This window comes from Artemia franciscana, chromosome 4, assembly GCF_032884065.1.
Source record: "Artemia franciscana chromosome 4, ASM3288406v1, whole genome shotgun sequence".
Taxonomy (NCBI): domain Eukaryota; kingdom Metazoa; phylum Arthropoda; class Branchiopoda; order Anostraca; family Artemiidae; genus Artemia; species Artemia franciscana.
Window position 1 is genome coordinate 36,014,361 of NC_088866.1, and position 139,499 is coordinate 36,153,859.

The 139,499-nt window shown below is 35.2% G+C and overlaps 3 protein-coding genes and 1 non-coding gene across 11 annotated transcripts in view; 1 reads left to right on the top strand and 3 right to left on the bottom strand.

The window, feature by feature from the left end:
- Positions 1-223: 223 nt before the first annotated feature.
- On the bottom strand, positions 224-54,233 carry LOC136026367 (actin-related protein 5-like). Its single transcript, XM_065702902.1, has 13 exons — positions 54,122-54,233; positions 36,901-36,995; positions 35,164-35,380; positions 31,698-31,856; positions 29,064-29,194; positions 26,134-26,352; positions 23,730-23,813; positions 17,520-17,657; positions 14,135-14,199; positions 12,408-12,594; positions 9,092-9,244; positions 4,781-4,913; positions 224-480 (listed from the first exon to the last, which is right to left on the bottom strand). Exons 1-13 carry the CDS (start codon positions 54,210-54,212, stop codon positions 266-268), a joined length of 1,887 nt encoding a protein of 628 aa, XP_065558974.1. The 5' UTR covers positions 54,213-54,233; the 3' UTR covers positions 224-265.
- Positions 23,024-23,217, bottom strand: LOC136026720 (U2 spliceosomal RNA). The gene has a single exon (XR_010617402.1). It is a non-coding gene; the product is annotated as a U2 spliceosomal RNA (small nuclear RNA).
- A 44-nt stretch (positions 54,234-54,277) lies between the features above and the next one.
- On the top strand, positions 54,278-93,480 carry LOC136026369 (homeobox protein unc-62-like). Of its 3 annotated transcripts, none has more exons than XM_065702912.1 (8): positions 54,278-54,368; positions 62,062-62,165; positions 65,641-65,818; positions 71,452-71,655; positions 75,988-76,147; positions 77,779-77,936; positions 82,920-83,166; positions 88,923-93,480. In XM_065702912.1, the coding sequence occupies exons 2-8, from the start codon at positions 62,062-62,064 to the stop codon at positions 88,967-88,969; spliced, it is 1,098 nt and encodes a 365-aa protein (XP_065558984.1). In that variant the 5' UTR covers positions 54,278-54,368; the 3' UTR covers positions 88,970-93,480. The 3 variants fall into 3 exon arrangements, with proteins under 3 accessions (XP_065558984.1, XP_065558981.1, XP_065558983.1); XM_065702909.1 differs by lacking the exon at positions 88,923-93,480 and adding an exon at positions 86,916-87,772; XM_065702911.1 differs by lacking the exons at positions 54,278-54,368; positions 88,923-93,480 and adding exons at positions 54,487-54,508; positions 86,916-87,774.
- Positions 93,481-119,307: 25,827 nt separating this feature from the next.
- The window catches only part of LOC136026368 (leukocyte elastase inhibitor A-like), a 58,215-nt gene continuing 38,023 nt past the window's right edge, over positions 119,308-139,499 (bottom strand). For 2 of the 6 annotated variants that reach the window (XM_065702907.1, XM_065702903.1), the window contains exons 7-9: positions 138,160-138,301; positions 134,477-134,649; positions 119,308-120,378 (exon numbers count right to left, since the gene is read on the bottom strand). In XM_065702907.1, the coding sequence (XP_065558979.1) occupies positions 134,477-134,649; positions 138,160-138,301 (315 nt within the window). In that variant the 3' untranslated portion in view covers positions 119,308-120,378. Of the gene's footprint in view, positions 120,379-126,838; positions 127,001-134,476; positions 134,650-138,159; positions 138,302-139,499 lie in introns of those variants that run through there. The other 4 variants (XM_065702908.1, XM_065702906.1, XM_065702905.1 and 1 more) reach the window with 3 other exon arrangements.

Below are 139,499 nucleotides of genomic sequence, written 5' to 3' on the forward strand. Positions count from 1 at the left end.
GGATTTATCGCTAAAACCTTGAGCTTTTTGGAGGGACATAAGGGGGCAAGGGACGAAAGACACTTTCTCTTGCATACAAGTTTTCAACTTCAGCTGCCTAGGAGAGCTAAAAAATTTACACGGCAAGTTGAATTATACTCTTCTGACTGCTTAGTTAAAGAGAAAAATTATCTGTGTCGCATTCAAAATATTTTATGGCATGCTGAGGGAGCCTAAGAAATCATTTAAGGGATGTAAAATAAGTTTATTAAAAATGAAAATCATGCTAAATATTATTAGAGGCGCAGAACGGTTTACCAAGAACCTTGCCCGCTATGTAATCTTCTTTTTTGATGAAATGAGAAGGATCAGATTCTTTTTGATACCAGTGCTTGGCTCCTTTCCATGCTCCAAATAAAGGATCTTCAGAGACAGACACGTTTATCCGCGACTTAAATGGACGCAATGCACGCAAATCTGTTTCAACTCTTTCCTTTAATCCTAAAAAAATAAAAATAAATAAAATTCCAATTATGTTTCCATGATAAAATATTTAATTATGTTAAAAAATTTACAAAAACATAAACATCCTACGGAATAATAGTTGTGCATGAGGCTATACGAGAATTGGTGATTCATAGTAATATAAATTATTGCCAAAGTCAGAATTTTGTGTTGGTCACTTGAGAATTTTGTTCCAATTATGTTTCCAAGTTAAAATATTTACATTATGTTAAAAAATGTACAAAAACATGAACATCCTACAAGTTCGTAGTTGTGCATGAGGCTATACTAATTGGTGATTCATAGTAATCGAAACTATTGCCAAAGTCAGAATTTTGAGTTGGTCACTTGATAATTTTATTCGAATTATGTTTCCATGTTAAAAATTTTATATTATATTAAAAATTTACAAAAACATAAACATCCTACAGATTCACAGTTGTGCATGAGGCTATACGAATTGGTGATTCATAGTAATAGAAACTACTGCCAAAGTCAGAATTTTAACTTGGTCACTTGATAATTTTATTCGAATTATGTTTCCATGTTAAAAATTTTATATTATATTAAAAATTTACAAAAACATAAACATCCTACAGATTCATAGTTGTGCATGAGGCTATACGAATTGGTGATTCATAGCAATAGAAACTATTGTCAAAGTCAGAATTTTGAGTTGGTCACTTGAGAATTTTATTCCAATTATGTTTCCACTCATGTTTGAAAACAGCTTCGTTTACGTTATGATCAACTGCATTCTTTCGTAATTAAGGCAGCAGCTATATATGTCTCAATTTCGTCTCGATATACAAAACTTAAATCCGAGAATTTATAATAATATGGGAAGTATACCCAATTAGGATGACCAATTGCTTCTATTTGTTATTTTGTTTTATTTATCTATTTTTCAGACATTGTTTTATATTTCAGACCTCATTGCTTCAGCTAGGTCGATGAAACTTTCAAAGATTTCCAGGATTTGATATTTGAGCTACTTCTTAAAAGCTACATTTACTGCTTCTAATATTTTCTTTAAAATACCAGGAAGATTTTAGTCTGGAAAACAATTGTTTTTCTTAGTCATAAAGATTACAGTTGTAAAATAACAACTAAAGTATGATTATAATCAGAACTTACCCTTGAATTAATGTTCCTTAAATAATAATAATTTATTGTGAAATGATCATTCTTCAAAAAAGGTTTTTTCTTTTTTTATTGTCATTTGAAGTGCCAATCCCAGTGATGTGCTTGACTACCAAAACCGTCATAAACACAAACTTAGAGTAAATTTTAAAAGTAAAGTAAAAAGTAAAGGTCTAAAGTAAAGTTTAAAAAGTAAAGTTTAAGAAGCTGACTTTTATCAACCTTTAACCTCTCATCTACATAAATAAAAACGAATTAAGTCTAACATGTCTCCCCATGTTCTCCCAGCCAATCCTCCAAATAAGGTCTCGATTACACTTCAAAATTTAATAATTTCATAACCAATTCCTGCTTAGTCTACGTTATCCGTAATCTTAAGGCAAAAAGTGAAAAAAAAAGGATTGCATCGTAACCTTATTATGTTTATATTTAGAAACACATTGTCTTCCTGTTGAAATATAGGATTTCTAAAAAGATTAAATTATTTTAATTTATTATAGGTTATTTTAGTATTTAGGTAGGAAAATTTTTGATTTTTTTATGACATATTTTAAAAACTTGTACTTTGAAAGATTTGCTATTTGAGTACTGGATAACAATTTTAACATATTGTTGACCTGACATCCACGGAATAATAGCTTACGAGGGGAATCATATGTTTTAACATCCAATAATTTTCCTATTTATTCTCCATAAGATTTGTTTTGTAAGCACCAAGTCAATTAATGCTTAATACAAAGATTAAGTATAACTAATATTTTTTATGACTAATAATATCATATTAATGGCTTAGGGCAATGGTTCCCAAACAATTTTGAGCCATGCCCAACATTGGCATACCTAAAATCCTGATGCTCTCCTAATGATATATTTAAACTTTGTTATTCAGAATTTTACCTGAAGGAAGCTTAAAAGGCCATTAAGTTGGTATCTTTTTTTGGTCTTCGTCTAGGAATCTTTTATATTAATGAAAAATATTGTCTAAATACAACACCTTTATGCATAACATCATTCACACGATTTTTTTTTAAATTTAAGGCTCTAAAGTACAGTCAGCCGAAGGGTGAGCCCACCAAAATATTGCCTTAAGCCACTGATGGGGCCTGCACCTCCCGTTGAGAATCATGGGCGTAAGGGGTCATATTGAAGATTTATGTATGAGAAATTCCAAATTTTGTATTTGAGTATGATCCTCTTTTTAATTTTTTTACTTCTTATAGTTGCTCTTTGGTTTCGTTTTACACTTTTAAATTGATTTTCGTAGTATGCCGTTTACAGTGATTTTGTATTGGTTCCTATTCTTACTCGTTTTATTTGCCTATTCTGTTCCAAAGAGTTACTTTGATATTTGTGGGAAAGAAAAATACGTTTAGTCAGCATAATAACTTACGATAGCATAATTAACATTAGCGTGGATAGCTTCTTCTCCTGATTAATTCCCCGCCTTGCTAGTATTCTAGGGTTGAATAATGCTTGCACATAAATAACACAGAATATTTATATTTGTCAATGTTTTGTACCTCGGAAGGCGTATTGTCAAGCCAGAAAAATTTCAACTTCTTAATTTAACATACGTTGTCTTGCAAAAAAAAAAACTTCACCCATTCATTAAAACAAGCTAGGTCTCTTAATATTCCTATTTAAATACAAGCCCTTTGATACATCTTAATATTCTTCCATGGTCTGTGAGAAAAAAGCACAGAGAAAAAATTTCTTTCTCAAAGAGCATCGGTAACTTAAAAGAGTGAAAACTGGCGCTAATGACGACAAAAAGAAGAAGAAAAAATCACCAGCGCCATCGTTTGGTATCTCTTAGTAGCTTTTCAATGCAATAATAAGGCAACTTAGAGTAGTAATAAGTGTCTGATCCCAATTTTTGAAGAAAAAAACAACAAACACAATTATGAGCTTCTGGCAGAAAAAAAAATATCTAGACACCCTGAACACTAGATGGTGTCAGTGATTTTTCTCTTCTAACAAAAGCACCAGTTTTCACTCTACATTCTTTGGTAATAATATATTCAATAAATGATTAGCGAGCAGAATTATAGAGTTTATTCTACAAGGGAGCATCCAGGGGGGGGGCATCCTCCATTAGCTCGGGGAAGTAACTTTTAAACAAGTCTGACCTCTCTTTATTAGTCTTGCAGTCAAAAGGCAAGGAAACATAGCTAATTTCAATTTTGGTTTCAAATGCGTTTCGGCTATGATAATTAAAGGGGTGACATACGGTATTTTTGTTACTTTTCAGGAGAGTCAAAAAGTGGAAAAATTTTGTCGGCTGTGCTCGCTCTGAAGGATGAGGCTACCGTTTGATCTTTGTTTTGAGAGCAGCTTTGCAGTATCCAACAAATTTTGATAATTACCTCTGAACTGTGAAAGTGTCAAATAATTTTTTTTTTTAACTCATTTTCCTCAACTTTAGCCATATTAGAGATAAAGCACATTCGGTTCTTTTCTGGCCTCTTCCCAAGTTAAAATTCAAAGCAAAAAAATCAAATATTTTTTGCTTTTTACCGACTGAGACTGACCTTCTTTCATCGATTTTACTTCATACATTTCCATCAGCCCATTTACCTTAATAAAGAAAACAAATGGAGCCAGTAAAATAGTGGTGCTTCACGCCACTATTTTACATACGGAGATATTTTCTAAACCAACTTTTTTTGGTCTTTTCAGTGGTATAAATTAAATTCAAGTATTCCGAGCGAATTCAAAATTATTCCATTTTATGACGTCCTTATTCATCGACAAAAAAAAGAAGATAAATGCCAGGTTCCCATGTTATAGCTCTATATGATAATCCTCTTCTATCATTCTGAATCGCAACAAGAGCTGATAAAAAAGAAACGAATGCCTGTTAAGTGGGGTATGTCTCTTTTTAGCTTTGTAACGGTTCGCGATTATAACTGCACCATTTGATTCCTCGTGCTGAGCTTACCCATGAGACATACATAACTCACCAAAATAGAATATGTCACCCTTTTAACTATCATAGTTGATTTCACAAGCTATACTTTATTTAAAGGTTAGGTGCTATTCTCTTATTAAAATTTATACAAACACTTCCATTTTCCAGACTGAAACTGGTGTTTTTGAACTTATATTCACAGATAAACAATTTTCAAATTTCTTTTTCACTGAATTGACTTACCAGTAAATGCAGACAACCCACCAGTAATAAAGATATTTTCGGCTAAACGTAATTGTATAGATTCATTGTATCTGGATATGACAAAATTTGCCAGCTCAATAATTCCCATCTGATCCAGTCCGGCAATTGATGGCTAAAATAGTAGAAGGTTCAAAGTAAATAACATAATACATTACATCTGGTAACGCGAGAAATCTATGTAAAAAGAAAAATAATAGAATATAAATTCAAGTATACAAAAAAAAGGTTAATCAAAACTGCTAATAAAACAACAAGAGCTAAGAGCTCATATGGCACTTGTGACGAGGCAAGAAGAGCTAAGAGCCAAGAGATCATATGGTATGAGCTCTAGCAAAATTCTATGAATCAATATATTGATTTAAAAGGAAAATAAGAGGCTTAATGCCGGTCAGGATTTAAAATAAGAGCTCTGAGTCACGATGTCCTTCTAAATATCAAAATTCATTAAGATCTGACACCCACTCGTATGTAATAAATACCTAATTTTTTCTAATTTTCCTCTCCCTTTAGCCTCCCAGATGGTCAATCTGGGAAAACGACTTTATCAAGTCAATTTGTGCAGCTCCCTGACACGCCTACCAATTTTCATCGTCCTAGTACGTCCAGAGGCACCAAACTTGTCAAATCACTGAACCCCTCCCCCCAAATCCCCCAAAGAGAGCGAATCCAGTACGGTTCCGTCAATCACGTATCAAGGACATTTGCTAATTCTATCCACCAAGCTTCATCCCGATTACTCCACTCCAAGTGTTCCCCAAGATTTCTCCCTCCCCCGTTCCAATGTCAAAAGATCTGGTCGGGATCTGAACTAAGAGCTCTGAGACATGAATCCACCTAAATATCAAATTTCATTAAGATCAGATCACCTATCCGTAAAATGAAAAATACCCTAATTTTCACGTTTTCCAAGAATTCCAGTTTCACCCTCCAACTCCCCCCAATGTCACAGGATCTGGCCGGAATTTAAAATTAGAGCTTTAAAGCGCAAGACCCTTCTAAATATCAAATTTTATTAAGATCTGGTCACCCTTTCGTAAGTTATAAATACCCCAATTTTCAAACCCCCCCCCCCCCCAACTCCACCAAAGAGAGCAGATCCGGTCCGATTATGTCAGTCACGTGTCTTAGACAGGTTTTTATTCTCCCCATCCAGTTTCATCCTGATCTCACCGCTTTAAGTATTTTCTAAGATTTCCGGTTCCCCTCAACTGCCCCCTCCCCCAATTACGCTGTATCCGGTTGAGATTTAAAATAAGAGATCTGAGTCACGAAGTCCTTCTAAATATGGCACTTGTTGAAGGACCAAATACGGTCCTTCAGAATTAACCCCCCCCCCACAATAGAGCGGATCCGTTCCAATTATGTAAATCACGTATCTAAGACTTCTGCTTATTTTCCCCACCAAGTTTCATCCCGATCCCTCCAATCTAAGCGTTTCCTATGATTTTAGGTTCCCCCACCCCAAACTCCCCCCAATGTCACGAGATCCGGTCGGGACTTAAAATAAGAGCTTTGAGACACGATATCCTTCTAAATATCAAATTTCATTGAGATCCGATCACCCGTTCGTAAGTTAAAAATACCTCAGTTTTTCTTATTTTTCAGAATTACCCCCCCCCCCCAACTAACACAAAGAGAGCGGATCCGTTCCGGTTATGTCAATCATGTATCTAGGACTTGGGCTTATTTTTTCCCACCAAGTTTCATCCCGATCCCTCCACTCTAAGTATTTTCCAATTTTTAAGTTTTCCCCTCCCAACTCCCCCCCCGATATCACCAGATCCGGTCGGGATTTAAAATAAGAGCTCTGAGACACAATATCCTTCTAAATATCAAATTTCATTGAGATCCGATAACCCGTTCGTAAGTTAAAAATACCTCATTTTTCTAATTTTTCAGAATTAGCCCCCCCCCCCAACTACCCCAAAGAGAGCGGATCCTTTCTGGTTATGTCAATCATGTATCTAGGACTTGTGCTTATTTTTTCCCACCAAGTTTCATCCCGATCCCTCCACTCTAAGTGTTTTCCAAGTTTTAGGTTTCCCCCTCCCAACTCTCCCCCCAATGTCACCAGATCTGTTCGGGATTTAAAATAAGAGCTCTGAGACACGATATCCTTATAAATATCAAATTTCTTTGAGATCCGATCACCCGTTCGTAAGTTAAAAATACCTAATTTTTTCTAATTTTTCAGAATTACCCCCCCCCCCCCCCCAAATACCCCAAAGAGAGCGGATCCGTTCCGGTTATGTCAATCATGTATCTAGGACTTTGCTCTCAGACAGTATACTCGTATATATTAGAATGACGTTGTTTTGTTTGTTTTTTTTTACTTTGAGTCTTTGGTGTGCACAGTTTAACAAAGATAAAGTAAAAAAAAAGTTGTCCTTAGTCTAAAGCCGTTCTGTTTTTGCAGAATTGGATTTATATAACTACTAGCAAATTTTCATTTTTAATTATGATTTAAGAAAATAATTTTTAGATATTCAACTTAAAGAGTGGACACCGGTCTATAGATTCAAAATTGGTCGGTGAAACTCTTCTTGTTTAAACTTTATATACAATACATTAATTTAAATAAATTTACAATCAATCAGTACTCAAGTTTTAGCTTCTGATACACACTATCTGCAGTATTTAGTACCTTAAGCAATAGTAACAAGTGTCAGATAATCAAGATCATATCCTGCTCATAAGACTCTTACGCAAAATATTTTTAAATCTAATCACAATTGGGACTTGTATTTCTTCTTAATCCTCCAGAATCGGGAAACTGATAACCTGGCGACAAATTTATCAGTTATTTTCCTATATAACACCTTATTTTATTAATTCATTTATAAACTAATTGATTTGCGCAATTCTTATATTGTTATTTGACTCAATACTGGAATTATTATGGCCTCAGGAAAAGCAAGGGGGCCTAAACTAATGCAGAACAGGGACTAAGTCTACAGAATGATTTGGGTACCCGTCTGAGCGACCTTATTTGAAACTGAAAACTGTAAGAAATGTGCTTCTATCACGCTTTCCACGCCTATACTGAGAGAAAAGCTGAGACGGCTCGGACGCATTCTACTGATGAAGGACAACAGATTGCCGAAGATCGTCCTTTTTGATCACCATCTAGAGTCAAACATAAAGCAAATCCTCCTAGAATGGAATGGGAGGCAGTCGTAAGGAAGGATTTATGGGGAATCGGAACTTCTTGTGAGGGTGTAAAGAGGGAAGTTTTGAGTATATTGGGATGAATAAGGAGTGTTGCGCAGCTATGTTGGCCTCAGGTGGCCTGGTACTGCAACGAGTCGTAAGCAAAAGTAGAAGCAGTAAATAATTTACTTAAAAAAAACAATTTAGCCTAAAATTTTGATTCATTAAAGACACCCTCGTCCAATCTTTCACTGGTTTGATACGTAGAATTCCGAAGTTATCAACATGTCTGAATTCACAGTAAACTCATATATTGATAATATTTATTCTAACTATATGTGTCTGCGTTCCAGATTTACAAAATATACCAGGATTCAGATTATGTATAGACTTAGGCAAGGTTGTATAGTAGGTTGTATTAGGCAAGGAAGATTTTGTGCATTTTCCACAGTTATACGTTAAATAAAATACAGATCACAATAAACACCGTGAATCTCTAAGACGTCTTCTCTTTTACTAGTCCAAGTTCAAACCTCAAATTCACTTCATTTTCCATATCGTCGTATGCAAAAACGCCAAAAATATCCGAAATTTTTTAGAAAATAATATGCTTCTTAGAGACCTCTAGTGGTTTCCTATTCACCGAATGAAACTTAAAGGCGTAAATAATTGTTAAAAGTAAGGCTACTGGTCATGATTGGGCTTTCATTATCCCTGATTTTTCACAGCATCCCTCCAATTCCCAAAATGAAAATTCGGCAAATAGGGGAAGAAGTGGTTTCCAACATCTCATACTAAAAAAACTATTTAACACAATGACTTAATTTGATATTTTGACATAATTTCACTTTTGGTACAATTTGACACAAAAACAAAGCCATTCCGCTACATGGTGAAATTCTTACATACTACTTAACTTTATTTAAGTGCTTAAAAATAATAAACTAGTAAGAATTAAAAATTTCATTTTTGGCTCTACTGCCAAATTTTAAGCATGAAATAAATTTTCTAGTTTGAACAATTTGTTAGAAGACTTCCTTTGTCCCCAACAAAGAAATGCCATATAATCTTATACGTGGTCTATAATACTATTAGGTCTCGAGGGGGAGCCACTGTTACCGGGTTTACAAGCACCTATACCTGAAAAAGTATTTCAGGAATTCTAATCCTTTCATTTCCAAAATGGATCGACTGATCTATTTCTTCTTGGGTTTCCAGAGCACCATGATGAGTCAGAATGACATCAATAGCAGCTATTCTTTCATTCTCAGCTTCACTATCGGAGCCTCCTTCCTAGAAAACAAGACCCGAATATTCAACAAATATGTAAGCATACATAATAATGTAAGCATTCAAGTGTAAAAGGAATTTGAATTTGTAATACAGACTTTTTTTAGTTATATATTGAATGCACCTTGAAAAATAAATAAACTTCTCCAGGTACTCTGTCAAGGAAGAGTTATTCTGATATGACCTCTGGTTGCCTATAAAATGACATTTGAAACATCAGATATTGAGATCTAGACTAGAAAGCTATAGATCTATACATAGGTGTAAAAGTGGAAACACTAATATCACCAACACCCCCTCCCCTATTTATTCCACATGAATACAGCCTTATTTTAAAAGATCAGCTTTTACATTGACGGTGTGCTACTAGGAGGCAGACATCATCAATAAATATATCAACTTCATCACAAAAACTTACTGAATCTGTTCAAACACTATGCACAAGCTCCAAACAAAGGGCAATACCAACTATGGGCAGCAAGGTTGTATTCAGACGGTTTATTTGAGGTTTGGTAAGAGAAATAGCATTTGGGACCTAAGGAAGAACAGCAGACTAGTAAGTAGGGTCGTATCCAGGATTTTTGTTCAGGGGAGCAGGGGTACATAAAACTTTAAATTACGCAGCAAAAATGTGATTTTATGCGTTTTTATTCCGTTTTTACGAGTCGGACAAACATTTCGGGGCGGAGATTTGAACAATAGTCCCTCCACTGAATACAGTCTTGCAAGGAAGTAATAGGCTAATGGAAAATTAAAAAAAAAATCATTCAGTACCTGGACACTATTGAGGGTTCCCTGATATTTTAATTATGGGATTTCAGGAGAAAGTTTTCCTTCTGGATAGGAAAAGTAACGACAAAAATAAAATCCGATAAGATAAACTGATAGCTGGAACACCCACTTTCAATATAAAAAGGCCTGTTTCCTGTATTTTGTTTCGGATGACAAGAAGAGTTGGACACCCAATTAGGCATTAAATAGCTGAAAGAGTGTATTTATGCGTAGTTTCCCATGAACTGTGTGATGGAAGGTGAGGAAAACGTTCTGGAAGACATTGAAAACAATATGACACAGGCTTGTGCGCGATATGACAATATCAGAGTATAGACCCCTCTTGTACCCTTTTCTGCAATTCCCCGAGTTTTATCTATTTGTTAATATCGACTTCTGTACGTTCTACGTTTGAATTATATTGACACTGTTTTCACTCTTTAACTTTTAGTATAGCTTCATTTTTTTTAAACATTTTTTGGGAAAATATTGTTTAAAACTAATGAGTTTAAAACCATTATCAACACTAATAATGATCTAGAAATCAATTATGTATTTATTCAACATAGTTCCAATTAATTTCAATGTCAAAATAATAGTAGTAGTTACAATGACGGTTTTATACTTGTATTAAAAAAAATTAAATTACAAAACAACATCTAAATGAAAACTTTTTGCCCCCCTGGCTCAATTTTAGGTCAATTTATTCCTAAAAACTAGCATTTTCTACGACTTTTATTTTGGTTGGTTTACAGCTATTAAGATCTCATTGTGTAAATTCTTTTCTTTATTGCCAAGTTGAACAATGATCAGAAACAAGCGGCAGCTTTTCCTTTTTACACAAAAAACTGAAAGTAACACTTGCACCGCCCAATTTACGCACATCATTATGTCAAGAATATCAATAATCAATCGGGTGGTACAGCCCTCTGCTATTTAATAAATACAGAGTAGTGAGAATATACCAAAATTAAGTAGGAAAAGAGGTGTTTTTCGAACCAGAAGAAAAAAAAAACGTTCTATTGATATGTCAATAATCAACTAAAGGGATAAATACAACAAGCTAGAATGGCCTAAATGCTACTAATGCTTAATTGCTACAAATAACTTACCGCAGCACCGAGCCACCCGAGGCCAACATAGCTACGCACGCTCCTCCTCCATCCCAATCTCTTCAAAGCCTCCCTTTTCACACCCTTCCATGAAATTCCCATTTCCTTTAATCTTTCTTTATGATGTCCTCTCACCCCAGACGAGGACGAACTGCTTGCCGTTTAGCCTTAGGCGGTTGAACGAAAAGGACTATTTTCGGCAATCTGTCGTTCTTCATCCGCACAAAATATCCAAGCCATCTCAACCTTTCTTTCATTACAGCCCGCAAAAGGCGGGATTGAGCCAAATTTTCCGTACACCCAACTATTTGAAATTCGGTCAGTCAGCCGGGTACCTAGAACAATCCATAGGCGATTTCTCTGGAAAATACCTAGCATATCTTCATCTACTTTTCGGAGCACGCATGCTTCAGAGCCATAATAAGAGTTTGAAGTGTTTAATATTGGAGATTTTTGGTAATAAGCAGATTAGTGCATAACTTAGATTTTTAGCTCTTCAATGATTTACACATTTCTTTTCAATTTCTATTTCGAAACAACATATTAATGTTATATTCATGCATAATTATAATCATTTAGTCACTTATTTTTTCACCTAGTTTACTGAAAATTAATCGCAGTGTCTGTCCTTTCTAATAGCAATCAGAAAAGTTAAACTTTCTGAATCTTCAAGATGACATATTTTTTTTACGCGGATTTTCTGCTTTTTTTTCACACAGGTTCTTTAATTTAAACATGGTCTCCACTATGTGTTAAAACTACCTACCTGCATCGAACAGCTTTTACATTAAAAATTGAATTCTAGGGTTCTGCAAATTTTTCTTAGACACAATTTCAGCTTCCAAATAACCAATTTAAAGAATCCAATTTCATTTTTACTATCCTTGGTAATTTGACTGGCATTAATTCTACAAGTTTTAAAACTACCAAAACTACCATGTGCTTTACAAGATCACTAGCAAAGAGTATGGGTAATTTATAAGGGTAGAAACTGACGCTAGTGTAGGCAAAAAAGTCATCAACGCCATCTAGCGCTTTGACGTCTCTTGGCATTTTTTCAAGTTTTTTAATCGTTTTTTTTTTTTCTCTGTTAGGAATTGAGATCAGACACTTATGACTAAGCTAAATTTATTAACTGCATCAATTAAACTAATTATTCTTACTATCAGACTCTGATGTCTTTTTTTGTCGTCACTAGCACCAGTTTCTACTCTTGTAAGTTAATCCATGCTCTTTTTTCAGTAGTTAAATGAAAGGCTAATTACGTATTGAAAATATCTTACAGTACTAATGGCTTTATAGACATCCCAATCTTCATCTCTGGCACCGAAATCATCTTGTTCTTTCTCTCGTTGTTTGGCTGCAAGTTGAGAAATAATACGCATACGCTCTTGGCCAGCAGCAGTGCGACGTTTCGCCATAGCAGCACGCTTCTGTCGCCTTGACGAACGTCTTCCAATAAGCTCCTCCCTGAAATGGTTATATGGAAAGACGGTCAATGGCGTGACTCTGCAAGTTCAGTCAGAGTCAACCCAGCTCTGAATGGATCTACTTTTCCAGCTCTACCTGGAAAAATCTAGGGAAGGCAAACATGACAGGTATGCGAAAGCACAGAACGACTACCTTCATTGCACTTCCTGCTGAAGGGCCAAGAAACGGATATCAGTAACGCCGGTAGGGACTATGAAGTCCAATTCCGTTTTCTTTACCTTTTTACCTTTTACCTCTTGAAACATTCCTATAAATGCTTAATATATATATCAGCTTGTACAAACCTGCACACCTCAAACGCTTTAGGTAAAGTTAATGGCAGAAACTATTAAAATTAATGATTCATAAAAAGTTTATAATAAAATAACAAATTGACCGAAATACTAAAACCCCCTTTAAAAAACCCAATGCAATGAAACTCTAGGATATACAAATTTTAACCATTTTTTGTAAACAATTTTGAATGTCCAAAACTAGAGGACAATATTTCCAGCCTGCTTTATTTTAATGTAACTTATAATGAGTAAAGCTCCGGAATTGCTTATTACTTCAGCGAAAAACAAAATGAAAAAGGAAACCTGTTTAAGAAAAATCCAAGAAAGTTTTAAGTAAGTTTTTCTTTAATTCATAGTTGTTAAGAAGTATACGCAAAGCACTATAAATGACAGGCTTGGTAGGTTCGTAAAAGAAAAATGCCAGTGGGGTACCTAGCAATTACTTTAGTATATAGTAATATCAAAGATATTTGGCAATACTAGCGCTTGTTCCCTAGAAAAATACTATGAACCTTCATAATGAGTTGAAATATGTTTCTAATATCTAGGACAGAAGTAAACCTAGATAATTTATTTCAGTTTTGAACTTAGAGGTGCAGATAAAAGTCAAAGCTTAGTGACTTTAAGGATTGTCATTGAAACTTTTCAATATTTTCAATTAAATGAAAAAAGACTGATACAATAAAACTGACCATATCATTGCCTCCTAGATGCAATATTATAACGTTACATTTTCAACAGTTAACTTAGACAGTACCTTTTTTTGTGAAATTTGGATTATAAGAGAGGAAACTTCGGCACCTTAACATGGATTACGATTCAATCCAAATATTACTTGCGCCACTGATAGTTCATAACTATCCAGCTGAATTGGAATATTCAAAACAAGTTTCAAGTTTTTTTAATGTGTTAATTCAAATTCGAGAAATTTAGCTTCAATTTTCAAAAATTTCCATTTAATCAAAGGGTCAACCAGATCTAACCCAAGATTTTCCGAAAATTCACAGACTGTTTTGCTCTTAATCTGTTTTTTATAGAATTATAAACTAGTTGTGGCTAGGCTAGCCTACAGAGCATAGACTAGTTAAGAAAAAATACATAAACACATACTTATTGTATCCTTTTGGCAAGAGTGGTTCCCTTCCTTTACATTTCGAAATATACTAAACGATAAAAAGACAACAAAAGAGAAGGAAAAAAAACAACAAAGAAATGAACAAAAAAAGAAGGAGAAAAAAACCTACTTCTCTCCTTGAAGCCTACTAATCCATGATTCAATGCTTTCACCTTCAGGCAAACCAAGGAGCTTCTAAAGAAAAGAAAAGCAACAATCCATTAGAATATATACTGAAATTAAAACAAAGCACCGGGTTTGCTAGGTGGGACTAGGGAAGACAAGTCCTCTTCAGGACAGCAACAACCCTCAAGACAAGCTTTAGTTTAACAGACAATTGTAGACACAGGAAACTAGATTCTTTCGACAGGCTATTCCCTACTACATACATTTCTAATAGCAGTACAGATGCAGCTTTTTGGTAAAAAAAAAAAATGAAGTTTATCGCCTGAAGTGTCCAGAGGGCGGGCATTTTTTAAACATTTAAAAACAATTTAAAAGGAAAAATGAGAAGCTACAGTCAATTTCAATTCCAACGTGCAATAAACAGAGCCGCTTACTGTTCAAAGGACTTTGTTGCTTTGCGTTTACCAAAACCAAACCAGACATAACCAAAACTACACGAGAAACCAAAACCAAAGAATTTGTGTGAAATATTATAATTATTCTTTATATATATCCAAATCATTCTGTTTTTCATCAATTTTTACATTCAAGCATATTTTTCTGTTTGGAGTGATTTTTGTCCTTATTTATGTATCCAAGCTGTAAATACTACGTTTATTTAGCTGCGCACCAGTTACTGGGAGCGAGGTCACTTCCTTCTTTTTGTAAAGGGGGAGGAGCTGAGTCCTAAAACTACATTTTAGGCCCAAACTTTCTTTTATTTGGAGGAATATATTAAGACTAAGCGTGCAAAATGGGTAGAGGGGGTTGACAGGTCCTCTCGTATTACCGAAAATGCAGCTTATTAAAATCAAAACAACAGGACAAAACTTCATCTTTAGCGTAATGAAGCTAAATCCCCTAATATTTAAGATAACTCTGAAAATGATAATAAAAAAGAACAGAGAGCAAATTAAAACAAGTTGAAAGCTAATAGTGACGCCAAACCTTAAAACTGCAGAAACTATCCTTTAAGTGAGGGAAGGCTCAAATCGTCCCGAATATTTTGTTCTATAGGGTGTACTTGAATTTCCATTTTAACTAAATGCTTACGGAATGAGTACTTTAACACAAGAGAAATACAACGAAAGTTTAGTTTTTATAATAATACTTCAATAACAATACAGCTCACTTAATCAATTAATCAAGTTTTTGTCAATCCAGATCTTTCGCAATACTAAATATAACATTCGCATTTACTAACCACTTCTATTTGCTGCATATTTTAATGTTTCCAGAAACACACTTGTCAATCATTAAGGGGGACCACACAGAAGTTTCAAAACGTTTCAAGATGCTTTAAGTTTTAATATTTTTTTTAAATTCAAATCTTCATACAAGTTTCTAAATAAGCTATAAAAAACAATTTTCTGAAATATAGTTTCCAAAGTTTTGAAAATTATGATAATAAGTAAAGCCAATTTTGGCAATGGCTAAAAATGTATTTCAAGTGTATATTTTCCATTGTATTCGTATTAAACGATTATATTAGTCAGAACACGATCAAGTTTTTACATAGAGCTGAGTATACACTGCATAAAAGTGTTTATAAAAATTTTGATCGTACTGATATAGATTTCAACCGCTAGTTTTTAAAGCAAACTTTTGTAGAAATATTTTTGACTTTTTGAAATTTCTAGCGTCAGCAGTAGTAGTTATTTTATATGATATCGAAGCGTAATTTTGTCTAAAATAGTGCGAAAGACGATTTCTATGAACTTACTTGGGGGAAACTGTTACACTACAATCGATTATCGATCCAGAATGGGTAAGAACTAGACAAAGAGAATGTCACCATCTAGTTTTTGCCTTATGCAATGTTATAGGAATAGTCACACTCGTGTTGATCTGTCTTGGAGTGATATGCTCCTATAGTTTCTTCAATGTAATCTGCTTGGAGGTTACCTCTCTCTAGATATTCCGTCGTTTCTAACCCTCGACATTCTAATATCCTTAGAAATCACTTTCAGAGAGCCCCATCTAGAGCTCAGGGAATGATGCAGCAGATCCAGCCTTTTAACCAGGAACTGGAACTGGAACTCATACTGCAGCTGTTGGTACCCTAAAAACTTTACCTATTGGTATTGACGGAAAACCCCATTGGGATCTTGGAACACGTATCCATCAAAACGAAGAATCCTTTCTATTAGTGATGCTTGGCCAGAACAAATACGCCTCCACATTGAAGAGGATGAAAACCTTCGTCTCCTCAAACTATCGTCAAAAATGGCTCGCCCAGCCATAAAAAACAAAGTTTTAACAGCCAACACGAGTAATCTTTTGTCAATGGAATGATAATCAAAAGTGAAAGGATTGTCATCCTTTTGTTAATGGCCAAAAAATCCTGATGTGGCTTCATATCTCTCATCTTGGAGTGGAATAGACCAAACAACACGCTGAAATGCTCCACAAACCGTCTTACCCAACTATTCAAAGTTTAATCAATTAGTAAGAAAAGCTCACCAAAGACGCAAGGATATCACCACGAAGAATACTGAAGGTGGAGACATCCCGTACTTGAGAATCTATGTATAAATAAATATATCAACTGATCGGTTCATTTTCAAAGTACAACTACTTATGAGCTGTCAGTGACACTCTACCTTACCTTATACAGGAAAAAAAATTAGAAAAGAAGATAATACCAATCAAAAAGCATAAAAAGAGCCAAAGATACGCTCAGTCCAGACAAAAATTTCGATTCCACACATAGCCTCGTCATGAACTCAATCAAGGCGATGCAATTAAATCCCTGCATATGTAACTCTCCTAAAAATATAACAGATCTTCAAGTTCTCGAAAGAGTGAGCCTAGCACCTTCTCATGTGTCTGCTAAGATAACGTAGTGTCCTAGCTCAATTGGAAATTACAGTAGCCTTATGCCAAGCCATTAAAAGCGTATGATGTAAGATCTAAAGATGCAGAGGGCAGGATGTGGGGTTATGATGATGAATGTGTGGATGATGATGCTTCGTCGGTTGAGCTTGTGCAGCGATGTTTATGCTTGTAGTTAATTGTTGCTCTTTATATCGTGTTCATCTTTTATTGACCCCGGAATTAAGAAATTAATCAACTAATAAAAGTGTTAATTCATCCTCTTGAAGCTTCATCGACAGCAATTGTTGGTAAAATTGATATCATAATGTTAAGCAATTGGTTTCCTACATAAACTCTTGTCATTTTTTTTATAAAGTGGTTAAATTAGACCTCCTTTAAATTACAAGTTTTCTACCTTTTATCAAAATTATATCCATAATTCCAAAAATAGCATCGAAGCAATCGATTTTCTAGCGTAATTCTAAAATCCATTCTGAAACTCCAAAGACAACATAAAAGACAAACTAACTTACAGATGCTGCTGAGTCTTGCGTGGTTGCCGATTTGGCTTCTTCTAATTTCAACGATTCTTTTTCCACAGATTCTCCAAGCTTTTTAATAGCTAGAGTTAAACTCTGCACGGATGTAAAACCATGTCTCTCCAATGCCATCTACAAGACAAAGAAAAATAAAAAACCTTCACGAGCAACCCTCTCTCTATGACTTAAACGTTTCTCTAACCCTTTCGCTACTCCGGACGTATATATTCAGAAAACTATTGATGCCTTATACGGTCTGAACAAGCATTTTCGCAGCTTGTTTTTATATATTTTACTGCTCAACACGACTATTAAGCCTTGTATTATTTAATTTTGAACATCTATGAGCGTGTTCCTACCTGCAAAGTTATCATTGCACAATCGAATCAGTATTTATATATTTCTACAGTTTCCTGCTCCGTACGACTATATTTGCCTAGTTTCATACTAAAAGAAATTATTAATTTTATGTAAGATATTGTAAGCACAAATTTGTGAAATAAATTTTCTTTGTATTTGAGTAATTATTCTTCGTTTCATTTCCTTTGCAAACCTATATAATGTTTATGACACATCGTCCAACTCAAAATTGAAGGGCGACATTTATATAAAAAGGGGTATTGTGATCCTAAGAAAATTTCATCCATGATCACACAGCACACAGACACTAAATGACATAATTTGTCCTAAGTAAACTTTTCGTGGTTAGAGTAAACATGTAATGTTAGAATCAAGAAAAAATATACAATACAGTGTGGCAAAGAGTGTATACTTTGAGGTTAAGTTGCAACTTTGCCTGGAAAAAATTTTGCCTTTTCATGATAACAATGTTTTCAGGCCCGGAGCCCCGCAAAATCGAAAGGTTTCTAAGACTGCTCTGTATTTTCCGAACAATCCAACTATTTTGGAGTTTTTAAAACACATTCCCCCCACGCAGGTTAATTTATGCACATCTGCGTGATAACAGGTCAGATTATTTCCTATAATCCGTATTAGAAGCAGTCTAATTTAATAGAAGAATTTCAAGTATATATTAACGTCTTCAAAAGTATGCATTAAGGAAATTAGGCTAAAATAGTATCAATGACACCACTATATTTTGTTTGTTATACGACTGACAGCCATATGCGCACAATTCTAAGTCCCAAAATTTGAGACATTACTGGCACTTTTTAAGATGAAGGCAATAATGTTGGATAATTGATCAAACACTATGAGAAAACTTAATAGAAAATAAATCTTTTTATTGCCTGATTACTGCCTAAGTAGATTTTTTTGATTTTACTCCCAAATTTTTTTACACGTATTATTTTTGCAACATTTTTTTTTCCAAAAAATGTTGGCTCGACCCTACATCCAAAAACAGTAGTTTTTTGCATACTTTTTTTACAATAAAAAAAATCAACAAAAAAACTAAAGAAAACAACTTACAAATTATCAGCTTTACAAGTGATTTCTGAGAAAAGGGCGATAGTGTTGGAATAAAATCAAATATTCCAAGAAACTTACGAGAACAATTTCTTTTCGTTTGATTACTAACTCCTTTTTTTATCTAATTTCTCTCTTTGAAGGAAATTTAAAATTTACACTCAAATTTATTGAAATTAAACATTCCCTTCACTGTAATCATAACTTTTTATGTGAAATTTTGTTTTCGGGTTTGGCAATAGAGGATAATAGAGCCTAAAAGATCTTTGCAAATGTGTTAACTTTAGACTTTCGGGTATTTTATTTTGGCTTAAAAAAATATTAGTGAGATGGGGGAGGTTAAACCAAGTTTTTGGATACCACAAAAGGCACCACAGTCCATTTAAACAAAGAATTATAATCAGAGAAATGAGGAAAGTGCCTTAGCATTCATCAGTGTACGTATTGCAAGATGTCCAACACGCGCAAAGGATTTTCCAAGAAATTTATAATTTTTTCAGTTAGTAACTTTTCAGTTAGAAATTAGTAACTTTTTCATGCTTGTAGAATGACAAGATTTAGCAAAATTAGGAAATTTTTCTATTGAGTGGGTCATCACTGCTTAGAAAAGTCTGATTTTAGCGTCAAATAGAAAAATTATGATTGATCCATTTTTAAATGCATTCCGAAAATATCCTTGAGATAGAATAATAATATAAGACTACATTTATTCCATAAAACTATCACAATATCTAAAGATGGCTGAATTCTCTTCATAAAAATGGGTCAAAGTCTTAGGCTCAAGGACACTAACACATAAATGATCAGCATAAAACATGTCAAAGAATTGTAAAATAAAGCACAGAAAAAAATTGCTTGTAAAAAATTAATAAACTAAACTTTACAAAACAAATAGTAAACAAAAACAGGAACAGGAAGGGGGGGGGTAATTCATTTTTTAAGACTTAAGAATTTACTTTTTAGGAATTCACTTTACTTATATAGAGGAAAAATAGTACTTGAATATCTTTAAAAAAAAATAAATAGTTCTTACTGAGGCATTTGTGTGACACAGGCAGTCTCAAATTATGATTTCCGGTCCACGATGTTGGTTGTAAAAGATAGATGAATTAGATTTAAAATTCACCCTTTGACATCGGAGCTTGTGCATCAAAATGTTTGACAGAAATGAAATGATATTTGTTATTAAGGAACGGTTAAAGGTTAAAAAAAAAAAACAAATACATCGAGGATTATTAGACATTTCGCGAAAAAGCTTATGAGACGACAGGCGTAAAAAGAAAATCAATGCCGAAACGCCTACTTCTTTATGAGGACCAATGAAAAAATATTTTGGCCGTTTTCCCCGCCCCCCTCCCAAACAAATCATCAGTCTCCTTACAATCATAATTGATCCACAAAAAAAAAGTTTGCCTAAGTGCTCTGTTTCCCGTCAGGTCTTCTACATCTTAGAGATGTAAATCATATGAGAGTGAAAATAGTTATTTTTACTGAAGCGGAACAAGGGAGGCGAGGTGTAAGAGAGTAGAAAAAGTGGTTCTGTTTTTAAGTGTCCCCGTACCCCCCTTTTTGTGTAGCTACAAAAATATTCCAGCTATGTGCTTTTTTCTGTCAACATTATAAGAATAAGGAGTCCAAAAAACTCGATACGCGCATAAATACAACTAAGGGTACAAAATAACTTTGGGAATAACCGACACATATTAAGGCCCAAAATTTTTGCGGGCAGTTTATGTTCTTTTCCTAGGTATTTACGTCGTGTTTACAGTCTAAAAAAATAATAAAAATTCTAAAAATAGTCTAAAAAAAAAAAAAATTATCACTTTTTGTTACCTGCCCATAATTTCCACATCCACAGAGAAACTCTGTGCAGAAAATATATAAATATTCAGTAGATAGACTCAAAAATAAGTGTAATGTAACTGAATGGTCGATGTAAATAAAGACATAAACACAGAATCGTTTCCTTCCAATCTGGTCAAGGCCCATGGACCCCCCAAAAAGTCTTGGAGAAACAAAATTGTAGAATTTATCCCTTTTTGTTATCTGCCCACAATTGCTAAATCCACAGAGAAACTCTCAGCAGAAAATACAGAAATATTAAGTAGTCAGGCTCAAAAACAAGTGCACTGTAACTCGGTGGTCAATCAACTGCTGTAGCAACCCCCCTCCCACCTATTTGAATCGTTCTACATACGAAACTACATCCGAAGAACAAAAAGGACTAAAAAAACAAAAACGATTTCTGCACACCAATTATAACTTAAAAGAGAGCATTCAAGCAGTCTCTGTGGCGCTGAGGATAAGCACCCTGCGCGTCGGTACGCTTCCATTAAAAATAGAGAATTCCCTTCAAATCCCAGAAGATATTCTTTTTGTAGACAAAGAGAGTTTCCCTTTGCCTAATTATGAGACTTCCAAAAGAACACACTTAATAATAACAGTTTACGAAGAAAACAAAAGCTAATGTACTATTTTACCAGATTTTTGAGTTGGGGCAAGCAAATCACACATGTATCGCAAGAGAAAAAGAGTTTAGTGACATAATTGTGGACTCTGTCTCAATAGATGGCATTCTACTGCCTTCATTTCTTCCAGTTTGCTGTTTCAAGGGAGAATGGATTATTTCCAACTTTCGCCATTAAATTTCGTAAAATACATACAATTTTTTTCTTTTTTTTTCAGAAAAGATGCAATACCGGCGCAACGCACCATGGGAGTGGACAAGCCCCAACTTCCTTCCAGTTTCCAAAAATCAGTTCAATATTCCGGGCCGCATGTAAGGACTGTATCAGATATTAAGCTGATAAAGACAAATACTACACAGATAAGGACCCACGACAGATAAGGACTGATCTTAGCCGAGTGGCCGAGAATTGATAATTGTGTCAGGATTGTCAAAGCTCCTTTCGAAACAAAACTTGCAAACCCTGCCCTAAGAGACGAGGGGGAGGGGCAAAAGAATATTCTTCGTAATCCAGTGAGGGATATTTCGCTTTTTTCAATTTCTTTAACAAAATACAAAAAAACACCTTTCCAATGATAATACCACTAAAAGATTTTTTTGAATCTAAGAGCAGAAGAGATGGAAAAAAATTGTAGTACCCCCCTCAATTGAATTATTTGTATTCACACATGCTACTTGGTAATAATGCAAGTTATATTGTGATATTATAAAATCTGATCAAAATATGGACACAAAACCTGGGTTTTAATCACCAAAGTAATATAGACAGCAATAAAATAGTGAGATTTTATCAGTAAAATCATTGCTTACTTTATTTTTATTAGTTTTTATCCTTCTCACTCTTCAGTTGCTTGCTGATTTCTATAATTCTATCTTGTTACAAATTAAATAAAAAAACAAGATTATTTTAACTGCAAGCAAGGAGCGACATTAAAACTTAAAACGAACAGATGTTATTCCGTATATGAAAGGGGTTGTCCCGGGAGGAACTTCTACTTGAGTTTTGGCTCAAATTAAATTTCAGAAGCTAACAATTACGGAAAATTTTCAACGAAAATGCACCAGGACTTCAATCTAGCTAGGGCACTTTTATCTAATTATTGAAAGTTCATTTATTTTCATTTCTTTAACGAAGGACTAACAACACAAAAAGGATTTCTGTACACTAATTATAACTTAAAACTAATCAATCAAGCCGTCTTTGTAGCGCTGAGGATAAGCGCCATACGTGTGGGTGCGTTTCCATTTATAATAAACAAGTCCCTTCAACCCCAGATAATATTTTTTTTATAGGCAAAGAGAGTTTTCCTGAAAAGTAAATTTACCACTAAAAATTGTCTAATTTTGAGACTACTTAAAGAGCACAGTTAATAACAACAGTCTATAAAAAAAAAAAAATTAAAGTATCATTTTAGCAGATTTTTTAGTTTGGGGAGCCAAATCACACATGTATCTTTAGAAATAAAAGTTTACTGATATTATTGTGGACTCTGTCTCAATACCTGGCATTCTAATGCCTTCATTTCCCCCAGTTGACTGTCTAAATCAAGGAGGGAATGGATTATTTTCAAATTTCGCCATTAACTTTTGTAAATTATATAGAATTTTTTTCCTTATTTTTTTCAAAAAAGATACAATACTGGACCAACGCACCAAGAGAGCGGACAAGCCCCGACTTCCTTCCAGTTTCCAAAAATCAGTTTAATATTCCGAGCCCCATGCAGGAACCGCATCAGATGTTAAGCTGATAAGGACATATACTACAGTTTGATCTTAGAAAAACGGGCGAGAAGCAAAATTGTGTCAGGATTGTCAAATCCCCTTCCGAAACAAAAATTGTGGACACTGCCCAGAGAGGGGGGGGAGTATTCTTCATAATCCAGGGAGGAAAAATTTACTGTTTTTTTCAATTTCTTTAACAAAATACGAAAAAATACCTTTGTAAATGATAATACCACTAAAAGATTTTTTGATTCTAAGAGTGGGAATGCAGGAAAAAAGTTTACACAGACCTTTACCCTCCCAAATTATGGCAATATATTCCAGAAAGAAACAGCAGGAACTATTATGCACATATCTAGATAACACTAAATCCTTAAAGACCTGCATGACATTGAGAAAACCAATAGAAACAGAGTTTTTTTTTCCAAATAATCGCATAATTTGCTAAGGATAACAAAGCGTTTGCAATAACAAAGACTGCAGACTGCTAAGACCAATAACTAAGGTGCAAGTATTTAATATAATTATATTTAAACTTAGAGATACTTCCGTAAATAATATTAGAAGCTTAAGAAAACATAACTTACTTGAATTTCATCTTCATCCTCATATTGAGAGAGAGATTCTTTTAAGGAGAGAAGCTCGACATGGAGTGTCGCATCACCTGCCAACTGGAAAATAGGTGTTTGCATCATTTTTGGACTATCAATCGAGCTTGGGTCTTGAAAATTTAGTTTGGGTTTTCCTTCTGCCGCAAGACTTATTTTTTTTCAGTCACTAATTTGGACCGCATTCCAAATTCCCCCGATACTTCTCTAAATAACGTGTGACAATCGAACAGTTCGTGGTGAGGAACTGTAGTAAGGAGCGACCCGGCTCAATAGTAACCGAAACTCTAAAATCAGAATTTTTATAACAATAGTTACATCAAAAGAATTGCATTTTAATGCTGATTTTAAATATATAAGTTTCATCAAGTTTAAACTTACCATCAAAAGTTACGAGTCTGAGAAAATTTGCCTTATTTTTGAAAATTGGGGGAAACACCCTTTAAAAGTCATAGAATCTTAACGAATCTTAAATCACACCATCGCATTCAGCGTATCAGAGAACCCTACAGTAGAAGTTTCAAGCTCTTATCTACAAAAATGTGGAATTTTGTATTTTTTGCCACAAGACGGATCATGCGTGTTTATTTGTTTGTTTTTTTGTTTTTTTCCGGTGGTGATCGTATCGACCAAGTGGTCCTTTAATGTCGCGAGAGGGCTAATTCTAACGGAAACTAAAAGTTCTAGTGCCCTTTTTAAGTGACCAAAAAACTGGAGGGCACATAGGCTCCCTCCCACGCTCATTTTTTCCCAAAGTCACCGGATCAAAATTCTGAGATAGCCATTTTATTCACCATAGTCGAGAAACCTAATAATTATGTCTTTGGGACGACTTACTCCCCCACAGTCTCCGTGGGAGGGCCTACAAATTAAAAACTTTGACAAGTGTTTACATATAGTAATGGTTATTGGGAAGTGCATAGACGCTTTCAGGGGGATTGTTTTGGTTGGGGGCTGAGGGGAGGAGGTTATGCGGGGTACTTTCCATGGAGGGATTCGTCATGGGGGAAGAAAATTTCCATGAAGGGGGTGCAGGATTTTTTAGCATTTGTTTTTAACAATGAAAAAATTAATATGAAAAAGTTTTTCCAACTGAAATTAAGGAGTAGCATTAAAACTTAAAACGAACAGAAATTATCATGCATATGATGGGTTCACTTCCTCCTAATGCCTCACTCTTTAGGCTAAAGTGAGTCTTTTAATTTCAACTATTTATTCTATGGCCTTTGTGATTCAGAGGTCATTTTTAAGGAATTGGGACAAAATTTAAGTCTTAGTGTAAAGAGCAAGGTATTGACGAGGGGGTGAGCCCCCTTATACGTAATAAAAACACACGAATATAGAAGCTCGTTGCGTTAGTTAGTTCGTAAGTTATGTGTATTTTTACTAATAAAAAAGTTCGTAAAAAATTAAAATTTCTAGTTGCCTTTTTAAATAACCAAAAAATAGGAGGGTAACTAGGCCTCCTCCCCCGGTTCTTTTTTCTCAAAATCATAGGATCAAAACTATGAGAAGGCCATTTAGCCAAAAAAAAAAAAAATTAATAGGCAAATTTCGTTTTAATTATTCATGTGTTGAGAGCCAAGATCAAAACATGCATTAATTCAAAAAAGTTCAGAAATTAAATAAAAAAAACAATTTTTTTTTAACTGAAAGGAAGGAGCGACATTAAAACTTAAAACGAACAGAAATTACTCCGTATATGAAAGGGGGTGTTCTCTCCTCAACACCCCACTCTTTACACTAAAGTCTTTTACTGTTTTAAAAAGTAGAGTTGAGAGAAAGTCAAACTTTAGCGTAAAGAGCGGGGCGTTGAGGATTCAACACCCTCTTTCATATACGGGGTAATTTCTGTTCGTTTTAAGTTTTAATGTCGCTCCTTACTTTCAGTTAAAGAAACTTGTTTTTTTTTGTTTAATAACACTAAAAAGACATTATCTGGACACAACAGTCCGGGTACTTTATCCGTATCAAACATTGTTTTCCCCTTAAATTCCACTTATTTTGAGCTTTCATTTAAGGCAAAAATTTAATTCTGAGAACTTAGTCCTTTGTAATGTTCTAATTCCAGAATTATACAGTTTTCCAGTTTTCCAGTAATGTTACAGACAAGTTTGAATTTTTAAGTTCATCAGTAAAAGCTAAAACGGCTACTTTTATGAACTTATAGTTTCCACACTAGTTTGGCATGAAAGAAAAAGAATGTAACTTAAAGCCTTCTGCAAGAGGTGGAAAAGCATGAGCCTACTAACAATCTAGGGTATATGGACTATTCTTTAGAACACGGGCCTAATGCAAATTAGTATTGAAACAAATTTTATATCAATCCTATCAATTAAAAATCATAAGCATCACAAACAGAATTTTGAAACAATTTTAATACCCTTTGCTCTCTTTTCCTTCGTTGCATCTGAGCGAGTTTCTTTCCGAGTGCCTTCCTCTTCTCTCGTAGAGCTTCATTTGCGCCAGGAGGAGGTGGGGCCTGTACCGGTTGGCCACCTTCTATTCGCTTGACATTTTCTTTATAATATTCTGGATTCATCCATAGTCTTAATTCGTCAAGAAAGGATGTTGATACATAACAGTGATCATACATTAACTCCTAAATGATAGAATTCACATAGGTAAGTAATAAAGGTATGAATGAAAAAATATTTTCTGTTGTAGGCCTAACTTTGTTAAACTGTAGATATTCGCAACTCTAATCTCCCCCCTAGACATGGGCAAATCTCCAGCTCTTTTATTGCAGGGATAAGAGAGGTCCATATCTGGATAGTCAAGGGGAATGGGATATATAATAATTTTTTCTCTACATTATTGGGGGCCAACTGCCCCTACCCCTAGATAAAAAAGATTAATATTTCAATAACAAGAGCTAAGAGCTCATATGGCACTTGTGACGAGGCAAGAAGAGCTAAGAGCCAAGAGATCATATGGTATGAGCTCTAGCAAAATTCTATGAATCAATAGATTGATTTAATAGGAAAATAAGAGGCTTAATGCCGGTCAGGATTTAAAATAATAGCTCGAGTCACGATGTCCTTCTAAATATCAAAATTCATTAAGATCCGATCACCCACTCGTATGTTATAAACGACTAAAATTTTTTCTAATTTTTCCTCTCCCTTTAGCCCCCCAGATGGTCGAATCTGGGAAAACGACTTTATCAAGTCAATTTGTGCAGCTCCCTGACACACCTACCAATTTTCATCGTCCTAGCACGTCCAGAAGCACCAAACTTGCCAAATCACTAAGCCCTTCCCCCCAAATCCCCCAAAGAGAGCGAATCCAGTACGGTTCCGTCAATCACGTATCAAGGACATTTGCTTATTCTATCCACCAAGCTTCATCCCGATTCCTCCACTCCAAGTTCTAAATATCAAATTTCATTAAGATCCAATCACCTATTCGTAAAATAAAAATACCCCAATTTTCACGTTTTCCAAGAATTCCGGTTTCCCACTCCAACTCCCCCCAATGTCACAGGATCTGGTTGGAATTTAAAATTTAGAGCTTTAAAGCGCAAGACCCTCCTAAATATCAAATTTCATTAAGAACTGGTCACCCTTTCGTAAGTTACAAATACCTCAATTTTAAAAAATTACCCCTCCCCCAACTCCACCAAAGAAAGCAGATCCGGTCCGATTATGTCAATCACATGTCTTAGACAGGTTTTTATTCTTCCCATTCAGTTTCATCCTGATCTCACCGCTTTAAGTATTTTCTAAGATTTCCGGTTCCCCTCAACTGCCCCCCCCCAATTACGCTGGATCCGGTTGAGATTTAAAATAAGAGATCTGAGTCACGAGATCCTTCTAAATATGAAGTTTCATGAAGATCCGATCACTCCTTCGTAAGTTAAAAGTACGTCATTTTTTCGAATTTTTCAGAATTACCCCCCCCCCCCCAATAGAGCGGATCCGTTCCAATTATGTAAATCACGTATCTAAGACTTCTGCTTATTTTTACCACCAAGTTTCATCCCGATCCCTCCAATCTAAGCGTTTTCCATGATTTTAGGTTCCTCCACCCCAAACTCCCCCAATGTCACCAGATCCGGTTGGGACTTAAAATAAGAGCTTTGAGACACGATATCCTTCTAAATATCAAATTTCATTGAGATCCAATCACCCGGTCGTAAGTTAAAAATACCTCGTTTTTTCTAATTTTTCAAAATTACCCCCCCCCCCCCCAACTACCCCAAAGAGAGCGGATCCGTTCCGGTTATATCAATCATGTATCTAGAACTTGTGCTTATTTTTCCCACCAAATTTCATCCCGATCCCTCTACTCTAAGTGTTTTCCAAGTTTTAGGTTTCCCCCTCCTAACTCCCTCCCCCATGTCACCAGATCCGGCCGGGATTTAAAATAAAAGCTCTGAGACACGATATCCTTCTAACTATCACGTTTCATTGAGATCCGATCACCCGTTCGTAAGTTAAAAATACCTCATTTTTTCTGATTTTTCAAAATTGACCCCCCCCCCCCCAACTACCCCAAAGAGAGCGCGTCCGTTCCGGTTATGTCAATCATACATCTAGGACTTGTGCTTATTTTTCGCACCAAGTTTCATCCCGATCCCTCTATTCTAAGTGTTTTCCAAGTTTTAGGTTTCCCCCTCCCAACCCCCCCCCCCCCCAATGTCACCAGATCTGTTCGGGATTTAGCACACTTTTGACGTTTCGACCAAGTCGGAACTATTGGTACAATAAACATTTGACAAAAAGGGCCTTGAACGACCTTGAACAAATTGCAACAGAAATGATTTTTATATCAATTGATAGAGAAAAACACGCTTATTAACATATTTAAAGTCAGCATCACTCCCTCAAGGAAAAATGGGCCAAATTCACCTAAAAGTTCACTTATCCAATAACACGTCGAAAAAGATGCCTTCTAATGCGTTATTGGGATCATAGATACCCGTACGAACTGTAGTTGGCTTGAATAGATCGTATAAATAAGATAGTAGTGTCATCAATGAAAGTTGCTGATGTCAGTACCATTACTTTGTGAATACATATACCTTTGACACGCCTTTTAATATATTCTATTAAGGAGTGAAGGACTTAATTCCTCCCTGGGTAGTCTTTCCAACTCAACGGATAAGCTTACCTGCATATCCATAAGCCACAAAAAAAGAACTGTTTTCTGTTCTTATAAAGAGACAAAACACAAAAAGAAATTGGTCTTTTTTTTCCGACCTGTTTTGTTTTATTCATACCCCTTTAATTCTGTTTCTGTTTCTTCAAAAAAACATATAAGAACCCATGCCTAGACAAGAATTCTCATTATATTTGAAAACTAACTTACCTCCGACCTAGCATAACTAAACAAAGACGAATGCATAGGGTACTTCAACTGCATGACTCGCTGAAGATGGGCCGCTAAATTATAGCCTCCAATCGATAGTCGTTTAGCATGGGAAATATCCATTCTTCCACCTATATTAAAAAAAATGTCATTGAGCTAATTGCCAGAGTCATAAATTTTGGAAAGCCTGATTTTCGAAAAAGTGCTACTGTGACTACTAGTGACTGCTACTGCAACTACTTGGAAATACGACTTCAGCTACTTGCAACAGTGACTACTTGTAACTGCAGCTGTGACTAGTTACAACAAATACTGCTGCTTCTACTACTACTAATACTACTATTGAACTAAACCCAAACAGTTTAAATACATTCAGGTTGTCAAATTGCCACAGATGCAATATCTCAGGAATGGAATACAGTATCATGTTGAAATTGTCAGGGAAAGTTGAGGGGAATATAAAACTACATGAAAATGAATTATGCGTATCCAGGTTGTCAAAGGGTGTCTATTCCAAGTCACAGGAAAAACGAAGGATATTACACTGGACCTTCAGGGTAGGTTTTGGGGATATTAAATCAAAAGACGCTATATGCGTCCTCTTTTATCAAACTGCATATTTGCGATATCTCAGGAACGGCTAAGGGTATTAAGCTAGAATTGTCAGGGCATGTTGAGGGGGAAATTGAACTAAACCAAAATGAACTACATGAATCCAAGATTATCAAGATTTTCCTGCGATACCTCAGGAAAAGATGAGAAAAAATAGTTGAAATTTGCAGGGCATATGGAGCGGAATAGCTGATTAGTATTTATCTATCCTCAAGGTTGTAACATGGTGGGGTTAGAATTCCATCAGCCCTGCAGAACACCAAAGATAATACAGATTTTCAACCCATGTGTTTGAATACTTTCCCCATGTTCCCATCAGTCCGAAGCATTATAGTACAACTAAAGTATTTATCTAACATGTAAATAGTTGGCCTAAGTGAAAATTTGGATTCTCATAGAGAAAAAACCCAAAAAAATCTAAAATGTTCTTTACTTTACCAATGGAAAAGAATATGTTAATTAAAAGCGAACAAAAACGAATTTTCCACAAAAAGTAAAGAGCTACATTAAACCAACAACGAGCAGATATAAAGCAAAAAAAGTATAAAAAAAAACACAAAAAAACATAAACAGCCAAGTCAAACTAAAAACAAGCGGAAACTACTACAAAGAGAAGAAGGGCTAACTCCCCCAGTGCATTCTAAAGGCTAGAGCATAATTTGCACTTTAATGAAAACAAAATGCATTTTAGGCGTTTTTCTTTTATATCATTAATAAATCATAAATTTTTAATACTTGCCGGAATGAATGTCACATTAAACTGTTATCACATCATAGCATCTATTAAATTGTCTATTCACATTCATCTGTCTTTCGCAGTAGTGTTTCGTTGTGATGGTTATTTTTCTTCTTTTTTTTCGTTTTATTAAAAACAAAAATATAAAGCTCTAAATAAAAAAATTTTCACAAAAGGGCAAGTCATGTTCTGGTCTTTGGATATATCTTTAAATTGAAAAATTCCCATTTTTGGGTTTCGGTTACTATTGGCCCGAGTCACTCTTACTAGCAATTCGTAGAAACGACTCTCTCAAAGCCTTGAGCTTGTTCAATATGGAAAGACTCTCTCAAAGCCTTGAGCTTGTTCAATATGGAAATACTTATTCAATTTTGACCAACATCTGACGAATGGCTTATAAAATAACTAGGGAAGATTATTCTTGTAACTTCGATTAAAACTACTCGATATTTCATCCCAAAAAAGGAATCAAAATTTTAAAAAATAACACAGACTTACTGATAAAAAAATCTCCCCCCACAAAACACATGCTAAGTTTCAAAAGTTAATCAGACTAACATCTTCTACAAGTCCAGCAGTTGCAGGTTTCGAAAATAAACAGTAGTAGATTTTGAAAATGTACCCGAGTCAGTCCTTAATAGCAGTTTGTTACCACGGCCTGTTTGATCAGGCGCTGACGACTCTCTCAAAGCCTTCAGATTGCTTAATATTGAAAGAATACACAATTTTGATCAACCTTGACGGGCTTATAGAATAACTAGGGAAGATTATTTTTACAAATTTGGCTAACCTACTCGGTATTTCATCACATAAAATGAATCAAAATCTAAAAAATAGACTTAATGATAAAAAAAACATACCACCCCATCATACTTATTATTTTCTACAGGTCCAACAATTGTAGATTTCGAGGATATACAGTTCTAACACGTAATAGCAGGCAAATTGATTCTATGGCACCAAATGCTGACCCAAGGAAAAGTAATGCAGTAGAACCTGTAGATAAGCTTTTACCAAATACTTAGAGAGTAACTCCGAGAAATTGGCAACACTGGTCCAGGTGCATAGCAAGGAAAACTGAATTGCAAAAAAAAAAAAAAAATACAAAGAGAAAGAATTGATAGCAACAAATCTTATCTTAATTGAGGACAAATTTGTTATATTTGAATATTTTCAAGACAAACTTTTGATATCCTTACATAGGAAGCGTTTGAAAACGGAGAAGTTCCCACAACGGATTCTGACAATATACAAATTCCTAACAATACCGATATAATAAAAATTACCGAGAAATGGGATCACGTGACACGTAGTGTGTCCAAGGGATATGATTAATGCATCATCCAAGGATTTTCCTCTTTGATGGTAATAATAGGAAAAAGCAGCATCAACACCAAACGTCACAGACGAAAAGTTCATACTGTTAAAGATGACTTCCAATGAAACTAAAAAGTAAAGCAAGAGTGAACAAGAGAGTTTACAATATTATAGGCACAGACAGGTCTAATACTAGGGAAAGGGGCTCCAAAATGTGAAAACAGTATATATTTAGACTAAAGTTTCTTAACTGTTTCAAGTGGGGGCGGGATACTAACCATTCTTTTAATTATTAAAAATACTGAACATGTACTATTGAAGACTCATAGAAAGGTTGAGATACACTGTAGTTTTTAGCTACATGTTAAGGGACACGGGATAGATTGCACGTCCGAGCTAGTGTGAAAAGACCACTGATATCCGGAGCCGTCGGGTTCTGCTCAAGTTCGCTCTAAGTTCTGCAAAAGCAAAAGACAAAACTGCATAAAAATTAAGATGAAAATTTACTAAGAGACAAGGTACATACTGTCCACGGATTCTCTGAGGAATGTAATTTATATTAAGATTTCTGAAAGGGTAAAACGCTGAAAATCCCACGGCTTGTCATTCTCCAAGGAAAGGATATACAGGTAACAAACATAAAGAAAATAATTGAACGAGCCTTAAAGCCTATAAGCCATCTAGACGAGGGGACACATTAGCTCAAACATATAATAACATCAATTCACTACCGTTAATGAGCGTTTGAAAATAATAGAATCTTACAACGAGCAGAGGGGACTTTTATTTCAAAAAATTGCTATCACCAGCCCTGAAGGGTCGAACTCGAATTTCGAGGTCAATAAATAAAACCAAGACAGACCAAAAGCATAAAAATCAACACAAAGGAAAATACGGCAAAAGAATACTAAAATTAAAATTATCAGAACGATATTCCATTTATTAGTCATTATTTGACTGAGATTGGTCATAACATGTTAAGAAGATAAAAATACCAATGTCACTAAAATTTTTTTAATATAACGAAATTTAAATAGATATTCAAAAAAAGAAGGGAAAAAATAGTCTGTACCGAGTAAAAAGGAGAGGGAAACTAGCGAGATGTATTGTTTTTTTTTCCGAAATGTAGGGGACAGAGGCTTGTGGCTTATCGTACTTGAGGTACATTAGCTAACGGGAGACAAAGTAGGGGACAGGCTTGGGAAGGGACCAAACAGCACAGAGCCTGGATGGGAAGTTTTTTTGGGACAATATATTCCTTCCGAGGGTTTGAGGTTGCATTTTTTTTAAAAACGGCGGCACAATGTAAGCCTTCTCCACTGAAGCATTTCCAACCTACCTTTTTCGAGAAGGAGAGAGCCTGGGACTTTACCTTCTTTAAAAATTCTTCGCAGGGCTCTATTTTGACTGTATTCCATCTATCTGACTCTCCTGAAAATGCCAGGGTTCCAAACTGGACAAGCGTATTCTATATGAGGGCGGATGAAGAACACATAAATCCTTAAGGAATGGGAATGGAGAATGTCAAGTTTACTTAATAGCTTAGGGGAGAGATGGGTGTATTAGCTTTATCGATGACATTTTGAACATGGATGGCACCTGTAATTCTTAAAAGATGTGACACCTACAAACTTAAAGGAGGGCACAGAAATTTGCAGACAACTGCAGAAAAACTGAAGCAGGCAACTGATTTCACTAGGAAAAATTTAAATTTAAATTCGGTGACAAGTTTCCCAACTACTATAATGTAAGCAAGATCAAATACTTATTGAGATATTCAAGTTTAGCCAAGTATCAGGTTTTTCAAGAGTCTTTACAATGGTGCTCACAGAATGAACAAGGTAATGGGAAGTTGAAGCGAATATAAGGTTGGTAAAAACGAATTATAACTGAAAATGAGATAAATATCGTCTGCTTTAAATAATGTGATCAAGTAAAACCTCAATTAAAACGAATTAAATAATAATAGACATTAATATGAAGAAGATTTGGGTTACCAGCCCCCCCTCTAACTATTACGAAGGTCAGGGTATCATCTGCACTTTACGGTCTTTAAAACGATACATATTCATAATTTTTTGACATAATATTAAAACAACCTTATAACATTAAAACAACACAATTCTCAAACAAATATCAAGGAAAAAATTGTTTTAAATAATTATACGACAGTCTATGTAAAGCAACAGTTTTTAAAAAAAAGTACCTTTTTCGTCAAAATTCGTTCATTTTAATTCCAGTCTAAAAAATATGCAATTTAGATAGGAAAATAAAATATTTTGACAACTTTTTAAGTATTTGTTTGGTTTTGAACAAAGTATAAATCTCTACCTAACTTATGGTAACTGATGTTTATTTTGAGTTTGAGCGTAATATTCATTTTAGTTTCCGTCCGTACTGGGTTTCAAGATTAAAAATGAAAGCATAGGGTGCTCATGAAGTATTTCATTCAAGGATCCTGATAACCTAAATCTGTGAAATCAGAGAGTGCTAAAAAGCAAAAACCACAATATGCTGGTAGAAAAATTCTCAAATGAATTGGAAGTAGAGCCCTACTTAATTGGAACAACTACGGCTTTCATTTACAATATTTATTATCTAAACGTTAAAAATTTTTATAATCTAAACGTTTATTCCGATTCTCTCCCAATTTACAATGATGTACCACAGTGAGCATTGTTAGGCCCAATTTTATTCCTTGCACTGACAAACACCCTTAGCGTCGATTTTTTCGATAGATGAAAGCCAGTTGACTGTATAACTGTCTTAGAGACGTGGAATAAAGATTTTAAACAACGGTCAATGGATACCCAGGAACAGATATCAGAAGTAGCTGTCACAAGCGATGTGATAATCAGTCCTTGAAAGGGAATAATTTGGGCAAATGATCCCCTTCTTTTATCCCACAGAACTGTCAGATAGAACAGAAGCAGTCAAAACAGATAAATAACAATTATATGAGGTTATAATGAAAACGTTCCTTATAGCTGTCTTCTTGGCAGGGCCAATCTGGTTACCCTTCTTAAGAAAAGAAAGAACGAGAAAGTCTTTACGTTTCGTCAATAAGACTCTCCATAGCCCCCGAACAAAGTTACTTTTCCCCATTTATCTTTTCTCCGGACACCTTATCTCCCTCCTTCTGCCTAAAGGAAAACCCTGTTTTTACCTAAATAAAGTTTTCCTACAGAGATATAGAAGAATCTTTCCCCTCATAGATTTTGACATGGTAACTACGTGAATCTCCTCCTCCTATCCCTTTTACCATTCATTGCGTAAAGTTTGATTGCTAATTTCGACGTTCAGATTGCGTAGTCTCTGCTAGGGCTTCAGATATACATTTTGGAGGAAATGTTATTTCATCTTACAATATTTGGGCAATATCTGATCTTCAGACCTAAATAGACGAAGTTCAACATAACTATCTAAAGAACTTACTTTCTCTGGAGCCAGGAGGATTACAAAGGGGTTCCATAATTACCAATGAGTTTGTCAAAGGTAGGCTAGAATCCAAACCAAGATGATTGCATGCAAACATCAGGACTGTTTCGTAAGCATCTCCATTCACAATTACGTTTTTCTCAAAAGGTAGTTTTAAATAAGCTCTTGCTGCCTCCAAACTGGGTATTTCCTCACCAACTAAAACTTCTGCTTCCTATGAAAAATAATAATGATATTACCACCGAGATGTTGATGTTGCGACATTTAGAAAACTGACCTGTAGTAGGTACACAAAAGACATAAAAAGCTGGTAGATATAAAGGCATTAGCACAAAGGCATAGACAGGTCTAAGGTTTGGAGGGAGAATCCTTAGGATAAATCGCTGGGAAATGCAACCAACCCTTATGTATAGTAATACATTTAATACAAGCCTTACAAAGTTCCAAGCAATTACACGTATCACAAGTTTAATAGCTAACATAAAGATGCATATTATATGATAAACAAAGTTGAGACTTTTATGAAGTTTTATGCTTATGTTTTGAAGTTTTATGTGGATTTATGATGGATTTACCAAGCAAGTTTTGCTTAAAACATCAATTCCTATCGCAACGAATGGACAAGAAAGCTTCCTTCAAAGAATTTCCAAGCCTTCTAAGGGCCAGAGAGTCATTTGCACTTTACTGAAATCGCTTTGCATTTCAAGCAGAATGTTTTATTTGTCAAACATCCACAACAATACAAAATAAATCACAGAGCTAATCAGTGCTTATAAATAATAGTGGTATTAACCCCCACCCTTTTCTCAATCTCAAAGCCTCTACAAGGCTTGAGCATAATTTTATTCTATTGAAAACGATGTGCTTTGAACAGTCTGTTTTTTACTGGACAAAACACCGATAAGAACAAAAGAAAAAAGAAAGAAGGAAATTATTACAATAATAGATATTAATTCCAGGAAATCCCATCAACTTTTTATTCAGCTGAAGAGTAAAGAGTGATATGTCTTCAATGAACTAGTTTCTTCTGTGTTTGAACCAGGCCTCTTCTAATAGAGGGAATAGTAGTAGAAGCTAGGAAAGGGGCTCATCTGCTTTATAAAAAAGTTCTCTCTCTTTTTAGAGTAGAAACGGATTGGAAGGCAAGCAGCCCCTCCCTCCAATTCACTTTTTATAAACAACCCTCAAGGAGCATTTAATGTCTTTTCAAACTGAGGCTATTTAAAAATATTTGAATAATACCAGAAGTCCGATTTTTACTGAGCTCCAAACTTTTTGTTTTCTTTTTTAAGTTTTTTGAATTGTTGTCATCCTTTGTCAAAATATATGCGAATATTGCTGCAATTGCCAGTTTTTTGCTCTTAAAGCAATTTAATATAAACTCCATCATACATGAAAATCTTCAATATTTGTGTGACAAGTATGATAACGTCATTGCAATGCTGATGTATATGAAAATGACGTCACTCAAATAATTTTTTCCCGTAAAATTAAGGCTCTTAACGAATTTTCTCAAACTTTCCCAGCAGTTTTCCCGAAAAAATATGAAGCCAATTTCGAGAAAAAAAAACATACATACGTACATAAATAAATATACAATTATTGCTCGTTATATATAAATATACAATTAATAAATATAAAATATACATAAATAAATATGCAATTATTGCTCGTTATAAGGATAGTATATATATAACATGTTGCTATAAAAAAAAATAATTATATAAAATATACCTTGCTTTTCTCTCTCTTCATCTTTGCTACAATACTTCTAAATGCCACACTTGGCAATTTGCCATCTTCATAACCAGCTGCAATCTTGAAAACTCCTTAAGTAGAAAAAAGACAATAAAATCATATTTGACTGATTCTATTAATAACAGCAAAGGAACGAAATGGATAGGCTAGTCTTAAAAAAGACAATTTAGACTTCAAGAAAAGCTAGGGAAAGTCAGACTTTCACAATAATTCTAAATCAATTATCCGTATTTCAATACCTTTTAAAAACAAGTTGGCTAAAGAGCACCCTTAGATGGACCAAAATTTGAGCCTTTTCTTGATGTCATGACGTCCAAATGGAGCTTAAATTAGAAGTAGTGCTTTAGTAAAATATATTTATTTTTTTATTGGACCTTCAACTTTTGTTTTGGCTGGTCTTTTTTCATTATGAAAGACATATTGCAGAAACATAGTTTCCTTTAATTGTTCAGGTGGTGGTACAAGACCTTCTTATTTTGCATCAGCTTGTCTTTTGTCATTATGAAAAACATATCGCCGAACCTTTGTTTCTTTAAATTGTTCAAGTGGTGGGACAAAACTTATTTTTCTTCCAAAGATTTATCATGTCCAGGTTTTTGATTTTCAAAGGTATGGTAGGCATTGATGACCTTATCCATTTCAAAATCCAAAACCTAATAATCATGGCTATCATTTTCAATTTGTTGGGTTCGTTTCACCTCGGCTTGTATTTCGGCATTATGAAATAAATATCGCTGAACCTTGTTTTTTAATAAATGTCTGGTAGGCATAGATGATGCTTATCCATGTCGAAATCATCCAAACCCAATCATCATCGCTAATTATTTACCCAATCATTTTCAATTTTGACACGTTTTGATTCACGCTGTCCAGGTTGATTTTCACGGACTCGCTCACATGTTTGGTGTCGCATGTCTTCTAACCGCGTGTGTCTTTGCTTTTCATTTTTGACTTGCTCACATGCTCTATGAAAGACATAGCGCCAAAACTTTGTTTCTTTTAGTTGTTTAGGTGGTGGGACAACAACTTCTTTTTCTTCCAACGATTTATCTAGTCAAGGTTTTGGATTTTCAAACGTATGGTAGGCATTGATGACCTTATCCATGTCAAAATCCAAGACCTAATGATCATTGCTATCATTTCAATTTGTTTGGTTTGTTTTACCTCAGCTTGAATTTCGTCATTATCAAATACAGATCACCAAACCTTTTCATTTTCAATTTTGACGCGTTTGATTCTTGCTGTCCAGGTTGAAATTCATTGACTCGCTCACATGTTTGGTATCGCATGTCTTCTAACCGCTTGTGTCTTTGCTTTTCATTTTTATTTTTGACTTGCTCCAATGCTCTGTGTCCCATATCTTCTAACTGCGCGTGTCTTTGTTCTTCATTTTCAGTTTTGACACGCCGCCACTGTTCTTCTAACCGCGGGGGTAATTGTTTTTCTTTTTCATTTTTGACTGGCTCACATGCTTGGTGTCACATATCTTCTAACTTCGTGTGTCTTTGCTGTTTATTTTCATTTTGCCATGCCGCCGCTTTTCTTCTAACAGCGTGTCTTTGATCTTCGTTTTCATTTTTGACTCGCTCACTTGCTTGGTGTTGCATGTCTTCTTGTTGCGTTTGTCTTTGCTCTTCATTTTCATTTTTGACGTATTTTTAGATCACATTTAATACTTCAGGTGTTGGTTCCTAAGAATCATCATTTGTAGTAACTGCAACTGCAAATTTTTGTATTTTGGGCCTTACAAAAGACATTTATATTATAAAAATAATTTATTCGTTGGAAACCCTACAATCTTATTTATGCTATGCATGGCATTATACAAGAAAATACTTAGGTGATATCATAGGAAATGCTTACATGATGTACAAACAGAGTACAAGACATCATTTGCAAGAAACTAATCTAAAGTTCTTAACAAATTTTCTCAGACTTCTGACCTATCTAGATCGTTTTTTATGCAAGAATATCCCAAGATACTAATTTTCTCGAAAAAATATGGAGCCGTTTTTGAGAAATAGAAATCAAACACAATTATTGCTCACTTATAAAGATAGTATTTTTGGATTTCGCTTGCTTCAGACAATTTAGCAATGGTCTTTCCTTTAGCTGCCCATTTTGGTGCTATCGCAATTGATGGTCAAGACTGTTAATTTTCACATCTTATCACGTCTCATTGATCAGGTGTTGGTTCCAAAGAATCATCTTTTATAGTTACTGCAACTGCAAATTTTTGTTTTTTGAGCCTTCCAACAGACATTATATTATATGAAGAATTTATGCGTTGGAAACCCAACAATGTTATTTATGCTATGCTTGACATCATACAAGAAAATGCTTACATAATGTCATAAGAAAGGCTTACATTGTGTACTAACATAGTACATGACATCATTTGCAAACAAAATTTAAGGATCTTAACAAATTTTCCCTGACTTCTGACCTATCTAGATTGTTTTTTTAGTGAATGGGATGGGGATTTCTGTTTACATAAGCCAATATTTACACAAATGCTTTTTACAGGCCTGAATCCATACTGGTCCCCATTCTAAAAACAACCTTTATATCACAATACCACAACTTTATCGAAAAATCTTTTTATGTACTTGTACATTGGAACTTTTTTGTTTAAAAGATCAATGTCAAGGTCATTAGTTAAAAAAGAGTTCATTTTTTTTGTATTATATGAAAACACAAGGAAAAACAAAAAACATAACTATAAAATAAACAAACATCACGAATCAATAAAACTCGATGCTTCCTTGCTTTTTTTTACATTACCAAAGTTTATCTTAGCTCTTTCACCCTACAAATCAATACAATCAATTTTAGTCATGAATATAATGGTTTATTAGGTTCCTTTGGCTCACCCTCCTTGCAATAAAATTTCATGCCGATGGGGCAATAAAAAGCGTCTTTCCATTTTGTCTTGCCAAGAATCCTATAGCCCTTTTTTCATTATTTTGTCTCTGCTTAGGTTTGTTTTCCCCAGACTCACTCCCAAAAAAGCTGGAAGCTGATTAGAGACAAAACAAATATGGGCATATTTTCAATATCACAAATAAATACAACAAACTTTGTTCTAAAGTTTTTGTCTCTATTAAGTTCCACTTGTCCTGTAAGTTAAAGTCAATCAAAGAAAATCTGTTAATCAGTTTCAGGTATCATACATCAATATAACCATACTTCAAAAAGCATTATTGAATTCTACCTGCTTCTGTTCAAATGCACAGTAAGTTTCTAGCCTATCAAAAACTTAACAAATTTTAGGTCCATTTTTGGGCATAAAGATTATATGGCCAAAATTGATTTCATGTGTGTCTCTGTATAGATTATATTTGCTTTCATGAAAAAAATTAGAATCTGACATATCTACCCGCGAAAATCCCTCCCCCTCTTGGTAAATTTCCCCTAGAAAATTCTCCCTACATGCAAAATTGAGCTGCAGATAGGGAACGTTTGACAAAAGAAATGAAGAAAAGACAAATTTTTGGAATTTTCAACCTATTTTCCAAATTTAGAAGATGAACAGAACTCCTTATCATGGGCAGAGCAATAGTGCTGCCTTAGAAAAGAGCAAAGTGGGCTCTATGTATTATTTATTTAAGGCACTTTGTATGGAAGGATTGGTTGTAGAAACTTTGGAAAGGGCTCATCCAGTTGGAAATTAAAATTTCTAGTGCCATTTTGAACAGTATTAAAGATTAAATTGCAATCATCCCCCCTCCTACATTTCATTTTTCCCTAAAGACATTCGATCAAATTTTTTAAGATTGTAATTTCGTTCAGCATAGTTGAAAAGACCAATAGATATGCCTCTGGGTATAACAACCACCTCCTGTCCTTGGGGCAAGGACTGTAAGTTAAGAAATTGGCCCATTGTTTGCACAAAGTATTTACTATCAGAAAAGGGGAGCATATTTCACCCTAGGTGCCCAAAAAGGCAACAACATTCAGGTGAGGCTTTCAGAGATTGTCAAAGGGAGTGTTGACAAAAATCAAAGTCAACTGTGTACACAGGTTGTCAAACGGGCATACTTCAGTAATAGCTTAGGGTAACAAGTTGAAACTTTTAAGGAATGATCAACTGACCAAAAGGCAATATGTGCATGCTACTAAGGCTAAGTTTATTAAGGTTGGAGTTTCAGGAAATGTTGAAGGAGAAATTAAACTAAATCAAAACACACAATGTGCATACTGATTGTCAAAAGGATGTATAAGCAATATCTCAGGAATGGCTAAGAGCACTAAGTTGAAAATTTCTGATAATGTTAAACCAACATAAAAGGAAGCATGCAGCCTACATACTACTACTGTTACTAAGATTACTGCTACTATATAGGCTAATAGTATTAAGGCAAAACTTTCAGGGAATGTTAAAGGCAGACTTTGTATTAAATGAAAACACACTATATGGCATGCAGATTGCCAAGAGAGTGTTTCAGCAATTTCTCAGGAATGGCTTAGAGCAGGGTTCCCAAACTATGGGTAACAATCCACCAGTGAGTTACAAGCTATTATTGAGAGGATCACAATTGCAAGCACTAGAATTGGTAATGCTCAGATTCTGTAGTGGCAAGTAGTAGAACTTACTTGTTCTAATTAAAATGAAAGATATTTTTTTTTTACAAGTGTTACCAATATGAATCAACAACTGTTAAAATAAGAAACACAACTTAAATAATTTTTTTATTACTTTAACTACACCTGCAAGCCTTTTACAAAGCTATTTCAATGGGAAGGATGTATTTATTTCTGATTTTTCTTCATTACAGTTTCAGCATCAACTTCAAGTTTAGTCACTTTTAATTGATGTGAGTTTGATATATCTTATTTATTTTTTTTACTTAGCTTTAATGGAAACCATATCTGAAAATCCAGCATCACATAGATATGAACTAGTAAAGAGGAGAAATACTTTCATAACTTCATCAAACAGGCAAGGATAGTTATGAGCAACTGAGAGCCAGAATTTCGAAAACTGTTTACAATTAGAAGTATTTCTCAATGATATATCTTCTGATAAATCAATGAGTTCTTCACTGGCTTTTGTTGACATACTAGTTGATAAGTCATCATAATGTGGATTACAAATCAGACTTTTTCATCTCTTCCCCAAAATAGTCATCAAAATTATTTTTTTGATGATGATGATAGTACAATCATCCTAGACTGCACTTTATTTTCAATACTAAAAGTTTTAAGTGTTTCAAAACACTCATACTTTCCATTATCAATGCAAATTTTCACAGCATAAACTTTTCATAAACACTCGAATTTTATAATGAATGGCAGAAACGTCTGATCTGTTTGAATCTTGCACATACAAATTGAGTTTGTTTAATTTGAAAAAAATATCCACCAAATAAGTGAGGTTGAGAATGAATTTGTTGTCCAGTAGATGCTTAATGGATTCAGTTTTTCCTTCCAAGTAAACTGTAACGTCAATACACAATCCTACTAATTTTGACAGTACTTTTCCCCTGGATAACCAGCAAACTTGTGTATGTAGACGAAAATATGTATCTGGGTTACTCATTTCTTCACATAGTTTTGAAATAGGTGGGCTTGTAAGGTTTTTTTTTTTAACAATTTTCACAGCTGTATGAAGTACTGGTTGGAAATCATTGTAACATTGCTTTGGAAACAAGTGCTTCTCTATGAAGGTTACAGTGTGTCCACAAGCACACAGACTTTGTTCAAGAGCCCTTGTTATTTTTCACTGCTATTTTTCCTGCAAAGCATCAGTGTATATACTGATGCAATTCTTCCACTGTAAAGCATTTTCTTTTACACGGGAATCAATTGTATTGAAAATTACCCCAGCAGTTCCACAACTTATTGGCTTACAGAACAAGATATCTTCATGTATGCTGTTTTGCTATGTATAATGCAAATAAAACAAACAAGCAAATGAGATAGGCTTTGCATGATGGTAGACTCATCTAGTTTTACAATATAATATTTACTTCCTCTTTTCTCTAAGACAGAAAAAGGGTGGGTCCAAAGACTGGCAATTTTTGTTAGATTGGCTGGAGCTCAGTCAACTTTTCAAACCACTGCCATAGAGTATTAAATTCAAACTTTCAGGGAGGGGAGTGTTAAGCTGACCAAAAAAGATCTATGCTACATCCGCCATCTATGCTACATCTTGGTTTATTGTGGCTAAATTCGACTCTTTGCTGTTAATGGGATAAAGCTTCTGCATTATTTTTAGGTTATTTTCATATTGATTTATATACTCTAGAGATAGATTTTTAGCTAAGGTGAATTTGAGAAACCCTTTTCAATTCCTAGTATAGGTCTTTTCTCTAGGTATTTCTATCAGCGCCATCTTTTTCCACATATTAATTAGGTCGCCATCTACATCGCCAAAATCATATGGCACCATTTTTGTTGCTCTTCATATAACACTGGTCGATAGTTGCTAAGTACTTATTTTCCAACAAATACAATCAATTCTGATGCTGTTACGATCTAAAAGACTACATCTGACTAGTCTTTAGTAAGAAAGACATTTCATTTAGCCATCAAGTAGTGAATATAATTGGAAATTCCAAAATTTAAAGGCAATCACGCTGCGATAGAGGTGGCAAGAGAAAGGTAAGCAGAAGGGGGGTGAGTGAGTTGGTAGCAAGAGCCGTGGTACCCGCCGGGCGTGCCCCTTAAATTGCGGGGACAAGGTAACCAACCCTCAACACTTCCCTTACTTTTCGCGGCGAAGTGATTCGGACATCTTTTTGGCCCACCTTCCTTAATTGCGGGGTAAGGGTTCAATAGCCAGACGACATTTCGAGCTCAAAACACTCGGCGCTACTACTTGATTTGCAACTAAACAAATGAACCAACCACCATGTTCTGTTTGCAGTCAAAATGTAACCAAAAGCAGCGGCGGTGCAAAATGCACGAAATGCCATAAGTGGTGCCATCTGACGTGCGGAAAGACAAAATACTCACGTGAACTAGCAAGCATCTTTGTTTGCCCTAGCTGCAAGCCTGCGAATACAAGCTCACCTGCATCGGGAGTCAAAACCCGATCGAACCCAGAAGTAGCCCCTAGTCCAAATCTACCGCCGAAAAACAACTCAACTCCGATCAGCACAAACAACGATATGCCAACAACATTCAGAGGCAACAACAACATCTCGGATCAGAGCTTGGGACAGGGAAAAGCCACCTTACCTGAAGCGGTCGAGCTCAGCGCTGCAAATGAACTATGCAGCTACTGTCATCTACCGACAGAAAATTCCACGGCCATCAAATGCTTTTTCTGTGGTGAATACGAGCACGCGGGATGTAGACAATTAAACACCGATCTATTCCTAACAATTAAGAGCCTAGATCCTGATTCACGTCTTTTCAAATACGAATGCGAGAGCTGCAACAAAAGAAACGTATCGTTCCTGCAGCTAAAACTGAGGGAAGCGCTCCAGTTAAATGTACCCAGTCCTTCACTCCCAGCTCTTGTTCCAACGGAAAGCACCATCCAAAGCTATGATACTACTGTTGATGTGATACTGAAGGCTGATAAGGAAAAACAACTTAGAGAAGGAAAACGGACAAATGTTGCGATCTTTGGTCTCCCGGAGTCAGAAGACACCTCTGACAAAGACTTGGTGATTAACCTAACTACAGAGAATGATTTGGGAGCTCACCTGCAGCACGACGACATTCGTGAGGTCGTAAGCGGTCGTGAAGTCAAATAAATGGCAGTAAGCCACGCGTCTTAGTAGTCAAACTGAAGGACTCAATCGACACAATCAAGAAGCGACAGAAGATTCTCAGCGCAGCCCCACATCTAAGAAAATCGACCAATGAACTTGTAAAAAACCAGGTCTACATAAACCCTGATCGAACACCAATGCAAAGGGCACAACAGCGTCGAGCAAAGTCGAGCCAAGGTCAGCAAGCACAGCAACACTCTAATGTTACTGGATGCACCAATTCCAGGTCCAATGGGAACCAGAGAATGAGACAACAAGCGAGACCATCAAATGGTCCCAGCCAACGACAGCCCCAAAATTGACGAGGAAAAGGCCCAAACCATACAAATGAATCCAAAAAAATAAATAAAATGCCTCTATTTCAACGCTGACTCTCTCTTAAACAAAATGGAGGAAGCAAAGCAGGTTATCAAACTGGAAAATCCGGATATTGTGGCAATAGTAGAAGTTAAACCAAAAAAACTACAGATACTTACCTACCGTCACAGAGCTCAGTATCGAAGATTATTATCTGTATGAAAAAAATCTGGAAGAGAATACAGGTAGAGGGATAGTCTGCTATTGTCGAAAAGGCATCAACGTGCATCCAATATCGAGGTCAACCGACACGATTGAGCCCAAAGAAAGTCTGTAGATCTGCATTAAGTCTAAAACGACCAGCGACACTGTTCTTGGGATCTGTTATCGTAGCCCCAACAACACTAACACATCCGACGAAGCTCTGTTCTCGCAAATAGCAGCATTCGCTAAGAACACCAACCAAAAGCTTGCTATTATAGGAGATTTCAATCTCCCTAAGATAGACTGGAATAGGCGATACACCACGGAATCTACCGCAAGCTTGACGAGTAAATTCCTGGACGTTATTAACGAACACTTTCTAGAGCAGCTAATATCTGAGCCAACAAGGATGCGGGGATCTGACACACCAAGTATCCTCGATTTGTTACTGGTAAGCGATGGAAACCTGGTATCAGATATTAAGCAGTTGTCACCAATTGGTAAATCGGATCACTCGGTAATTGTGTTTAGCTTGGAAACGGAGGTTTTGAGGACACGTGTGGCACCGAAACGTAACTACTACAAGGGAGATTACGTTGCTATGAGAAGAAAGCTTTCGGATGTCAACTGGATTGAAGAATTCAGTGGGTTGGAGTCGTTAGACACCATTTACACAAGGTTCACTAAGATTGTTGCCTCAATGGAAGAACAATTTATTCCTATGCACAATAAATACACCCGTGTTGCATTACCTAAAGCCAATATTGAACTGATTAAAGCAAAACAAAAAGTGTGGAGAGACTACAAAAGTAATCGACAAAGTAACGACCGAGAGAAAACATTCAAGAGGCTCCGCAACAGGGTTCGAAAAGCAACAAGAAGAGAAGGAAAGCTTAGAGAACGTAAATTAGCTTTCTCCTTGAAAGAAAACCCAACAATTTTCTGGAAATACGTGAACAGCAAAAGGAAAAACAAAGGTGGAGTCTCATCTCTTTACGATCCCGTGAAACAAAAGCTGGTACACGACCCCACGGACAAGGCAAATTTTCTCAACAGCCAGTTCTCTTCTGTTTTTACTCAGGAACCTGAGAACGAAGACCACTTCAGCCGCGAGGAACCAATTCAGGGTATAAGCGAATTGATAAGACCGATAGAGATCAAACATAGCGATTTTCTAAAAAAAACTCAGAGAACTTAACCCAAGCAAGTCCACAGGCCCAGACAATCTACATCCAAAACTGCTCAAAGAACTTGCAACGGTAATAACAGAGCCACTAGTCTACATTTACAGAAAGTCTCTTGAACTCGGTGAGCTTCCCGCTATTTGGAAAAAAGCTATTGTCGTCCCAATATACAAAGGTGGGAAACGAGAAGACCCATCAAACTACAGACCGATAAGCCTCACTTGTATTACGTGTAAAGTACTTGAGTCTCTCATTGCAGACCACACCCTAGAACACTTAAAACGAGAAAAAATACTTACCGAAAAGCAGTTTGGTTTTCTTAAGGAACGATCTGCAGAGATCCAACTGCTTTGTGCCACAGATGATTGGAAGAAAAACATCGACAAGGGGTTCCAGATTGATCTCATATACTTGGATCTCAAGAAAGCCTTTGACAAAGTTCCCCATAAGCGTCTCGTCAAGAAGCTCAGGAAATACGGTCTCTCCTCATTCGGGTCCTCATTCAGTCTTCTTCAATGGATTACGGACTTCTTAACTGGCAGAAAGCAAGTTGTATGCGTAGAAGGTTGTCTCAGTAATACCGAAGAAGAAGTTCTTAGCGGAGTACCCCAGGGGTCAATTCTCGGCCCCCTTCTGTTTAATCTCTACATCAACGACCTAGTTGAGGGCATCAAATCTGACATCCTTCTCTACGCGGACGACACAAAGCTCTATCGCGTCATCTCGTCATGTGAAGACATTCACCACCTGCAGGCGGATCTCCAACGAATCGATGACTGGATGAAGAAGTGGATCATGGAAATCAATACCCAGAAAAGTCATATCCTCACTCTGGGTCCACAAAACTTTTCGTCCTCATACTTTCTTGGTTCCGCTGCACTCACTCTTAGTAGAGAAGAAAGAGACCTAGGCATCTTAGTGGATTCTGAACTGAACTTCAGTAGCCACTATGAAGCTGTCGTCAAGAAGGCTTCCAAAGTTGCTGGTATGATCAGAAGAAACTTCTCATGCGAGGACGACAAAATGCTTGCTATGCTCTATAAGTCCCTTGTCTGCCCGATTCTTGAGTATGGACATTGTTCTACAAGACCATACTACAACAAGGACATAGATGCTGTCGAAAATGTTCAGAGGAGGATAACTAAATTCTCTCCCAGGTTACGTTTCCTTCCCTACGAAGAGCAGCTTAGAAAGCTTGAAATCCCAACCCTCGCCTATAGATTCCATCGTGGTGATCTTATTGAAATGTACAAGCTCTGCAATGGAGCCTATGATAACGTACCAGCCCAGAGAATCATGCAGTTCAATAAAAATCATCTCCGAGGACATCAGTACAAAGTGAGTATGGAACGTTTTTACAAGGACATGGGCCGATGGACTTTCGGCAACCGAGTTGTTCAGCATTGGAACAACTTACCAGAAAGAGTAATCTGCTCCAAAAATCTACGGACATTCAAGAAGGAAGTTGATGAATATTATTCAAGTGACATTTTCTCCTTATGCAAATTTAGAAGAAATGCAAATTAAGATTTTTGTTTTGTAGAGGCTTAACGGCCTGCCATCAAATTTGCGAATATATTTATTTAAAACATACTATGTTGATACTGAAACTACTACTGTGGCTAAATCTGCTACTACTACAAATAATAATACTACTGAGGCTAAGGGTATTAAAGTAAAACTTTTGAGGAACGGTGATTGTGGTGTTGAACTAAATAAAACACACTATGCGCATACAGGTTGTCAAAAGTGTGTCAGCAAAATTCCAGGAACAGCTTTGTGTGTTAACTTTAAATACCTATGGCATGTTAAAAGGGATTTCAAACCAACTAAAAGGCATTATGCACACACTACTACTACTACTACTATAGCCAATACTATAACTACTAAAGCTGCAACTGCAACTACTACAAGTACTATTACTACTGCTGCTACAACTGCTAATACAGGAGCTAAGGGCATCAAGATGAAACTTTCAGAGAATGTTTAACTAATTTGAAACACACTTAGTTGATGTGGGCTATCAAAAGAGATATAGCTGTAGTTCAGGAATAGGTTAGAATAGAATAGAATATATTTATTCATTACAATAGCCGGAGCTAGCATTAGCATGTCATGACAAAAATAATTTATACCTTCAAAAACACTCACAGGAAAATTTAAACAAACATTATATTAATCAAACATTAAATATTAGTCGCGTCAATATTATTAAAATGACTGGTAAAATATGGAACAAATGATTTGCGATATCTCTCAGTACTATAGGCTGAGCAAGTCAGTAACTGTGGACAATTGTTTTTTATTTGTTGGAGTCTAGTAACAGGTCCTTCAGTTGGGGGGCTCACAAAGTTGGGTAGTAGACGACAATGAGTTGGGGAAATTAAACAATTTAGTCCAAATCTATATGTTAAGCCATGTCTACGACTATCAAGTGAGTCCAAATTGAGTTGTTTCAGTGCATCTTTGTAAGTTGAGTAGTTTTGTCCAAGTATAATTTTTACGGCTTTTTTTTGTATTGTCTCGTCTATCTGTTTGATCTTTTGTCAATCCTGGATGCCAAGCAGGGCATGCATACTCAAGAGAAGGTCTAACATAGCTGCAGTATACAGACTTTAAAACCTCAGTTGGTGTACCAAATCTTTTTAGGTGGGAAAATGAATGTAAAAGCGAGGCGCCTTTTTTAGTCAGATAGTCAACGTGCGAATTCCATCTTAAATCATCTTTCAAAAGAATCCCAAGTATTTTAACAGTTTTCTTTGTTGGCAGTATGGAATTATGAAAAGATTGGCTGTTACCCTTTAGGAAGGAAAATGTCATATAAGAGCTCTTAGTTTCACTGACCGTCAGTTTTAGCTTTCCTAATTCAGCTTTTAGATCATGATAGATTTTGATCAAGTCAGACTGTTCAGTAGTCGGAGGGCTTTGTCACAGTGATAAAACAGTTAAATCATCAGCAAATTTAAAACGCTCACGTATTGTTGTTAAAATACGGTTAAAAACAATAAGAAAAGAAAGCGGGCCTAATTTAGTCCCTTGTGGCGAACCACAAAAAATATTTACAAATTCAGATGGCTCATGATCAGGAAGTTGGACACACTGAGATCTTTCAAAAAGAAAACTAGCGAGCATTCGTACAACAAATGGACGTGCAACCATAGCCTTTGCTTCTTCCACAACTACATTATGATCAAGACTATCAAAAGCCTTAACTATGTCTGCAAATAATGCATCAACATAGGCCCCATTATTTTCTAAGTGCTTAAGGATAGTATCCAACAATGCAACCAAATAATGACCAGTACTATGCCCAGATCTAAATCCAAATTGTTGGGGATCAATATTATCATTTATGTCCTCAAATAAACAATCAAAAATAAAACTTTCAAATACTTTTGAGAGAGCTGGAGTTTTCGAAATCGGCCTCATCTTGGTTATATCTTTAGGTGCCTTGCATTTGGGGATTGGCGTTACATACGCCTGTTTAAAAATACATGGGAAAACACCATCAATAAAACACTGGTTAAAAATTGCCGTTAAAGGAGTAGATAAAAGATCAGCACACTCAATAATCAATTTAATTGGTATCTCACTAGGATAACTAGATTTACGAGAATCAAGTGCCTTTAACTTTTTAGCAACTGAACAAATCCCTAGTATAGGGATATTTGAAACTGAATCATTCAGTGGTAATTTTCTTAGTTGCGGATGAATTTTACAAATAGATGCAAAAAAGTAATTAATTTCACTAGGTAACAGGGGTTTACCATTGACATCTCTCACTTCAACTCTGGTTACTTTTTTCCCGACAATGTTCTGAACTAAGTCATGGAACTTCAATGGGTTGGATTTATATATTTTGCTTATTATTTTAGACCCATACTGCTTATGAGAACATCTTATTTTATATACAATTAAATTTCTTACTCTTTTGAAATCTTTTATGGGCCCAGTTAAATGCAATTTGTTCCTCACTTTTATCAGATTCCGAATCTCTTGAGTAATCCATGGTTTATCATTAGATTTCACATATATTTTTTTTTTTGTGGGAAAATTTCACAGTATTTTTCGAAAAGTTCCTTACAGAATAAACTTACCATTTTGTCACCGTCAGACAATGAGAGAATATCACGCCAGTCACGATCTGTGAGCCATTTCTTGTAGAGATTTACTAATTCAGGTGTAAAAGGCCTGTACACCACACTATTTATTTGTCTATTTGGGATAAAATGATTGGGTGTCCAAGCAACACACAGGTGATCACTCAAACCTAATGGGGGTAATGTAACTGGAGTATTATAATATTCAGGACAGTTTCTAAAAATGAGATCCAACATACGGTTACCTCTTGTGGGCACATTCACAACCTGCTTAAGTGATAGTGAATTACTTAGCCATTTGGCATCTAAGTCATTAAAGTCACCACACATTATGATACCAGCATTAGGATACAAGGATCGTACATTGTCAGTGCAATTCTGTAAGTAATCCACAAGGTCTTTACAATAGGGGCCACAGGGCAGATAGTAAACAACACATATCACCAGTGATGCCACTTCCTTGGGAAGCTTCTTAGGCCTGCACCACAACCATAATACTTCAAAACCATGCTTATTTGGTATATTACTGAAAGTGAGAACTCGATTTCTTATAGACAATTGACAAATAATACCAACACCACCACCATGTGTTACTGAAATTTTCAATGCATGTTGGGGGTAATAATGAACCCACCAAAAGATATAACATGTAAACTACAACTAGTACAATTAAGGCTAAGCATATTAAGGAGAAATCACTTAGCCCAAAAACAATAAGACCTCACCCAAAAGCACTGCCTACAAAGGGTGATACAATTAAGTGGAAGAAGGGGAGGTCTTAGGTTCTTACTGAAACACCAGTCAAAAACACTTTAATCGACGAACTGTCAGCTAAAAAGAAACGCAAAGATGGAAAGCCAGTCATAACTGAGAAGGAAAAAGCCAGTAAATCCAGCAAGAACATCGCAAATGAAATGCCGCATAGGGCACTTTTTCTTGAAGCAGAGAATTCCAGCTCTGATAGTGAAAATGAGATGGTCTTTGATGATGATTCCAACCTTGATGTTGATATGGATGACTGAAAAAGATGAAATCAGTCTTGATGACTTTATTCTTGTGGAGTTTTTAGGCAAGAGAGTGAAAAAGTACTTTGCTGGAGAAGTCAAGGAAGACACTAGTGAAGGACATGTTGTCACCTTCCTTTGGAGGAAATCTTCCAAATGCCAATTTGTTTTTCCAGAAGTAGTTGATGAGTAACTAGTTCCTGAAAGTGATGTTGTTATGAAGCTTAAAAAAAGCTTAAAGCTGAAAAAGATGAAATCAGTGTTGATGACTTTATTCTTGTGGAAATTTTAGACAAGAGAATAAAAAAGCACTTTGCTGGAGAAGTCAAGGAAGACACCAGTGAAGGATATCTTGTCACCTTCCTTTGGAGGAAACCTCCCTCATGGAAATTAGTTTTTCTGGAAGCAGCTGATAAGTCACTAGTTCCCAAAAGTGACATTGTTATGAAGCTCTCAGTTCCCAGGATCTCTGGGGAACTGAACGTGCTGCAAAAGCACTGGTCTTTGATTTAAGTGTGAGCAAAAATTTGGTTGAATAAACAAAACATGAATAAAATTTTGTATCTTAAGCAAAAAATAATTGGAACAATAATAATACTGCAACTGTACCTGGTGTTAGAAGTAAAATAGAGATCACTAGCAGTGTGACCAACTTGCCCCATGTGCCTGACCAACCTACCCAACCCATAGGGCACATTGGTCACTTCTGACCTCCTCTGTTAAAAATGTTGCAGAAGATATAACAATGGTAAATAAAATCTAAAAAAAAAAATGTGGACATTGAACAATGAATGCTCTATCTTTTGACATCAGAATCATTTTTCTAGCTCAAAAACTCTGGCCACACAGTCTGCCAAAGCAAAAAAGTGACCAACCTGCCCCACTCTCCCCTATATATTAAATATTGAATAAAATAGCTATAATGTAGTTTATTTCAGTGAACCTAGCCTAAGTGTCTCCAAATACAGAATGGTAAACTGGCTTTTGCTATTTTAACTGAGCAAACTTCTCAAGTGTCTTGGAATTATCCTCTTGAATTGTTTCAAATTTCTTCTCAGTTACCCTCCTTGGACTAGAAATAGTTACTTAATGAATAAATCCCACCCAGTTTTGCCTATATGTGTTATTGATAAAACGCTACATGATTTCCATTCTTCTATTTTGATAGAGGGTAACTGAGAAGTGAACATACCATTCAATGCCTTTTCTTATGTTCTTTATAAATATAGGCAACAAGCTTGCTACTTGTCCCTGTAAAAAACCCTTAGCAACTGAAACGTTTACTTGACACCCCATGCACCAGCAGTGGCTCAGGAGGATCAATCAATCATATCCTTTTTATAAATATAATGAATGCTTCTACCACAAATTCAAATTTAAGCACTTTTTGAGCTCTCAAAAATGACAAATTTTCAATTAAAGTAAGAATTATTACTTGTTTTCCACAATTCTTTGTAGTGCTATCTTTTTCCATTGTTTTGAAAAAATAATGTTACATTTTCTTAGTGCTAAAATTATTTATAATAATGATAGTTTAGGTTAGGTTAAAACGGGTTTAAATTTGAATTTATGGTAGAAGTGATTATATTTGTAAAGGACATATAAAAGGTATCAAGTGGTAGGCTATATTCACTTATTGTTTAGCCAGTTATATGAGCTGCTATAATTTTACTGCAGTAAATATTCTGCTGCTCATATAATTGACTTTTAAATAAAGTGAACATACCACTCAATGTCTTTTTTTAAATGCTTTTTCCAAATATAATCCTAATCAATTTTGCCAAAAATGAATTTTACCCTCAACCCTATGTAGGCTAAAACAATTCAGGGTACATGTTTGCAAATTAGGGGTGGGGGTAAAGTTTAAACTTACCACTTATTTGAGTATGAAATAAACACTACCTTATCCCCCTAATGTGTGATTATATAGGCTACCCTGAATTGGTACATATAAAGGTGGTGGTAAATTTTATTTGGGATAAAAGTGATTATCATATGTCAAAAGAGCATTAAAGAATTATTATATTTATAAAGGACATAAAAAAAGGCATCAAGTAGCACACTATATTCACTTATTGTTAAGCCAGTTATATGAACTGCTATAATTTTACTGTAGTAAATATTCTGCTGTTCATATAATTGACTTTCAAACAGAGTGAACATACAACTCAATGTCTTTTTTATGCTTTTTCCAAATATAATCCTAATCAATTTTGCCAAAAATGAATTTTACCCTCAACCCTATGTAGGCTATAACAATTCAAGGTACATATATGCAAATTAGGGGTGGGGTGGGGGTAAAGTTTAAAATTACCACTTATTTGAATCTGAAATAAACATTCCCTCATCCCCCTAATGTGTGATTATATAGGCTACCCTGAATTGGTACATATAAAGGTGGGGGTAAAATTTATTTGGGATAAAAGTGATTATCATATATTAAAAGAGCATTAAAGAAGGCATAAAGTATTATGTTCACTTTATTCAATAACAAGAACAGCAAAATATTTACCAATATAGCAAAGCTGCATGCTAAATGGGTTAGATATAATTATTCTGCATAGCCTATTATGGAGTTAAAATTGTTTTCTTTACAGGTTATCATCTCAATAGTCCCTAATCTAGACCTCATCTCAATAGTCCCTAATCTAGACCTTTACCAAAAACCGCGTAAAATTTACCAGAGTCAATGATCACACATGATTTTTTTGGAGCTAAACATTGTGATTCAAAATTTTTTACAGTAAGGTTAGAGGATTGAAGATTGATCATGATTTTTAGATTTAAATTGTAGCGCTCTATTTTAAATAAAATTTCTTTTCGATTTTTTGTTTCGAAAATTCCTTATATGAATGATAAATAATATGACAACTATGTCATAAATTAAGCACCCTTATCGGATGAAGTTGAACAAACACTTGTATAAAGGTAATTAAAACCGAATTTATGGTCTAAGATGCTAGGGATACATTCGGAACTTTGTCCAAAATAACAAAAATTGTAACTGCTATACTTGATTGGGGAGCAGGAAATTTATAGATAAGGAGATTTTGCAGTAAAAGCATAGGGTAGGATTCAGATAAGCTAGGAACCAAATATAGGCTATAGGCCTATAGACTATGTGCTATTCTAGGATTAGCATACTATTAAATTATCAATTAATTGGCTGTATTCGTGAGTATTAGGTTCTGTAATCAAATGGATATGGTAAAATTCTAGTTAATTGACTTCTTGGTATCTCTAAAAGGGTTTTGGTTAGGAAAATGAAACTTTCAGGGATAGATTTGCAGGCTAAAGTATATCCTGGGAAGGTATTTTAAATTACCCACCTCCACTCCTTCTCCCTCTAGAGGGCCCTGACCTTTGATGACCTTTAAAAATATGTGTGTTATAAAAGTGAAACCTTTCAAAATAGATCTTCTGCTTAATTGAAGTACAACAAGATTGTTTTCAGTTTCATAACTTTGCTCAATTCCATTTTATAAGATTTTAAAGATATGCAAATACATTGCCTAAATTTGGGAAAAAAAAAACATTGATATGGCTCAAAATTTGGTAAATTTCTAGTTAATTGACTTCTTGTTATCTCAGAAAAGGTTTAGGTTAGGAAAGTGAAACTTTCAGGAATGGGTGTACAGGCTAAAGTATGTCCTGGGATGGTATTTTAAAGTAGCTACATCCACTCCTTCTCCATCTAGAGGGCCCTGAAATTTGCCTATATGACAGGTCTATACCTATTGAAATTTTGACAAAACAACATTTCACCTTAATTTTCAGTTTCTGGGTGCTTTTTCTCTGCCTTTAGTTCTGAAAATGCAATTCTTGTTATTTGAGTAGAATTTTGAGCCATATCAATGTTTTTTTTTCAAAATTTAGGAAATGTATTTGGGTAAAATTCTAATTAATTGACTTCTTGCTATCTTGGAAAGGGTTTAGGTTAGAAAAATAAAACTTTCAGGGATGGGTCTACAGGCTAAAGTATGTCCCAGGAAGGTATTTTAAAGTACCCACCTCTACTCCTTCTCCCTGTAGAGGGCCTTGAAATTTGTCTACATGACAGGTCTATTTGAAATTTTGACAAAACAACCTATTGAAATTTTGACAAAACAACATTTTACTTTAATTTTCAGTTACTAGTTACTTTTTTTCTGCATTTAGTTCTGAAAATGTAATTCCTGTTATTTGAGTAGAATTTTGAGCCATATCCATGTTTTTTTTTTCAAAATTTAGGAAATTTATTTGCATATCCTTAAAACCTTATAAAATGGGATTGAGCAAAGTTATGAAGCTGAAAACAATTTTGTTGTACTTCAATTAAGCTGAAGATATATTTTGCAAGGTTTCACCTTTATAACACACATATTTTTAAAGGTTGGGGCCCTCTAGAGGGAGAAGGAGTGGTGGTAGTTGCTTCAAAATACCTTCCTGGGACATACTTTAGTCTGTAGATTCATCCCTGAAAGTTTCATTTTCCTAACCTAAACCCTTTCTGAGATAGCAAGAAGTCAGTTAACTAGAATTTTACCCAACTGGTAACAGAAAATTAAGTTAAATGTTGTTTTGTCAAAATTTCAATAGGTATAGACCTGTCATGTAGGCAAATTTCTGGGCCCTCTAGAGGGAGAAGTAGTGGAGGTGGGTACTTTAAAATACCTTCCTGGGATATACTTTAGCCTGTAGACCCATGCCTGAAAGTTTCATTATCCTAACCTAAACCCTCCCTGAGATAGCAAGAAGTCAATTAACTAGAATTTTACCCATTCGAATGATGGTATGGGTTTAGCATTCTATTCTTCAAAAAAAATAGTCCACAATCTTGGAAGCTAGGCTGCTTCAAAATATTTTTAAATACTTCCTTTTATCATTCTTAAATGCAGACTAAGCCTAGGCCTATTAAATATTGCCCCCTTGCCTCTTCTGATAGAAAAATATATTAGCCTATTGTGTGCCCTCCTTGAATAATTTTATTGCATTCCCTCCTAGAGTGCATGACTGCTAAACTGCAACAAATTGATTTAAGAAAAGAGATGACAACAAAAGAAATGTAATAATGCTCTTCTTCTGTCCCAATCTATTAAAAACCTCCCAGGAAGTTCCTATTTCCTTTAAATCTCTTTATTACATCCTCCCACCCCAGACAAGGGTAACCTACTTTCTATTAAGCCCTAGGTGGTTGGCCAAAAAGGATAATCTATCATCCTTCATCTACAGAATGTACCCTTACAATCTCTAGCTTTATTTCAGTACAGTCTTAAAAAGTAGAATTGAAATTCATTTTTTGTAGGCCTACAGCCTATTGTTTAAAATATGGTCAGTCAGCCAGGTATCCAGAACAATCTGTAGGCAATTTCTCTGGTAAACATCTAGCAAATCTTTGTTGGCTTTTTGGAGTGTCTATGCTTCAGAGCCCTGTTTGACCACTGTCAACATTGTAGCTTATTCTAATCTTGGTTTGTAGACTTATCCTCCTATTCTTCCAAACTTTTTTAACTGTGAAAAAACCCCTGAGCCTTGGCTACTCTACTTGTAACATCTTCTCTGCTCCCACCATCTTTGCTAGTAATACTACCAAGGTAAGTGAAGCTGCCCACCCTATCAATCTTTTTGTTACCCAGTTAACAGGCTAGAAATATTCTGCATATTGAAAGTGCTACTAAAAGTGATTTTTCAGTGAAATTACATCCTGCAAGAAAAGGAATTTTCAAAATCTAGGAAAAGAGGCAAAAAAATAAGGGTGCAAGCAGTCCAAGATTTTTGCGTACACCCACTAGACCTGGACCTAGGGATGTGCAATGCTAAGGGGCACAAAAAAATCACTGAGTAATTTTTTTGTTGGCAGAAACTGGACTGATATGATTTATCATCAAAGTACCAGGTGTACTTTGCTTCTGTGCTGCCTATTCACAGAAAAGAGATTTTACAACAACAAAGGAATTCTGTTGCCACTTATAAACTGTCAGATGACTCACAAGAATAGCAGCTGAGAGCTTGGTATCACCCCTATTTTGCATTTCTTTTGGTTCACTGTCTATCAGTTGCCTTCAGGGCTCCCTCTATCCCAAAATTTTAGGGAATTTCCCTGTAGAAATCTGTCTAATAGAAAAAAATTGCTTGTGCCTAGGGTTGACAAAATGCTTGGTCCTAGAGACCAGTGATTTAAATATGGCCATGCCTGCAAGGTCTATTCAACTTTACTGCTGCTCTGTCTACTTGCAACTACACCTATGGTCATTTGCAACTGTGACTGCTAATGCAACAACTCATGACTTCAAGTTTTACAACTTGCGACTATGGCTTCTACTTCTACATTGCAACTGACTGCACATATTACTGCAACTGGTGCAATTACAGCTAGAACTATTGAACTACTTCAAGAGTTTAAATGCATCCTGCTTTTTCAAATAACACAGTTCATCCAAGTTGTCAAAAGGCATTATCTGCAATATCTCACAAATGGTTAAAGTTCTAAAGTTGTAAATTTCAGAGAATATTGAGGAAGATATTGTACTAAATCAAAAGACACTAGGTGCATCCAAGTTGCAGCTAGTAGCTGTAATCAGTAGTCCTTGGCTATTTTGTTGTAGTCTCCATGTAAGCTTGCCTAAGAAGTGACTAATAAATCAGAACTACTAAGATTGTTCTGTCTTTAGTTTTGTTTTTAGGCCCAGTAGGAAAGAATAGGCTACTTGGTAGTGGTATATTATCCAGAACAAACTCAAGAAGTTTGCACTGTTTGATCTGAGAAAAATCACAGTGAAGTTAGGTTAATCACAATGAAATGTACCAAAATATGATGAAAATATATCATAAGACTTTAGTAACAAAATTATGAAAACCATAAAAAAAGAATTATGGAAAGTAGGCTGCCCAGATGGATTATATCAAATACCTAACCTAGCCACCTCTATATATTAAATATTCAATTAAAATAGGACCTGCATCATTGTTTTTCTCTGTAAGTTTAAGCTAAGTATAACAAATTGCAGACAGACAAACTGGTTTTTCTCAGAGCAAACCTCTTGAGTGTGTTCTTGATAATGCACAATTACCAAAAACTTTCCCCACCTGCTCTTGGATTACTTGAAAATATGCTCAATTTGCTAACAGACTTCAACACAGAACTCAAAGAATTTTCCCTTTTGGAACATTGAAGCCTGCTAGTATAGCTTGGGTTTAGGGTTTGGAAAGAGATATAAAGAATGTGGCAACTAAATTGTCCAGTGTACCAACAGATGCAGACACATAAGCTAAATTCAACTGAAAGGAAAAGCTAAATTCCAATGTGTTTGCTCTGGACACTGACACCTTGGATCTTTGTGGGGGGGGGGCTTTTTGGTAGTAGTTACCTCCCCCGAATGTATAACTGTAGTAGATGTAAGGGCTCCCAATTTTTGGCTATACCCCCCCCCCCCTGATGACCTTAATTTTAATCAGTTCATATTGCTTTTGTGAAGAAGATATATAGGGTTTGCAAGGAACATTATCCTCAAAAAATAGGTTGTCTATCAGGTTGGTCCATTGTACTTGCCCTATAAATATCCTGCAAATCTAGGTATTTTAATGCAACGTTCAGAAAAGGTTGACCTGTCTCTGAAAATCAATATTTTCATTCCCCCAATGGTTCAAGGTATTTCCCATCTAAGTTTCAAGACAACCAATGAAAGTAGCTTCTCTTTTCTCTGATGTAGAGGATGATGTAGGAAGGTGCACCCACCCATAATTCAGCATTTTTATAGGATTCTAGTTCAAGCAAGAGGTAATATTATACACTCTCTTTAAAAATTTGGTAGTGTGTTTGGGTGTTAGATGGTCCAAATTGTTCATCCATCATTCAATAATTCTTCAGTTTGAAGAAAATGGAATAGGTAGGGTTTAAAAGCTGCAAAGTCATATTTTGTAATTCAAATCATTTGGATATAGTGTACTCTAGTTATAGGATTTGACCCATAAATCTGACAATGGACAATCAATTTGTAGGCTACTTTATTAAGTTTTTTTTTTTACTTTTTATGATCATCTATTCTACTTCATTGCCCCCGCAAGAAAAATACAATACAGGAGACTCACTACTATTCATTGAGTCATTGTAATTCCTTTGACTATGGTTTGTCACTTTTCTCATATTTAGGACTGTATCTTATAATATTTTTTTGGCAAGTATCAGAGATATAATTGCATTTTTATGGCACTTGATATTAACCAAGTAACAATATAGCAATTGCAAATTCTGTCACTCTGTCTGACCTGGTTTTGCTAGTTTAGGCATTTCCAGATAAGCTAGGACAATGAAATTTGGCAGGCATATCAGGGACCAGACCAGATTAAATTAGAAATAGTCATTTCCCCAATTTGACCATCTGGGGGGATGGTTAATTCAGAAAAACTAGAAAAAATTAAGTATTTTTAACTTACGAACAGTGATTGGATCTTAATGAAATTTAATGTTTAGATTGACATTGTGTCTCAGACCTCTTATTTTAAATCCCGACCAGATCTGGTAACATTGGGGGGAGTTGGAAGGGGGAAGCCTAAAATCTTGGAAAACACTTAGAGTAGAGGAATTGGGATGGTGATAAAAATAAAAAAAAGTCCTAGATACGTGATTGACATAACCGGAACGGATCTGCTCTCATTGGGGGAGTTGGGGGGAGGGTTAATTCTGAAAAGTTAGAAAAAATTAGGTATTTTTAACTTACAAAGGAGTAATTGGACCTAATGAAATTTATTATTTAGAAGGACCTTGTAACTCAGATATCTTATTTTAAATCCCAATCTTGGAAAATACTTAAAGTGGAATGATCAGGATGAAACTTGGTGAGAAGAACAAGCACAAGTCCAAGATACATGACTGACATAACCAGACTGAATCCATTCTCTTTGGGGGAGTAATTTGGAAAAATTAGAAAAAATGAGGTATTTTCAACTTACAAATGGGTGATCAGATCTTATTGAAATTTGACATTTAGAATGATCTTGTGCTTTTTAGCATTCATTTTAAATCCCAACCAGATCCAGTGACATTGGGGGGAGTTGAAGGGGAAAACTGGAAATCATGGAAAATGTGAAAATTGAGGTATCTTTATCTTACAAATGGGTGATCAAATCTTAATGAAACTTGATATATAGAAAGAACTTATGTCTCAGATTCTCCGTTTTTAATTTGAATTGGATCTGGGCATGGGGGTTGGAGGGAGGAAAAATAAATCTTGGAAAGCATGAAATTTGATATTAGAAGGAACTCATGTCTCAGAGTTCTTATTTTAAATACCGACCAGATCTGGTGACATTGGGGGGAGTCAGAGGGGGAAACCGGAAGTCTTGGAAAATCCTTAGAGTGGAGATATTGGGATGAAACTTGGTGGGTAGAATACGCTAATGTTGTAGATATGTGATTGACGTAACTGGACTGGATTGGCTCTCTTAGGGGGAGTTATGGGAGGTCCAGTGCTTTTGTGTGTTTGGTGCTTCTGGACATGGTAGGACAACATCAATTGGTGGGTGTGTCAGGGACCTGCTCAAATTGACTGGATAAAGTTGTTTTCCCCAATTCGACCATCTGGAGGGCTGAAGGGAGAGGAAAAAGTAGAAAAAATGAGGTGTTTTCAACTTACAAGTGGGTGATTGGATCTTAATGAATTTTGATATTTAGAAGGACCTCATGTTTCAGAGCTCTTATTTTAAATCCCAACCGGCATTAAGCCTCTGGTTTTCCTTTTAAACCAATCTGTTGATTCTTATAATTTTGCTAGAGTTCATGCCATATGAGCTCTTGGCTCTTGCCTCTTCTAACCTTGTCACAAGTGCCATATGAGCTCTTAGCTCTTGTTCCTTTACTGATTAATCTCTATGTCACCTGACTTACCTAAATTCTCTTGTCCCTAATTTTTTCACATTTATTAAGATAGGCACTTTCTTTTACTTTTAGAAAAATTGAGTCTTGCTACTTTTTAGTGATGTTTTGTCACTCTTGGATTAGCACTTTGATTTTATCTGTTTAACTGACTTTAATACAATTACCATTGTCTGATATTCTGTTTTTATATCTCACTGCAATAGCCCTAATGTTTATGGTCTGTTATACAACTAATGGTTTTAATTGATAATTTAACCAGGGGTGCTGTTTTCATTATTTTATAGACAATAATCTCTGATCTTCAAATTCTGAGGGCAAGCTTAAATATGTCTACTGTACATTTTTATTAATAAAAGAAAAGGCTGAAGCAAATTATATATCAAAGCACCTAAATGACAATTGTACCATTTAATGTGGCTTAATTTATTATCTCATTCATTACTTATTAATAAAGAAGAAAGTTATCATCACTGGTAAATACATAGATTATTTACTGTGCCAGGAGATGTATATTTAATGATTCTAACTTAATTAAATTCAAAATAATGGCAAAATTCTCTTTTTATATCTCTTGGTTTTTGCTCGGTTTTTTTTTCAATTTTCCAAAAAAGATGCAGGAATCTTCAAAGCCTTGACCCAGTGTACTCCTTAACATTATGAATATTTTGGCAACTGTATATCAAATAGGAATAATGTGAATGACAAAGGGTTAAGCTTTTTATTTCCTTCCTTTTTTAGATTTATTTGTGAATTATCTGTCATTTTTAGATGGGAGAAACAAATGAAGCCCTAGAAATTGGTAGAATGGTTGCAAATATACATGATAACTTCAGAGAATCCAATGTTGAGGAAGAGAAGAAAGCTATTTATGGGTATGCTATTTAGTTCTGAAAAGTGTTTTGATCATTCATCTTGCATCTCAAATTAAAAGGATGTATTTTGATATGAATTCAGTATTTCAGGGCATAAATTGAATTTATTTCTTAATTTAAGTGACAATAATGCAAGTGGATTATGTATCTTAGTCTAAGACCATGATTTCCAATAAGGGGCACAGGCCACACGGGTGGGAAATATTTCGGTGGGTCATGGGCAGGATGTGCACCCTTTGATGGACTACACTTCAGAGCCTGATTTTTGAAAACAAAAAAATTTTCGTGTGAATGATGTCATACTCATATGCATTTGAAGAGCAAAAAAGATACATGATAGTATTGCAACAATATAATGCATTTTGTAAAAAGTATTGTATTTAGATAATATTTTTCATTTGTATGAAATATGCCTAAAGGACAACCCAAAAAAAAGATGCCAAGTTAATGACTTTCTTTGGGTAAATGTGCACGAAATTTTGAATAACAAAATTTAGATATCATTAGGGGGCAGCAGGATTTTAGAAATGCCTATGCAAGCCATGGCCCAAAATCCATGAGGAACCACTGGTCTAAGATCTTTTTTTTCGTTCAATAGCTATTGGAAAAACATGCTAAAATGCTCATACATTCTTTAAATCAAGTTGGAAAATATACCAATTTTGAAAGCACTCCTAGAGAATCTTAGAGATGCCTCTGATGTTTTTTTTTTTTTTTTTTTTTTTTTTTTTTTTTTTTTTTTTTTATGTACAGTTAGAATATAACAATCTCTGATGATAAATTGCAGTAAAATTGTTTATTGGAAAATCTTCATGAAATCAGAATCAAAGCAATAAGTAAAGTAACTGTTTTGATGTCTTAATTTGAATACTATTGATAAACAATGTTTATTGATGTTAAATGTTCCTTATATCAATTTGCAAAAATATAGCATCCATTTGCATGCAAAGTCCAAATTATTTAGAAGTCACTCAAAGTAATAGACCTCATAGTTAATTGGTGAGAGGGGGGCGGGCTGTGCCTCTACCTTGACTTTTTGTATCTTCTTCCAGATTTTGAAAATTCCATTACTTGTGGTGTGTATTTTTATTGCCTTTTTGTTGCATTTTCAGCGCAGAAAATTGGAAGAAAAAACCTACAAATTTGTCGTTCTTCCTAGATATTGGAAAATAAATCTTTTCCCTGTCCCAAAAAATTTTTGTGCATTGATGTCCCTGTGCATTGAAATAGGTTTTCCTTAAGCTCTAATGCTGAAGTGTGGTGACCATGTGCTCCTTTTCAGTACTGTTCTCAGTATTTTTTACAGAGGGATAGGGGGTTTTACTAGGATAAACTTTTTATGCTATTGAAGTACCAAAAAGTGCATATTCTTTATATTTTCGGTGACAGTAGTCTAAGCTTTACTTCCTTGCTGCTATGATTTGCTTTGTTTAATCCTGCTTGTTAAACTTGAGTTGGGTAATTAGAAGGCTTCTGCAATATTTGGGGATAGTTCCTCCTGTTTGAAGGAAGAGAAAGAGGTCAATGTCATTTACCATTCCTTGCCTCATGAAAGAATTATATCTGGAATTGTTTTGTCGTTTTGCAATGGTTTGGATACAAATCTATATATTGTTGAAAGGCCATAATAAGCAGTACTTCATGAAGTATTTAGTGTAGTAAATTTTGCTTAAAAACAGGTCTGTCCATCCTATAATAAAAATTTCTTTCTCTTTATGTGTCTTTCTTTATAACTGGCTTTGTTAAAATGTTTAGTGTTTCTCAAGTGCTATAACTGCTTTTATTTTTTTTTATGAATTATTATCACATAGGTAGTAAGTTCACCTTAAATTCGTCATTTGAGGAATTCTCTTTGTCAACCTAGTGATAAGTATGTCTGACTCCTAGGTATTTTTCTAAGGAAGATATTGAGAATCCTGGAATTCTTTGGATGCTCAGACACATTTTCCTTGCTCAGTTCTTAAGAAAAATATGTTTCATTTTCAGTGCAGTCTTAGGTCTTCTGCTGCCTTACCATATAGATCTCGACTTTTACTTCAATCTTATACTACTCTCTGAGGCTTATAACCAAGAGGAACCTTATATTTAAAATAAATTATTATTTTAACATGCCATTACTTGATCTGAAGTCTCCATATGTTCTCTCATGTGTGTCCTTGGTTTTCTTAAACCACACAGTGAGGCTCCTACTGCCCTTAAAATTAGTCTATCTGCTGTCTTTCATTAGTTTGTTTATCATCATTGTAACATTAGCATCGCTTGAATTTAGTTGACTGGACTGTTAATCTCCTGATGGTGTCTCATGCTGCCTAGGATGCTCCCCTGGAGTCAGTTAAAAGGTATTTCTTATTTGGTACAGAAACTGTAAGACAAATTTAATTTCTGTTTTTTTTTTTTTTTTTTGTTTTTTTTTTTAATAGTCTCTTGAGGCAGGTGGCTCTTGGCCAAATTCAAATTATTTCTTAATGTTTTTTTTTTTGTTCATTGCTGTTTACTCTGGCGTGGTTTTTGGCTAGAAATAAATGATCAGTGGGTAATTTTGCGGTTTCTACTTTTTATTGTGTTCGTATTTTTCTTCTGTGTTTCGTTTTTTTTTTACTTATTTGTTTTATTCTGTTCAAACCTAATGCTGTGTTTATTGTTGAAAAGTGTATCCATCCTATTTATGGAGAATGAGATAAATATTTAATAGCTACATAAATATGGGATAAATATGTTTCTGTTCAGTTCAAGTTTGCCCTCAGTTTCATCAGACAATTCTATTTATGACTCTCAGCAAACCCAGTGAAAATCTGTATGTAAATTAAGCAATATTTTTCTTTTAATTTCCAGTTTCCCCTATAGCATGTGTTTGAAAGAAACAAAGATTTTGTGTCTGTTAGAACAACCCCAATGGAAGTTGAAAAAAATTCAACTTCAATCACCTGCAAAAATTCGCAGTAGGGGGGACAAGATTTTGCAAGGATGATGCAATATCCTATCCTTTATGTGGAAATTGCAGCAGCTTCAAGCTCTTCATCTAGAATTCTAGGGATCTTTAGAATTTTCTTTTTTATTTTTGAATTTTCTGGTTGTCAGAAAAATCATAATGATTGCTATTTATGACATTATGCTATAATGAATATTTCAATTATTGCTTAATTTACTTCTGACATAGATATTGACAAATATTGTTGAATAAACATTGACAAAAAGATTATATCTTATGTTGCACTAGTTTGATCTGTGCCCTTGCCTAGCCATTAACCTTAAGTAAACGGCTGTGTCTCTTTATTAACTTTGTTATCTCAAAAAATAAATTCCTTGCAAAATGAAAAATGAAGAATCAATGCAAATTGATCTAGTTCTTAAATTTCTCTTATTAGATTTTTCAAGTATCGGGCGCTCTTGTTTTGCTTCAGCCCTGATTTTTTTTAAATTATTACATATAATTTTGTATTAAAAAAAATATCATCTATGTTTATTTTCTTTTCAGCCATCCACTCTTTCCATTGCTTGCGGTGTTGTTAGAAAAATGTGAGATTGCAACTGTGTCAAATAAAGCTGTAAATAAAGATGTTGGAACCTTTGAGGAAGACGTAAGAACATTCATTGATCACAATACCAAAGGAAACCAAAGATTACTCATTCCCTTAAGTGATACGACTGACCTTGTAAGTACAAGCCAAATAGTGTGGGTAACATACAAGGATATAAACTAGTCCTAGTATTTTTATACAATCCTAAAAAAGGCTTATGCCAGATTTTTCTTTCGCTTAGACTATCTGTCTTGGCCTTTTCTCCAATTCGCCATGGCTTGATGACAACTTGATTTTAATTACAAAACCATGCTCTTGAGTTCGGCGTCTCTTGGCATTTTTTTCATGGGATGATCGTAAGCAGCTTATATCTTAAGCCTTTTACGTATTTGGAGGTTGATGGTGAATTTGATGGTGTCTAGTTTAGTCTAAAGTTGACAAAGTATGGCTTTTTTTTTTTTTTTTTTTTTTTTTTTTTTTTTTTAATGCTCCATTGTAAATAATTCCAAGTCAAAGCACTAGATAGCAATCCTTGCTTTTGCATCTACTTGCAATAATTGTATGGAATTCTCAAAGTCAGGTCCAAGTAGTAATGACACGTTAAATGAACCTTGAAGAGCAACAGTTGACTGATCGATTTTTCAGTGAATTCATGGGTGTCCTCATTTTCTAGGGAATTCAGGGGCTCAAATATACTATGGCATTTGCCCTCTATTCTCATTATTTAGAAAACAGACTCGTATATATGTTGCATCAGTTTCGAAACGAACTTGGTAAGAATCTTTTTGTGTCCCAGAGTGATTGGTTAATGTGGTTCAACATCCAAAATTTCCAAACAGATAGAGTAAGCTTAAAATAGAACCAACACAGATCTGTTCGTTTTGGGAATCATGGTCTTTATCTGCTAAATAATCGAAGTTATTGCATCAGCTCGAAAAGATGGCTTGCTCCATTTTTATTGGGGAAGCTAATGTAATCCCGTAGAAAAAAGAACAAACTATGTTAGTATAGATTTATGAGGTAAGACTGACTTTAGTCAGGACATCCTTAGATAGGCTGCGGTAATCTCGAAATATCTTTCTAAGGCTGGAACGAAATTGTATGTCCCTTTCTTCACTGTTGGTTCTATTCATAAGACTCTAATGGAAAATTATGTTACTTTTAAAGCAACTTCTTGCAAACCTTTATCTGTAATATTTTCGTTATATAAGGTATCATTTAAAGAATAAAAATAATATTTTGTTGGATTCTGGATTATTATCCTTATTCCTTAGATTACTTCTGCTCTGCAGCAATGTAGAACCATCACTATAGAAACCAATTTTAGTGAAAGCGAAATGATCTTAGACCAGCGTTGGCGGTCGATTAATATTTGCTTGATTATGGAAAAATGACATTTCACGCAATTTTTCACATTCAACAGTAGGCGTAGATGTACAATTGACACCAATATACTTTCTTGGCAGTAGTTAGAAAACCTGTGACTGAATTGTTTGAATTATGAGAGGAAGTAAAATCTATTAAATAAGTTAAATTAATACAAGAGCAGTTTATGCTGTCCTTTGCTACTCTGGAGTCAGGGGAAGGACTCATATATAATGCTACATATGCAAATATAGGGTATTGTTGATTCTATTATTTTAGGCCTTTTTTTCAATTAGGTAACTTTTCACCTTGTTTTTCCCTCTTTTTTTGTTTCTTGTTTGATGCCAGTTTTTTCAGCATGTTTCACTTTTCTCCCGCTCTTGTTTGTTTTGAAGACGAATTGAGAATATTGACTTTGCTTGAAATCTGTTTTATTTTTTAAGATCACATTTTATAAATTGGCTTCAGAGTAGGAGCTGGATTCCCAATCTCTTCCCTTTTATTTCGTTGTTCTGTTCGTAATTGTGGTTCCTAGTGATTCATTATTAAGTCATGAATCATTTAAGTTGTTCTAAGTAATGGTAAAAGCTTTAAAATATATTTTAGTTATATAGCTTAAAAAACCAGTTTTGCCCTATCGAAATTTATGACTCGCTTTTCTATCTTTTTTTTTTTTACAATACCCTTTACAGTGGTTTCACATTGGCTCGGAAAACTTATCACACTGGTTTACCTAAAGCCCATTCACAATGAGATCTTACTAATACTAAGATTTAGCTAGCGCTAATTTGAGACAAAAAGATTTTTCATAAAAGTTTCTGATTGGCTGGACGATTCTCTGGAATTCTGATTGGTTTAAATTAGCGCTAAATAAATCTTGGTATTTTATTTTGATTGCTAATATTTTGTATTACTACTACTACTACTAATAACTCACTGCAGCACCAAGCCGCCTGAGGCCAACACAGCTACGCACGCTCCTCCTCCAACCTAATCTATTTAAAGCCTCCCTCTTTACACCCTCCCAGGAAGTTCCCATTTCCTTTAAATCCTTATTTATGACATCCTCCCAACCCAGACAAGGACGACCTGCTTTCCGTGTAGCCCCAGACGGTTGGCCAAAAAGGACAATCTTCGGTAATCTGTCATCCTTCATCCGTAGAACATGGCCTAGCCATCTCAACCTTTCTTTCATTATAGCCCCAGAAAGCGGGATTGAACCACACTTTTCGTACAACCTACTGTTTGAAATACGGTCAGTCAGCCGGGTACCCAGAACAATCCGTAGGCAATTTCTCTGGAAAACATCTAGTAAATTTTCATCTGCTTTTCGGAGTGTCCATGCTTCAGAGCCATATTTGACCACTGTCATCACTGTAGCTTCCAATATTCTAATCTTGGTTTGTAGGCTTATCTTTCTATTCTTCCAAACTTTTTTTAACTGTGAAAAAACACCCTGAGCTTTAGCTATTCTACATTTAACATCTTCACTGCTCCCACCATCTTTACTAATAATACTACCAAGGTAACTGAAGCTCCCAACCTGATCAATCTTTTCGTTACCTAAGGTCACCTGTTCATCTTCACTTATTCCTAACCTTAGTGACTTAGTCTTCTTAACATTAATTTTCAAGCCTATTTTAGCACCCTGAACTCGTAAAACCTCTAAAAATTCATTCATTTTGCTCACACTTTCATCTAATATGCTTAAATCATCAGCATAATCTAAGTCCAGGAGCGTTCTTCCTCCCCATTTGATTCCATGGTCTCCAATTGCCTTTCCTGTGCTCCTTAAGACGAAGTCCATCAAAATGATCCATATAAAGGGGGATAGAACACAACCCTGCTTAACTCCTGATTTAATACAAAACCAGTTGCTAACCTCATTTCCTACCTTAACCGCAGCAGTATTATTCTCGTACATAGCGCAAATCACTTTAATGTATTTTTCTGGTATACCATATAACGATAAGACCTTTGTTAACGCTGTTCTATCAACAGAATCGAAAGCTTGCTCATAATCGATAAAACTAAGGACCAAAGGTGTTTGACAACGAAGGGACTTCTCAATTATTAACCTAAGAGTGAAAACATGGTCGACACATCCTCTACCTTTTCTAAAACCGCATTGTTCTTCCCTTAAAACTTTGTCTACAGCATGTCTCAGTCTAAAAAGTATCATATTACTCAGTAATTTGCTACCTACAGAGACCAGACTAATGCCTCGATAATTCCGACATTCACTCTTGTCACCTTTCTTATACAGTGGTTTAATTAAGGTTTTCCTAAAATCATTGGGTACTTCCCCTTTTTCAAAAATCATGTTCATAATCTTCAGTAGCTTATTCCTAACCTCAGAGCCACCATATTTAAGGAACTCATTAATCGTACTATCAGCACCTGGGGCCTTATTATTTTTTAATCCTTCTAGTACTGTCGCTAATTCTTCCTCATTAAACAAATCTTCCTTCACATCCAAGGTATCACAAACTTTTTCATTTTCATCTATATCTTTTCCTGCAACTGTATCTCGGTTTAGCACATTCTCAAAATGTTCCACCCATCTTTCTTTAACTTTTTCCTTATCACTAATTGTGACCCCATTTCTATCTTTAACTGGGACTAGTCCGGATCGGCTACTCCCTTTCAATTTATTAACATGCCAGTATAATATTTTACTATTATGCCGTCTAGCCGCATCTTCCAGATCCTCAGCAATTTTATCCATCGCCTCCATTTCACATCTCCTTAGTTCATATTTTAATGCTTTCTCCACTTTCTTTACATTCCTTTTGTTTTCATACGACCTATCGCTCAGATAATTCTTATACAAACCCCTTCTACTCTCTATTAAACCTAAAGCTTTTTCACTAATATTCCTAGTTGCTGTCTTAGCACTCTTCCCTAGGACACCATCAGCAACTTCACAAATTGTTTTTCTGAAATTATTCCATCCATCTTCCACATTGTCAAATTTTAAACCCTCAAGTTTAGTACTCAACTGTTCCTGGAATTTTTTTCTCAAATTTTCATCCTGAAGTCTACCAACATCATAACTTTCCGGGAGGGAGTTACTCTTCCGAAATTTCAGCTTTAAATTAACCTTAGACACTACTAGATGGTGATCTTTACTTTTAACATCAATAACGGCACTCCTATACACCCTAGTATCTTGTATTGATCCTGCTAGTCTTCTGTTTACAATAACATAATCAATAAGGTTTGCTGTCTTACCATCACGTGAATACCATGTCAACTTATGGGCCATTTTGTGACCAAACACCGTATTGGTTATAACTAGGTTGTTATACCTACAAAATTGCAAAAGCCTATAGCCATTACTGTTTTCTTTTCCTACACCAAAATTACCTAGGCTAGGATACCATCTATCCCTATTTCTACCAACCTGGGCATTAAAATCTCCTAGCAAAAACACCATATTTCTACCTGGTACCCTGTCTATTTGCTCCTGTAACTGTAAGTAAAATTCATCTGAGTCACTAGTATCTCCATCAGTTGGTTCAATGGGGGCATATACTACTATAACTGATACCCTAAACTTTTTAGTCATAAAATGAGCAATTAGTATTCTATTATTAATACCTTCCCAGCCTAAACAAGACTTAGCAGCTTCCTTATTCATCATGAGCCCTACTCCCTGTCTATGTACCCCATCCTTCCTTCCTGAGTAAACAAATTCTATGTCACCTAATTTCATGCTTCCTACCCCTGGGATATGAGTTTCTGAAACTCCTAATAAATCCAGTTCAAACCGTCTGAATTCGTCAGTCAAAATGTCGATGCGATAGTCATTTTTTAACGTCGTAACATTCCAAGTTCCAATTTTCATGTTCTTTAAATCTTTGAAATTATTTTGGCCTCAAGAAAAGCAGTGATCCCGGATACCAGTGCAGGATGGGGACCAACATATCTTCTCAAGTCTACACCGAAGCGCTTAAGCCGGCTTAGAACCGGACAGCAAGAAGTCCCTGGGACCTCCAGTAAGTTGGAGGCTTTGTATATGTTGTATTGTAATATAAAATATGTTGTAATATAATATAAAATATGTTGTAATATAAAATATTTTGTATTGCCAATGGTGTATTGCTAATCCTTGTTTTCTTACCAAGAATAGACAATACTATGTTCTTGTGTGAAGTAGATCACGCTATCGAAAGGCAATTTGACAAACAGCTTTAATTAATTTTAGCTAATTGTGCACTTTTAGCTAAAAATATTCTGGGCTGGACTCGTAGAATTTTCGATTTTACTCCCGAGTTACTAACTAAAAAGGTCATGCTTCGACTTAATTATTATTTTCACGTGCGTTAAGGAGCTTAAATATGCCTTAATCTTTTTCTATGGCAATCCTGATTTGTTAATTGCCTATTTCAATTTTCTAGATGGTTCATGCCCTACAAGTATTACAAATACACCTCATGGAACTCCAGAAAGTTCGGGATTTATGTAACGAATTCTGTACACGTTATGTTAGTAATATGAAATCCAAATTAGCCCCAGAAAAACTAATCGGTTCAGTAACTGAAGAGGAGTTGACCTTAAGTTTACATGAGGAGCTTTTCGACCGCCAAAGTTTTGACAGTGAGGTAAAATATTTCTTATTTATTTTTTCCCAAACATTTCAATTTGGAATAAGATCTCGGTTATATAAATAACTTTTTATACAAATAACAGAACAAAAAGAGGGATTTTTTAAACGCTTTTTCATCATAGATAGTGATAACACAAAACATTACTTGACTTAAACAAAAATGCTGAGTATTCTGAAATAGCCTACGAGATTTGTCCTCTGTGGCAGTTACAAAACGGAAACTTCCAGCTAAGATACATAAAACTTGGTCCCCGTATATACAGAATGTAAGAAAAGCAGCAGAAGGCAGGACTCCTAATTGTAATCGAGCAGGTTCCCATGATTGTCCATAATGGTGAAAAAACTTTTGATATGAAGATGCCACATATATTATTGTAAAAGAACTGACCTCAATGAACTTGAAAATGTATATTTTGGTTTAACGAGTGATTTCTTTTCTGTCGTTTTAATAGCTGTCATTCTTTTAATTTTTGAATTCTTTATCCTGGTATAATTCTGGTAGTTCTGGTATAGTTCTCCGATTATGTTATGAAAAACTAAATAAATTTTTTAATCTCCTTCGCCTCTATAAACATTTCAGTTTTTGTTATAAATTTTCTTTATATCTTTAATTTCTCTAGTTTTAAAACGAAGCCTCTATTTTTATTATGTAAGGTTGTTTATTTTGAAAAGGGCCTTGTGGAGTGAGAAAACGTGACAATACTCAAGTAATGCTGACAAAAAGAGTTTTCATTAGACTTTAAAGTACCAAGGACAGTGAAAATTAAATCCAATTTTTGAATTAGCCTATTGGATACTCAGACAACCATATATGTCATGAAAAAAATAGCAAAAAAAAATCAGTAATCCGCAGTTACTTCAAAAAGACCTTCATATACACTTATGAAGTTTTCGCTTCTAGTGGATATGAAAAAAAAAGAAAAAAAAAAGGCTGATACATGAGCTACGAGTAAGGTAAAAACACATCGTGTCAAGCAGTGCAGCTTTCCTTTGAAGTTGTAAATCAACAGACTGTTAATGTTAGAATTTTGTCGATGAAAGTGTTTTCGAATTTAACTAATTAGGTGTGGTTATTCATTTTCAAAATTCAGTGTGGCAACACTGAGGAAAGTGGTACTGCCCTAAAAACTTCATATTCTTTGAAAAAAAACAAAAAATTTTTTTTAGCCAATTGTCGTTTTTGGGTACTGATAATACTAAGAGTAGTGCAAGGGAAAGGCTTCAGAAAAACTTTGCCGATTGGAGGGTAAGCAGCCCCCCTGCTTTTTATTCCCCCAAAAGCATCCGATCGAGATTTTAAGATAACCATTTTGTTCAGCATAGATGAAAGATCAAATAGCTATGCCTCTGGTTATAACATCCCCTCCCCCAACCGACCTTGGGGTAATGGCGCTAAGTTATGAAATTCTTGGATTGTTTGCATATAGTATTTGTTAGTTGGAAAGGGGGATTGGTTTGACCCTTGGTTAAACCATATTATTTGGAGTCTTTTCCTACACGACCGTATTACTGGCACTTGTAGCAGCGTCTGGGTAAAAACCGAAACTTGTAAATTGCTAAGCGCTCAAGTCCTATTGCTAGGAGGAATTTGACTGTTTAGACCAGATGCTCCTGTCGAGAGAAACGTAGTTTGAATTGTTTGGGTCTTGCCAACATAGGTGGCCTCCACACAATTGTCGATCAGTCTGCGCAAATAAGTCTCACTCATAGTATTAGGCGTGTCTTTTACGATACCCAAGAACAATGGTTCGCTTATTCTTGCTTTAATTAACGGTTCGACATTGTTAATAGCTTGTACGACAGACATCCCTCTGTCTTGGTCACCAACGACAATTTTCAACTTATCCTTTCGTGGTTTCAGCTTTACAAGTTTGCTAGAGTAACTTTGCTAGAGCTGCTATAAAACTAAATCAAAAGGCACTCTTGCTGCTTGTCAAAAGGACGCATCAGCAATATCTCAGTAACGGCTGATGATGCTGAGTTGAACCTCTCAGGGCTTGTGCTATTACTACTTCTACTACCTCTCATTCTACTAGTATTGGACTAAATCGAAGGGGTTTAAGTACAATCAGGTTTTCAAAATGGCATTGATGCAGTGTCTCAGGATCAGAATAGGGTATTAAGCTATATTTTTGAGGGATAGTTGAGGGGGGGGGGTGCAAAATATGGATTATCGAATCCACATATGTGCAACATTCCAGGAAAATCTAATTACGTCGGAGCTTTCAGAGCATGTTATTGGGGATATTAAGCTAAATCAAAAGACGCTATTTCCATCCAAGTTTGTAATAAAGTGAATTTGCCATATCTTAGGTTCCTAAGATAAAGGTATTAAGCTGAAACTTTCAGGGTATTGAGTGGTGTGTTTAACTTAATATGGATGCTAAAAGGGCTTATCTGCAATATTTCTGGAATGGCTAAGAGCATTCGGGTGACATCTTCGGGGGATGTTGCGTGGTATGTTGCAGAAAATACGAACTATTATATTCATGTGGGCTGTTGAGAGGGCGTATCAGCAATACCTCAAGAAAGGCTAAGGGCATCAAATTGAAACTTTCATGCTATCACATTTACTAATACTTCTAAAACAACTAGATATTCTAATCCTACTAACGCTTTTGCGACTATTTTCGACTATGACTGCTCGTGACAGCTTGAGTTTATGACTACTTGCGACTGCAAATATTTATGACTGTGACTAATTGTGGCTCCGACTACTTGCAACTGCGGCTCCAACTACCTGTGACTGCGGCTGTGACTACTTTAAGGTACGATTGCAACTATATGCTACTTTGACTACAATAACTGCTTGCGTCTGCAACTACTTAAGACAGCGACTCCAACTACTTGTAACTGTAATTGCAATTACCTCACAAAGTGACTATGAATACTTGTGACTGCGACTGCGAGTACTTGCGACTGTGACTACTTGTAATTGCAATTACGACTCCTTGAGACTGCTATTACTACTACTGCTGTTAAACTAAATCAAAAGAATGTAAGTGTGTTCAGGTTGTCAAGCAAGCATAGGTGCAATATCTCAGGAATGGAGTAAAGTATTAAGACGAAAATTTTAGGGAAAGTTCAAGGGGATTATTAAATCAAAATAAACTATGTTTACCGAGATAGTCAAAAGAGTATCTCTGCAATATCACGGGAAAACCTTAGGAATTACGTTGGAACTTCGGGGCATATTTTGGAACATGTTAATCTAAATCAAAAGACAATATGTACCTCCAATTTTTTTCAAAGTGCATATCTGTGACATATCAGGAACGGCTAAGGGTATTAAGGTAAAATTCTCTGCGCGTGTTGAGTGGAAAAATGAATTAAACCAAAATGCACAACGTGTGTTTTGTGTCTAATGTTGTGAAAAGGGTGTATCTTTGATACATTAAGAAAAGTTAAGGGAATTAAGTTGAAACTTTAAGGGCATGTTGAAGTTGGTGATTTATTATTACTTGTCTATACTCAAGGCTGTAGCTTGATGGGGGTTGTAATTCTGTCGTAATTTGCACTTTGCTTTTCTAACTTTAATACAGTCAAAATTATTAAGGCTTTTAGGTATAAAAATCAGTATATATTAAAAGGTCAATCCACGTTCATTTGTTCTTTTTGGTAATCTTTGGTTTTTGCGGTGTTTTTTCTGTTATGGAAAATAAAACTCATAGTTCGACGCAAAGATTGTTTTTAGTAGTGTGTAAATTGCGTTCCCGTCTTTAGAAGGCACAAGAGGTGTTAGCCCTACTCCACTGTTATAGTTTCTGTTCGTTTTGAGTTTGATTTGGCTATTCATGGGAATTTTTGTTCATTTTGGCTTTTATTTATTGAGAGTGATTTTGTTCATTGTACAACAAGAATTTTTTGACTATATTTCTGCTGATCCTTTTTTTTTAAATATAGCTTTTTAATTATCCCAGAAAAGCTCTGTTTGCAGATTTGTTTTTGTGCCACCCACCACATCGTTTTTAGAAGACTATTTTGAAAAGATTTACACCCTAGCTTTCATAATACTCACAATTTCTCCTTAAATTGTACTAAATTTTAGTAATTTGTTTTTGTTTTGTTATTTCTCTCCTTTTTTTTCATTATTCACGTGGTAAAGTAAAAGTTACTCTCTGACATCTTTATGGAGCTGTAACAATAAGGTATATGGGGGATGAATCTAGTGATAAGTAATTAAAATACTGCAATGCTGATAGCATTACATATACCTATTTCTAAGAGCACTAACTAAAATCCCATTAAAAAACAGGTGTTTTTAAAAGTAGGGCCAGATGTTACGTTGGTTATATTGCACTAATTGATTTAACTGTACATGTTATAGGGAAATGGCATTGACTATTCTAGCAGTATTTACCAAAGGAGTAATTCTTATGGACAAGACCACAGGACTAGCCGTTATGGCTTGTCAGATTCGTGTTCCAGGTCAGATGATGATAGGTGTGACGAAAGCCCACCCCTTGTGATAGCCGAACAAGAATTAGGTAATTAATATTATAAGTTGCCATATCATCTTAATTAGCTGTAGAGAATAATCACAGTTTATTAGTTATCATACTCCTATTTTATTCTCAAATAATCGAAGGCTCAGTTGTCAAATGAACGCCTATCCTAACACTTCAAAATTGTTTAGTGTGTAATTTAGAGTGATTTTGACAAATCTAATCAGTTTATAACTTTTTTGAGCGTACTATTTCAGGATCATGTTAATACCGTCCGTGTTATTCCGGAAATCTCTCAAAAGAACCTCTTAAGCAAAACTTATGAACTGTACATTTCTCTTTCAATGTGTTTCTTATTAACAACAATTCAATTAGTGTTATTTTAGTCCTATTTAATGCTACCATCGTTATTTTTTTATTGGGTTTTTTCAAATTAATAGTAAAAGAACAATCTTTTGACAAAATTTTGGTTACTATGGGCTATGTTAGCTTTTTACTAGGCTACACACATGACGCAAAAAAGAATTCTTCTCATTTTAGGTACACAAAAAACTGTGTATCAACAAAAAAATAATTACTGTAGAATTTTACACTTCTAACTTATGGGAAAAAAAAATTAATAGGGCTATGACTAAATAGATTTTTTTCTGTTTTTTACAAACCCTACCACCAAATCTTTTGGTAACTGGCAAGGATAATATCGTTAGTAGAAGGAGAAATATTGCGTTAACGAAATACTTTGGGAACTATACTAGCTGTGGCAGGGTATTGTAGGGTTGAATTGTAATTGTAGAGTAGTCCGAACCGTGGAACTAACCATTTCAACATTTAGAAGATAATCTGGGTTTCCTCAATAGTGAAAGAAATTTCAAAAAGGGATGATTTCTTTCATGTTGACTTGATATACTGTAAAAATGTCCAGGGTTGTTTTCTTTCTTTTCTCAGAACAAAAAAAAACAAAGTTCAAACAGGGATAAGTCCTTTTATTAGACAGCGAAAAACAGATACAAAAAATTCTGGATATTTCGACCACTTACATCAGTGATCATCATCAGTAGATGAACTCTAAGTATTACAATTAAAACAATCTATATTTATACAGAATAAAATAATTAATTCCGGATCGCAGATAGTGTCCTGTTCATTGGCTAAAAGAAGTCATTAACAGGATTCATTTAAAGTTTTGAGTTTTTTAAAGTTGCCTAAATATAAGTTGAATTTTTAATGAAGGTGGCACAAACTTCTTCTTCTTCCAGTTGCAGACGAAATGTTGCCGAATTAATAGTTGTATACTTGATTAGTCTATCATCCTCATATATTTGACTTAGCTATTTTTTAGGAGACCACTGCCTTTCAATGATGAACAAATAAAAGTTCAAACAGGGATAAGTCATTTTATTAGGCAGTGAATGCCAGATACAAAAAATTCATTCAAAGTTTTGAGTTCTTTAATATTGCCTAAATGTAAGTTGAATTTTTAATGAAGATGGCACAAACTGCGTCTTCTTCCAATTACGGACGACTGATCCTGTAAACAGGAACGGTCCATTGTAGTTAGGGTCCCTTTTGTATGATTTTGATTGACACATCAACACGTTACGTAAGACACCTTGAAACACTCCAAAATCGCCAAGAAACCAAAATTCGCAATCACTCATTCGTTTAAATTTTAGACTTGTCAAAAGATCGGACATCTATTGGAAGAACAGATAGTGATGATTCTCAGAGTACCCCTCACCTTTCTGGAAAAAAGCCTGGAAAAGGATGCCGAGGTGCTTTGCCTAAACAAGCAACAGCTATGCTGAAAGAGTGGATTTGGCAGCACAAAGATGTAAGTGGAACTAGGTCAGGTTCGTCAATAAAATGCCTACTAATAGAAAGACGTCAATTTTTACAAAGAAAACCAGTAAAAATAATAAACAAGATCAAAGAATCTGAAAGAAAATCAAAATGTAAAATAAACCATTCAAAAGAATGTTGTGTTTTGTTGCGATTGGGAATTTGTACAGTACGAGCTGCGTAATGTTATTCTGGATGGCAAGAGTGTTCCTTAGTGAGTAGTTGCTTGGTAGGTACTATTGTATGGTAGGTACAAGAAGCTATGTGAGAAGTGTGGTCGGATTCCTCTTGATAGGTCTACAATGGGAGAAATTTTAATGTGTCTTGGTCACTTTTTTCAATTGTTTAACTGCAAAAATTATGTTTTCAACCAGTTCGTCTGTAGTAGTAGTAGTATTAATTTATTACCCAAAGGAAATAAAGCAGACAAAATCAATCGGTAGCACACCAAAAGCGTTGCTTGTGAGGGTGTGTTGCTAACAGAAAAGAACAAAAATCGAAGAAAAAAAAACAAAAACAAAAAAAAACAATAAGTTAATCTAAAATGAGCAGAAAGGTGAAACCGTGTACCGAGAAAAAAAAAATACATAAATAATTCATACACAATCAAACAACATAATATCATGATGCTGAAGCAAAAAAAGAAAACAATAAAAAAACAAACAATAAACAATTATTTCCAATATTAAATCAATCAATCTCAATCTATTTCAAAGGTATACCTACCAAGAAACTCCACACGCAGCACGGCTTTAAATTGATTAATGGGCAATTCTTTGATACTTGGAACAAGCTTATTCCATAGCTTAGCCCCTCTATAAATAATTGAAAAAGTAGTCCTACTTGAAACTAGGCGAGGAACCTCAATATCTCCACTTGTTCGAGTTCTGTGATCATGAATATTAGATCTATCCCGAAAAATGCCTGTAAAACATTCTGGAACGCACCCATAATGGTACTTATACATAAAAACCAGTGTATAAAAATCACGCAATCCGGCTGCAGGCATTATATTTATCATACTGTACATTGACCTGACCGAATCCCGGTTCCCTATTCCACAAAGTGAGCTAATGGCATTATTTTGCAGTACGCGGATTGGGCGAAGTATTGAGGGGAATGTCCCAGGCCATACAGACGAGCAATACAAAATATACAGATGAATCAGAGAAAAATATAATAACCGTATAACATTTGAAGGAAATAAATGTTTTAGTTTGCGGATAATCCCTAAATTCCGCGATAATATTCTACTTATAGCTTTTACATGGCACTTAAATGATAGAATTTCGTCAATAATAATCCCAAGGTACTTAACGGAATTTGACCGCTTAACAATTCCCTTCGGTGTAGCTATTTCAGTAATCCAAGGATAATAATTTGGGGACCGTGAAAAGATAACAAAATTTGACTTATTTATATTTAGGTCAAGCCGGTTTATCTTCAACTAAAGACATGTCATAGTCATTGCTGCATTAATTGTTGAGGTAAGTTGTTGTTCAGCTGAAGCAACACACATCAATGTCGCATCATCAGCAAATAAGGGTGTAGTGATCCTGGTTCCCGAAGGTGCGGGATCCACTATATCCCCTATTCTAGAAGTAGCTGCAACAGCATTTGGCAGATCATTGATAAAAATCAAAAAAAGAGTAGGACCTAACACAGAACCCTGTGGGGATACCAAATTTAACAAGACTCTTACTTGAAGAAAATCCATTAATGTGAACATAATGCTCTCTGTTTTGGAGATAATCACAAAGCAAAGCTAAAGTAGCCCCTCTTAGTCCATAAAATTCACATTTTCGAAGTAGTAATTGGTGGTCAACAGTGTCAAATGCCTTAACCAAATCAAAAAACAGACCAGCTACTCTAAGCTTATTATCAGAGCTCCATTGATTACCGAAGTTATATATGATAATGCCATCTCTGTGGTTTTCCCCTTCCTGAAGCCAAATTGAATTGGATTTAACAGATTATGCAGTTCCAAATGATCATAAACTCTAGTGTTAATACACTTTTCTAGCACACGAGAAATAACAGATAAGACTGAGATAGGCCGATAATTTCCAAGATCATTCTTATTACCGCCTTTAAAAACAGGTGTAATCTTAGCAATTTTCAATCAATCAGGAAACGTTCCCCGTTTCAAGCACAAATTAATGAGGGAAGTAAGAATATCAGCAACATAAGGAAACGCTATTTTTAACACCAGAAGACTGAGTGAATCACTACCTGCCGATGTATTTTTCATCCCAAAGATAATTTTATCTACTTCATCACGAGAGAAGGGTCTCATATACATAGAAATATCAATTGGAGTCTTCATAAAAACTCCAAGGGAGGATCATCATCAGAAGATACTATACGGGAAGATAACTCTACACCAATATTAGCAAAATGTTTAGAAACAGCATTACATATCTCTTCGGGTTTCTTCGTTGGTAGGCCATTCTGCATTACTACTTCATCGGGAATAATAGAGTTCTCTGTCGATATCACACTTTTAATTATTTTCCATGTTTTTGCAGGGTTACCACAAGTCTCAGTGAATTTATTTACGAAATATTTTTTTTTTTACATTTCTCAGTAATTTGTTCAGGGCATTTCTATAATTTTTATAAATTCTTCAGCAAATCGGATCATTTCTATTATTTATGGAATTCTTATAAAGTTTTTCTCTTTTATTAATACAGTGCAACAAGCTAGGCGACATCCAGGGTTTCTTAGGATTATTTTTCCTTGACGGCGAACGAACCATTATACATGTTTTTGTCACTAACAAAATTAGTTTATCGTAAAATCTTTGAAAACTCGTATTTATATCATCCGTGAGGTCTATTAAATTATTCCAATTAGCTTCTGCAATTGCCTGCTTAAATTTTTGAAGGTTACTCTGGCTAAACACATACATTGGACTCTTAGGAATTATTAGTGCTGGCTTTTGGGGAATACAGAGATCAAATCTTGTTGAAATCCCAAAATGATCGGATACATCTGTAATAATAACTCTTGGAGCTGAAAAGAACAAATTTGAAAAAATATTGTCAATTAGCTTTGATGATGAGTTGGTTACTCGTGTGCATGTATTTATAGTTGGAAACAAAGCATAGGACATACAAAGCTGCAAAAAATCTATAGAAACACTCGAATCAAGCTCATTTAGGTCAATATTAAAATCCCCGAGCATCATAAATGGATGTGAACTAGTTGCTAGTTTCTCCAGCTGCTTATCCAAGAGATCCATAAAGATTGGTATGGAGCCAGATGGCGGCCTATTCACTATAATAACAAATGCATCTGTGGAAGCAGCATGTCCTGAAATAAGAGTGAAGAGGTTATCAAAAAGTTTGTGTAAGTTTTAAATGAATGAAAAAGAGGTAAGGCTCAAGTACTTAATAGAATGGGAAGCAAGGGGAGTGTGCATAGCAAGGGGAGTGTGCATAGCCATATTGGACTAAGATGGCGATGAAGACTTAGTTTTAGTTTGTGAGTAAGCGGGTTTGCTAGCTGTCTAAGTTCTACCTTGTAAATATCTTTCTTTTCTTGGTGAAAAAGAATGCAAACTGTAGACTGGTAGGTTGTAAAATATAAAGCACCAGGACCAGTAGAGGAAAGTAAAAGAAGTACTAGCAGCTTAAGGATTTTACTAAATAACATACGATACAGTAATTTTCTTTTTTTTAGACTAACTAGAGTCTTCACTCTTTGAGTATTGCTAAAAATAGGAAAATTAGGATAATTTGGTATTGACCAGTCGCTACCAATATGACACCACTTATTCAGAGCTATGGTGGAAATCTAAGTCATTGCATAGTATTAGCCATATAAAGTCATTGTCACGCTTAGAACACTCTTATTTTATAAGACTAGCAAGAGTAGAACCAAACGTTAAACCACACTAACCAAAACTAACACAATGACCAAATGTTACGACCAGAATTGGCGAATGGTATTGTATAATATGTTTCGAACTTTATTCTTGTCAAACAGCTAAAAACGTTTTTGACTTTCTGTAATTTTAAGAAATTTCCTCGCTTTGAACAAAAATGTATAGTGTTCTAAGGACTAGTGGTTCCTCCCTAAGAAGGGAGGTTTATTTGACACGTTCAAAACTGTAGAGTTAAATTTATGAAGTAAAAATACCAAGTCAAAAGTCTTTTAACTCTTTTTTTGTTATTTAGTGAATTGAATGATCTGTTGAATATAATTAAATGCATATACGTAAATGCTGTTCAATATGCATAAATGCTTGTGAGTGCAACCTGTGAAGATATTCATCTTCTTACTTGAACAAATAAACAGATCTGAAATAAAAGAGACAAGGTAAAGCAAAAAAGTTTGAATTATACTATAGACTTTATATTAACTATGCTTCAATGTATCTGTAATAACCATGTTAAGGATACCCAGGTCAGTTGAATTTCTTCCGGATGGTACTTATATGATAGCAAGAAAAAGATTATATTGTATTATTTGTGAATGTATGTCTAGACTGCCAGTACTACTACGAGTAACACAATTCCTCGTCATAGACAAAGAAACGACGAATTTGGGCTGCTTAATATAATGATATTTTGTATGACTATTATTAACAGCTCTTTGGTTTTGATAAAATACGCAGCCATTTGCAAAATGAATTTCATTGAAGACCCCAGTTGTAGTTTTGCTGTTCGTAGGAAGAAGCGTATCCTACTAATTATTGAATAAATAAAGATAAACAATAGCTATTCAAATAATAAAAAGATCCATATATTTCATCTCAATTTTGTCTAAGAAGCATTCAATCCTAGAAAGGGCATCATACTTTTTCGTCATATTCTCTACTGTGTCAAGAAATGTATTTATAAATTTGCGTTTCCTGTTTTAATGACATGTAAAATCCTTAAATACGAATAGTTCTGTGCACTGAATCCCAGTCTCGTTCATTTCTGTCAGATCCTTAATGAATTTTTTTTGTAATTTTAAATTTTTTCAGAGACCATACCCAACAGAAGAGGAAAAGCGAATGCTTGCCGAACGTGGGAATATCACAGTACATCAGATTAACAATTGGTTTATCAATGCCAGAAGGAGGATATTACAGCCACATATTTCTGGGAGGTTACGGGACACACAGCTGTGTAAAGGGGAGTCAGTAACCAAGCAGAAATTGAAGTCAGAAATGTGGGAGCATCAGGGAGAGACTAACAGTCCGGGATTACTCTATCAGATGCATAACGCGGGTTAGTATATAATTATTTAATGAAATATTTGGGACAGAGTATGGTGGCGTGACTGTCGAAGCTCAGTCAGAGTACCCAACACAAAATGGGGAAAATCTAAGAGGAAGGGTATGCAAAAGTTTTGTATGGCTGGTCCCAAATCCCCCATTGCGCTTCCTGGCTTAAGGCTCATGAAGCAGAGATCAGTATAGCCGATTCGGGCTGTGAAGTCTAATGCCATTTAATTAATTTTTATTTTATTCAACTGATTCAAGTAAATGTGGAACTAAGACTATCTCTAGGCGAACGAGATTGGAGTTGCAATGTTTAAGATCTGGCCTAGTGCAGATGTGGTCTACGTCTTGATTTAATAATAATTAATATCATAAAATATTTCTGAAACTTTTAAAAGTGACACATCTAGTTTAGCATGCATATTTGTTTTGGTTATATCGTTGTGTTCAAACCAAGGGGTAAACCACCTTTTTTTATGATGTAAGGCATAAATATCTCACGCATATATCTAAATATCTACGCATATAATATCTCACGACGCATATTTTTTGTAACCATCAGCGCGAATTTTCCCTAATTCTTATGGGAAACAAAGTGCCTCTGTCCATGAAACCTATGGATAAAGCCTGACCAAGGGATCTAACCCGCTCTTGAACTTATTAGGAAGAAAGAGAGGCAAGTATCTTGTTTTAAATGTGATATTATTTTTAGTATGTAGCTACTCATCTTTAAAAAAAAAACTTTTCAACTGCAAAAATAATGCTATCCTCGCGCAGTATTGTGACTCCCTATTCAGAGCACAAAGGTCAATGTTATTATCATTATTGTGGGGTGGACCCAAATAGGGTAGTGGCTCAGACCTCGAAGGCCTGTTGTCTGCACTCCCCCTTCCCCGTGAAAGAAGCTAAGCATCGGCTGGGGGAACCCAGACAGAATTGTATTCCCCTACCCTTATCATGCACTTTGCTAGCTCTCAGATCCTTTTTTTCCACTACAAAATCATCCAGCTTGACATTCAAAAATTGGGAAACCTCTAGCCGATATATCCTAGCTCGACAGTCTTCAACCAGATGCCTCCTAGTTTCAACGTTCATCCACTTGCAAATATGGCGCACAGACAAATTCGGGTAAGCATTCCCAATTGGCTTTAATTACCACTCCTATATCCACCCTTTTTTGTTCAGCGTTGGCTTAAACTCTTGGTGCTCTTTCTTTGTTTCATTATATTCGACATTTCTGTTCCAATCTTGTTCGATTTTCTATTGCTCCGCCTTATCAATGCCACTTTTCAGCTGCCCTGAAAAATTGGGATGAAAGATTCAGATCTGCATTCCTTCAGTGATGTCCCAGTCTTGGCTGCTTCATTTCCCGAATCATTACCGTCGATGCCAGTATTACCATGGTATGCTGAGACTATCGTTAGGCATGCTAGCCTTTGAACCCTTATTAGAGGGATAATGTGACCTTTGATCTGAGTCAAGTTGGCCCATGCTGCTGTTCCATATGACAGAATCAGTCTGATTACAGTTTGATACATAGTTTTATTAGGGGCTAGTTACCATTTCTTCCCCACCATTGGCACTGAATAAAGATAGCTGTGGCTCCCCGAGCCTTTTCTTTACAGTGAGTTTTCCAACTTAGCTGATGGTCTAATATGATCCCAAGGTATTTCACCTGACTTTTCAGAAAAATCGGGTGGTCATACACTTTTAAAGTAAAAGTAACTTGTCATTTTATCTTTCTTGTAAAAACTACATATTTCACTCTTTTCTGGTTCCGGACGTAGTTTATGACCATATTTGGATTATTTTTTTTCTAGTATATACTGTCCCAACTAAAACAGGGTTCTTAGACATTTTCTTCTCAATAATGATACTATATCATTAGCATACGTCTGCGTATATCTTGACTGTTGTTCTAAAATGTTCGATGAACAGCTCATAATAAAATTCCACATATATAGAGAGAATACTCCCCCCCCCCCCCGCCTGCAGGAACCACTTTTGTATTATTTGACTTCCTTTAGGTTTACGACTACTTATCCAGTTCTGAGCATAATGGAGTTTCGTTTCTCAATACATTGATTAATTCTTCCTTCTTCCATTGCTACCTCTATGGAAGTAGCATTGTCAATGCAGCTTCTATGTCGAAGAATATGCCCAATATATACTCCTTACTTTAAAAAGCTCTCTCCGTTCGCTGCACCATTTTGTACATTGTAGCTTCCTGACTGTTTTCTAAAATCGTATATGGATTATTTATCAAGTACACAACCTACTTATAACCAATTATAATTTTAACAACTATTGCTACTACATCACTAGAATAGTGCTTCAGTAACTTTCAAGTATCTTAAGTGTTTGGAATGATTACTGCATGCTCTGCGAGTGTTGCTTTCCTCATTATGAACATCGAATTCAGCTCTTCTGATCCTCCCCATGACTTCCGGTGATACTTATTGACCCCTGTGCCGTTACTATCTATATCTGCGTCTCTGCCAACAACCTGTCAAGATTGTAGAAGGCTGTTTGACTGGGATGTTGATTAATTTGCCAACATACTAGTCCTCTTGGTACATGTGCTGTTGTCTTTTATGGTTATGTTTTGGGAATCTCGCTTCGTCAGAGGTGTAATAATTCGTCTTATCCTGACGAAAGTATTGAGTAAACTGATGGTAAACTGAAACTTAAGTATCAATGTACATATACAAACAGAGTACTGTAGTTACTTACCGATCCATTGGTACTAATATAGTACCTATTTGTACTAGCGACAAATTAAATTTTTAAAGAATTCAGAGTGTAATTACAATATTTACTACAATTATATTAGTGCAAAACACCAACCTATATTTGATAATATGGGACTTCTCTTATAAACAATTGTTTGAAAATGATCTTGCCATCCCTCCCTCACTCCTCAGGAAAAAAGGTATGAAAAGTGTGCAAGGATTATGAAAACTCGGATATATTGGATATGCTTTTTAAACAGTGGGTCCCACTCCATTACTGAAGTAACCTTCCAACCTCCTAAAGTAGCGGTGTCAGATTGAATGTTTCCAGGTGACAATTCCTCTCTTACAAGCTATAAGCCAGCCAATGTTTACTAAATACTATTTTTATCGACCTGAGGATAGAGGACAGCAACCTTTGTGTTATGCCCCGGATTGTGACAGGTTTTTAGTATATGTTGGGGGGGGGGGTATTTATCCTGGAATACGTGTAGCTGTTGAAGTTTGATGTCAGAGACCATAGTTTTCTAGCGAACGGTGTTGAAGCCTTGAAAGTTGAGCTCCAAGTCCAGTGCAAGAAATGGCTGAGGACGCCTCTAATTGGGAAAGAAAAACATTTTACAAGATGACATTGTGTCTGAGCAAACCTGTGTCAAAATGATTTTTGATGGATAACGACATGGCAGTCATGCTAGATTAGGTTTTCACAGATAGGCATTTTGTGCTGGGGAGGGCTGGGTATCGACTACGAGAATCAATAAAAATATATCTAAAAAATTCATTCTTATGAAGAAGTTTGCAAAACGAAGTAACTTCTCCAGTCAATCTCATCAGCTCAAGTATTCAAAATCATAAGGATTTCTTCCCTCTAGTTTACAGACAATATGAAGTATATATTAGTTTCTGTTGGAAAAAGTAGAACCGACAAAAAACTAAATAAACAAAAAACAAATTCCTACTCTCAAGTAGAATAAAAACAGAAAGATCAATTATTTAAGTCTGCTTACTGTAATTTTTTTTTCAGAAAATGCGAAATTTGTTTCTTCCGCAACAAAAGTGCATCCTATTTTGGAAGATATTTGTTCTGTAATATTATTGTATCTTGGAATATTTGGAGTTACTTTTTTGCCACAAAATAACTTTAGGCATGTTTGGGTATATTATAGTTAAAGTAATTGAAAAATCCTTATCCAACAGTTAGAGGTTGGACCGAACTATGTTTCTTGCCTGAAATAACTTTGTGTCCAGATAGTTGAAATATTTAAGAAATCGAAACTATAAGCCATTTTCACCAGTTCTCGTTATAGCCAGTGTTATTAAGAAGAAGTGCATCAGGTTAGACCACATAATAAATGTTTCAGGGAACCTTAAAAAATTGAAGGGGATTTTTTAGTATTACTTTCTTTGTATAAGTTTTGTGAAATGTAAACTTTCTCTTTAGCCTTTTTCCTTTTTAATTCTTGTATTCACTTCTAAAATGATTTCAACATATTTTCCATGTTCTTGGATGTTGCCATCAGTTTCAATAGCAAACTGGAATTTATTTAGTCTTGCAACCTCTTCTTGGCGCCAAACTTCTTTTCTTAGAGAAAGAAGACTAGAGTTTTTTTTGTCGATACTTCTTCTAATGACCAATTATCTTATCTATAAAGAGAGTAATCTCATTTAGAGAGAACAGTTTCTAATTTCTGAACGCGAGAGAGAAAAATAAGTAATATTTTTTAATATTTGGCGCCAAACTTCTTTTCTTAGAGAAAGAAGACTAGAGTTTTTTTATCGATACTTCTTCTAATGACCAATTATCTTATCTATAAAGAGAGTAATCTCATTTAGAGAGAACAGTTTCTAATTTCTGAACGCGAGAGAGAAAAATAAGTAATATTTTTTAATATTTGGCTTTATCATTTGTTTTATATTTTTATTAACGAAATATATTTTGTTATATATTTTGTTTTCTATAAACATCTAATCTAGAGATTGTCGGTAGGTGATGTAACGTGTACCCCTGTCAAAAGATTCAAAGATTAAAAAAAACTTGAAGTAATAAAAATTGCTATAACTTTAAAATTAGGAAACAAAAAATTTCTGAGACACTAAAAGGGAACGGCTTCGTGGTATATCAATTTGGCCTTTAAGTAGAGAAAAACAGCATGTAGATAGAATAGCCCTTCTTTTGGAATCACTGAAAATTTTGGATAAGCTCAAGCTATGGCATTATGATATTATTATATCATAAAGACGGGAAAAGATCGTAAGGGCAGATTTAAGGGAAATTGGAACTTCCTGGGAGAGTGCAAAGAGAGAAGCTTTGAAAAGATCGGCATGGAGAAGTTTGTGCAGCTGTGTTGGCCTCAGATGGCTTGGTGCTGCACTGAGTTGTTAGTAGTACTAGTACATTGTATCATAGAACTCTTATGAAACAAAATAAAGCCTGTAAAATGATGTTATAGAACCCCTTTCTTTAACGTAAAACATTTTGTATTGCTTTTTGTGAGTTGTCCAGAGTTGGAAAATTGTGGGAATGGGTTGGAATCAAATGATACTTTCTTGAAATAGAGCAAGGTCTTTTAATGTTAAAATTAAAAGTTAATTATTTAATAATTATTTAATAATTTAATAATTATTCAATAATTAATAAAAATTAATGTTTAAACAACAATTTAACGATTAATGGCTGATCGAAAAAAGGTAGAGGTCAATATTTGTTCCAGAAAGATTTGTTGTTTGAATACAAATTAGCCTAATTCTATTTCGTTGATTAAGTGCTATTTAATGCTGTTCTACACTTTCTTGTTACTGCTGTGCTATTCTTTCTTTTAAAAAAATCAACGTTTCTGAAACGTTTTTGAAAAACAATAATAAAAGTTGCTGTTTGAAAAAAAAGCCAATAAATGGATAGTTGATGATTAAAACAAAAATGACGGGAAGGGTCAAATTTTAATTTTTAAAATTTTTGTTTGACGACAAATTTGTCGTAATTCACTTCGTTGATTAAATACTATTTCAGTCTAAATTTTGTACAATATTTCAGGTTATCCCAGTCACGGCCTATTCATGAACAATGGAAAAGAATCTTAATGTGCAGTTATTCTTTGGTGTTTTTTTTCAGTAATTTATCCCTCAGGAATTTGTGTGTTATAAGAGTAAGGAGAAACTCTGTGAAACATTTGTGAAACACGTTAAGTGTTTTCTCCCACTTGACCGTGTTTAGTTAAGATGACGATACCTTTCGTAGTAAGAGTTGTTTGCGTGTTCACAATTTCAATGACAAATGTTTTATAACGAATTTTGTATATTGTATATACATGCAAAAGTGTATTTTTTTTTTCCTAAGTGGTTGTGTTCATTGAGATTATTAGAAAATAATTTCATATCTTTAGTTGTTTTTTTGTTGTTGTTTTTTTGTATTACCGAATCAGTGTTTATAGATAAGTAAGACTCCCAATCTCGAGATTCATTTGTTCTGTTTTCTGTAATTTCTTACATTTCCCATATAATTGCCAAGTTTTGGTTCATTTTCTCCGCGCCATGACCATTTTTTGTGATCCTAGCAGGATAGAAGATGCTTAAAAAATGTGTGGGGCTGTGCATCCTTTAAGTGGTTTCCATAGTATGTGTGCTTAGTATTATAAGCTCGATCTGAAGCATTATCCATTATGTGGTGAAATGGCGTCATGGTAGGGATATGTTTGGACGTTCTCCAATTTAGGTTACGGAAGGATCAACTATGGAAGGCTGTAGACTCTCAGTAAAAACACATATGACTCTCTGGATGTCCTCAGCTTTGGGCACAAATTTTATACACACGAGTTTCATCCACACATGCTATTTTGCAATTAACTACATGAGTTGGCCTATTGTTGACTGAAAATATGAAAATGTTCGTATGTGTTCTATAATAACCTTCCAAAAGTTATCGAGAAAGTTTCTGTAAGACCAGGATGTACTTTTTAGTCTGAAACAAGTTTGATTTGTACAGACGTCACAAGAACAGGGAAATTCTATTTTGACTCTTTCTCACAACTCGACTCTTTAAAACAATTAAAAACTTTAGCGTAAAGAGCGGGGTGTTGAGGAGGGGAAGGTCCCTTTCATTTAGGGAATAATTTGTGTTCGTTTTAAGTTTTTATGTCACCCGTTACTTTCACTTAAAAAACTTTCTTTTATTTAATGTAATTTCTGTAAGTTTTTGAATTAATGCGGGTTCGAAGATTCCTCGCTGTTCATGAATAATAAAAACGAAATTTGCGTATCAATTTTACTTTTTTAACTAATAATAACCTACGTTGGATTTTTGTTTCAGTTATCTAAGAAAGGCTGTTTAATTAGAACAATAACCTCTTTTAAAAGTAAAAAAGAACTTAAGCGTAAGAGCGAGCTAATGATGAGAAGCAACCCCCTTGTATACGTAATATATTCTTTTCGTTTCAAGTTTTCTTGTTCTTCCTTACTTTCAGTTGAAAAAACTTTTTTTTTTATTTAATTTCTGATTATTTTTTTTAATGCTTGGAAATCTGGCGCCTCCTTCAGAGAAAATACCATTCCCCCATGAAACCCTCCTCCATGGAAATTTCCTCCCACGTAACCTTCTACCCATGCCCCCCCCTCCAGAAAAATCCCCCTGAAAACGTCTGTATACTTCCCAATAACTAATACTATATGTAAATAACGGGCAGAAGTTCAAAACTTGCAGCCCTTCCCCCTGGGACTATGGGGGAATTAAGTCATCCTCAAAAACATGGTTGTTAGATTTTTTCGACTATGCTGAACAAGATGGCAATCTCAAAATTTCGATCAGGTGAATTGGGGATAATGAGCGTGGGAGGGGGCCTCCAGCTTTTTGGCCACTTAAAAGTGACACTAGAACTTTTCATTGCCGTTGAATGGGCCCTCTCGCGATATTCTAGGATCAGTGGGTCGATACGATCAGCTCTGGGAAGAAATTAAACGCAAACAAATAAACACGCATCCGTGATGTTTCTTCTGGTAAAAAAAAATACAAAACTCCACGTTTTTGCAGATAGGAGCTTGAAACCTTTACTGTTGGCCTCTATGATACGCTGAATCTGATGGTGTTATTTTCATTAAGATTCTATGTCTTTTAGGGGATGTTTCCTCCTTTTTTCGAAAATTAGGCAAATACTCTCAGGCCCTTAATTCTGATGGGTAAGACTAAACTTGATTGGGTCGCTCCTTTCTTACACTTCGTTACCACGAATTGTTTGATAAAAATAACCTACAAAAAGACCACTTTGCATGGTTGTAACCAGAATCTTTGTTCGTGGGGAGGGGGAGTTGTCATGAAAAATCCTCCTGTGGACAAATGTTACATATATTTTTAATACTTTTTTATTAGTCACACTCCGTTTCTGGGGGAAGAAGGGACTTGGACCCTCTTCCCGCCCTGGATATTGTCATTCCACTGTAATAAACATTTGTTTAAAAATGTTCAGCGAAAACTGTCTCCATAAAGTGTTTATGACTGAAAATTAGTTTTAACAACTTTTCAACTCCTAAACTTCTATACTTGCGAACAAGGAAACAAGTTCGCACCAATACGTCTCTTGATCAAAATTTTGAACCACCATAGGTCAGGGTTAAACTAACTTGCTGCCTCTCCTGGCAATAAATTAGCTAGATTTTTTGCTGGCTGAATCTTAGAGCTCTTTGAAGAACTTTGTTAGCGGATTAATTAGACTCTGCTACAGAAATCGGAATGCCGCAATCATAATCTATTTAGAACAGTTGAATAAAACAAAAAAATATAGAGTCCTCCTTGATTTCGTTTTATGGAATACCTATTTATTGGCAATTAAAGCTTTATAAGAGGAAATACACTATTATGTTGTAACTTTATATTTGATGAGGATTTCTGGTGTGCAATTTTTTGCCTAAAATTTTACAAATAGATATCGAGGGGTAGATTCTTGCTTCCACAAAAATCACTGGTGAAAATCATCAATTTTAACTAGCATTTATTTTGACAAAACAAAAAATTGCAAAAAAAAGAGAACGAGGATGACAGCCCGTGAAAAAAAGAAGAGAGCTATGCAAATATTTCAGTCGATACCTCTGCTTGATTGTCTTCAACGCAGAATAAAAGAATACAAATAAAAGTCCAAAGGATACAATCAAAACCAAATCTTAAAACTATCACTGAAACTAAAATAAGAAGACCCTTTCCAAGTTACGATAAAAGGGAAATTGTTCATCGATACTTGAAAGAGAGTTTCCCTTTCATCGTTTCTTGGAAAGGGTCTTCTTATTGATATCTTGAGCATAGACTTGGCTCTAGAAATTTATCCTGGTGTATATCTGTTTCAATGTTTCAGGAATAATATCCTCTCTAAATGAATAAATAGCTGAAATTGAAGTTGTGCTTGCTTGCTTTTTTTTTTGGGGGGGGGAGGGGGTAGGCAGCTAACAAGAAATTGGATGCATTCTTAAACTGATACGTCAAAGATGATATCCTCGGCTCATCTCTTTCAACATAAATAGCTTTAATATTAAAGGGTAGTGTAACCGAGTTTAAGAAAAAGTAGTGAAAATCAACCAAGTACTTTCAACCTGTGAATTTTTACACAAGCATTGGTGAAGCTTTTGTCCTGTATTCTGATTTTGGTATAAACCCAGGTTTTTTCATTGAAACTTCACCAGTTTGCTAAACTTTCTAAAACTTTCCAACGTTATTCTTTTGTAGGGTATACCTTAAAAAATTAGAGTATATCCAACAAAGAGGCTACCTCTAAAAATACTCAGAGATCATGCGCTTTGGACCATACACATGGGTCATTAGCATGTAAGGAAATTACTGTTATCCAGAAAGAAAGCTAGCTAAAAAGTAGATGCGTTACCCAGCTGTTTAATTTGTATTCATTCTGTATTGATTGTTTTTGTTATTTTTGCAAATTCTCCCTGAATTATGATATTGCTGTTCAGAAACTATTCCAACCTGCAAAAGAAATAAAAGAGAGCTCAGAAATGGCTTTCACTGCCACTTCTGATTAATGGATCAGGTGTTTTGGCGCGATTGTCGATAAAAAAATGCTTGTAAATGTGCTTAAAATGGACTTCAAAAAATTGGATTTGTAGACTTGATTTAATGCTTTTGGGAAAAGAGATTTCCGTTCTGTATTTGCTGCTAATTTATTCTTTTCTTCAGGGAATATCCCTGTTACTATAAACTTGACGACGCAATCAAGTGTCTAAAAAGTAAGCTCAAATAAGATACATGGTTAGATCAGCTCCTGCAAGGCCTAATTCATCCTTCACTCCAATTTAAACATCGACACATCGACCAAAACATCGACCGATGTTTTGAAATATGATATTTTTTCTGTGATTTTTTTTTTATAACTTGAAGCTCCGATATTAGATCAACATGTGAAGCTATATATGATGAAAAATATTTTAGATGGTGTGCGTAACAATATATTTTATGTGAAGAATTTAAATACTTCTATCTCATTTTTCTCTCCTCCTCCTTGATAAAAAATTTTAATAACTGTGTATACGTATCTTTGTGACGTTGTAAATTGTTTCTTTTATTGCTTTGTATCTGAATTGAATAGATATAGTTTTGTTATTTACTTTCAGGACATCGTTTCCAGTTTCTATGTTTTTATCCAGTGGTTGTTTACGTCGTTTTTTTGTGACTATAAGGTGATAATACTCAGACAATTGACTCAAACAAACTATTTCACAAAAAGGGCTAAACATCCAGCTTAGATTTAGCCACGAGATTAAAAGAGTCACAAGAAAAAAAAAACGAAAAAGCTGGCAAATTTTGCAAATGTACCATAAATCAAACTTGCTTTTGATAATCTTCAGACCAGAGTACTTAGTAGAGAAGGAGTTGTCGTAGAGACTTTGAAAGGGATTGATTCGACTGGAAATTGAAAGCTCTAGTGCCCTTTTCAATAGTCAAAAGTGATTGTAGGGCAACTATTTCTTTCAGTGCAGTTGAAATTTCCAGTAATTGTGCCTTAGAGAATGACCCCCTAATATATGGGGTTTTTATGAATGGTTTGGTCATATAAACGTCGGAGAGGGCACATTTGTTTGGAAATCAGAAGTTCTAGTGCTGTTTTAAGATTTAAAAGTGATCGAAGGGTAACTATTCCCCTCCCCCCAGTTATCTTTTCCCAAAAGCATCTGATAGACATTTTTAGGTAGCAATTTCGTTCAAAATAGTCTAAAGATCATATAACTAGACCTTCGGGGTTGAAACAACATCTTAAAACTTGTAGGCAGGGGTTGTAAGATATGCTCCGGGATCTTATGAAGTTTTTATGAAAGGGATGGCCCTATAAACTGTAGAGAGGATTCTTTGATTGGAAATTGAAAGTTATAATTCCCTCTTTAAGATTCAAAGGGGATTTGAGGGCAATCAGTCCCTCCCCTTGCCCATCATTTCCTAAAACTATCCTCCAATCATAATTTTGAGACATCCATTCTCTTCAGCATTGCGCCCAGTAATCATGCCTTATTTCGTTCATTGTTTATGTTTAGTATATGTTATTCTGCATGTTTGACCTTTACTTTCCAAAAAGACGAAGGGCAGTCAGGTAAGCCATTCAGATAATACTGAGGGAAGTGTTGAACTAAACCAAAACACGTTATATGTATACGGATAGTCAAAAGAGCATTACTCCGGAATTACTGAGTGTATTAATTTGGAACTTTCAGGAAACGATAAAGGATATGGGCAATTGATCAAAAAGATAATATTTGCACGCTACTACTACTGTCATCAATACTACTACTACTACCACGTTACTAAATTTACAATATCGAGGGAAAATTTGGACTAAATCGAAAAGCACTGTGCGCGTACATATTTTCAAAAAAGGTTTCCTCAAGAATGGATTTGGGTATTAAGTTGGAATTTTCAGAGAATGCTTAAAGGGTAAGATCGATTGACCAAAAGGCCTACTACTATTATTATTACCACTGCTATATTTACTGCTAGTACCACTGTCCTGCTATTACTACTACTACTGGTTCTATTGGAACTACTTGTAAGACTAAAAGCATTAAGATGAAAATATCAAGAAGAATAAATGAATATAAAGATTATGAAAAGGAAATATGACCGATGTCGAAGCAATGAGTGATTGTATTGAGTTGAAACTTTAGGACTTGATGAGAGGGATGGTTACGTTAATACTACTGCTGTTACTATTACTACTACCACTAATACTATTAATATTACCACTGGTAATAATAGTGCTACTACTGTCACTGCTATTACAACTGTGCCTAAGGATTTGAAGGTGAAATTTTCGGGGAATTTTGAGAAGGAAAGATGAATTGAATTACAACACAGCGTCTGTATGCAGGTTTTCAAAAGGGCGTATCTGCAATATCTTAGGAACAGTTTCGTGTGTGAAGTTGAAACTTGCTGTTGGGGATGTTGAACTATATAAAAGACAGTATTTTCATTCTAACGCTTCTGCTACTGCTACTAATATTATTATTACTATTACTGCCACTAAAGCTAAGGCTGTTACTATTAATTCTACTGCTACTACTATTGCTGCTGGTACTACTACTACTATTATTACTAATTCTACTACTACTACTGCAACGGCTACAACTATTAATTTTACTGCTGCGATTAAAACTAAGGGTATCAAAGTGAAAAATTTGGGAAACATTGAAACTTTGTTGAACTAAGTCGATACACACCATGCCCATACAGTTTGTCAAGAGAACGTTTCAGGAACGGTTGATGGTATTAACTTGAAACTTTCAGCGTGTTGAAGGAGATGTTGAAGAAATCAAAGGTGCCATGTGTATACTACTACTACAAATATTGCTAATACGGCTACTACAACTATATATACTATGCAAGCTAAGGGTTTTAGGACTTTCAAAGAATATTGAGGTATATGTTGAACTAAATCAAAAAGGACTGTGAGCGTGTAGATTTTCGAAAAGGGGACAAGGCAATGTCTCAAAAATGTCATACATTGTTAAGCATTGTGCTTTAATTAAATGTTGCTTTAAAACTAAATGAAAAGGTATTGTGTATATAGGTTGCCAATAAGACATCTTAGAAATATCTCTACGGGGTATTAAGTTGAAATTTTCATGGCTAATATTTTTACTACTGCTGCGCGGGACACCGGAACACAAATGACGACCGGGACACAGGGAATATAAATGACGACCGCGACACTCAAAGAGAAATTACAGACCGGGACACAAATGACGACCGGGATACAGGGAAACAACGGGGACGCCGGGGGGCACAGGGGGATATATATATATGACGACAGGGACACAGGGAATGTTCGATTAGCAATCACCATCAACAAAGCTCAAGGGCAATCATTAGAATAATGAGGTATAGATCTGAATACAGATTGTTTTTCCCATGGACAATTATATGTTGCATGTTCAAGAGTCGGTAAACCTGACAATCTATATATATGCACAGACAATGGGACAGCCAAGAATGTTGTACATTTGTAAGTTTTACGTAGTTAAAAAAATATATATATATATATCTGTATTCACAGGTGGGACACAGGGACACAACTACAATGGCGCGTAACGACTTGCGCGCGCGGGGGGGCGCGAAGCGCCCTCACCAACTAGGTGTTGGGGTGGCGCGAAGCGCCCCCACCAACAGCTAGTTGACTATAATAATGTCATTATAACACATAATAATATAAGTTTTATTTCTGACATTATGGCGATTATCCATGATTATGACGTTATTCATCATTATCGTGCATACGAAAATGCAGTTTTTCGTTAACAAATTTAATTTATTTGAAATATTTTTTGTTAATTACAAAATATTTATTTTTGTTAGTTCTTAAAATCCCCCTAAGCAACACGAAATGGCAAGGTCATTGGATAGAACTGCACCTGTTAAGAGAGGAGCCAGGCAAGCTCAGGACCAATATGAGGTGTCTTGCGTTCTTTCTGGCCTCAATATCTCCTTAGCCACTTATGCCCATGACATTTTTAACATTATCCCAATTCGGGACAACATTTCTGAAATAACCTCTGCTAAGCTTCGTTTGAATCGCCGTTATCTTGCAACGCTGTACAACAATGTTGCTCTCCCGCGAATCCTCTACTTTGTACACTTCTGTAAAATTTGTATATAAATCGAAAATCCGCTCCACTTTCTTCCATTTCGCAAAATACCTACTGAGATATCCAACTTCGGCACGCAATTCAAAGCTCATCATTTATCTTCACATAGCAGATCCTATTATAACCGTTGCTAAACTTATGGAAAAACACAACCAAAAGATGTCAAGACATGCTTGGAGCTGATATCTTCAACTCTAGTTACGTTGGCATAATTGTATAGTAATATTTTGCTTTTTCTCTCTATCTCTTGGTAGTGCTCCTTCATTTTCTTATTGTATGAAGAATGGTTGTCAACGAATAATGAAAGGCACTAAATATAGCAATTTCCTTTGAAATGAACCATTGAACAGCTCTGTGACGTTCCAATAACCCTCTAGCGGTGGAGGAAACTCGGGGAAAATTTACTTCCCATGAAAAAAAAAGAGATTTCAAGCCAATGGATCATTATAAATGTGGATTATGCAATTTTCATCAATATTATGGTTGTAGAGATGGATGAAACCTAGCAAAGAGTAAACCACGGCACATAGTAACTAAAAGTTAAAATAATACAAGCATCTTTGAAAAGTTGTTTTTCAATGATATGGGGCCACATTTGACTTATTTAACTGCATGAATCTGTGAGATTCGTCTCTTACTGTTCCGTCTGAAAACAAAGGCTTTTTCCTGTTTTTAATTATCTTTGAAAAAAGTGTCTCGTTAATTATATAAAATACAATAATGTTATGGAAGTTTTAACAATAAATTTGCCTTTTGAATCGAGGTTGCAACGATAGCGGCAACCTAGTAAGAGACGATTACGTCCCAAAGTAAGCAAAATGATAGCCCTAAACTCTTTAAAACGGTTCCAGATCGAAACACAAAGCAAGTTGTTAGAACCACCTTGTCCAAAATCCCTCTAAAGGAAACTTACAGTCACAAGGCTTGAACAACAAGGAAAGTCCATTAGCTTGAAAAACAAGGAAAGTGGCTGCAATTAAGATTTTGGGCATCGACAGCATCTTTTTTCCGTTTCCTTTTCTCCGCAGCTAGCTGGCCACTGGAACATTGTAGAGAGCTTTTTAATGGCTTATTTTAAAGGGAATTGCTATATCTAGTGCCTTTTGTATATAACAGAAGATGATTTCTAAAATACATCAATTTTTTACGAAAAAAAATACATTTTCATATACAAGTTTCAATACAAAGATACATTTTCTTATACAATTTTCATATTCAATTTCAGCGACATTATAATAAATCACAAAATCTACCCTATATGATTTTGGTTGTAGCTTTAGCTACAGTCTAGTAAGAGACGAACGAACCCCATAGTAACAAAAAAACGACCCAAAATTCGAAAAATAATGCCAGATCGAAACACAAAGTGCAAACGCATAAACAGTTTAAATAAGCACATCGTTAAAGTAACAACTGAACAAGCTGAACAGAACATATTAGTTTCTTTTTGAAATCTTTGATTACCATAAAAGTATTCTTTTTATAGTAATCATGGTTGCAGCTGTAGTTGTAACCCAGTAAAAGGCGCCGTAGGCCACTGTAGCGAAAATAAAAAAAAAACACGTTTTGAAAAAAAATGCCTGGTGAGAAGAAATTGCCATCTGACCCTGACTCAGGAATGGTAACACTTTTTCCTCTTCACCTTAAAACTTAAAGTTTGTGATGAAAAGAAACATTGTGATATCAGGAAAAAAGCTTAAAACACCTCAAAAAAGTTTCTGATGTGAAAAATGATTTGAAATGAAAAGTGCACCATTGGAATCAGCATGTTCCAAAGCCTTAAGAAGCGGAATTACAGTCCCCCCACATTGATCAACTAGGAAAACTACGTTTTTCCGTTTGTGGCACTGATATGTCTCTCTTTTTTTCTTTTTTCATAGGACTAGTAATATTCAAAAACAACACTTCAAAACGACAATCCAAAATCCTTAAAAAGAAAATTTGGAAGCATAGTATCACAGTTGCAGATGTATCTGCAACCTATATAAAAGGCGAATCCTAGCCCATAGTAAGGATAGTAATGACAAGCTAATAAATGCGTTTTGAAAATAAAATGTAAATCAAATTGAAATCGAATAGTTGTGGTCATCAAGCCATGGCAAATCGTAGAAAAGGCCATAACAGATAGTCCAATTGAATGAGAGGCAAATCTGGCATTAACCCCCCTTAGTATGATAGTATAAAAATGATGTTAGTTCATTTGTTATTAGATATGTCTATCAATTATCTGTCCAAGCGTCATGTGAAACGTAGTTAGTGTCTTGTTCAGTGAAACGTAGAACCAACCAAATCCATACGACACATGCAATGAAGCTTAGAATCCTCAGTATCTATTACATGCAAATCCAGCGTAGAACTTGTAATGATGCGTGGACCTGGCTAATTAACTGTTGTCAGTAAGCGCAATGAATTTGCAGCGTCCACGCATGATTGCACACAGTTTGGTGGCTTCTATGCATAGCTTTGGAATAAATGAATCTTTCGGTAAGCGCCACTGCGAAACAAAAGCGATTTTTATTTTATTTCTGAACGTTTTTCAACTCAGTCAGGTTCGAGTTTGGCTCACCGCGTATGAAAAGTAAAAAAAAAAATTGATATTAATTTAGGTAAATTTATTCCGTATATGAAGGATTGCCCTTTCACCGTTACTAAGAAAGGGCCATCATATTTTAATTTTGTGTTTTGTTTTAAGGTTTTCTTTTTTTTTTTATCAGTTTTATTCTGTACTGAGGATGGTCAAGCAGAGGTCTTGACCGAAATATTTGCATAATTTTTGCAACTTTTCTCACTGGTTGTTTATTGTCTTTGTTTTCTTTTTTTCTTCGCGATTTTATGTTTTATCAAAAACAAGTTACAAGAATGTTGTTAAGAAAAAGAAAGGAAACTTTTCCGTTGCACTAAAAAGGAAAAAATTACTAATGTAATTTTTATTCGTTACATTAAGTCTTATTCGAATTTCTATTGCAAAAAGGATTACGTGAATGTTGTTAAGGTTGATACAAATCTTTCCACTAAATTGAAAAAAAAGACTATAGTTTCGTCTTACGTGGATTCTCGTTACAAAAAAACAAACATTACTTGAACGTTGCTAAGCAAAATAAGACCCTTTTCCATTGCCTTGAAAAACAAAAAATGACTAGTGTTTGGCAGTATCAGAAAAGTTTTGATAGTATCAGAAAATATTTTGTTAATGTTAAATAAGATTTTGCTTCAACTAATGTAAAACTTTATGTCTTCATACAAGAACAGAAATAAACTGTGCTTTCGTCACCACTAACAATAGAAAAACAAACTAATAAACAAAAATAAAATAGTTCTCCATCTATAAAATCTTGAATTAGATAAAAAAAAACTTATCTCAAACTTAGCAACGTTGTTTCTCCTTTGAAAAGTATATTACTAGCTTGCAAAACTTTATCAATTTATACGGGGGTGTTAAGGTTTTCGCATAGTACCCACAAATAAATTAGTGCCAGAGACAACATCACGAATAAAAAACATAAAAGGTCTATCTACAATAAACGAACTTTGAGGAAATCTTGGCAACATGATCAATGTCATCATCACCATACCTGGAAAAGAAATTTTATATTTATTTATTATGTCTTTTCTTTTTTTGCCCCCCCCCCTTCCCCTTGTATTACTAAAACAAAGGCTATAGAGTGACTTTGAATCGCAAAGTATTTGCAGGTGTGTTTTTTTTAAACTTTTTACTTTTTTTTCGTGATTTAGATAGTAGAATGCGATAAAGTACAGGAGATTTCTTAGTTATATCATATTTTAAGCTATTTGCTTCAAGAAAAATAAATATTGAATTTCTTTGCAAAATTTATGACAAAAAATGTCGTTGCAGTAAAAAAGATAAAGTTTAATTTTTCCTAAATCTAAAAATATCCGTCTATATTCAGTATATCCATATTTTCAAGCTCGTGTGAATTTTACTTTCAAAACAATTTATTATCCAAATTATACAGTAAATACATGGGTTTTACATAGGTCAGCTCCATCCAACCAATGTAGATAAAAAATTAAGTCACAAGGCTATTTTTAATAACGCTAATTATTGTCAATAACAAAAAAAAATCAGCATCAGGAATAAACGGCTTGAGACCGGCGAATGGAAAGCACCTGGTATTATTCAGGTATCTTGAAATGCCTAAACATACATTCTGAACCTTTCCCAATTTACACTGGTACGCCCCAGGGAATTACTTTAAGCCCGGCTTTATTTTTGGAGTGATAAACAAACCTTGGTTTTGATTTCTCGGATAGATGGAAATTTGATGATGGTCTAATTGTCTTAGAGACATGCTTTAAAGACCTAAAAAGAGTAAAAAGTCTAAGAGTAAAGTCTAAAAGTCTAAAGAGTAGAGATTAAAAGTCTAAAATCTTCTGCATAATTTACGTTTTAATGAAAACTATATGTACTTTGAAAATTCCTTTGAAAGAACTAATAAAATTAATCTGGATATTTGATAAACAATGATATTAATTTCTGAAAGGTCAGCAATTCAAAATTTTATTTCCCTCTTTAGACTTTTACGCTTAGGGGAGGGGGAAAGGGGAATTAGCTAAGCTCCTTTTGTAGTGATTTTTTTCATTTTAATTTTGATATCAATATTCAGTTGAATTTTTATTTGTTTTCAAAATTTGTTTATTCAGCTTAGTACCTGTTATCTGTATGCTTGCTATGATTGTTTATTTCATTTCTGTTCGTTTTGGGTTTCATTGATGCTAGTAATTCTTGGTTGTTTAAAGTTTGAATTATAATAATAATTTATTTCTGCTGGTCTTAAGTTTAATATGGCTCTTTATTCTTCTTTGAAAAACTTCTTTTTTGGAAAATCTGTTTAAATTAATTTCTGTTCGTTTTAGGTTGTCAAAGTTTCAAGTTTTTTAACGTCCCCCATATCAACGTCAAAGTTTCATTTTTTTGAACATAGAAGTTTCAAAGCATCGAAGCGATATTTTTTCAGCATCAAAGTTTCAAAGTTCAACATCCCCCCCCCCCAAATTCCCCTAAAGTAGTCACAAGTCGATGTAGAAACAGTTGCAAGCAGTCGCAGTCACGGTTCTCATTTCTCGAAGTCAGAAGCAATAATAGTTGCAGTCACAACCAGTCTCATTTGCAGCCACAGTAGTAGTAGTAGCAGTAGTGGCCGTGATAGTTTCAATTTGATACCCTTACCCGTTCCTAAGATATTGCGGATACAAATTTTTTGGTAACTTGGATGCAGAGAGTTTCTTTTGATTTAGCTCAACATACCCCGCAGCATTTCCCGAAATTTTACCTCAATGCCTCAGCCTTTTCAAACGCACCCAGAATCAAACATTCTCCGATTTCTAATGATAAATCCTGCGCATAAAAAATGAACAAATTGCCCATTTTACATTTGTTGCCCCAAGGGCTGTGGAGGCAAGGCATTCTTAGAGGCATAGCTATAAGACTTTGTGACTATTTTGGATAAAATAGTCCTTTTTCCTTTTCATACTCCTCTCAACACACCTTTAGAATTCTAATTTAATACCCTTAGCCTTTCTTTAGATATTGCAGTTGTGGCCTTTTGACAAACCTCTCTATACGATGTGCTTTGATTTTGTTTGACACTTCGCTCAGCATTTTCTAGAAGATTTCCTTAATACCCTCAGGGTTTTTTTTATGCTCAGGATCAAATCTGCCCCTTTATCCTAATAGCCAACCTTGTATGTAAGCAATGAGCCACTTAAGCAACTTTCCCAAGGGGCACTGGGCAGTTGTGTCATCCCGGAGGTATAGTTTGATTTGGCTTAACCTGACCTATAGTGCGGACGAAAAGTACCAAAATACTTCCGTATTTGAGGAAAGCACCAAAATTGACCGAGATGTACTTTCGAGCATGCTCTTTAATATGGCTCGATAACGCAAGCGAAATTTTTCCTTGGAACTCCGCTAGGTGGCTTGAAGTCCAAGATGGCGGACGAAAATACGATTTTGTCACAATGAAAAGACATGGCCGTTCAAATAGGCTAGTATGGGGTAATCGATGGCACAGATTCCGAATATGAGCTTAAAAACAACCCAAGTTGTACCGTTGTGCCGCTAGGTGCCTCAAATCCAAGATGGCGGTCGAAAATGTGAGTTTGTCAAAATGAAAAGAAATGCCAGTATGGGGTAATCGATGGCAGAAGTTCTGAATATGAACGTAAACCTAACCTAAGTTGTACCGTAGTGTTGCTAGGCGCTTCAGATTCAAGATGGCGGTCGAAAAATACAAGTCATTAATGGGCAACTGCCCTGATCATCTTTATACAGAAGAAATGGTGTCTGATAATACTAAGAACATATTCTTACACCAAATTTTACCCCATACACCACTTCTGCAACCCATGGATAAAGGTGTACTGGAAACCCTGAAATATAATAACAATAGCGAACTATTAAATAGCTTCATTAGTGGAATTGACAGTACAAACTCTCAAGGAAATTACAATAGACAATGTTGTTTACATGTCTGCAAAGCTCCGGTGAAGTCAAAGTCCTACAGTTAGAAGTCGTGGAGGAATTTGTTAAAAGGTAAGGAATATCAAAAGACTTTGCTCACAGAGGATGACAATAAAGATGACTTTAGCTAGGTAGCTCAAAGATTGGCTGATGAAAAATCACTGAAAATATTATATCCAAGTGGATCAATGCAGATGAGCAATTGGAAGTTACTTTTGAGATGATAATAGAGGCAGTAAATGCAGGGGCAGAAGAAAGTGACGATGAAAACAATAAATCAGAGAATGGTAACATAAGCCAGAGTGAAAGATGAAAAGCAATACAAATTGTAATTTAGTACACAGGGCATCAAAGGGACACGACTTCAACATAGCTACTACTGCACGAAACGGTGCAAATAATCAAACAAGTTCCGTTAAATAAAGAGCAATTATGGATTTCATCAAGAAATAAGCTTTTCATAAATTGCTACAGTTTGTCATATTTCATTTATAACATAAAAATAGACTCCGATTTAAGAGCTTTGGTCGAGTTTTATTCACTTTACCATATGTTCCCTTGTTGGTTGTTTATAGACTCCGTTAAGAAAATACTTCAATATTATGACAGTAGCACTTTCTCAATCAATTTTAACATTATTTTTATTCATTTTATTACTGTGACTGATTTTTAGTAGTTAATTATTTATCTGTATTCTGAAAATTGTTTGTGCAATTGTTGGATCCAAAATGACTATAAAATAATGAAAAATAATAGACTATAATGACTATAAATATAATAGAATAATGAAAAATAATAGACTATAATGATCTATAAAAATATGTCGATACTTTGGTACAGTGTTCGATGAGAAGGATAATAATCTTGAAAGTCGGCTCGTAAGTTAAAACTTGCTTGGGAGGAAGGGTAATCAGCCTGAACACCGTGTTTATGACTCTAGAATACCATAGGATGCCTTTTTGAAACTTACCCTGCTCTCTTCGTCCCCAACAAGCTGGACAACTTCTCAATCAAAATCATATCTAGGAGTCTGGCTTCCTGAAACCTTGACAATACAATCTAATAGTTTTATCCAATCCAGATTGGATTATCTAGCAATTTCAATGTCATAAATTCAGAATTTGTGTTTATTTTTTGTCAAGCAAAACCCTCACCAACACTATTTTTATTAAAAATAAAGAATAAAAAGACAAAAATAAAAAATGTCAAACTCAGAACTGAAAAAATATCCCAAGCAAATTGAAAAATTTGAAATAAGTCATAGCTAAATTGGGAGCCCTGTAGTGTGTTGTTCCAGCTGACTTCAAACTCTGGGTCCCGTATTACCAAGGTGAGATCAAATCCACCAATAGTCTTGCTTCTCCTTCTTATTTGGATTTATATTGACACGCTTTTGATGAAATTCCGAGCCCTAAAGTATACTGTTCCACTAACTAACAAATGCCTTGGGTCTTACTTAGTCAAAATCAATGTCTGCTGAAATAAGAATATTTGAAATGAAGATTGATATCACCTTTCCATATACGTATCAAAAATTTTAGTTAATTAGTGTTATTTATCAATTCGAGCTGTTACAGTTGAGTTCAAACTCTGAAGTAGTATCCCCATAAGGCTTCCGACGACAACCCTATTCCTTGAAATCCCGATCCAAACACTTTTTTTTAAACTTCTTCAAGACACATGTGTCTGTTAGGTGGCAGGGAATGTTTATTTTTGCTTTGTTACATCGTAAAGAATGTTTTTTAAATGAAGCATGGGTTAATTGCTTAATATTTTCTTTTTTAAAAACCTTTAGGGCTTCTCTACTCCAGGATTTCATTAGTTGTCACGTAATAGTTTCTTGGATTCTTTAGAAAGCCTATATGACCGCAATAAATAAGGATTTCCTTAGGTGTTATTTAATAGGCTTTGATTCTTTAAAAAACTACGAGACCCCACCAAATCAGGATTTTATTGTGCTTTACGTCATATGTTTTGCTTGTTATGTAATAGTTTCTTTGATTCTTTAAAACACCTTTTTTTAAAAGCTTACGAGGACGAGGACTTGTTCACTTTATGATTGTCTTGCTTATTCTTTAATAAAACCTTCAGGGTCCCTGCTAAATCAGGATTTCCTTGGGTGCTATGAAATAGGCTTTGATTCTTTAAAAAACCTACGAGGCCCCGCTAAATCAGGATTTCTTTTGGTTTTACGTAATAGGGTTTGCTTGTTATGTATAAGTTTCTTTGATTCTTTAAAAAACCTTCACGGTTCCTGCCGGCTCAGGATTTCGTTGGGTGCTAAGTCATTGGGTTTTGGTGTTACCTAATAGTGTTTTCTTCAGGATACAACCGTTACCTAAAAGTTTCTATAATTTTCAAAACCTACGAGGGCCATGGTATGTTGACTTCATGATTTCTTTGCTGTTTTTTTTTTTAAAAAACCTTCATGTGTCCCACAAATCAGGATTTTCTTGGGTGCTAAGTCATTGGGTTTGGGTGTTACCTAATAAAGAGTGTTCTCTTCGGAATGAAAACTTTACTTAATAGTTCTTTGATTTGTGAAAACCTACGATGGCTAGGGCTTGTTTACTTCATGATTTCTTTGCTTTTTTTCTTTTAAAAAACCTTCAGGGTCCACGCCAAATCCAGATTTTTTTGGTTGTTCTTTCAAAAACCTACAAGGGCCCATCGAATCCGGATTCCAATATTGCTCTCTTAAAAACCTACGAGACCCCTGCAAAACCTAGATTTCCTTAAAAAAAACCTTCAGGGGTCTTCCCTCAAGTACGGGCGTGGTCTTTACATCACCCAATATATTCATGCTTTTCCGCCATTTCGTGTTACCAGACAAGATATTTTCGTCGCCGTTTTCTATGAGGAGAACCGTTAGAGAAACTGTTCATTTTTCCTGTGAACAAAGGCTTTTTGATATCCTGCTATTTCCAGGAAAACAGAAACATCACGTCATCTACTATCACTCTAACGGGAATTAAGTAATTTTCCATTGTCTCTGGGGGCTATAAACGGGTATTAGAACGGAAATTTCTTTAGTCTTACATAATATTTCGAACATGTCACATCAACTTTTAAAAACGGATACGTCTCAAAGATATCAACGAGTAAACCTGTCTTTCTATTTATTCCTCAATCCCCACCAAAAACTAAATTGTGCACACCTGAATTTAATCTACTATAATATTTTATATTAGATAAACACCTAAAAAAACCCTCCCTCCTCATATTGCATGGTTCTCTCAGTGACAGAATAGCTTAATTTTCTCGCAAAATATACACTTTTATCGTCTGTTATTACAAAGCACTTTTCCGCTAATCGAAGCAGATGGCTAAAAAAGGTAAAAACAGTTACAATGGGTTAAAGCATTAACGACACTTTTCCGTCCTGTAAGAGCTTACTACCTACTGGGAAGCTGCTCTTGCGATAATTACATAGGGGGGGCGGGGGCATTCCTTTTGTCTAGCAAATTTGAACACTATGATATTACGAGCGAATTGACCTACTTTTGCTAAAATATAATCCATGATTTTAGTGTGAAATGCTCCGAAAACATATGACTTATTTAGGCATTAAACGAAAGGACTGGATAATATTCTTTCATTAAAGTAATAAAAATAGCTGACAGGCGTCCTTTTTTGACAATATTATCGAATTATTTGAGAGCTCCCCTCCCCCACCCCTAAGAGGAGTCAGCCGTAACCCTGAAGTTTACTGATTCTGTAGCTTCTTCCTCTGGAGTGCTCTATAATAATATTTCTCATAAAATTCAAGTTTAACTATTTGTCAATATCTTGAAAATGGGAATTATATTAAGGGCAAGACTGTAGACAAGTCTAGAGACTTGTCCTAGGAGTGTATTTTGAAGTAAGTACCGGGCTTTTTATCGTTCTTTAAAATAGATGTAAATCAATCTCAGATCTAACTCAGATCCAAGCAAAACTCTGTATTCTCAATTGTGGCCCAAAATTCAAATTCTTGGCCTGGAATTGAAGCATTAAAATTCTAAGACTCGTGAGTAATGGCAAATTTTCTTAAAACCTTTACTTTGAAAGAGCTTCACGTGAGAACTACTTCTAAACTTGGATACGTGCGTATAAAGTCGCCAATTTAAGCAGGAGAAGGAGGGTTTCTGACAATGATCAAGCAGGGGGAGAGTAAGTAGGTACCAGGGCATTTTTCAGAATGTTCTTCTATTATATTTAAGCACACTTGTATAAAACCTTTATAGCTTAAATGTTTTCTTTATTATATTATAGCAAGAAAAAAGCAAAAACTAAACTGAGGAATCAAAAATACTTAGCTAGATTATTTGATTCTATTTTTGGCTACTTGAATTCACTACTTTCCTTTGAAATTTTCTTTTTATTGTCGCTGTAGGCGTGAAAACTATGACTTTCTAGCATCGATATGGAAGGGGTAGGAGTATAATGAGTTAAGTTTAAGTCTTTACTTGTTGAAAATAAGGTGCATTTTTCACTTCATGGAAAACTAAAATTGTATTTCTTTTTAAAGAAAATTCGGAGCAATTCGCCCCTTTTCAAAATAGGATAAGGACAAGAGTTGAGTCACTCTGCAATGACTGGAAACAGTCTCTTCACCTCCCAAGCAAATGTGAAGACTTCTAGTCTTCCCCAGCCCCTTGGGAGTACAGTTTTTGGACCTTCAAGACTCCTGCTCCCCACACTAAGCAAGAATGCATCCTCTCGGCCCTTCAGCTTTGAGAGAACGTGGTCACCATGCAAGATGGAGCTATCGATCTCAATGTAAGTGCAAATTCTTCAATATTTCTCGTAAAGCTTATTTATTAAGGATAGCTAGTTTCTAGGGGTAAAATAAGTTTAAAGTTTCGCATTTGATACGTTTTTCAAAAGAACAATGAAGCCAAACTATGTATGACATACTAGACAGAATTTTAGCAGCAAAAACAAAACAAAAAAAACTTCACTTTTCGCTTGGTGGAGTGCTGAAATAGTAGAAAATTAAGAGCACTCTTGTTCGCTGCCTCTGAGAGGGGGGGGTTATGGTATAGCCCATCTTAAAATCATCCATTCTTTTCAGCCTATTATAGGCCTTAAAGAGCTTTCTAGCACTAAAAACTAAATTTTTAGGGAAACTATTAGAATTTTGATGATATTTCACATCTTTAAAAGTAACACATTACTTTTGGGCTAGTAAAAGAGTCCCTCAGATCAATTGTTTTGAGGGAAGACCCCAGGGAAATAGCTAAAGACGAGACATTCCTTTCAGGTTAATAAAAGAGGGAATAACTAGGATCATCCTGCTTCTAGAAATAGTGTATTCTAATGCTGAAAACTTTGCGTTCTAAAAAGGAGGATTTGAGGGCATTACCCAATAGGTTTTTCATTACAATAAAAATACACGATTCTTTTCAGATTAATAAAGGGACTAGATTAATAAAATAACTAGGGTCTTGGCATTTAGTAAAATAACACATTCTTTTCAGATAAATATTGGGCCACTGGTTGATGTTGCTGGTCCTTAATTAATACTCTTTTCACACCTTAAAATTATAATTGCTTCAAAGAAAATAAAATTTGTTATTATTTTTCCAGGCCACCAATGATAATTTCAACCTCTTAATTCAAGATTTGATCGCAGACCTCCTGGGGATCAAAGTGGAGAAAAACCCAGACATTAGACACAACCTACCCCTCTCAGTCAGTTGTTAAGAGTCTTAAGAACACTATAATACCTAAAACGTAAAGAGGGTACACTCTTACACCATGTATAAGGCACTTTCCGGTATTAAATTTATAACTGGTAGTGAGGTGGCTATGAGTGTGAAGTGTCCATGTATGGAATACTTTCTGATCATTAAACCTATAGCTAGTAGTATGGTCTCAATGTATTCGAAGGGTCAACTTCTGGAATAATTTCTGTTCATCAAAGTCTTAACTAGTAGTGTGGTCTTAATTCATCCGAAGGGTTACTCCTAAGTATATTGAATTCTTTTTCTCAGTCTAATTTAAATTCTTTCGAAGGACGAAATACAAAGTGTTTCAATGAACTAATAAGCTCTTATTATTTTCTTGGTTCATATACCGACATTTCGTGAAATGCATGTACGCAACCACAGGAAAGTGAACGTAAGGGGAGTTTAAGTGCGTAGGTGAGCCCTATTAGTATACTTCCCCAATTTTGATTTAACCACTTTCGTGAGGATCTTGGCCTTGACCCGAAGTTTTGGGACTATCTGTTAAACCAAGTGCCAGCAAGTGAGGTCGATAGGGTACTAAAAAAACAGGTGCTCTTCCCTCACAGTGATATGAGGGAGCCAGAACAAAGTAGTGTCGACTCACCCCCTGTATTGCCTGAACTGTATTTAGCTGATACCGCTTTACACAATATTTATGTTTTTCGAGTTGAGTTTGGAGACCCCTTCAACACTCATACAAAGGATACTTCATACTCCGTATGGAAGTATCCATACGGATCCAGTAGACATAGCACCCTCACATGTCAGCAAGATTCAGGCACTTATCGAAAAAGACATTCGGGAGGTAGGGGGTATGGACAGTTAAAAAGCATACATCGCCCATTTTTCAAATGAAAAGACGGCTGATGTGTACTCGCATTACCTAAAAACAGCGATGCCGATGCTTCATCCGAACTAAAAAATTTTGAGGGTGTTTTTTCGGACTGGGTAGGTAGATTTTTTGATAGGGTAGAAAGTCATAATGAAAATGGGAGTGGGTTAGTGGTGTTATTTATGGACAATTTAGATTTGTATGTCTAGAGGGGGGATGGAGAAGGATAATTTTAGAAAATATAATGCAGATTTAAAGAGTTTTCATGATAAATGACATTTTCGTTTCGATACAGGCCTATAGTGCTTCAACTACGCGGTCCGTATAACAGGGCATAAACCCTCGAAAGACGATACTGGAAAGACAAATTCGGACACGTTGGCAGTTAATGGGGGCAGGGAGGGGTCAGAATTTCCTTAAGTAGGTTTTAACCGTTTAAAGGAGCAATATCATGTAACACTCAAGGGAATAAATATGTTTAAGAGGGCAAATGAACATTTAAAGCTTGGGGTTTCAGTGTTACAGTATGATAAAGAGTATGAAGTGGGTGAACTTAAAGACAAAATGGAGTTTTATATTTAGTAAGGACTTCGTCCATTGAACTAGTGAAACACCGGGTATAGCTTCTTTACGAGCCTGTCAGTGAACCTGATGTAATTCGACATTTTTTCGACATGTGTTTTCTGTAAAGCACAAATTGTGTTCTGGTCTTGAGAAGGCGTGGGGTTGTCAGCCCTACTCATGTTAATTTTTGCTCGTTTTGAGTTTGACTCGGTTATTTATTGTATGATTTGAATACATAAAATACGTCAAAACGTTTTAACTTTTTTAATTTAATAAATGAAAATTTATTAAAAATGAAGGAATATATAGCAGTATATGTATACTACACTGACAATCCACAACCATTTTTTTTTTTTAGTAAAGTGCAAATTATGTTCTGGTCTTGAGAAGGTATGGGGGTTGTCAAAGACAGAATTTCCAGAACTTTCAACGACACTGAGCAAAATGGCTATTTCAAAATTTTGATTAGATGGGTTTTGGGAAATGGTGGGCGTGAAAAGTGGGGGCTTGTTTCCCTCCAACCACTTTTGACAGATAAAAAGGGCACTAGCCCTTTCAACTTCCAATCGAATGAGCATTTTCCGAAGTTTCTACGACAACAAATGGCCATCTCAGAATTTCTATCAAATGCATTACGGGAAAATACAACGTTTGAGGGTGGTAGCTATCCGCCCCCCCCCCGATCACTGAATCTTTACAAGGGCACTAGAACTTCTGATTATCGATCCAACAAGCCCCTCCGAAGTTTATCCGACCACCCTTTCTATATATATCTTATATGCCCCAGGGCTTAATTTTCCTTGCACTGAAGGCTGTGGGGGAGGAGGGGTGGTTGTCATTCTTAGACGTAATATCTTGTCTTTTCAATGATGTTGAACAAAATGGCGATCCCAAAATTTTGATTGGGTGTATTTGGGGAAACGATGGGCGAGGGAGGGGAATTAGTTGCCATCCAATCATTTTCTTCTATTATAAAGGGCACTAGCCCTTTCAATTTCCAGTCAAATGAGCTGTTTTCGAAGTCTCTAAGACAACAAATGCAAATCTCAAAATATTTATCAGATGCATTTAAGGAATATTCAGGAAGTGTGGGGGGGGGTATCCACTCTCTGGTCACTCTGAGTCTTTAAAAGGTCACTAGAAAGTCTGATTATGAAGCCAATCAGCCCCCTCCGACGTTTATCCGACCACCATTTCTATACATACCTTATGTGCCCCCAGGGCTTAACCCTAAGGGCTTAGGGGGGTTACCATCCTTAGACATAATTTCTGGACCTTTCAATTACGTTGAACAAAATTTCCATCTAAAATTTTTTATTGGATGTGTTTGGGGAAATGGTGGGCGCGTGGGGGAGGGGTAGTCGCCCTCCAACCACTTTCGACTATTAAAAAGGCACTGGCCCTTTCAATTTCCAATAGAATTGCTGTTTTAGAAGTTTCTACGACAACAAATGACCATTTCAAAAGTAAAATAAGATGCATTTCGGGAAAATACGAGGTGTGGGGGAGGCATCCACCCTCCAATAGCTCTGAATCTTAAACAGAGCACTAGAAATTCTGATTACCAATCCAATGTACTCACTCCAAAGTTTATACGGTCACTCTCAGACTTATCTTCACACAAAATTTCTTGACCCTTCAACAACATTGAACAAAATGGTTATCTAAAAATTTTGATTGGATGTGTTTGGGGAAATGGTGGGCGTGGGAGGGGGGTTAGTCGCCCTCCATTCACTTTTGACTATTAAAAAGGGCAATGGCTCTTTCAATTTCCAATCGAATGAGCTGTTTTTGAAATTCATCAACAACAAATGGCCATCTCAAAATTTTTATCAAATGCATTTCGGAAAATACGAGGTGTGGGGGAGGGGCATCCACCCTCTGATCATTTTGAATCTTAAAACAGCTCATATGGCACTTGCGACGAGGTTGGAAGAGCCAAGAACTCATTTGGTGTGAGCTCTAGCAAAATCCTAAGAATCAATAGATTAATTTAACAGGAAAAGCATAGGCTTAATGCCGGTGGGGATTTAAAATAAGAGCTATGAGTCACGAGGACCTTCTAAATACCAAAATTTATTTAGATCCGATCACCCACTCGTCAGTTAAAAATATCTAAATTTTTCCTCTCCCCTCAGCCCCCCCTTAGATGGTCAAATCGGGAGAAAGACTTTATCAAGTCCATTTGTGCAGCTCCCTGACACACCTACCAATTTTCCTAGCACGTCCAGAAGCACCAAACTCGCCAAAGCACTAAACCTCCACCCCCTAACTCCCCCAAAGAGAGCAGATCTAGTCCGGATACGTCAGTTACGTATCTACGAAATTTGCTTATTTTACCCACCAAGTTTAATCCCGATCTCTCCACTTTAAACGTTTTCCTAGATTTCCAGTTTCCCCCTCCAACTACCCCCAATGTCATCAGACCTGGTTAGAATTTGAAAGAGCTCAATGAGCTCATATTGCATGAGCTCTAGCAAAACTCTAAGAATCAATAGATTGATTTCAAAGGAGAATCAGAGGCTTAATGCCGGTCGTGATTTAAAATAAGAGCTCTGAGACATGAGTTCCTTCTAAATATCAAATTTCATTAAGATCTGGTCACCCGTTCTTAAGTTAAAAATACCTCAATTTTTCAAATTAACAACCCCCAGCTCCCCCAAAGAGAAAGGATCCGTTCAAATTATGTCAATCACGTATCTATAACTTGTGTTTATTCTTCATATTAAGTTTCATTCCGATCTCTCCACTTTAAGCGTTTTCCAAGATTTCTGTTTCTCTCATCCAACCCTCTATGTCCCCGGATCCGATTCGAATTGAAAATGGAGCATCTGAGACATAAGATTATTCTATATATCAAGTTTCATTAAGATCAGATCACCTATTCGTAAGATACCTCGATTTTCATGTTACCCAAGAATTCCGGCTTCCCCATCCAACTCCCCCCAATGTCACTGGATCTGGTCAGGATTTACAATTAGAGTTCTAAAGCACCAGATCCTTCTAAATATCAGATTTCATTACGATCTGATCACCAGTTCGTAAGTTACAAATCCCTCATTTTTTCTAATTTTTCCGAATTACTCCCCCTCCCCCAAATTCCACCAAAGAGAGAGCGGACCCGGTCCGGTTATGTCAGTAGCGTATCTTGGACTTGTGATTATTCTTCCCACCAAGTTTCATCCTGATCTCCCCGCTTTAAGCGTTTTCCAGGATTTCCGGTTCCCCCTCCCCCCAGTGACACTGGATCCAGTTGGGATTTAAAAAAAGATATCTGAGTTACAGCTGCTTCTAAATATGGAATTTCATTAAGGTCCGATGACTTCGTAAGTTAAAAATACCTCATTTTTCTAATTTTTTGAGAATTAACCCTCCTCCCCCCAACTCCCCCAAAGAGAGCGGATCCGTTCCGGTCGTGTCAATCACGTATCTAGGACTTGTGCTTATTTTTCCCACCAAGTTTCATCCCGATCCCTCCACTCTAAGTGTTTTCCAAGATTTTAGGCCCCCCCCCTAATGTCACCGGATCCGGTTGGGATTTAGAGAAAGAGGTCTGAGACACGATACCCTTCAAAACATCAAATTTCATTAAGATCCGATACACTCCTTCGTATGTTAAAAATACCTCATTTTTTTAATTTTTTCAGAATTAGCCCCCCCCCCCCAGCTCCCCCAAAGAGAGCGGACCCGTTCCAGGTTATGTCAATCACCTATCTAGGACTTGTGCTTATTTTTCCCATCAAGTTCCATACCGATCCCTGCACTCTATGCATTTTCCAAAATTTTAGGTCCCCCCCAACTTCCCCCAATGTCATTAAATATGTCTTAAAATAATAGCTCTGAGACACGATATCCTTCCAAATATCAAATTTAATTAAGATCTGATCACCCGTTCGTAAGTTAGAAATACCTCATTTTTTCTAATTTTTTCCGATTGGTAGATACCAAGTGCCATAAAAAGGGCACTAGAACTTCTGATTACCAATCCAATGCGATCCCTCTAAAGTTTACACGATCACCCTTTCCATATATACCTTATATGCCCCCAGGGTATAACTTACAACCCTTGCACTGAGGGCTCTGGAGGGGGGTTGTAATTCTCAAAGACATAATTACTTTGACAATTTCTTTTAATAAAATGGCTATCTAAAAATTTGGATTAGATGGGTTTGGGATACGCTGGGCATGGGAGAAGGGTTAGTTGCACTCCAATCACTTTCGACTATTAAAAAAGGCACTAGCCGCTCTCCAATCACTTTCGACTATTAAAAGGGCACTGGCCCTTTCAATTTCCAACTGAATGAGCTGTTTTAGAAGTTTCTACGACAACAAATGGCCATCTTAAAATTTTGATCAGAGGATTTTCGGGAAAATACAAGGTGTTGGGGGTGGTTACTCACCCTCCAATCACTCTGAATCTCAAAAAGGGCACACAACAGTTAAAGGAAAAGGCATGAAAAAATGTCTGCGAAAAGCAGCGATGTACGAAAATGAAGCACAAACGAGATATGCAGCTAGAAGACATGCGACAATAAACATCACAATGAATCTCAAATGAAAATAATGAACAACAAAATCAGCAGTTAGATGAGAAGTAAAACAGACGAGAACGACGAGGGAAGCATAAGGCAGTGGAAAAATGTGAACTGAAAATAAGCAAATATTTCGACAAAGACCTTCCCCAAGTCGTCTTCAGTGTTCAGAAAAAAACAAATCTAACCTTTTAATGTAAACTTCTCGTGAAGTTTACTTCAAAGGTTAGATTTTTGCTTTTGTCTCCAATTTTTTTCTTTTTTTTAGCACTGAAGACGATTTGACGGCGGTCCTTGTCGAAGTATCTGCTTATTTTCGGTTCAGATTCTTCCACTGGCTGACATTACATTCGTTTTTCTCGCCTATTTGATTTGATTTTTAATTTATTTTTTCTTCTTTGCTTCATACGTCATGCATAACCAGTGTGGTCTTAGAATGTATTTATTTAGAGGAGAAGCAACAGTAAAAATCTCAACGAGTCCGAGAAGAAAACAAATCCTATGAAACAGATGATTCTCTGACGTACTAACAGGAAGGAGGAATTGAATTCTCGCCAGAATTTCTTAGATTAAGCTAATAAAGACTAGAGAATCAAATATATACAAGCATGCCACGTGCTGAGTGCCAGGGACCTGGCAAAGCCCAGAATCCCGGTACTCTTACAAGACGAACTGTAACGAACGTGGTAACGAACTGTAGTAAGGAGCGACCCGGCTCAATAGTAATCAAAACTCTAAAAAATGGAATTTTGATACCAATAGCTACATCAAAAGAATCGCATTTTAATGCTGGTTTTAAATATATAAGGTTCATCAAGTTTAGTCTTACCCATCAAAAGTTACGAGCCTAAGAAAATTTGCGTTATTTTAGAAAATAGGGGCAAACACCCCCTAAAAGTCATAGAATCTTAACGAAAATCACACCATCAGATTCAGCGTATCAGAGAACCCTGCTGTAGAAGTTTCGAGCTCCTATCTACAAAAATGTGGAATTTTGCATTTTTTGCCACAAAGCAGATCACGGATGCGTGTTTATTTGTTTTTTTGTCCCCCCCCCCAGGGGTGATCGTATCGACCCAGTTGTCCTAGAGTGTTGCAAGAGAACTTTTCATTCTAACGGAAATGAAAAGTTCTAGTGCCCTTTTTAAGTGACCAAAAAAATTGGAGGGCACCTAGGCCCCCTCCCACGCTAATTATTTTCCCAAAGTCAACGGATCAAAATTCTGAGATAGCCATTTTATTCTGTGTAGTCGAAAAACCTTATAACTATGTCTTTGGGGACGAATTACTCCCCCACAGTCCCCGTGGGAGGGGCAACAAGTTACAAACTTTGACCTGTGCTTACATATAGTAATGGTTACTGGGAAGTATACAGGCGTTTTCAGGAGGATTTTTTTGGTTGGGGGGAGGGGTTGAGAAGAGAGGGATATGCTGGGGGAACTTTCCATCGAGAATCTGTCATGGGAGAAAAAAATTTCCATGAAGGGAGAGCAGGATTTACTAGCATTGTTTAAAAAAAAACAATTAAGAAATAAATGTGAAAAAGCTTTTTCAGCTGGAAGTAAGGAAGAGCAATAAAACTTAAAACAAACAGAAATTATTACCCATATGAGGGGCTCACCTCCTTCTAATACCTCGCTCTTTACGCTAAAGTATTTTTAGTAATTTCAACTATTTATTCTACGGCTTTTGTGATTCAGGGGTCATTCTTAATGAATTGGGATAAAATTTAAGCTTTAGTGTAAAGAGCGAGGTACTGACGATGGGGCAAATCCCCTCATATCTATATATATAAAAATAAGTTGTCTGTGGATCTGTGGATCAGGTGACGTAAAAAACGTAAAAAACTAAAAACTAAAAAAAAAACTGAAAAAACTAAAAAAAGGCAAAAACTACAAAAAAACTAAAAACTAATAAAAAAAAATAAAAAAGCTAAAAAACTAAAAAAACTAAAAAAACTAAAAAACTAAAAACTAAAAAAAAACCTAAACTAAAAACTAAAAAAAAACTTAAAAAAAAGGAAAAAACTGAAAAATAGAAGAGAAAAAGAAAACTAATAAAATTAATAAAAATAAAAAAAAATAAAAAAGATAAAAACTAAAAAAGTAAAAAGAAAAAACGAAAAAAAACTGAAAAAGCTAAAAAAAAGGTAAAAACCAATAAAAAACTAAAAAGAAAAAAAGGAAAAAAACTAAAAAAATTTTCATCTAAAAAACTAAAAAAAACTAAAAAAGGTAAAAACTAAAAGAACTAAAAAAGAAAAAAAAAACTAAAAAAAGGAAAAAAACTGAAAAATAAAGGAGAAAAAGAAAACTAAAAAAATATAAATAAAAATAAAAAAAATTAAAAAGATAAAAACTTCAAAAAAAACTAAAAAGAAAAAATAAAAAAGCTAAAAAACCTAAAAAAAGGTCAAAACCAATAAAAAAAACTAAAAGGAAAAAAAGGGAAAAAATTAAAAATTTATTTCATCATATACCAATTCAAAAACGAATGTATACCGGGATGACGACCGGGACACAGGGAATATAAATGACGACCGGGACGCAGGGCTACAACTACAACGGTGACGCCGGGGGCACAGGGGGGACATAAATGACGACGGGGACACAGGCAATGTTCGATTAGCAATCACCATCAACAAAGCTCAAGGGGCAACAAAGCTCACCATCAAACAAAGACGAACGGGACGCTCAAAGAGAAATTACAGACTGGAACACTGGGACACAAATGACGACCGGGATACTGGGAATGTAAATGACGACCGGGACACAGGGAATGTTCAATTAGCAATCACCATCAACAAAGCTCAAGGGCAATCATTAGAATCATGAGGTATAGGTCTGAATATGGATTGTTTTTCCCATGGACAATTATATGTTGCATGTTCAAGAGTCGGTAAACCTGACAATCTAAATAAATGACGACACTCAAAGAGAAAGCGACCGGGACAAAAGGAATGTTCGATTAGCAATCAACAAAGCACCGGGACACAGGGAGTATAAATGACGACCAGGACATAAGTAAAAAAAAACTAAAAAAACTAAAAAAAAGGTAAAAACTACAAAAAAACTAAAAAGAAAAAAATATATAAAATACGATGGATATATAAATGACGATGGCGACTCAGGGAATGGTCGATTAGCAATCACCATCAACAAAGCTCAAGGGCAATCATTAGAATCATGAGGTATAGATCTGAATACGGATTGTTTTCCCATGGACCATTATATGTTGCATGTTCAAGAGTCGGTATACCTGACAATCTATTTATATGCACAGACAATGGGACAGCAAAGAATGTTGTATATTCGCAAGTTTTACGTAGTTAAAAACATATATATATATATATATATATATATATATATATATATATATCTATCTATATTCACAGGTGGGACATAGGGACACAACTACAATGGCGCGTAACTAATATGGCGCGTAACGACTTACGCGCGCGGGGGGGCTTGGGGGGGCGCAAAGCGCCCCCACCAACTAGGTGTTGGGGTGGCGCGAAGCGCCACCCCAACAGCTAGTATGTAATAAAAACATGAGAATACAAAAGTTCCTTACGCAAGCTAATTTATAAGTTACGTAAATCTTTTACCAATAAAAATATTCGTAAAAAATTAAAAGTTCTAGTTGCCTTTTTAATTAACCAAAAAATCGGAGGGCAACTAGGCTTCGTCCCCCGTTCTTTTTTTCTCAAAATCATTCGATCAAAATTATGAGAAAGCTATTTAGCCAAAAAAAAAAAAAATAAAAAAAATGTAAATTTCGTTTTGATTATTCCTCTGCGGAGAGCAGAGCATTGATTCAACATGCATTGATTCAAAAACGTTCAGAAATTAAATAAAAAAGACAAGTTTTTTTAACTGGAAGTAAGGAGCGACATTAAAACTTAAAACGCACGGAAATTACTTCGTATATGAAAGAGGCTGCTACCTCATCAACGCCCCGCTCTTTACGCTAAAATTTTTTACTGTTTTAAAAAGAAGAATTGAGAGAAAGAGTCAAACTTTAGCGTAAAGAACGGGGCGTTGATGAGGTAGCAGCCTCTTTCATATACGAAGTAATTTCTGTGTGTTTTAAGTTTTAATGTCGCTCCTTACTTCCAGTTAAAAAAAACCTGTTTTTTTCTTATTTAATAATACAATAGGGAGAGGATACAACAAACATTGATGTTAACAATTTAATTAAAAAACAAGAACAAAAGGGAAAATAAAAAACAGCTGAAAGTGAAAAAATATCCAAATCAAATGACATAAATTTGACATTAAGACAGCAAAGAAAAATAAATTGCAAGACATTTGAGAAAAGGCGAAATTTTCTGTCCCAATAAGAGCGGTTTCTGCATTTAACAAAAAACTTAACTTTTTAGGCACTTTTAGCCTTCCATAGAGAAGAGGGAAAGAAAAAGAGAGAGGGTGGGAGGGGTGAAATATCCGGTGTAATAAAACATAAAAAGGAGTGTTGATTCCATTCATATATATATTAATAGGAAAACACATAAGTATTTCTCACTGACTTCTTAAAGGAGAAACTATCAAACAAAGAGAAACTTCAATAATACCCAAAAAATTAAATGTGTAATACAATGCCTGTTAATAGCGACACAGATGTTCATTTCCCCCTGTAACCTATAGAATCTGCACTCAAAGCTTTTTTTTAAAAAAAAACTTCATATCTTCATAGAAGAACAGAAATAATTATGCTTTCGTCATCACTAACAATAAAAAAGGAAAATAATTTGAGCTGACGTGACAAGAGAAATAATTCTAATACTTGACCAACCAGATGAAAAAAAAAACTAAGACTGACTAAAACATGATATTTACATCCTGAAGACGAGTTATTTGCATAAAATGTGGTTGTGTAAACATTTGATTTATTCTTTAAATGGGTACAAAGCCAAATTCAATTAACTCTCTAATCATATCTTAATGACCATTATAAAAGGGGCAGAAAGAATGGACATTAGAAAAATGGATTAATTATGCTTCTTCAAAATTTCAAATTAAATGAAAACTTATCTCAAACTTAGCGACATTGTTTCTCCTTTAAGAAGACGTATAACACTAGTCAGCAAAACTTTATATCTACGCGGAGATTTTACGGTTTTCGCATATTACCCGCAAATAAAACAGTACCAGAAACAACGTGACGAATAAAAAACATAAAAGGTCTATCTACAATAAACGGACTTTGAGGAACTCTTGGTAACATCATCTTTGTCATCATCACCATACCTAGAAAAGGAAATCATGTATTTATGTCTCTCAATTATTCTCCCCACACCCTCTTCTATTATCAAAATGAATGCTACAAAGCAACTTCAATTCGCAAAACATTTACAGGGATTTTTTCACAACAAACACTTCTTAATTTTTACCTTAATTTAGATAGTAAAGAACAAATTAAATACAGGAAGATTCCTTAGTTAAATTTCAAAAGTTTTAGTTTTCGGGGGTAATAGCTACGTCCGTGAAAAAAATGAAGATATTAGACTATTTTATGATTGCATATGGTAAAGAATGTGATTAAAGGCTCTTTTCCTAACATTTTAAGGTTTTTGCTTAAGGAAAAACAAAATATGTAACTTCCATCAAAATCTATGACAAAAATATTTATTAGCACAAAGTTTGAAAAGTTTGATTTTTACTGAAGCTAAAAAATATTCGTCTGCGTTCAACATGTCCGATTTTCGAGCTCATCTGGATTTTACTTTCAAAAAAAAAAAATTCTCCAAATTCTTCAGTAAATACATGGGTTTCAGCTCCAAAAAAGGTTGAAAAAATTAAATCACACAGATTTTCGAGCTCATCAGGATTTTACTTTCAAAAAAAAAAGATTTTCTCTAAATTCTTCAGTAAATACATGGGTTTCAGCTCCAAAAAAGATTGAAAAAATTAAATCGCATATACAATGTATGACTGGCAAATGGGCAGCACCAGATATTTTCCGGGTATTTAGGTATTGTCAGGTGCTTAAACATATACCCTGAACCCTCCCAATTTACAATAGTATGCCCCAGAACACCTTCTTAAGCAAGGCTTTATTTTTGGAATGATAAGCGACCTTGGTATCGACTTAGAGACATGCTTCAAAAATCTAAAACGTATCCAAATGAACTGACCGGAACACATCAGATGAAGCTGGTACTAATGATATGAGAGTCAAAAAGTCTGTTCGGAGAGCAACAATTTCCCCGCCCCGCCTTTTCTCCCCAAATGTATCCAAATAAAATTTTGACAGTCCAAAGGTCATATAACTATGCCTCAAGGGTTGACAATCACCCACCAACCCCCGGGGCAAGGGCTAAAAGTCATGAAAGTTGTCCATTGTTAATATATAAGGATTTACATAGGAAAAGAAGAAATGTTTGATATTGGGTCTTCGAAAAGGTTTAGGGTATTAAGGTATAACTTTGAGGAAATGCTGAGAGGTATACCTAACAGAATCAAGACACAATACTTGCTTACTGATTGTAAAAAGGGATCATCAGCAATATCTTAAGAACGATTATTACGGAACGTATACGACCTGAAAGTAAAGCCACGTGATAGAACATGTAATTAGTATGAAAGAATACAAAAAGCAAGGGTTTGCTAGACCCTATTTACCAGTAGCTAAAGTTTAAAGCCATAGGAAACAAAAGATCCGGGTTGAATATTTGCACACCCAAAAATTCAGTTTGCAAGGAGGGGAAGAGTAGGAGGCATATTATTGCTTACCTTTGTTTAGTTTTCTCTTCAACTCATAACAATTTCTTGAGCAACCAAAGTTATTATATTAATATAAACACCTGGCAGAAAAATTAGGTGGTGAGCGGGGGGAGAGAATTGCTCCCTGAGTTTGTAAAACAGCCTTTTTCGGTATTTTCATGTAAAAAAAAATGAAATCCCCCTCCTCATAGAACTTGAAAAGAATGCTCCACTTCCCTTCATTTTGTGGAATGACGCCCTTGACAATACGTATTTCAATGTAATGGTTACACGATTTTTCAACACTTTTATCTATAATCATCCAAGCGTAAAACTACCACAAATCACATTCAATGAATAAATGAAACCAAAAACGAAAAGATATTACAATAAATAACCAAATCAAACTCAAAACAAGCAGAAATACAAACAAGTAGGGCTGACAACCCTCATGTCTTCTCAAGAAAAGAAACAATTTATACTTTACTAAAGAAAAAAAAGGGGGATTGATAGTTTAACATACATATACCGATATTTGTTCCTTAGTGTTTTAATAATTTTCTATTTGTTCAAAGACACTAAAAAAGTGAAAACATTTAAAAGGTGTTTTCAATAAAGCACAAATTATGTTCTGGTCCTGAGAAGGCATGGGGGTGTCGTTTCGGTTTGACTCGGTTATTTATTGTACTAGCTGTTGGGGTGGCGCTTCGCGCCACCCCAACACCTAGTTGGTGGGGGCGATTCGCGCCCCCCCCGCGCACGTAAGTCGTTACGCGTCATATTAGTTATGCGCCATTGTAGTTGTGTCCCTGTGTCCCACCTGTGAATATAGATATATATATATATATATATATATATGTTTTTAACTACGTTTGCCCTTGAGCTTTGTTGGTGGTGATTGCTAATCGAACATTCCCAGTGTCCCGGTCGTCATTAATATCCCCCATGTGCCCCCGGCGTCCCCATTGTAGTTGTGTCCCTGTGTCCTGGTCGTCATTTATATTCCCTGTGTCCCGGTGTCCCAGTCTGTAATTTCTCTTTGAGTGTCCCGGTCGTCATTTATATTCCCTGTGTCCCGGTCGTCATTTGTGTCCCGGTCTGTAATTTCGTCAGTCGACAAACATGACGTCAGTCGACAAACAACTTCATGACGACATACAGCTCAATCCTTATTGTCGAGTGTATCGACGTCAATCCTTATTGTCGAGTGTTTCGACGTCAGTCGACACACAAACATGACGTCAGTCGACAGACAGACACACACACAAACAACTTATTTTTATATATATATAGATTGCTGGTCGTTTTGGGCTTCATTTATTTATTAATGGTGATTTGTGGTAGTTTTACGTTTGGAAGATTATTTGTTTTACGTTTGGATTCCTTTTTTGTTGATATACTTTTTTTCAAGGGAAAAGAAAATAAAATTTCATATCTTTTCGGTTTTTTATGGCACTTGGTATTAACCAAGTGACATATAGCTATCACAAATTCTGTCGGTCGGTCTGTCTGTCCCGGTTTTGCTAGTTTAGGCACTTCCAGATAAGCTAGGACGATGAAATTTGGCAGGCTTATCAGGGACCGGACCAGATTAAATTAGAAATAGTCGTTTCCCCGACCTGACCATCTGGGGGGGGGCCGGTTAATTCGGAAAAAAATAGAAAAATAAAGTATTTTTAACTTACGAACGGGTGATCGGACCTTAATGAAATGTGATGTTTGGAAGGATATCGTGTCTCAGAGCTCTTATTTTAAATCCCGACCAGATCCGGTGACATTGGGGGGAACCTAAAATCTTGGAAAACGCTTTGAGTGGAGGGATCGGGATGAAACTTGGTGGGAAAAATATGCAGAAGTCCTGGATACGTGATTGACATAACCTGAACGGATCTGCTCTGTTTGGGGGAGTTGAGGGAGAGGGTTGATTCTGAAAAATTAGAAAAAATTAGGTATTTTTAACTTACGAAGGAGTGATCGGATCTTAATGAAATTTGATGTTTGGAAGGATCTCGTGTCTCATAGCCCTTATTTTAAATCCCGACCTGATCCGGTGACATTGGGGGAGTTGGGGGGACCTAAAATCTTGGAAAACGCTTAGAGTGGAGGGATCGCGATGAAACTTGGTGGGAAAAATAAGCACAAGTCCTAAATACGTGATTGATATAACCGAAGCGGTTCCGCTCTCTTTGGGGGAGTTGGGGGGGGGGGGGGTAATTCTGAAAAATTAGAAAAAATGAGGTATTTTTAACTTACGAAGGAGTGATCGGATCTTAAAGAAATTTCATATTTAGAAGGACCTCGTAACTCAAATCTCTTATTTTAAATCCCGACCGGATCCAGTGTCATTGGGGGGGGGGGGAAATCTTAGAAAACGCTTAAAGCGGAGAGATCAGGATGGAACTTGGTGGGAAGAATAAGCACAAGTCCAAGATACGTGACTGACATAACCGGACTGGATCCGCTCTCTTTGGTGGAGTTGGGGGGGGGGAGAGTAATAAGGGAAAATTAGAAAAAATGAGGTACTTGTAGTTTACGAACGGGTGATATCTTAATGAAATTTGATATTTAGAAGGATCTTGTGCTTTAGAGCTCTTACTTTAAATCTTGACCAGATCCGACGAAATCGGGGGAAGTTGAAGGGGGAACCAGAATTCTTGGAAAACGTGAAAATTGAGGTATCTTTATCTTACGAATGGGAGATCGGATCTTAATGAAACTTGATATATAGAAGGATCTTATGTCTCAGATGCTCCATTTTCAATTCGAATCCGATCCAGGGACATAGGGGATTGGAGGAGGGAAACAGAAATATTGGAAACCGGAAATCTTGGAAAACACTTAGAGTGGAGAGATCGAGACGAAACTTGATGGGAAGAATAAGCACAAGTTATAGATACGTGATTGACATAATTGGAACGGATCCGTCTTCTTTGGGGGAGCCAGGGGATGTTAATTTGAAAAAATTGAGGTATTTTTAGCTTAACAAAGGGTGACAGAATCATAATGAAATTTGATATTTAGAAGGAACTCATGTCTCAGAGCTCTTATTTGAAATCTCGATCAGATCTGTTTACACTGAAGGGAGTTGGAGGGGGAAACCGGAAATCTTGGAAACGCTTAGAGTGGGGAAAATAGAATGAAACTTGGTGGGTAGAATAAGCAAATGTCGTAGATACATGATTGATGTAACCATACTGGATCCGCTCTCTTTGGGGGAGTTAGGGGGTGGGGTTCAGATCTTTGGCGAGTTTGGTGCTTCTGGACGTGCTAGGACAATGAAAATTGGTAGGTGTGTCCGGGAGCTGCACAAATTGACTTGATAAAGTCGTTTTCCCCGATTTGACCATCTGGGGGGGGGGAGCTGAAAGGAGCTGAAAAATGAGGTATTTATAACTTACGAGCGGGTGATCGGATCTTAATGAATTTTTATATTTAGAAGGACCTCGTGACGAGCTTTTATTTTAAATTCCAACCGTTACCCACCCTCTGATTTTGCTATGTTATATGATTTGCTGATTGTTATAATTTTGCTAGAGCTCTTTCCATATGAGCTCTCGGCTCTTCCGGCCTCGCCACAAGTGCCATATGAGCTCTTAGCTCTTGTTTTCTATAAGAATCCACAGTTTGGCTTGTTACTTGTATGTTGGAGAATTTTTTTTTTTTTTGAAAATGGTTCTGAAAATCAGGACACAAATAGTATAGTTTAATTTAGTTTTAAACATCCTCAAGTTAGCTTAAAAAAATCAATACAATTCCCAAAAATTCTATGTATGCTCTTCAACGACCTAGATTACATTTAAAGTCTTTTGGTTTAGTTAAACTGTAAGAGAAGAAGTAGTAATAGTGGTAGCTCTGAAAATTTCAACTTAATACCTTCAGTCATTCTTGGGATATAGCTGATACGTCCTATGGGCAGCTAGCATACACACATCGCCTCAGTTTTAAAGCATAAGCAAATTGCATAACTTTGGGGAGTTGACATATATCCAACATCTCTAGAGACACAGTTGCTGGATCGTTCAGCCATGCTGAATCAAATGGCTATCTAAAAATTTTTGATTGGATGTGTTTGGAGAATTAATGGGCTTGGGAGGAGGGCTACTTGCCCTCCAATTACTTTTGAATCTTAAAAATGGAACTAGAACTTTTAATTTCCAATCAAAAGGTTTTGATTTATTGATAATATGATATATTGATATGCTTGAAAATACTTTGCACGAGGAAGATGGGATATAAAAGACAGAATTAAACACAAACTTTGAAAGCGAAGCAGCAGCACTTAAACCACTCACTAAATTTAAAATGATTTTCACAAAACTAAAAACTACATAGAAACCACAGATTTTGCAGAATTGGCATTTTACACAGCATTTCAACATCTATACTATTGAATCAAAATGGAGATGATCGGTAAGAACAAACTTTCAAAACTAAAATCTTTTGATCTTATGCCGTATTTAAGAAGAAAAGTATACAGGACACACTGCAGGAGTGGTGCCTTCCGTTATTGTCAGTACGCAACAATAAAGTACAATATCTCCAAAAAACATAGTAAATGGAACTGATTATTATAGAGTATAGCCAACTTATAAAAGCGGGAATTAGCGCTAGTTTCAACGAAAAAAAAAAATCCCCAACACCATTTAGTATCTGCTGTTTCTTGGCCTTTTTTAGTATAAAAATTAGATTTGCTAGTGTGATTGGAAAAACTATTACAGTAATACGTGTCTGATCTCAGTTTCAAAAAAAAGAGTTTTTGAGAGAGAAAAAAATACTAAGATACGCCAAACATTAGATGGCGTTGATGACTTTTTTCGACAATAGTGCCAGTTTCCATTCTTATAATTCATCTCTACTTTCTGCAGCTTCTTTCACATACCATTTTAGATTTTAATTTAACTAAATAATTTACTTTATGCAACAAATATTTTTTTTTAATCCCAATACATTCTACTTCAAGCAAAAACTACAAAGCAATCCATAACCTATTTTAAACCTGAAATACCATTAGAGTTCCACATAAATTAGATTTGCGGTCGATTAAAACTGCCAGTAAATAATATCGCATCACTTTGAACATCCCGAATATAATAAAAAAATGGTCTGTCAGCAATGAAGGGTGACACCTCCACCAAAATAGTAGCTGATTTTTTCTCGATTTTTATCCCTGTAAAAAGTAGCAGATAATAGTAAGGATAAAACCAGAGTATTGCGGAATTGACCTATGTACGCTCGATCTTCTGTAAGCTTTCAACTTGCAGTCTAAAAAACACCTTGTGAAATGTTGCACACAACACATATATTATGAGAACATAAATGTCATCCACCAACAAATATTTTTGGCAGTGTACATTCTGTCTATGAGCAAGTGCTGTCCTCCCACCTGCTCTTTACTCAAAAGTTCGATTAGTTTTTTTTTCCAATCTTGAAGAACGATTGCTGAAACACAAGAGACGTTGAACTGGAATGAATATTATTTTAAAACTACTATGAAACTTTAGCATAAAGAGCCGGAAGCTGAGCAAGGGCAGTCTTTATATATATATATATATATATATATATATATATATATATATATATATATATATATATATATATATATATATATATATATATATATATATAATATATATATATATATATATATATATATATATATATATATATATGAGGAATGAGAACGCAATCCAAGTTATGTCCGAAGAATATGTTTTCAAAGTTATTATTTCCTCACCTTTTTTTTGTGAATTGTTGTGGTAAGTGAATGAACCCTTGAACAAAAATTTATGGTCCAAAAGGGTGTTCTTAAAAATCTATATATCATCCACTGAAAGTCAGAAACTGACTTTTTCTTTCTCGATCCCCTTAATGTGAGAGGAATACAGCTTAGTTATTTCAACCAAGTTTTTATAACATAATAAAGAATGCCTCGATAGTGATCTAGCTCAGCTGAGGAACAACACGCAAATTATCATCTTATAGACTCCACATATTTCAAAGCGACAACGCGATGAAGCCATCAAGGCTTGTAGTAAAAGGGGTATAAACACAGTAAATCATTATTGCAGACTCTGATTCGTACAAACTTCGGCACTGGCTCTCATTCTTGAAATCTCATGACAACTGACTCAAGCTCTTTCAAATTTTGACAATTTGACGACGACACCATCTCCTAGAATTAGGTACCAAACTCGGACTCCTCCATTTTCATCTACAGTATTGAGTACACATTGAGATCTACAGTATTGATGTAGAGTGGCATTTCAATTAATCACTAATTTTTATTTTCACTACGAACCTTATTTCGTAGACTTCTTAACTCTAAGAAATGGCTCTTAACTTCGATCCCAGCCCATAAACATCTAAAAACTCCAACTTCCAGCCGTTAAGCAGTGAATTAATTTCTACACAAACTTAACTACGACCTTGGTCATAAACGGGAGTTTTCTCTTGAGTAGAGTGGATGGCACGCTGGAATTTCAATTCTGTGTTCCTCGGGACAGTGATAAAAGTCCTGGTGCCGCCGATCCTTTGGCATGGAATGGGGGTCAGTGCTGTTACTTTCCATGATCAGCCTCCTTGAGTCTGGGGAGCTTACGGTTCAACAATTCCACCGCGACATCCTAACTTCAGATGCCAGGTGAGGTCGAAAGAACATTGGTACAACTATAATCTGTCTCTTGAGTACGATCATTTTTGGGACGCCATGCTATAACAGTGAAGTGCAAAAAAACTCAGCCTTTAGGAGATATGAGGGGGGGGGCGCAGTTCTATCTAATGAAGTTTGTATTATTTTTAAGGTTGAGTTAAATTATTTATTTCGATTTTCGATTACTTTTAGACTTCATTTGTGGTAGTATGTGTTATTCTTAGATTAGACTTGAATATTATATTGAATACAACGAATATAAATGCAAATTGGGAGAATGAGATTAAGATAGTACTAGAGAATCAAATGATTCAAAAATGGAGTGAGGAGATAAAAAAAATCAGAAACATTAAAGTTTTATAAGGATGTTAAGGTGGTTTATGGGCAGGAGTTCTACTTTAAGCTGAATTTACCAGCTAGATATTTGACGTTGTGGATGCAGCTCAGGGCTAACTGCCTGCCGACTAGTGCAAGATTTATAAAATATTCTAAAGAAAGATGTTCCAATGAAGACAGATACACTTGCCCGCTTTGCAGAGTTAAAGAGGATTATTTAGTGCATTGCTTAAGCCGATGCCAGGGGCTCTCTACGACAAGGGAATGGATATTCGGAAATAATAAGTTGATAATTCCAGATCTCTTAAATAGTACGTCGCTTCAGTTTATTTGTAGAGTAGCAAGGTATCTGGAAATTTTGTTAAATAAAAAAAATATAATAATAATAATAAATAAATAATAAAATAATCTCAGTATAAGGTAAATGTAATGTTTTATTTAAGTCTTTTCCGAGTGTTAAGCGTTCTTTTCAATGACTTTTTTTTCAAGTATTAAGTACTAATAATAGGTTAATGCAGTGTTTCATTTAAGCGTTTCATGATGATTACTGATCAAAGTTTATGTTACTAGTGTCTTTCGTTTATACTATTGTACTGTGTTCATGGCTGTATATTTGGCTTAAAAATACATTTATCTATCTATCTATCCAGTTTAACCTATGTTTGGTTCAGGTTACATTTATTCATTCATAAACACTTCTTCAACTTGATTTTTTAGGTGGTTCAGGCTCTGATTTTGATCTCTATTTTTCTTTAAATAGTATCTGTAGAAATTATTGTTTAAATTAACTGTTTTAAAAATACCTTTCACGCCTGGATTTTATATTTTTTGGGGGGGATAAACATAGGCAATATTTGATTGGAAAATCTAATTCTTCAGACAATAAAAAATGGGGGCAGCAGAAATAAAGACAGAGCTTTATATGACCATTTCCTTACCATTTTTTATGGTAAGAGGGACCATTGGTATGGTAAGAGGAACCATAAGGTAAGAGAACTTACCATTTCTAACATCCCTCAAAAGGAAAGGAAAGGGTACAAAAAAAAAACGGAAAAAGAAGGAAAAATTTCTTAAAAGATTTTTCCTTTCTTGTTCGAGCTTGTTGATAAAAAAACGGAATTCTGCACTGTGAACTTAGATAATCTCAGTTAATCACAAAGGATACAGCGAGATTAATTGCGTTTCAATGGATACAAAGTGTTTAAATTGGATTGATTGACGGAGCAATAGTAATGATAAAGATATTAATGATAAATGATAAAGAATAATGATAAAGTAGTAATGGTGAGTACTGATAGTTCAAGATTGAGACTTTGGAATTAGGAATCGTGAGCAGAGGATTGACAACCATTGTTGACTGTGTAATCATAGCACGAATCATTCTAGGCCTTGGAATAAGCAGCAAAAAAAAAACAAAAAAAAAAACACGAACGAGAAGGAGAGGATACTTCACCTCAATAATTTCAGCAAGTAGGTAAAAATCAAGTCCGTCACATTGCATCAGGGTACACCGCAACGATCACGATTTTAGACGATAAAAATTCTTTAAAATCAATTACCATAACCCACATTACCATAAACTGATTATATCCTCAAACATCTTTGCAGGTTCCATTGGGCAGATACTTTTGCACTACCCCTTGATCATCTTAATACATTAGAGATTTTTTTAAATAATCTTAATTACTATTCCCTCCTCTACTCACCATCCCCGGATAATACCCATGTGCAGGCTTTAGCTTAAGGTATAAACTGGTAAAATAGAATTATAATAATACAGATTAAGGCTTTTGTTACATTAATAGATGAAATACGTTTCGGACATGAAAAATTAAAAATGATAATGAATATATACTATATATTTTTTTATAACATACAATAATTCAATTCTATGATCTGACATGATTTTAACAGCGATTTAAAAGTCTGTCGTATCACTCACACAGACTTACAGGTACACAGTTATAGTTAATTGGACAGTAATGGTAATTGGTTGGAAAACTTTCTTTCCAAAGTTAGGAACTTTAGGCAAGATATTGTCGATCCAGTTGAGATCTTTTTCAGGGATAATAGTAATACATCTTGAAAGTGCTAGATTGTAAAAAGACTCCATAATGTATTGGTTTTACCAACAAATAAACTCCCATTATTTATCTTCTTTGAAGGAGGTGAATCAAAATTATAGACGACCTACAATCTAGTTACTACTACCAGCAAATCATTACAGGACAAGGGGGCCTGATGCAAACACAATTGTAGTCTCCTCCTCCAGCCCATTCTTTTCAAAGGTTCACTTCTTTTAATGAAAACACAACTTTCTTTAAATCTTTTCAACTTCTTCCCATCTCATTCAAGGACGACCTGCTTTCAATTCGGCCAAACAGATTGATGACCAAAAGCATGATTTAGGGTAACCATTTACCTTTCCTTCATAAAATGTGATCTAAAACTCTTAGCTATTCCTCCCTTATAGCCATAGACCGTGGGACCAAACCATATTTTTCACAAATTTTTCAAAAAATGAAAATAAATAAAATTCCCATAAAGCGTTTTAGATCACAAAAGGACAGGATAAAGGAAAGGACAGGATAAAAGGAAATTCAAACAAGTACAACTATTTTAAAACAATACAAGCAACTGGCCTTGGTGAACTAAACATCGATTCAGGTGGTGAGTCTATCCATAATATCCTAATAGCCCTAAGAGGCCTTCAAGAAAAACATTTGGAGCAAAACATAAGAGCCCTTCAAGGAAAACATATTACTCAAGCTTTCATAGCACCGACATTTCTGAGTCATACCTGACCACTCTCTTACCATGGCTTCTGGCATCTTAATTTCACATGTAATATTCATCTTTTTCTTTTCAGAATTTAGTTAAGCCACTAAAAACCTTCCGAACCCAAAAGAGACATCACACATTTTTAAAATCTTAGGATCAAGTTTCAGAGGACACATAATCCCAAGTCTCTCTCAACCAGCATAAACGGCTGATGTTATAATTTCTGTATCGATTTAACGGAAGTTTCAGGAAGCCTTCTCATTCACCAAAGTCCTTAAACAGAAATACAGTATAAACAATAAGAGACCTTAATAAAAGATTTTAATACGTTTTGTGAGAAGATCTTTGTAAAATACAAGTATATATATATATATATATATATATATATATATATATATATATATCTATATATATAAAAATAAGTTGTCTGTCTGTGGATGTGTGGATGGATGTGTGGATGGATGTGTCAGGTGACGTCACCTGAAAAAACTGGATTAGGTGACGTCAAAACTGAAAAAACTAAAAAAAGGCAAAAACTACAAAAAAAACTAAAAACTAATAAAAAAAATAAAAAAGCTAAAAAACTAAAAAAACTATAAAGGTAAAAACCAATAAAAAACTAAAAAAAAAACTGAAAAAACTAAAAAAAGGCAAAAACTACAAAAAAAAACTAAAAACTAATAAAAAAAGTAAAAAAGCTAAAAAACTAAAAAAACTAAAAAAACTAAAAAAAGGTAAAAAACTAAAAAAAATAAAAAAAAACTAAAAAAAAGGAAAAAACTGAAAAATAAGCTAAAATAAAGGTAAAAACCAATAAAAAACTAAAAAAAAAAGGAAAAAACTAATAAATGACGACACTCAAAGAGAAAGCGACCAGGACAAAAAACTAAAAAAAAAGGCAAAAACTACAAAAAAACTAAAAACTAATAAAAAAAATTAAAAGCTAAAAAACTAAAAAAACTAAAAAAAGGTAAAAAACTAAAAAAACTAAAAACTAAAAAAAAACTAAAAAAGGTAAAAACTAAAAGAACTAAAAAAGAAAAAAATAAATGACGACACTCAAAGAGAAAGCGACCAGGACAAAAGGAATGTTCGATTAGCAATCAACAAAGCACCGGGACACAGGGAGTATAAATGACGACCAGGACACAAGTAAAAAAAAAAATTAACAAAACTAAAAAGAAGGTAAAAACTACAAAAAAACTAAAAAGAAAAAAAAACTAAAAACTAATAAAAAAACTAAAAAATCTAAAAATCTAAATAAACTAAAAAAGAAAAAAAAAGGAAAAAAATAAAGGAGAAAAACAAAACTAAAAAACGAATGTATATACAGACCGGTACACCGGGATACAAATGACGACCGGGACACAGGGAATATAAATAACGACCGGGACACAGGGACACAACTACAACGGGGACACCGGGGGAAACAGGGGGATAACCTGACAATCTATTTATATGCAAAGACAATGGGACAGCAAAGAATGTTGTATATTCGCAAGTTTTACGTAGTTAAAACCATATATATATATATATATCTATATTCACAGGTGGGACATAGGGACACAACTACAATGGCGCGTAACTATTATGGCGCGTAACGACTTACGCGCGCGGGGGGGCTTGGGGGGGCGCGAAGCGCCCCCACCAACTAGGTGTTGGGGTGGCGCGAAGCGCCACCCCAACAGCTAGTATATATATATATATATATATATATATATATATTAAAATAAAAGTAAAATGCAAGAGTTCCATCCACCTTTTCTGCACGTTCTATCACAGCAAAGGCAAAGCTACATACCAAGATATATCTCCCTTGAATGCTGTGATACGGTAAGGTTTTTATAACTTTAACAGATTTAAATTCATGAAACTTTGAAAATCAAACAAAAAATAAACAAAAGATGGTTCCAAAATACTAATTTACAGCTTCACTAGCATAAGAATAAGTTTTATCAGCTTTTATTTGCCTCCCACCCCCCAATGAGACCTTCAGCCTATGCTAAAATAGCCTAAATTCACATCCCCTCACTCACTACGGTTGGCAGTCCGCGCCTTCGGTCCTCACAAGCTCTCCATCGTGACGTCATATTCGTATTTTTTTTTTAGATTTCTATATAGCCTCTGTCTCTGTTCATGGTTCTAAGGCTATTCTGTATCAATTTCAAAAGTCTCTACTTTGATTAGTTCGGCTTATTTTTCAATGCAGAGGAAAAACTGCACAGACACACATGCACTTGATTTTTTTTTTTTCCACGTACAATATCTATGACAGCAATCAATACAGATTTACATATCTCCCCTTCTTTTAACAGCCGAAAATCAAAACACTTTAACTCTACAACCATGCTTTCAAGATGTAATAACAAAAACGTTGAAAGTTTCAAACTACTTCTTATTTAGGTGCAACAAAATATTTCAACAGGTTGGTCTATTAAACATAGTGTAAACCAATTATATGTCTTTCAATCTCAACTTTTCTTCTGAATAAAGAGACTGTACGACGAGAGTGCTGGATCTTCGAATAGACAACTAAACTTAGCCTATTTTAACCTTAGACAGCAACTTTCAACCTAAAAGTTTCTTTTCATATATAAATCCATCAGCTATGTGATTAAAAAGTAAACATTCTACGAAAAAGAATAAAATAAGTAAATAAAAAATTAAAAAATAGCCGACAATCTAAAAATTTTAACCAGTTTTCAGAATTTTGGACCAGCGCATAGGGCTTAAATGGTGTTGTCATGGACGAAGCATGTTCTGATATAGATATTTTCTCTGCATATATCATAAAGCCTGCATTCATACAATAATTACCACAACCAAAGAAATAAAGTAACAACCAAATATGCACATTTAAAAAGCCATTACACCAACCTATAGCTCTTGATGCTCAATTTTCAACGTCTCTTCCACGGGAAGTTTGAGCGAACCAACAAAAAGCAAAGTCCCAGTACTTTCCTCTCTTATTGCAAACAAGAAAGGACGATCACATGTAAATTCGATCTCTTCATCAATGTCAAGGGAACGTCGACACCTAATAAAACCAGCTAAAACACAACAAAAGCATAACTATCACAAGTGAATTTAAGCGTAACTATCAAGTGAGTATGATATATGGTAAAAGGCAGATTAGGACCCTACAAAGTTCAACACCATCAACCCTGCTACATCTCCCTCCCAGGCCAAGAGAAACATGAAAATTCCAACTCATTACTGCTTGAGCCTCGATCCCCATCCCGTTTTGAAAATGAATCAGATGTTTGCAGGCCTGGTTCAAACCTATAAACTACTAGGTTGACAGTCATACACCAAAGCGAGCTTTCTCACTGATTTCATTATTGCTCCAAAAACAATACACAAGCATTACTTACAATTATTTTACATCACCTACTTTGAAGTGAAAGTAGCAAATCAATTCACGGTCCTATCAATTACCTAAGGATTTATCGGATATACCACAAATCTGGGAAAATCGATATATGCCATCAGAACAAGCAGAGGAGGGTGGGATACGTCAGCCCCCAGGAAACATTGCTTGTATAAACAAAAATTTTTTACGTATTATCAACATAAATAGTAGAATCCCTTAAAGAACATAGAAAGTGCAGTTGTGGCCAGCCCCCAGTGTAGCTGGCCACAACCAATCAAAGCAGTAACTTTTGGATTTTGAGTAAATTGCTCTGAAAAAACATCAGACAGAAAAGTAAAAATTTAGTAGTTTCACAGATATTATACCCCTCCACTTTCTGATTTAAAATACAAGGATTGTATCTCCTCTGGGGCCTTCAAATTGATCTTGGATGGACGGGTATCCCATATGCAATGGTTTCACTTTAAATCAAGTTCTTTAATACTATTAACCACTAAATCTTAAAAACCACCCATTTAAATTCTCAAAACCGATAGCATCTAGAAGGTTGTATCCTCGAATATATACGGCTATGGGGCATGTATGTTCTGGTTTTGAAAGGCTGATATCTTAAAAGATGAAAAAGAATAATAGAATGTAAGGAAAATTTTATGAGGAAACGAATTGGTCAGAAGTAAGTTAAAAAAAGAGCAAAAACACAAATGCCAAAAATATAAAATCCAATCAGAAGTACAAACTTCGCTCGTTTTTGGTTCCAAAAAACTCAATATCACCGCGAACCAAGTCAAAATAGCTTTTGAGTATATGACCTCAGACTCATACTGAATCGTTTACTTTCAGCTATTATTTTTTTTTATTAATTTACAATGATATGCATCACATTTTCCCTGTTGACTTTTAAAAATTATAAACTTAATCACAGCCAAAAGGGCTAGGGTAGCTAGATCTCCAGTGCCATTGCCCTGTGACGTGCAACTATGATTCATGGGTAACAGTTACGTAGCAACAGATACAACTATATCTTAAGAGAAATAAATGTGTGTGTACCCTTGTGACGTTTGCAGATGCATTATTATCATTATAAGTGCTTATTTATAAGGTCAACGTGTCATTAGAGTACTTTTCAAATAAGTTTTGGATGTACGAAGTAATCGCCGGAACCTGTCCTTGCATTGTTTTAGTTTATACCTTTGTTAAAATATGTACTATTTACTGCGGTTAATAAACATCTGTTTATCATTGTGTTAACTTTAATATTTCAGTGTACGGTTCGCTTTCGAATATAGAAGAGTGCACGTTGTATTGCTTGCATTTATGGCATAAAACGTCTAAAATAAAATAGATATTATAATCGAAAATTTTACACAAAAAAATCGGAACTTCGGTTTCTAAATCAGGATTCCTTTTATTATTTCCCAAAAGTTTATCTGCGATATAAAAATTTTACTTAGGTTGTTAAAAAGAAAATCTGCAGTCCTGTCACTATTCGAAGTTATTTAGTTTTATAGAATTAACCTTCGAAGCTACGGAATTTTCCGTAGACAAAACATATTAAATTCACAGAATCAAAATTTAAAAATAGAAAGTCACAGAAGGAACTGTGTCCCAGGAAACCAATGCAAGCTCTTAAAACTTCTTAATAGATCAAGATCTATGTTTTGGTGTTGGAAAAAAAGCTTCTGCTTTTTCTAGAAAAAAAGTTATTTCTGGGATATCAAAGATATAGATGCGCATTGACAACTTTAGAATTATTTCTTAGGGTACATTTCATTTTTGGATATAGATGAGTGCGCGTTTTCCTGCTTGTTTTTCATGGAATTAAATGTCTAAAATATAATAATCATAAACATAAAAATATATATATAAAAAAAAAAAAAAACTGAGTTCCTAAGCTTCAAAATTAGGATTTCCAGTATTATCGGAAAAAAATTACGAGAGATATAGGATGAGTGTTAAAGTTATTTAATTTACAAAAAGTTTAGATTCGAAGCTAGGACATTTTACTTGAAAACATGTTGGAAATTCGCAACATCAAAGTTTTGGAACTTAATTTTTGTAAAAACAACATCAGTGCCTATCCACGTTGGGGAAAAACTCTACCTTGTCTAGAAAAAGTTACCTCTAGGATATTAAAAAAAAACTTGATGTGTCAAGAAAACTTTAGAAATTATTTCTATGTAAACGAACAAATTTCTTAAATAAGGAAGTCTACGTGATATTGCATGTTATTCATAGCATTATCCGATGAAAAATGCAAGAGCTATCAAATCAAAAGTTTCAGATAACAGCCCAAAAAATCAGAATTCGGTATTCAAGATCGACTTTTACACACTTATTCTCAAGAAATCAAGAAGAGATAAGAATCTTCTTTTCCGCTTCTCCGAGAGATAATTTTATGTTTTGGAGAATCACGGCGCACGAATGTTTTAAAAAAGTTTACTTTCCCACCCAGGATAGTTTCGTTTGGATACCATGTTCAGGAAAATAAGATATTGTCGGGGAAACTACTAGAAACTCTAAAAACTTTCACTTCACTTATTCTGTCCCATTTCACAATTCCCATATCCAGAAATTTATTTGATTTTACTTCTCCTACCCCTTAGAAGCTCCAGGTCGCTGATCACACGAAAGAAAAACAAAGCATTACCAGATGTTACCAGGGTAACAAAACAAGTATTGCATCTCGGCTAATATATACTAGAACTTAATTGATGAATGCTTTGAATACCCGCAAGTTTTAACCATGCACATCTGCAGAGGGAGGGATTTCAGGGCCATGTCTTCTCTCAAACAAATTTCTTACGGTTTACTCCAAAATTTCCTGTAATGCACTTTTATACAACTTAGCTTTTTGGGATTTTTCCCGTATTCACCCCCACCCATCCCCCCTCCCCCCAAAAAATAAACAGTCAGCTTAATTGGCTGGGTTTCAAACACGCAAGGCATCAATACTGTAACAATGACAAAAAAAAGAAACATTGTTTACTTTAATTAAGAACTAAATGGCCCACTATTCCAATGACTAAATTTCAGAGAAATTTAATTATTTAATTCATACATCCCTTAAAGACCCCTCTAAAACTAACCGGTAATCTAAAACGTGCACCTGTAAACTTAAAAACCCTGTGAAATCGATTCCTTTGTACGCGCCTGCTTACATGTACCCCGATAATAAGAAATTAGTTACCTGTGGCTGCTGCAGCTTCAGTTCCTTCTTCATTGACGTCAATAAAGGCTTTGTGAAACACAGCCGAAGCAAATAGATCATTCTTTTCTGATATACCAGCCAGGTTTGCTTTGCTCTCATCAAATAAGTCAGACATACCCATCTATAATTGAACAGTAATTTTGATTTTCCTCCATCAACATCTTTTTTTCTTTTTTTACATTACTAAATAAACTATAACTAGCATGTGACAGTAAATGCTACTGCCGAGGCATTAATTGCTTAAAGTCAATTTTAAGGAAGGCATATTCTGTTTAAAATTTGAAATAAATCAGTACATACAATATATTTTTTGTGTTATTTTACATTGCCACTGCGGTTTTAGAACTTATTTGACCAGTAGACGGTAGACAGTACCAGAAGACAGCAAGCTCCTGTCTCCATTGGTAGAATATAAGCACTGGAGCTAAAGTAAAGGCCTATTTTACAGTGCAACCTCAATGGATCTTTTTTGATAACCATTAGTACTTTGTTATACAAGCATTAGCTAACGCATACAACAAATACAACACCACATGCATAAAACCAGTGTAGTCCGGTTGTTGAATGAGTGTGTCACAATCACTCAGCACTTAGTGAGCGATTACACTTCCTTTGTTGAGTGCATGTGACAATGTCTGTAAGAAACACCTTAGTTGATCTAGGACTGAATTTTGGATTGTGTCTGTAATTTTTTAGATGAATGTTTAGTGCAGGTGATAGAAACCAGAATTTTTTAAAGATTTAGTATCAAAATCGAATATTGCTTATTCAGTGTTTCGAAGCACATGAGGCTTGAATAGTGTTTTTAAGTGTCAGGGTTTTGGCCATACGGCATGGAAATGTGCAAACGAATCCAAGTGCAGGCGACGTGACGAAAATGGCCACATTAACTCTTGCGAGAACCCGTGTACTGTAACTAACGTGAAATGCGCAAACTGTTCTAGAAATCACGGCAATAGGACATTCTGTTTGCATTGATATTAAGAGGCATTAAGCTTGTAGTGATGACCCGTCTCCCCGGTCATACCCCTAAGCTTCCAATCGTAGAGGAAAATTACGCAACATCAATAATGCCAGACAAATAATTCAGATAACGCTACTGGCTTGAGCTATCAGGCCTTGCAAAAATAGCGCACGATCGACCGTCGGCCGGTCCCACAATTATCGTTTCTGTCCACATAAAATTTCAGCTCAAACTAGTTCATGCTAATGATTTTATCTTTCAATGTATCTGCTGTCCATCTGGCTTTATTTCAATGATCCCAAGTGGGATAGGTGCTGCAAAAATTTAATTTGTCTTGGTAAATATTTCTAACATT

Coding starts and splice junctions, on each gene's coding strand:
- LOC136026367 (XM_065702902.1), bottom strand. CDS start 54,212: ATGATCAATCTTCAATCCTCTAACCTTACTGTAAAAAATTTTGAATCA. Junction 9,245..12,407: donor TCTATAAAGCCATTAGTACT/GTAAGATATTTT, acceptor CTTGTTTTCTAG/GAAGGAGGCTCCGATAGTGA. Junction 481..4,780: donor TGGGTTGTCTGCATTTACTG/GTAAGTCAATTC, acceptor TTATTTTTTTAG/GATTAAAGGAAAGAGTTGAA.
- LOC136026369 (XM_065702909.1), top strand. CDS start 62,062: ATGGGAGAAACAAATGAAGCCCTAGAAATTGGTAGAATGGTTGCAAAT. Junction 65,819..71,451: donor TAAGTGATACGACTGACCTT/GTAAGTACAAGC, acceptor TCAATTTTCTAG/ATGGTTCATGCCCTACAAGT. Junction 76,148..77,778: donor GATAGCCGAACAAGAATTAG/GTAATTAATATT, acceptor TTTAAATTTTAG/ACTTGTCAAAAGATCGGACA.